Below are 134447 nucleotides of genomic sequence, written 5' to 3'. Positions count from 1 at the left end.
TGTATTTCATTGGCTTTAGGGCTAGTCTTCTGTCCACAGTTCCTCTGTTGAAGTTTCCCTCCAGGATCTATGCTATTAAATGCCTGTGCTGTTTACAGTTCACGTATTCTACTCCACTCCCTTTAATGCTTTTCATCCAGTGTGAGCCATGCCCAGACTTGAAAAACCTGCTTGCAAGGAAAATTGTGGTCATGAAACATATAAAGAGAAAAGCTGCTAGGTTCAGTTCAGCTATTTTTGCTTCTCTGGAGTCCCAGGACTCACCTCATCAGATAAAGATGCAAGTAAAGCTCTTCTCCTATGTTAGCAAAGCAAAAGTCAGCAAGCTTCAATGCCTAACTACAAACACCTGTCCCTACATAGCTGTCCTCCCAACTGCTTTAAGCATCTATCGTAGGATGGACTGTCTACAGAAGGAGTCTCTAGACCTGTATTTTTTTTACTGACTACAAAAAGAAGTCAAGATGATGAACTTGGACTAGTTCGACTTTACAATGGCCAGCAATAGGTGAGATGGATCCCAACCACTGCATCCAGAGATGTTCTTCAGTGGTGCTCTTCAGTGCATTGGGAGCATATCTTCTAGTCTGAGTAAATAGTCAGTCAGGTGAAGCACCCTTTTTTTCTTTCTTTCATGATTGTGGACAATCATCTCGAATTTATTTCTGAAAATGGAAAGCTAAAACAAATGTTCTCCCCTGGGAAGCAGTGCTGCCTTCCTTACTTAACCTATGATTCAAACATTAGGCTGCTGGGAAGTGTTAACATGCACATAAAGACATACTGCATGCAGAAGAACAAAACACAGCATTAGTTCATCTTTGTGCAACATAGACAGGAATACGCTGTACATATATGAAGAGATGAATACGTTAACTTGCTTGCATGCACACAGACACACACAACTTGTTTATACAAAGATGAATGACATTTCCCTCAACATGCAACAAATGCAAATTTAACATGCAGCACAAACAGGAACAAGCAATTAATATAAATATCCCGAAGGCATACTCATATCTGCAGAAGACACAAAGATAAATAATAATCTCTAATCCTTTCAAATGCTAATAAGTAAAAAAACTGTACTCAGACACAGAAAATAGCCAGTGAAATTGTCTGTGCCCCACTGACCGACGTGGAGACAGTTTGGGTCCCAGCAGGTGGAATTAGAAAGTAGAAATCGACAAATGGCACTTGCTGAAGGTATCACTTTGATGTGTATTAGGCAAAATGAGACATGACAGCCATGCACTGACCGAAAACCTTGGGAGGCTTCTTCTGCCTCAGAAGTTGTAAGAACAAGAAAGGCACTGGAATTGCAGCCCTGGCAGGGTGGAGGCACGGAGCAAGCTTCCTTGGGCCACCACTGGGTCACAGGAGGAGCGGCAGGTATGGAAAAGACTGCTTGGAACGCTAGAACTGTCAGATCCAGGACTAGAGAAATTGGGTACCAGGCACAAAAACAAAACTGAAAAATCATTTGCTGTGATACTGCATCCACAACTTCTGGAGCAGGTGCAGGTTCTGGGTTCCCTGCTGCTGGGGGGAGCTCAGCTCTCACAGCCCGGGCAGAGCAGGGGCAGGGGTGATAAAGTCAGGGATGATACAATCAGAAAGCAAAGCTGTGCACAAAACACTCTGCTGCCAATACTTCTCTCTGGAAAATGTGTACATACTGGGAAGGGCAGGCAGCGGAGCTGCTGCACTCTCTTGAGTAATGCTTGCCTTGGAGCAGTACTGCTGCAGGGAACCCAAAGCTGCAGGAAAAGACCATGTTGCTCTGAGGAGTGACCACAGGAAGCTGTACTTGTGCAAAGTGATTGTATTCAAAAGTTAGATGCGGACAAAATGCTGCTAACCAGTGTTACTTCAAGTATTTGAGGGCAGTGAAACACTGGCACAGGTTTCTCAGAGAGATGGTAGATGCCCCATCCCTGGAAATATTCAAGGTCAGGTTGAACTGGACTCTGAGCAGCCTGGTCTGGTTGAAGATGTCCCTGCTTATTGCAGTAGGGACCAGATGACCTTTAAAGGTCCCTTCCAACTCAAACTATTCTACAATTCTATATAGAACACCACCTGGATCCCACAAAATAACCATGGATGGGATCTCTAAGCGCAGAACAAGGAAGACTTAAGGGGATTTATCCAGGAAAAGTGACAGATGCTTGTGGACTGAAAAGCAATGGAGAAGTAATATTTTCCACATCAATAATAAAGAACTTTTACTCCATGCTTTTACCTGAGTGGATCAATAAAGGTTACAAATGTTCAGGATAAAGCAATATATTCTAGCCTAAGTTCACTGTTCAAAATGCCAAGAGTTTAGGCAGAGAGCCAGGTTTAATAAAAATGAAATAGAAGCAATGGTTTCACTAAATCATTCTTTTGGATTTCTAGACAACATTATAAAGTGTTAGTGGCTACAGTAAAGAGCATTTCAAGGGCATGATTCATGGTTGTTTTACTCTAGTTGTACACTGACTGAACATCCCTGGACTAAATAAACACCACAGTGAACCAGACATGAAAGCTGTCAAGAGAAAGGAAATACGAAATGCAATGATCTTTATCACTGATCTGATTATTATCGTAGTACACAGATGCAGAAGTTGCGATGAAGAATCTTTGTGTCAGGCACATTGCTACCAGTCATGAGCTTTGATTGCTATTTTTGTTTTCCTTGTCATTGTTCCTTAAGCTCCAAAAAGTCCTCATGTCATAAGTTTAAATAAAAACTGGTGGCTTGTGTTGATTTTATTTTTTTAAAAGGGACTCTCTTCCCTTATAGGGTTGCTGGAAAACCCTGAATAATAAAGTCCAAAACTTTAAGAAACAAATAAAAAGAAACCATAGTTTTACTGTCACGGTTTTCAAATGCCTCTGATTTTAAGCTATGGTAATCCTGGAAGGCCTTGATACGTCATTTTGGAGAGCCTGGAGCACCCACTGATCCAGCATGTATGTGATCGAGATTTAGTATTTTGGAGTTAGGTATCACTTCTTAGACTCCAAAACAGCCAAAGTTAAGGGAGCATGACCCAAATAAAGGTAATGGAGGTCAACGTGGAAAATAACAAGACAAACCAGTAGTGCAGATCTACCTTGATGATTTCAGATCTCACTTCACTGGATTTATTGCTGAGGCCAATAATGGCTATGCCCAACTAAAAAAAATAATGAGACCATTAAGGGGAAAACTAAGACAGAGACAACTTTACTTCTTTGGTAACTTACTGCTTGTAAATAGATTGTTAAATTGTTAGCATTGGCATTTAGTACATATTTCCTGGATTTAGGTAACCTCAATGCCTGGACTTTGAAGCTATTAGTACAAGTTAATGGAGGGATCTCCTGGTTAACACAGCAGAGAGCTCAGACTGCTGGGGAGAAGACCCCTATTCTCTTGATTAGAATCACACCAAAGACCATGATGCCCATGTAGAAAGAAATTATAGAAAACATTTGGCTAATTAAATTGAGATCTGTGAGCTACAAAAAGACAGTTTTGAAAGTTGCTTATTTTTAACTGTAAAACACATTTGACAGTTGTCATCAACATTGATTTGTGCTGCAGTCTGCAGTTTGCAACCAGCCCTTTTGCTCATATCATCCTTAGCTTCCCAAGGTATAAGTTGTTCTGCAATATTCTGAAGCACTTCAGTGCCAATTGTAATTTCAGGATGTGTTCATGCTTAAAGAACTTCCATTGCTGTTGCCTGTAAGAGGTCTGCTTGGGGCACCAGCAGCACAGGGCCCTGAAGGCACTTTAAGAACCTTAAAAGACTTGAGCATAAAAAGATTTGCAAAATGGGTGCCACAGAGGGTAAACACTTTTTATTTTATTAATTTAATTCAGTTACAGAAACAGAGATCTGTTCAGTGCAAACACTGTACACTCAGCTCACATATTTCTAGATGCATGTAAATCAGCATCAGTATTCGCACCTGAGGCTAGATATCAGTTTTAATGTCTTCTCATGTATTTTTCAGACAAATTTTAAAGCCAATCTTCAGTCCAAAGCTATGCGTGTTCACTTCAAATGAGATTTATTTTGGACTTGCTGGCAGCAAAAAACAACAGTAAGTAGCTCTGCACTGGGTTTTCTCTTGTTAACAAAAGGTAACAAGTTAGTAGTGAGGTTTGGAAGTGTGTAGCTTCCAAATCAGCAAGCGTGTAACTACTCTTTTGAACTAAGCAAAAATGGAGGCTTGTGCTGCAAAGGTATAATCATCACAGAGGAACTTAACACAAAAACACAGATGCTGAAGAGGGGAGGAGGAGGCCTGGTAAGCCTTCTCCAGCACATCCAGGTGCACATGCTTGTCCAGAATATGCAGTTTAGATGGCTGCTCACCAGTGCAGCCAGCAGTGCATGATACCAGTGGGTGATGCTGAAAGCTGCACAGTTCTGTGTTCCTCCACACAGCTAAATCCATCAGTGTTATTACTGTTAAGGGAGTAGAAGGTGTCTAATTAAAACAAAATCTTGCCTGTAGAATTTTAACCCCATACGGAACAGGCCTGTTCCCTTGGCAATATGGCTCTGATCTTGGTGGCAGGACTAGCCAGCAAAACCTCCTCCATAAACTCATGGACTGTCAACATGAAAGCTATTAAAACATGAATAATATCATTTGGTGGCTTTCCATTTTTGAGAACAAAGAACCCTGCCCTTTTTGAGTATATCAGTAGAAAAGATGTAGCATCTCCTAGCAGTGAATGCATTAATCAGATATATTCACACTACGGCTCCGTTTTTTTGAAGAAGTCCCAAATTCTTGTCTTAATGGCATAAAGGCATTGTTTGTGTCCTCTATGGCATGCAGGGAGAATAGCAATGTAATGGCCAGGCTCTGTCAGACACTGGATTTCCCCTACAGTGAGCTTTTTACTTTTGGTCCTTGATCTGCAGAGAAGATAGAAGGTGACAGGAGCAGATGTCACTTTTGGCTGACAGTGCTTTGCCAGGTCAGTGGCTTCCAGCTCACAGGGGAGCTCTCAGACCCTACAAGCGCCGTGGGCAAAGTTGAGGCCCTTCACTGTCTCATTCCATCTCTTCAGTAGGGCAGGGTTCAGCTGCTCTGGTGGAGGTTTTGCTGCATCTGGATCACCATTCGCATAGTTTTAAGGGTACTTCTGCCTCCAGGCGTCAGTGGGAACTGTAGGCCTCCTGTAGCCAAACGGAGTATGTTTCATCGCAATTGTGCCACAGCTGTGTTACAAGGGTCAACAATGTGATCATAGTTTCTGGGACATGCACACCATATTTTTAACTTCTGCTGAAGACAGTTCAGTGTTGCTTTGCTGTTGATACAGTTGGCAGACCTTCAAGAAGTGTTGTGCAAAATGAAAAGCTTGCAAGCAAGAAAAGTTTCTTTCCATGGTCGGGAGGTTTGCAAAGGAGCAACTTGTGTCTGTGTTCCATTAAAAGTCAAAAGTCCAGAAAGCCATGCAGATAGCTGGGAAAAGACTTATGTAGTTTAGAGACAACAACAAGAGTTTAGAAAGAAAAGGCCACTCTGCGAGTTGCTTGACAGCTGTATCTGCATAGCTCACTGGGGAGAAATGGGCCATTTGATCTTTAAGACTCCACAGTTAGAATCATAGACTCATAGAATAGTTAGGGTTGGAAAGGAACTTGAGGTCATCCAGTTCCAACTTCCTGCCATGGGCAGGGGCACCTCACACTAAACCATGTCACCCAAGGCTCTGTCCAACCCGGCCTTGAACACCGCCAGGGATGGAGCATTCACAACTTCCCTGGGCAACCCATTCCAGTGCCTCACCACCCTAACAGGAAAGAACTTCTTCCTTATATCTAATCTAAACTTCCCCTGTTTAAGTTTGAACCCGTTGCCCCTTGCCCTATCACTACAGTCCCTAATGAAGAGTCCCTCCCCAGCATCCTTATAGGCCCCCTTCAGATACTGGAAGGCTGCTATGAGTTTTCCACACAGCCTTCTCTTCTCCAGGCTGAACAGCCCCAACCTTCACAGCCTATCTTCACATGGGAGGTGCTCCAGCCCCCTGATCATCCTCAGGGCCATCCTCTAGACTTATTCCAACAGTTCCATGTTCTTACGTTGAGGACACCAGAACTGCACACAATACTCTAAGTGAGGTCTCACAAGACCAGAGTAGAGGGGCAGGATCACTTCCTTTGACCAGCTGGTCACACTCCTTTTGATGCAGCCCAGGATACGGTTGGCTTTCTGGGCTGCAAGCGCACACTGCCGGCCCATGTTCATTTTCCCATCGACCAACACCCCCAAGTCCTTCTCTTCAGGGCTGCTCTGAATCTCTTCTCTGCCCAACCTGTAGCTGTGACTGGGATTGCTCCAACCCAGGTGTAGGACATTGCACTTGGCATGGTTAAACTTCATAAGGTTGGCATCAGCCCACCTCACAAGTGTGTCAAGGTCCCTCTGGATGGCATTCCTTCCCTCCAGCCTGTCAACCGAACCACACAGCTTGGTGTCATCGGCAAACTTACTGAGGGCACACTCAATCCCACTGTCCATGTCAGCGACAAAGATGTTGAACAAGACCCGTCCCTACACCAATCCCTGAGGGACACCACTCGTTACTGGTCTCCAGCCTGACATTGAGCCATTGACCACAACTCTTTGCGTGCAGCCATCCAGCCAGTTCTTTATTCACCGAGTGGTCCACCTACCAAACTGATGTCTCTCCAATTTAGAGGCAAGGATGTCATGCAGGACAGTGTTGAATGCTTTGCACAAGTCCAGGTAGATGACATCAACTGCTCTACCACTGTCCATCAGCTCTGTAGCCCCATCATAGAAGGCCACCAAATTGGTCAGGCAGGATTTCCCCTTAGTGAAGCCATGCTGGCTGTCACCAAGCACCTTGTTGATTTTCATGTGCCTTAGCATGCCATCCAGGAGAATCTGCTCCAAGGTTTTGCCAGGCACAACAGTGAGACTGACTGGTCTGTAATTCCCTGGGTCATCCATTTTCCCCTTCTTGAAAATGGGGTTGTATTTCCCATTCATTGGGAACTTCACCTGACTACCATGATTTTTCAAATATGCTGAATAGTGGCTCAGCAACTTCATTCGCCAGCTCCTTCGGGACACGTGGATGGATTTCATCAGGTCCCATGGACTTGTGAACGTTCAGGTTTTTACGATGGTCTTGAACCAGATCCTCCCCTACAGTGGGCCCGAGGTCTTCATTCTCACGGTCAAGTAGAAAGACAGTTAGTAGAATTGTAGATGTCCCTTATGGTCTGTTACCTTCTTCTGGTCATTGTAGTAGAAATTCACAGCCTTCAATCTCTCCAGAAAAGTGAAAAAAAAAAAAGTATATCTAGGCCAGCTGTAGGCACATTTTTAAATTTCATAGCATTCTGTAGGTCAATAGCAAAGCAAGTGGCCTCTTTAGTACCTCAATACTTTTCATAAAGCAGCAACATCAATGCCACCTTCTACCTTCAGAATTCTTGAAAGCTGTTTCAGATTAACAGGTAACTTGTACATTAAGTTAGACTTAATGACTTGTACATTAAGTTAGAAAAACTACAGTGTTTCAGCAGCTCTTCCAATAGGGACACCTGACAAATGTAGTCTTCATTCTGGAGAGTGTAACCTTTTGTCAGCTTATTTCCAGTGGATATCAAGTACCTATGTTTAAAACTTCTTTTTGTCTTTCAAGCGTGTATACCATGTGGCTTTATGGTAAGCCTGTAAATCTGGGCCTGCTTGACTTCTTAAAGAGATAAGATATTTTTTCCCAAGCAATTAATGAGGGAAACTTCACTGGCAGTCACAATGTTCTTTCTGCCACATAATATCCTCTGCTTCCTTCATAATATCATCTCCTTCCTACTGCAAAAACTGATTATGTGGAGTTGAGGAAAATCCACAGTGAAGTGTTTTATATATATGCATACAGTTGTCTTGGAGTTATTAAATTAGATGCCTACATTTACAGGCTCTTTCCTAGGCACCCTGCCTGGGGGAGAAAGGCTCTTGCTGGAGAACAATGCAATGCACCGAAGCTGAATTTCCTTCTGAACTGCTAGGTGCATTGCCTGCACCCAACAAAGCCTCCTATAAAAGGTATTTTTAAGAAAGGTGATTTGAGGTCAAATCACCAGCAGGATTCAGTATTGCAATTGCTATTGTATTTTTTCCATTGGAAGCAGAGTTTCAGATAAATCAAAATATTCTGCAGCAACTTTTTAATTTCATTGGAAATGTAAATTAAAAAGCTAGCTGCAAATTGATTTCTGCAGTGTGGAAACAATTCACTGTTATCATTTCAGCTTTTCTGTTTCATGTCACATGCATTCTCAAATGTTTCACTATGATCCGTTAACTAAAAATATAGGAATTCATTCCCTTTTTCATCCTGCTTTATAGCTGTCTTTAAAAATGTGTAGGATAGAGAGGAAATCTTTGCATAGATACCTCTCTTCAGAGGACACTTCTTCCAGGAACCTTGTGTAAACAATGCTAATATCTATTAGGCAGTCCCAGGACAGAAACCAGAGAAAAAAGACCCAGATGACAGTATATAATTATATGGTTTATGTATTTCTGAAATTCTGGTTGCCATAATTCCACCAACTATGGCTGGAGCAGGTTCAAACCTTATCTGAGCATATGCAGTCTGTACCTCATGCCCAGCTCTGGAGAGCTGAGCATCCTCTTGAAGGCACTAAGCATTACCATCAGTGATACTTTTAAAGAAAAGTTAAGGGTATCCCTGAAAAAACACTTGGAAATGTCTGTAAGAAGCTTCACCTTTGAAAATGCAGATAGTTCTTTGGAAAACCAAAGTAATGTAGCAAATCTTTTAAATCTCCATGCTTCAGACGAAGATAAGCTCTAGATCCTGTCTGTGTCTGTGCATTAGTAGTTAAGCTGGCTTTTCATTGCACTGTGTGGATGTTATTGTGTATCTCAGCACATCTGCCATGATGCACTCTGACCTCGTACCTTTGCTAGAGGCACACTGCTCTCTGGTGTCCCACACTCTCCTGGTCCCAGCAGAGCCACCCAGAGATGCTACAGGTCAGCCTGGCTATACAGATGCCTCTGACCCATTTCAGAAAACACTGGAAATAGGCAATAACCTTCTGAATTGAGGCTGAAGAGAGGAGAAAATCTAGGCTCTATTGTCAGGAAAGGTTTATATTGTTGAGGGTGGGGAGGGTGGCTTATAAATGAATGGCTGCTCTCTCAGGAATCATTAAATTATCGTGGAAAGCTGTTGGCAGAGCTGTGTACTGAGACGGATAAAAATCAGAGTCAGAGCTGGGATGTGTTATAAAGAATTTAATTACAAAATCTCTATCAGTGTCAGAATTTTGATTGGCTTATCAATGGAAAAATTAATATTATTGCTGTAGAATTAATGCTGTTTTAATTAGATATAGCTTTTTAATTACAAATAGTGATGAATTTCTCATTGTAAAGTTGCCAAAATTGTTATACTCCATCAAAATATTGTGTTTGAAAGTGAATAATATTATAATAATACCTGGTTTTTACCTTTTATTAGTAGATCTCATTAGTGTGACCCACTGTGAGTAGGGTGATCTTACAAAAGCATTTGAAAGTGTTTATGAAATATCAGTGAGCTCTGTCCACAGACCTTAGGGAAAGAAATGGGCTTTTATAACAATTTAACAGTTGCATAAACTAAGGCAGGTGGTTTATGCAAATTATTAGAGGTCAACACAGAAAAATAGCAATTCTTGCAGCCCAAATGCTCTTGTCCTCAATGAACAGATTCCGCACTCTTTCTGTGTGTATTTGTTTTATTTAATTACAGTTTAAAAGACTCTTCTAAAAGCCTGCTGCCATAGCTGCAGGCAAGGTAGTATCTGGAAAATAAGCAATAATACCCTGATTAAATATTAATTCATTCAAACAGGGAAAATATGAGGCAGGCATCACAATGCTGTAAGAAGTCCATCTTCAGGGCCACTGGAGATGGTACATGGGTTTTAAAGCAGAAAGGTGAATTAGCTGTTGATAAAAAGAAACTTCAGTTCCACGTCCACCTCCTTATTTCATCCCATATACCTCCTTTTGTTGTTTGTGAAAAATAAAAAACACATCAACATATTAATGGAAAAGAATAGTCTGTCACTTGAGCTTAAATGGGAGTGGGTTAGTGATAATGTGCTGCCCAGTCTATTGCATCTGGAATCTGATAATACATCTGAGCCACAGGCAGTTATCCCATTTTGCTGCTGTACAGCAATATGTGTAGAAAGACTTTTCAGATTTTTTTTTTTTCACTGTATAGGAAGAGGCAGAGTGTGCAGATGCCTATGTATGTATTTAGCTGGAAGAAACCCTTTCCTAGGAGCAGCTCTTCACAGCACTGTCACTCATGGCAAGGACACATAGGGGCTGAGGTGGGGGAATCGCACAGGGTCCTCTTCTGAGAGGCATTGGTGCTCCTCCTGGTTTTCCTGAGAGCAACCCTGTGCCCGGTGGCTTGTTTAATGGTTTGTAAAACCATCTTGACTGAAGTCTCTTCTGTTCTGTAAATGAAGTGACAGATTTGAAGCCACTATTTAAGCTGACCTAACAAGCCACATTTCTGTCGGCCAGTTTGTAAACGTGTTGAAGAGCCATGTGTCAAGCAGGAGTGATGACATTTCTGAAAGATTGTCACAACATTAGTTATTTAATACTGTACTGAAGTCAAAGACACTTGCTTCTGAGGGGATGTGTTTCTGTGACAGATCCAGAATACCAAATACTGAGTATTGGCTGGGTTATTAATAGTCAAAAGTAAGAATTCATTTATGATTTGAGCACGAAAGCAGGAGTCTAGAAAGAAACAATTGATGATATTTTGTGACTATTCACTCATAGATGCTAAGCCTCACACATAACCAGCAAGTGATTAAAAAGATAAATACTGTTCAATTATAGTCTCAGTAGTCATGTTTTCTGGTTATTTTTAAAGCTACCTTAGGAGTAAAGATACATGTTGTGATTTTTAAAACACAGTTCAATTACAACCAAACTGATTAATTTTAATCTCCAAGAAGCTTTAGGCAATTTTTTTTAAAAATGAAAGAAACATGTAAAATGCCTAGAGGTTTGCAATCACTGCAGTCCTCTGGGAAGCAAGAATCAACATTCATATCTGTGCTGGACAAAACAGACTAATAAATGAAAACCACTGAAAAGGTTCATTTGTTCTTCAAACTGTGTCTGCACAGCAACAAATTGTTTTATTCAGAAGGCACCATGGTCCACTTAGTAGATAGATACCTGCTTAGTTTCTGATCACAATATTAATTTTCTACTCTTTACAGTAGTTCTGCAGAACCATTACAGGCTCCTACAGGGACAGCCAGCTGCATCTGCTTCTGGGGATGCAGGAGCTGCAGCACTGTCAGTTACACAGGTTACACAGGCAGATTCCATGCAGCTGACAAGAGTCAGGAAGAAGCAAACCTGACTTGCCCATGCAGATGAATCACCTTTAGGTCTTTAAAGTATCACCTTTGAATTTGAGATTTGGTCACGTGCCAAAGAATTAGCAAACATGGGAGCTAATGCTGCCATGCAGATGCTTATATTTCAGAGTAGGACTGCCAGTTCAGTTATCTCCCCTCAGCCAGTTCAAGCTCTTTGAATCAGAGGTAGATCTTGCATGATATAGTCATGTATAACAAAGAAAGCCAGACTGACTGCATGATAGGTAAACAGGTTTTCCTATCAGATTAGCAATCAAAATGAATATTGTAGGAGAGCAGCTTCTAGAAATATCCTGAAGGCATTTCTTTTTTTCCTGGGTACATTATAATTACATAATACCTCTGTAAGAAAGACAGTTGTTGTATTAAAATTATCCTGGCAGCTGTAGATTTGCTACAGAGACTTAACTAAGGCAATCAGAAAATAATAGAACAAGTCACTTTGAAAGCCCACAGCCCAATTCAGCTGTGACTTTCATCCCATTGACATCAAAGGAGTCAGTCAGTGAATCGTGTCTGCTCCATCAGTTTCACAGGAGCAGGAGAAGGGAGAAACAAAAGACATAAGGTATCTTGGAAGACGTGTCCTGGGTTCAGCAGTAGCAGTCATTTTTCTCCTTCTTGGTAGCTGGTGCAGTGCAGTGTTTTGACTTTCGGCTCGGGAACAGAGCTGATAACAATGATGTTTTGGTTTGGCCAAGGACTTTGTGAGCCTCGTGCTCTGCTAGGGAGGAGGGGAAGCCGGGAGGAAGCAGAGACAGGACACGTGACCCAAGCTAGCCAAAGTGGTATTCCATACCACAGCACGTCATGCCCAGGATGTAACGGGAAGTTAGCCAGAAGGGCTGGGAGACTGCAGGGTTGGAGGAGGTATCGGTCGGTGCTTGGTCGGGCTGAGGGGGCAAGTTATGGGTCGGCTGGTGGTGAGGTGTTGTATTCTCTTCCCTTGTTATTTCCTTTATCATTATTATTATTGGTGGTAGCAGTAGTGATTTGTGTTATACCTTAGTTACTAAACTGTTCTTATCTCAACCCGTGGGAGTTGCATTCTTTTCGATTCTCCTCTCCGTCCCTCTGGGAGTAGGGGGAGGGAAAGAAGAGGGGGAGTGAGTGAACAAGTTACGTGACTGGGTTTAAACCACGACAACATGAAAGTTTGTTTTCGGGATAAAATCAACTAACAGGCCTAAATCCCATCAATTTTATGTGAATTCACTGTTCCTCAGCTCTTGTTACTTTTAAAGTAGTACAGAAGTCCCTAATTGGCCTGAAACTCTGAAAATTCTATGTTTGACTTCCACTAACCGAAGAATGCCTTTTTCGCTGCTATGTGGCTAAAAGGTGTGGGGGAAAAGGGCGTAGAAAGAAATTAACACAGGGAAGCTAGGAAATTAGATACCTCACCAAGCAGTTCAGCTGATACAAGTTTAATAGAGAGCATACATGCATAAAGCATATTAGATAAAGCCATAAGGCCCAACAGATCAGTTTATTATAGGTGGAAAATCTTTGATTCTCACGAAGAAAGCAAAGTTGGCACTGATCATACCATAAACCAATGGATTTTAAATCCACAGTTTGGAGAGAAGGAAGCTTCTCCCCATCTTGTTCTTTTTAGCATTGCAAAGCCTGGCTGAGGTAGCCCACTGCAATAAAAAGAGGAGGAAAATCCTCAGAGAGAAACTCAGGCAATTCAGAGACCTGTGGCAAAGCCACAAAAGCATGAGAATGCCCCACTTGAAACAACCACCAAGGTTCTGACTTAAAAAGAAAGTACATTTATTCTTTTAAAAAAATCTAATACCATATAGTAAGAAAGAATGAGAACAGAGACATGAAAACAGATGACATTCAAGAAGCAGTCATGTCAAGTCTCAACAAACTACTATCCAAGCAAGTTAAAAAAGCCTCCCATGCAAGACCTTCTAGCCCAGGTACCTTGAAAATCAGCTTGAAATTGTTTGAAAGCAGTTGTGGCTAACATAAAAGGCTCAGTATTTTCAGGAGGCAAAGTGCTTATGCTACAGGTTCGTTAAGCAGCAGAAGAGTCTCATCACCCAAGTGCAGGTGGGCAGTTCACGTTTCCCACTTTCCACAGTGTTCATCGCTTTGTGTATGTACATCTCAAGTGCAGCCATTTATAATTTCATCAAGTATGTATCTTATAAACCTTCCTCTGGTGTGGCCCAGCTCAGCTCTCTGATGCAATTAGAATTATTCCTTAAAAAAGGAAACCAGTTAATGGTATGCAAACTCTTTTTATCACAGTTTTCCTATGAGTTTTCAGCTAAATTAACTTCTTGATTAGAACTAGCCTTTTAGTGGACAAAATTTCATGTTTTTTCAAAAAGAAGATATATTGTGCTTGATTGCAAAGTTTTGGTAGTGAGAAGGGGTACAAGGATGTTTTCTATGAGAAGCTGCTGGAAGCTTCCACTGTGTCCAATGGAGCCAAAGCAGCTGGCTGCAAGATGGTCCCGCTGCTGGACAAGGCAGCACCTCTGGGATAATGTAGTTAAGAAAGGAGAAAGAATGCTGCACAGCAGCAGTGAAGAGAGGAAGAGAGGATATGTGAGAGAAACAGCTCTGCAGACACGGAGGTCAGTGCAGGTGAAGGTGGAGGAGGTGTTCCAAGTACCAGAGCAGAGATTCCCCTGCAGCCTGTGATGCAGCCCATGGTGAGGCAGCTGTGCCCCTACAGCACATGGAGGTCCATGATGGAGCAGATCTCCACCTGCAGACCATGGAGGACCCCACACAAGAGCAGGGGGATGCCTGATGGAGGCTGTGATCCCATGGGAAGCCCGCACTGGAGCAGGCTCCTGGCATGGCCTGTGGCCCTGTGGAGAGAGGAGCCCACACTGGAGCAGGTTTGCTGCAGGACTGGTGACCCCATGGGGAACCCACAGTGGAGCAGTCTGTTCCTGAAGGGCTGCACCCATGGAAGGGACCCACGCTGGAGCAGTCTGTTCCTGAAGGGCTGCACCCATGGAAGGGACCCACGCTGGAGCAGTCTGTTCCTGAAGGGCTGCACCCATGGAAGGGACCCACGCTGGAGCAGTCTGTTCCTGAAGGGCTGCACCCATGGAAGGGACCCACGCTGGAGCAGTCTGTTCCTGAAGGGCTGCACCCATGGAAGGGACCCACGCTGGAGCAGTCTCTTCCTGAAGGGCTGCACCCATGGAAGGGACCCACGCTGGAGCAGTCTGTTCCTGAAGGGCTGCACCCATGGAAGGGACCCACGCTGGAGCAGTCTCTTCCTGAAGGGCTGCACCCATGGAAGGGACCCACGCTGGAGCAGTCTCTTCCTGAAGGGCTGCACCCATGGAAGGGACCCATGCTGGAGCAGTTCACGAAAAACTACAGCCCGTGGGAAGGAGTCATGTTGGAGAAGTTCATGGAGGACTGTCTGCTGTGAGAGGGATCTCATGTTGGAGCAAGTCAAGTCTGTTTTATCCATGACAGAAATTGGTGAGTGATCTGTCCCCCAGACCAGCTGATCAGGGGAAAGATAGCACAGCCTTGATGGGTACCTGGCATCCAGCCAGGGTCAACCCACCACAGCAGATTACCAGAAATCTATATTAGCTCATTTTTAATTTTTTCTTAAAGCTGATTACCAGAAATCTAAACATCTTTTTCTTTTTTCCTTTTTCCCTTTTTTTTTTTCTTAAAAACCCAAAACATTTTAGGATTGTCCCTGTGGTGGTACATGAAAGCTGTAGCTGTCTCCAGTCCCCTCTGTTGCCCAGGTTTCCTTACTGGACTAGGTATCATATAACGAGTCCTACAGCCGGGAACTCATAGAGCAGGTCAAGGGAGGAGCAGTTTGTTTAAGAAGCCCACACAGCTGAAGGCTTTGGAATACAAAGCATGCAGACTACTGCTCCCATGAGACGCTTGAGGTATCAAAACAAAACCATTTTCAATTGAAAACATGAGCTTCATTTTTCATCATAAAGCATAATTTTCATTATGAAAAATAATTTCTGAGCAGCTCCAAAAACAACAGTCCAGTGGCACACACAGTTCAATGGCTTATTAAAACTGAAGTGGAGAATTTGCATGTTATGAAATTGAGGCACGGCCAGGATATTCTCGGAATAAAGAACCAGGGGACTTTTGCTAATCATTAACAGTCATGAATGCCAGTGATAACACCTTGTCCAAAACCTGTTACCTCCAAAGTCCTGCCCTCCCTAAGACCCTGTGAAGGAGGTGATCAGGAAAGATTCAGGGGAGGCTTAGCAAATAATAAGTGCTTATTTTTGGCATAACTGAGTAAAACCCCTTTCTCTTGCCAACAAGCGAATGATTCGACATGTGTACTGCTTTGTCCATTAAGATGGAACAGTCTTTCCTATATTTGATTGCTGTTATTATTAGACATACTAAACCAACAGACAAGATGCATATTAGCAAGAAAAGCATCTAAGGTTTTTAGCACAAACTGAAACAAATTCCACAAGTGCATGCTTGAAAACGCAAGGCAGCACAGCAAGGCAATGTACTTTAAGATTACTAAAAAGCTCTTGTTCCATCAACATCGGGCGCTGGTGTTGTTTACCACTATGGGATTTCTTGGCAGCTGTGAACTCGTAAAGGCTTTCAGAAAGTAGGCACAACCTTAGGGTCATATTGCAGCATCTTAATGGAGTTTTTCCAGCAAAATATTTGCTGCCCAATGCTTGTAACAGTCAGGACCTTTCTTTCCTCTTGGTGATTTTTTCAGCACTCTCACCAACCATGTAAGAGGCAGGATAAAAATGAGCAGCATGGCCCTGAAGAACATCACCAGAAGATGGGTGACAGCAAGCTCCAGCCCCACAGGCCGGCACCTGGAGGGGTGCAAAGGACAGGCGACCAGGACAGCCAGCCAGCCATGAAGCAGCCAGGGAGTCTGTCTGTAATTGCTACAGCAGTCCTGATGTTTCAGCAGCCCTGGGATGCAGAAAGGCTGACAGAGGTACATTAAGGAAGGGTTAAGTAATAAAGATGGTGGCTTGCCAAGAATAAAAGCCAAATCCAAAAAGGAAAGCCTATAATAGCTAGTCAAATCTATATCATAAATCAAGAAACTGCAGGCAAAATCCCCCATTAAAGGATTATATTTGAAGAGCTGCCTAAGAGAGGAGAATATCTGAACCTTCCTACATTGCTGTTGACTACAAAATTCCTATTACTTTTTCTAGGCCATTCAAACTTTCAAGACAGATTTTTTACAGGAGTTCTATACTTACAAAAAAAGAAACAGAATAAATCAAATGAAAAAAGGTGCAATAAGGAAGGTTAGAATGATCAATGGTTCATTTCTAAGCTGTCTAGTGTTTGCTGCCTAAAATTTTTTAAAGCAGAATTTATAGATAAATATATTTATAATTTTACAGCTCATAGCACTTAGCTCTGTCTCTGTATATTCGTTCTGCCTTAGACTCTAAAAGATCTGTTGGAATCAGACTCCTTTCCTAAAAACTTTATACCGTCACTGATTTACATTTCCAGTCTTCTTTCAGATAAAACATAGTCCTAAAATACAACACTTTCTTCCCCAGAAGCTACATTTGAAAGAATATCTGCATACTATTCCCTAAATCCCACTTGTAAATGTTCATCCTTTAGTTTGTCTGCTGATAGATGAGAAAAACATGAAACCCCACACTGTTTATGAATTCATAAACTAGCATTAGGCTTCTGCTTATGCTGTGAGATCAAGACAGGCTTGCAGACAAGCATGAGGACATGGAACCTCATGTCATGCTCTCCATCTACACAGAGATGCTTTCCATGCATATCCCTGCTTATTTTTTCATTCAAAGCAACTGTGTTTAGGGCAACCCACAAACAAGCTCTGGCCATAGACTAGCCTGAGGAGCCTGACCTCCTCATGCGCGTCTGTTCAGGTCACCCAAGAAGGCACAGGTACCAAGGTGGTGACCAGACCCAAGCTTTCCTCCCTGGTATATACCGGTATACATTCAGATATACATCTGAGTCCACAGCAAAACTCATACCTGCTCATAAACAACATGGAGGCTGGGCTTGAGCAAGAGTTTGAAACTAAAATAGCAAGTTAGACACAACAGTGGTGTTTCTTCTACACACAGCTGCAGAAGTTTATTGCACATCACTCATCCATGTCCATAATTATTTCCTTAGGAAAGAGCAGGTCTCTGTAAAATTCATTTTATTTGCAAACGTATGCGATCAGTCAGGCACAGTAGAGAAAACTATTACTTGGATGCAAACTGTGCAGCTTGTATCTGCCTATGACAACAATAAAAATACAACACTTAGGTGAAATTGCTGACTCCTTGGTCTTTTGGTTTTAAAATATGTTATTGATATTGACTTTAGATCTTGCCTGTTCTACTTTAATTTGAGCCGGGCCTCTACAGAAACCTGTTGCCTAGGTAACAAATGCTGTGCATCATAATAAGGCAAATTGCTGTTGAAATAAATAGTAATTATGCCCTGGTTTCAAAAGTATTATCTTTCTCTTGATTTTAAACTATCCTTGGGAAAGCTGTAAGCAAAGGCTTTGTTCATTGGCATCGTCTCATTGCACGGCAGCTGGGGGAAGGGGGAAGCCTCCGCACCCTCCCTCTGCTCCCACGGCAGCACTAAGCCTACATGTATAGATATTTTCAAATGGTATTTAATTCCTCAAGGGTGCATCAATACAAAGTGCAAAATTCCCATCAGGAAAGAGCAGGGGTTGACTTTACTCCTCTTCAGCATCTCTTACAAATGAGCACCATCTCGGAGTGTTTTCCACTCACCCTGCGGAATCCTGCCCTGACCTGGGGCCTTGCATACCTGTTCATATCCATCGGGTGCTGGATTTGTTCAGTGTATATGGCTCTTATAATAGTTTGGTGATTCACAGACAAGTAGGAGCCTGAAGGAGTGAATAACAATGTCATGCCTAACATTCATCCATTTGTACTCATAAAAGTATTTGCACTGGAAAAACAAATGTGAAAGAGAATGTGGATGGCTGCTTCACTTTTTCCCTTATTCATCAGTTTTTAGCAGAGTATGGTGGTCTCAGTTTTCATAACATACCAAGATCAGCCACACTGCGGCTGCCCATGGGTGCCCCAAATCAGCCATGAGGGAGCACTTGTTCACATGTCCTGAGACTCCTGTCACAGCCCAGTACAGCATGCAGCTGAGCCAAAGTCCCCCACCTTTCTCCATAGTAATCAGGCCCTAGAGCAAGGCAAACTATTGCCAAGCAGACATGTGAGGAGTGAACTGCAATGAGACCACATGAGAAACTGTAACCCCATCACAAGCGGGAGCCATCAGCCAACACATCTGTGGGAAAGGAGTATACAAACTCCCTGCTTGGCCCTATTGCACACGCTGTGAAAGAAGGATGCTCAAGCTATCACTCCACACAACAGCCCCTCTGCAATCTGCAGACAGGAACTGATGCTCCCCATGTTTCCCCCTGCACACAGTAGGGTGCAAGAAGAAACACTTACTCAGCTGTAGAAGAACCCAGTCTGGAAAGAGTGACAGCAAGTCCATCCCTAGATATACTTTCTACTGACACCAGATTTACTGGGTTGTAATGAACTAAAACAGCTAAGCTGCAGAGCTCCCAGGTTGGTAAACCTCTGGAGTAGTGGCACTGTCTTTAAAACATTCTTCATCTTAATGATTTTCTTGTGATTTCCCCAGTGTTTCTACCTCTGTCATGTGTTTGCTTACCAGAGCTTTCAGTCATTCTGCCTGATAAACTACTATAGATCCCAATTTAATAACATCGATGTGACAGCAGCCAAGGAAGTAAGACAATATGAATAAAAGAAATGTTCAAAATGCCACTTTGCTCAGGAAGATGTCTTCTTTCCTTAAGGAGAAGCTAAGTCCTAGGGTGAGGGTGGACTTGGCTTCAGGCAGAAGGCATAAGGCCAGTCCTCCTCTTGGCTTCTCCTCCAGTCTCAGAAGGAGCTGCATCACCCCTGCATCAGGTTTTTCAGGTCAAAGCTCCTTCAAAATGAGACCAGAAGAACATTGTGGGTATCCTTATACACCTACTCCTGGTAAGGTTTGCACACCTCTTTGGAAATTCAATAGGACTTTTGAAAGTAAATGGAGCTGAAGTGGTGACAGTCATTGTGGTGTAAACTGGGATACTGCCCAGGCAATGGCTGCTCAGTCAGGCTTTAAGAACTCCAGGCTAGAATAAAAACTCAGCCATGGAAAGTGAATTTTCACCTACTTTGGCTACTTTCTGAGGCTTCCAAAAAATGTGCAGAGCATGTATTCATTGCCCTGTTGAGAAATAATGATATTTTCCAGAGCTATCAGCCCAGCTTATTTAATGAGCCCTGAAAGCATTTAAAAAGTGCGTGTGTGTGCGTACATGCATGTATGTACTGGAAGGCAAGGAGGCACTGGGAATCAGAGACACTTTATCAGAAGACATGATCTGTTCTTTACGGAGTTTGACACACACAATCTTATCTAATTATTCAGAACATTTAACATCACCTAACCCCAGATAAAAATCTCTTTCCTCCTCCCCTGCCCCCTCCTTGCTGAAACTTAATACACAGAGACTAATACGCCACAAAACCATCTCATTGAGCTTTAAGATGCAAGACGACAACTCGTGACCTTTGCCATTGATTGCTAGCCAAGTTACATATGTCTCAGAGTCTCAGTGGGCCACCATTTGTTACCGTGCTGACAGTGAAATACAGCTCAGCCCATTGTTCTGCAGCAGTAACCGAGCCCAGGCCACTGGTGATGGGGGGCAGTTTGTAGGACATTGTGCTGTGTTCCCCCATGGTGTTCCCCCCAGGAGACCCTGTTCTGCTATGCACCCTGGATAATCCATGGAGTTTGGGAGAGGCCACAGACATCCTGGCAATGATGAGAGCTATTTCTTGGAATAGTTTTGGAAACCAGGAGTGCCAATATTGCCAGACCAGAAAGGGTGAATAACCATCATGCTTTCAGAATGATCATTATATCTTGGATGAAAAAAATGAAAAAGAAAAAAGCCTTCCTCACCAGTACAGTGTATTTCTGCATTAAGCTGTTATTTGTGATTCCTGTGATCTCCAGACTGGGGGTTGCCAAGTCCTTCCTGTGCACATTTCATTTAGGCAAAGGAAAGAAACTCTGAATCAGACTGTTTACTTGGGTGTAGCTGCTCTCCCACTATGCTGGCCAAATTTGCCTTGCAGGCTTAGAAGAAAAGCTAAAGGCCAAGCAGCCTGTCAGACAGCTATTCTTTATCATTTGGTGCCCACAGCTGAGCGGATACAATTATGAGGACACTTTGCATTATGTAAACCAGGCATGCATGCAGTCCAAGCAATCTGACTTACACTGTGTGGGAAAGCTCTCTGACTCCAATCGCTGTCTTCACAACAGGGACTGAGCCTCCTACCTGACTCCTGAAGTCCCAAACTGACTTCCTTCAAACCTCCACTTAACACTAGAGACACACACAAAAAAAACCCTCCTACCTTTCTACATTTCTGTAGATGGGTATACCAGAACCACCTACATTTTGGTAACACTGAACTGCTTGAGCACACACACACATCTTTCATTTAAATCCCAATAGCACTGCTCTCTACCTAGCACCACAACATTGTGGTCTTCGGCCACCCTTTGAGAACTGACTTTATAACTGGGATTTCATTTAATCCCATCAAAACCATGATGTGATGAATATACTGATATCCTAATTAATGTTCTGATGAAGTACCTATTTGCACCTATTTGGGATGGCGGTGGTGCTTTCCTGTCAGAAGAAATAAAACTGCAAGAAAGCCATATGCAGCTGGATCAGTGGTCCAGTGACACCAGTATTCTCCCCATCAGTGCCTGCGTCTGACCTTCCAGTGTTATCAACTGGACTGCTGGGACCTAAATAGAGGTACCCTTAGTTCTTCTCATGTGAGGATGCTTCTCATCACATGCATAAAACATTCAGAGGAGGCAGAGACTGGCTTTTTTGCAGCCTACATGAAAGCTCTAACTGCCATTCTTACAATGCTAAATATTGATGCAGAAGCATATGCACAAGAGAAAATGCCCAGAAACACCTTTGAAACGTGAGATCTGGAGTCCCACCCCACCAGGCAGTGGAAGGATCTGAGTTCTGATCCTCTTCACCTCAGGTGAGTCTGCAGACTGCCAGGTTACCAGACAAAAAAATAGAAGGAAAGCTCTAGATGAGAAACGAGACGGGGGAATCGCAGCTCCTAACTTAGCCAATGTTGCCAAGCTTCCAGCCCACAGGGTTGTACCTGGATATGATACCTTGCTATCTTCTAGCATCCATGGCTGCCAGGTTTACCTCATACGTGATTCTACATTTAAAAATGTACAAGCGCATACGCTATGATAAAAGAATAAAAGCCTTAATTCTAAGTGCAAATATTTGTACTTCTGCTTCTAAGCACTATGGTATTTGAGACTGCTCAAATTAAAGCCCCAAATGTTAATCCGAGGATCTAGTAGCAGCAGTATGAATACAAGCTTTCTTCTTTGTTTTCCCAGTGACCTTAACCATTCTCCCTAGAAACAAAAATTCTTCCCTAGGATGCCTCCACGATTCCTGGCTCGTCAAAGGAGCTGTGATAAATCCAGTAGGAACTCTTCTGTCACATGTGAAAAGACTGACTATTTCTCTTTCTTGCGTTTAGCCATATATCATTGCAGCATAAGGAGGAATGGAGTTTGGTGGTTTTTTTCTATTTTGGGTATTGGTCTTTTATTAGAAAAAAAATGCTAATTATTAATTATGCTGGGGTTTGTAATTCATGTCAGTATTTTTAAACTCTAAAAAACAGATTAATTAGATTAGCCTCCCTAAGACAGAATTCAAATAATTTAACAGTAGAGCAGCCATCAGAAGAATATGATAAAACCTGTGCCATGTCAGATGGGTAGGTCCACCCAGCCCATTACTCTATCTGACAACAAGCTAGCTCAGAGGCCTATGAAAGGGTGCTGAAACAGGGTCAGCACCCAGTTATACCCACGCAGCCTCCAGCAGTTCACAGATGCTGAGATTCAGTTTGTGTATAATAAACCTTGGTGGGTTTTTCTTCCTTGGGTATTTCTGGAGAGAAAAGTCATATGTAAGGCTGGAAAATACACCGAGGAAATGAGATAAATATCAGAACTCTGCTAAAGTCAATAGATTTGCATTTGAATAAAGCTGGTAGTAAAAAAGTAAAGGTACATGTTAAAATAGACTAGGCAGAAGAAATTGTCTTGACTGGAATCACCAAGAATATGTCATGCATTGTTTTATTCATCTTCAGGCTGGCTCCCAGCTTCTGAATGTAAACTCCAGACAGTTTTCCTCCATACTGTTGAACATCTGCATTCTTTCATTTTATTTTATTTCAGCACAATTGGGGTGGTTTTATCACAAAAAAAGCAAGGTCTATAGCAGTACAATTTGTGATTTTATTTCTGTTTGAAATCAAGCTAATACCTCTTAGACATGATGTAAATCGTACATAAAAATAAATAATACTTCCATTCATGTGCATTATAGGTAAAGACTATGGTAGAAAAGTCAAACCATCTCAAAGAATGTAGTCAACTAACTTCTGCCTTCCCTATGCACAGAGCTGAATCAGTGGTGTTAACACTCCTAACCAGCTGTGCTGACCACTTCTGAAGAGTGGGTTTGTTGGTTCCACCATCTCCGAGGATGCAGGGAAGCAGTGAGTGTGCATAGCTTGTAACTAAGCCTTGGGTGCATTGCAGAAGTTCAGAGGAGCAGACAAGAAGCCTGGCACCCAAGGGTGGGATAATCTGGAAGGTGGCCATACAGCGCTGGCTAGGTCTCTGCCAACTCCTGTGCCAGGAATCTCTGGAGGGTTAGCTACAATCCATCTCCTTCTGATGATACAATTGATTATTGTCTTTCTTACCTTTTCTCTTGAGAATTATCCAAAGCAGAGTTATGCCAGCAAGAGCAGAGGCTGATGTAATCATGGCTATAATACGTAAATGTGCTTTTTTACTGTCACAAGCAAACTGTGCTGTCCTCCTATAATCCTTTGCATATGCATGTGATCAAGCTAAAAATTGTCCTGAGAAATGAGAATGTTTGAAATCTGAGTATCTCGGGGATACTATAACCCTAGGATATATCTCCACTATACTTACTATGAATTCTTCCAGTTCTGAAAGATGTTTCCAAGATAGTTTTAGCTTAGTTATGTTGAGTACAGACAACAGCAGAGCTAAGGAGACATGGACTATAACAGGTCAAAATACTTATGGTTCCTGGCAATTTTACAGTTCATAATGAAGCTCATTACAAGAAGGGCAGTTCCTTATTGCCGAGAACACTGATCATTAACTTGTGTTGTGTAAAACATGAGGAAGAGGTTCAGTCCTGGGTACAACCATCCATCAACTGCTGTCTTCTGAAACCATTTCAAGAGTCTAAGCCCATTTTCAAGTAAACATGTTCAGACCACAGAAACACTGTCACACCTTGTACCTTCTCACATCTCCCATGAGCAGTTCCAGAGGGACCATCCTTTTGCTCTGAGAAATAGCTCCTCTTTCTCCCACTGCAGTTCATTGATTCAACAGTGTTAGGGAGAATGTGATTAACTTCTTCAGAAAGAAAAATTCATTCTTGGAGTGGCATTGCTTCAGGGAGTAAAATTTTAAGCAACCCCTCCCTATTTCAAGGCTATAAACAAGTCTCTAAACTTCTTAAACTACAACTGCCTGAAATAATACATTCTCACCTCCCATATTTCTTAAAGTAACAAGAACAGTGTTTCTGTGAAAAGCAAGACAGGATAGCCAGTAGCAGACAAAGTCTTATTCATGAACTCAATTGCATCTTTGCAGCTGAAATGTAATCAGGGTTAGATTATGTACCCATATAAGAGTTTCTCTGGTCTTCACAGTCAAACAAAGCCAGATTAATTAAGCAGCCATCTAGTGAAATCCATTCCCTTCATCAGGGAAAGAAAGTGTATGCATTTATATATCTGTATATGTATATATGTATGTGTGTGTGTATATTTGGAGAACTAAGTATAAAGGTAATTTCAAATAAAGCAACACTGGCATGTTACCATGCTGATGACAATCCCTCTAGTCCCAAGCTGTGTTTTACAGCACACTCTGTGAACCTTTTTATGGAATACCTACCTACCTACCTTTCTTGGTGCTATTTCAGAGGAGCTAAAAAAAAAAAAAACAGTAAAAAAAAATGGAAAAGAAAAAAGAAAAGAAAGAAAAAAGAAAGAGAGGTGAGAGAGGTGTTCTTTTACAGGATGTCTTTCCTGTGTTAAAGAGAAGATTTGATTCACTGTCAAGTACAAAGGTGGCTCTTCATGGAGGAGCCTTGGAAGAGAAGGCCTGAGGTAGCTCTCTCTGATTGTATAGGCCAGCTGCAACACATACTGCATAATGTTATTCTGTGTGTTTTTTCCTGTGCTTTCTAGAGCACAAGTTAGACTGTATCATGAAAGGTGTCAGTTATAAATGCATAATTATTACCTGGAACTTCTTTCTAAAACAGAACATCAAAATGGCAATATCAGATTTGAGGTGACAGTAATCACTTCTGTTCTCACACTTTAATATTTATTGCAAGTAATAAAAAATCAACTAATATTTAGGCTAATTTAAAAAATTAGCAGTAATAAGCTTCTGGTATCCATTTTAATAATATTTGTGTCATCCTTGAAGAAAACAATACTCTCGTGTAGAAAATGGGAAAGTTTACTTGGTAGGCAGTATATTTGCCTCAAGAAAAACAGTTGTTTCTCTATGAAAAGGTAAGTTACAAAAATTGCCAATTCATTCCTCAATACTTATTTTTTAGAAAGATTCTGTTTATCCAAATTTACAAACTTTCATTTTAAAATTAAATATTACAAGGTATATCAAAGCTGACTTGCATGAAACAAAATGATGAAATCTTTTTCTAATGCACTTCCTAAATGATTTCCAACTCTCAGATTTCTCTAAAATACTGTTTAAAGTGCAGTTATCAGGAAAATTTTGTTATCAAAGTCTATAATAAATTAGTTTTATGGTTGCCTAATCATGTGAGTCCTCTCTGCCTTCATAAAAACCATTGTGCCTCTTCAAATAGTTAATTACAGTTGTAAGAGTCAAAATATTATCACAGTTATTACAGCTGGGTTTGCCTTTCACTTTTACCTGCAGTGGTTTATTTATTGTCTCAGGTTCTTTCTCTATTTTTGTGTTTTAGGTTATTTTTTTTTATAGGTTCTTTCTGGAATTTATGGTGCTGTCTTGCCTCCAAACACTCTTTTATAGCATCCTTCTACGCTCAAAAGTATTATGGTAGTTTCTTCAGGTTATGTGAAGTGTTGCATTAAGAAGTGCATTTCTATTTTGCAGTCCTGAGAGTTAGCCTTGAGGTAAGAGCCACTGCCCTATGGAGAAGTCAGCCTCATATAGACTAATTCATTCATCGTCTTGCAGCACAGCCACACAGCCCCAAGCATCCTGCACCAAACCTACTCCTTGACAGGTAAGGTGTGCCCCTGGGGGAAGGGAAGGAAGGCAAGGAATTTGAGCCTTCTGAGGATGATGCTCCCTTCATCCAGCCCCTGAACTCAACCAGAGCATGCATCCACATGTCCACCCAGTGAGCTGCTGGGAAGAAAATAATAACAGTCCGAAAAATGCCAAGAGAAAGCTGAAGTTGCAAGAAAATAGAGCTATATAGGATGTTTAATATCTGCTGTCTGAGAATCACTGCTGACTTACCTTTTAGTTTACATCTTTCTGGGTTATACCTTTTATAAGAGTTTGAGTAAAGACCATCTTTCTACTCCTATACTTCGCGCTTTGAGTGAGGAGTGTAGTTACAAGGTGGCTCCAGCTGCCTTAACAATAATGGGACTGGCTAGGTTATGTGTCAGGCTTCCCCTTAAGTTTCTCATTTTCTGAAGTAAGCTTGTCCCCTTTAGAAGTAAGTTTGTTTTCCAGTTGAGTACCAGTCACAATGGCTCTCAGGATGGGATTCATCTGGCATTAACGCTAACTTTCTAAGGAGTCAGCTCTACATTTGTTGTCTGGGCTGCTAAAAAAAACTAAAAGTGAAGGCGGAAGTAGGCAGAATGGTCACTTCCAGATGAATCCATCTCTCTTTGTAGACTACAGATAGGATTTCACTAGTTTACATTACTAACCAGACTTTTTACACTCTCAAAATTAGATGAGGTGAATCTCAATTTTCAGCAATTACAAGAGCTTGAGCTTTACATTTTGAATTCTGAGGTGATGAGCTCTGTGAAAAGAAGCTCATCAATGAAATCTGGGGGCCTATGTCAGCTTAACAGCCTTGGTGAGTATCAACAGGAGGCAGATCCAAGCACATGGTTTCTTCTGAGCCCTCTGCTCTGTTCAAAGGTGAGGTGTTGACCAGCACCTTTTTTCTTTACTTCAGGTTTTAACCTAAGTGTGCTCTGGGCAATCTTCTCACTATAACTATTTCAATGGTAATAACAGCAGCATTTTCAGAGGTTAGTAAATATCTTCACAATAGCCTGTGAAGACACAGCAGCATAAACCAAAGCACTTCTTCAAATTTTCACTCTGAAGTCCACCTACACACAGAGACAAAAAATGTTACCCTCCTGTGGAAGTACCTTGAGAGCAAGTAAATTATCCCACTGCAGACTACATTTAGACTCATTTGTTTTTTTTCAACCTGGTATTTTGCAGCAAGGATGCTGACTAACTCTGTTGAAAGCTGATAGTCTGCTAGTACTTTGCCATAATTTCCCTTGAGGGGTAAACAAATTTTCCCCAAACTCACTGATAAAGCACAAGGGCTGGGAATTATGCAGCCAGATAAACTAAATAAACTGTAAAAACAGGGAAGAAAGTTGTGCACATGTGGGTGTGCAGTTTACACCCGGCTTGTATTAATTTGGCTTCTGAGACCTGGGTGATGAACTCTTAGGCTAACTTTGAACAAAAACATACTCCAGAAGAAATGTGTATATTCTCAAAATCTGAAACATTACATTATTATGAAGGAAAGTTTATTGGTTTGGAAGAGGTTTGTTTTCATGGGCTTCTGGGACTGACATAAAAGCGTGGTGGAAAATAAAAAGGCTTCAAATGCAGTGACAAAGATGATGTCCAAAAAACCTAAATTGGTTAAAATTTGCCTACCATAGTACTTTTGAGAGTGGAAAGATGCTATGAAAGAGTGTTTGGAGGCAAGACGCCACCATAAATTCCAGAAAGAACCTAAGAAAAAAATATAACCTAAGAACAAAAATAAAGAATGAAACTGATAAAATAAATAAAACACCGTAGGTAAGATTTAAAGCTTGGAAAAGTGACAATAAGAGGAAAATGTAAGAGGCGCAAAGAAATTGAAGCATCACAGAGAAAAAAAAGAAAAAATATTCATTATTTCTAAAATTACAGGAGAAAAGATCAAACAAAATGACAAGGCAGAGGGGTTAAAACATACAGGAGGAAGTGTTGGAGATTTTTTTCGCATGCAGATTTTAGCTTAACAGTAGAACTCACTGGCAGAGGACACTGAAGGCAAGAAGTATACACAAGTACAAAACATGACAGGAAAAATGCGTTGAAGAAATGTCCACCGAGAGTAAAGAAACAGAATCTTGAGGAATCAACAGTGAGCTCAGAATGTTCTCCAGACACAGACTGTTGGAAACTGGGCAGGAAAACTGGGGAAAACATTCCTCTATGTTTTCCTTGTTCTTGTGCTTCTTCCCCAAACATATGCTGTGGTGACTGTCAGAAGTTTGATGGGTATTTTGGACTTTTGTCCTAATCCAGTGTAGCAATTTTTATACACTTACGTATTCGGTGTCTCTTCACTGCCATGTCTATAAATACTTTCTGAAGTTTGCCAGTGTAACCACACTTTCAAAGTGCGTTTTGTCAAAGCTGGTGAATTTTCTAATATTTCCCAGGTCCATTCTTCTCAAGTTATCTATCAGGCCTTTGTCTCCACAAATTCACTAACTTTGTCGTATTGAGTCACTCTGATACATATTTCTTGATACAAGCTTTTGGATATAATGAGACTTCCTCCTCACATGTGTCCTTTCTTAAACCTTATCAAAACAAAATGAATATTTTTTGTGAGGGAAATAGGAAAAATATATTTACTGGTATTCTTGCCAATATTAAACAATCAAACTGCAGTAATGAGTAAGCATGGTATGAATAACAAACAAGACAAAAGCAATGATCAAAATACATAAACAGAAAACTCCTTTCAGCAATTTGAGGACCATATTTGATGCAATGCATTTTTTAACTAGCCAGCAGAAGTGTGATCATGAGTAAGATGCAAGAGCTAAAACCAAAACAATAAGCCAGTGTTCAGACTTTCAGAAAAAGGAAGTATGAGCAACTTTAAAAGCAAGCAAGAACCGGTAAATAGAGAAAATAATAAATGCAAATAAATCACAGCTGCAGAGGGAATTATAGAAAGTTAAATGTTTGATGATGTGAAATCTAAGTAGTTAAATTCTAAGTGTTAATTATTTCAAGTGCCTTTTGCAGCATGCTGAGTCTAGTGAAACAGTATGAATCACTGTCTAGCCTTAAATATAAACCGTAATGGAGTTTATCTTAGCTCTGGTGCCTGTTTTCCCATTTTTCTACTAAAGCAGTCTTCAGGCATTGTTTCTTTAAGGGTTTAAGGTCCTTCCCCTAGCTTCTGCTTTGTCTTTGTACAGCTAAACAGCTCTTCTTTCACAAATGTCTTCATAGCTGATTTTAAATACGCAGAAGTACTATTTTTCATTCCACTAAAGCAAAGAGCTATCTTGATACAAATATTGATATCACTGTTTTATTACAGCTGCCAATATCTCAGTCTCAGAACAGATCCATGCTGCACATCAAGCTGCAGCAGTGCTTTACAAGAAGCTCTGCTTCAGATACTGGCTGCCACATGTATGGGGTTTGGCCATCCTGGTGCTGTTCTCAGTAAACTCAAAAAGCAAGGACAGCACTGAAGTTGCTGTAATATGTGTTTTTTTCCTTGTGCCTCCATTCATTAGGCAGTCACTGGTGAGGTCCTGAAGGAATAGCACAGGAATAAAGAGATTCTGTTGGGGATTTTTACTTTTTCTTGATTCATTGGGTCCAACAGACTAGAGAACTTGTCAGTCCATGTTGTTTAAATACCAGAAGACCACAAGTGAAAGTATTCCTCAGATGCACATACCCCAGACTTTCTCATAGGTGAATTATGAAATTCAGTTTATATTACAATGAACAATTACACATGGAGAAGTCTTTTATTAGCGGCCTTCAACAATTTTAGTAGAATTAAATCCCAGGCACAATTTGCAAGAATCACAGAATCATAGAATCATAGAATAGTTAGGGTTGGAAAGGACCTTAAGATCATCTAGTTCCAACCCCCCTGCCATGGGCAGGGACACCTCACACTAAACCATCTCACCCAAGGCTTTGTCCAACCTGGTCTTGAACACTGCCAGGGGTGGAGCACTCACAACCTCCCTGGGCAACCTCTTCCAGTGCCTCACCACTACAATCACTACATCTCAATGCAATATTAGTTTTTATGGATGTATAGAGGAACTAATTGGCAAGTTTAGACCACTACTGCTTTATAAAACACTGTTTATGTGAGAATATACCTTCTAACTTTCAAACAGAAAGAGTTAGGAACTGAACGTATGGAGTTGCGTACATAAATCATAGTAAGATGCTCATTTGTACCATTAAAAGTTTAAATATCTAAAAAAAAAAATGGATTTTAGATTCCAAAATTCGGAGGGTAAGAAAAAAGCTATTATTTGGCCGTGAAGTGTGACATATTTATGCCATTATGTAAATAATGATTGTAAAATATGATCTAGATGTTATCTCAGAATCCACGAGGTGGCAGTGTCACAGTTTTCTTAGTATTGCACCCTGAAACATGATTTTTCTTTTTCAATATCTACATGTCATTGTGATATTTATCACCTCAGTTTTGAGAAATTTTGAAGTATTTGAGACATTTCCCTCATTTCCAAAACCTCATAATTATATTCCTAAGAAAAAGCAGAAACTACCATGTAAAGATGAGGAGCTGGCTTCCTATGAGGCATCTGTCCTGCTCCTGGGTGTTCAGTGCTGGGGTGCCTATGGAGTCTGGTGAAGAATGCTGAATTCAGATGTGATCTTATCCTGCACAAAAATCAGAACATCACACCCTGAAATCCACTAGTCCTCAAAGCATACTTGCATTTACAGTAGTAAGAGTAAAATAAAAATTAATGGCAATTTCTCCCTATTTCAGTCTTATTTAGAAAGCCTTGACTTTGTTATTTAGCCAAACTAGTGAATGTTAGGCCCGTGTTTGCTTATATCAGATATCTTTATAAAAGGCTCCTTATTTTAAAAGTGGAATATAAAATATGCCCCTATATCCCTGAAAATGTAGCTGCATCATATTTTGAAAAACACTGAGAATGAAGAACTCCTAAGAATGTCTAAAGGGAGAGATACCCTTGTCCTATTCTAGTCTTCCCCTGGAAACACAACATCCCTATTGCAAATGAAGGAAAAGGTCACACAGCATTTAGCAAGTGGTTTCATTTGAATTCCCTGGCTGCCATTGCCTTTGCACCCGCTGTAAGGCAGCTCACAGACTGTTTTGCTCTGTCCTAAGGGCTGGGGTTGTGGCCATCACCCTGGCTGCTGGCTCTGTGCCACAGTGGAGCAGGGTGGCCCATGCAGAGTTGCCATCACATTGAGAAAATTAATGAGATTGGATAGATTGCATCCGTCAGGATCTGTCGGATTCCCAGGAGAATGATTAATTAGTGTAATCTTATTTAAACACAGTATATCAATTCCAATCTTTCCTACATCCAGTGTGAGTTTTCCAACCTTATTCTAGCAAGCCCTTCACAAAATGCCAGGGATGTGGGGCCAGGAATATACAAACGTTCTCAGCAGAGCCGGCACCGGGATTTCCTAGCCACCTTTTGGAGCAAGGGCTGCACATTTGGCTAGCTTAATCTGCCACCTCCTTCCAAAACAACTTGTTAGGCTCCATGACAGTTACAGTCACCTTCTTGAAAACTCACATCTGTGATTGTACCTCTTCCTTCTCTCCTGACCATTTGTCAGTGTGATCTTCTCCTTCTCTAGCTCTCCACATGTCTCTGCCTCTTAATCCCCTTCTCTGGTCTCTCTCCTAGGGTAATCTTGCCAACATGTAACATCCCAGCTGTGGTCCCAGCTCTTTTGCCATTCTGGACTAAGCTCAGTGATGGCACCCATGTGGAGGTGCCCACTTGCAGCTGCCGGTGTGTGAGCTGGGTATGGAGGTGTAATTGATACAGTCAATCAGTTCAGGAAACATCCAGACATCTAAAATGAGTCTCAGCATCCACAAGACACACTTCACCCTCTGTCTAAGTCAGCTTTTCAGCTTCTCCAGCAGCTCAGGTCAAACCTGGTTAAGACACAGCTTTCAGCCTTCCTCAAAGCTTTGTCACTCATGTCCTGCCACAAGCCCAGAGCATGCCAGCACCTCAAACCTACCTCCAGATGCTCAGACCTGACCTGTCCCTAAACCAAGGGTTCTGTCTGAGGGAGACCTCTGTAGCCTTTCAAACCCATCTGTAGGTATTCAGAGCAGTGGCGCTCAGCTCTCAGACTGTGCAAAGTGAATGAGGACAGCAGAACCAACTCTGAATCCTGGCAAAAGGCATGGAGGCTGCTCCCCATCCAGGAAAGAGGCATGTGAGGTTTACACTCAGGCTGATGAAAAAAACATCAAGAATTGATGAGGAAATACTTTACTGGAAACTTGCAAATTTGAAACTGGCAACCTGATCCACATAAAGTAAATGTTGAACAGACTATCAGAACTGCCAGGATACAGCAGCAGAAGAGAAACAAAGTGGTCCATGAGCAAAAATCTCTGTCATCTCTTCATGTCTATTTAAGGACTGTCTCCAAAACCACTGTGTCAGAAATATATCAATCCAAAGGTTTCTCATTAATCATACCCTTAATAAAACTTTCATGATATTGCTAATTATCACAACTAGTTAAATTATCCCTGTATACTTTGCTGCATCTTTAAAAGACAAAAAAAAAGAGACAGAACTGTACAGCGAGGTCTAAAGTTACCTTTCATAATGAGAAAATACATCAGCAGTCATGATCCAAGAAATTTAGGAGAAATTTAGGAGCTGTGTAAGTGTTGGGGTTTTATGTTTTTATCTTTCTCCCTTGGAACCAAAATGACCTGCTTAAAAATGCCTTGGACAACATTAGAAATAGCAAAACTTGGCTAGAATATTTACATGGAGACTTGATCTAAATTAAATGGTTTTGAAACTTCCATCTCTTATATTTGCCTGAGTGCTTCCTTCATAGCACCCCAGGCAAAAAAGCTAGGCTCTTCTTGTATGACTACCCATTTTTAACTGAGACTCGGATAGGAAGCATTAGATGTCCTGCATCTTGAATGTAGTGTGTATGAAAAAAAACAGTGAGTTGTATTTTAGATATGCTGAATTACATTTTCCAGGCATTTTTCTCTGTGCTGCTGTTTACTATAAAACGAGACTAGAATAACAAGATTCCTACCTTGGGCATCTCAAAAGGCACACAAAGTGAGCTGAGTCTTGCCCAGGTGAGAGGAGAGGCTGGTGGCAGAGGCAAACCCACTCCAAACACAGAGGCCACCCTACAGCGAGCGGGGTGATGGGGCTGGAGACCTTTCTTTCCGTCCTAGAAAGGAGCAGTGTTTCCTTTCTATCTCCAGCCACACCTCCACCCTAACTACACCCCTGACATGTTTGGGTTGAGATTAGGCCTCTTTCCTGATTAATGCCAATAGGATGTGTGCAATGAGACACATTGCAGCCTTTTAGGATAATGTTTACAGTTATTACATCATTATTGTCATTAAAGAACACTAACACATACCAGCAAAATGTTTGCAATACATTTTAGCTCTGAGAAAAGCATTAAAAACTACTTTAAGATGTAAAAGATCTGTCTAGGCTTGCACATTCAGAGGAAATTGAAAGCCCCCAACAAATTGCCACTCTTCCCGCATTGCCTTCAGTGTAACTTGTGAGAGTTCTGCAGAACTGACCCTTAATTCCTCAGGGGACTGAGAGGATAGGCTGAAGTGACCAGGATGCTTCAAAGTGGCCAGCTGACTTCACAAGCTGACTTGACCACGGCAACCAAGGTGACCTTCTTCATCTGGTGATCAGGATGCTCAAGGCACATGTTCCAAGTAATTCTGATTTCTTCTCCATTTCTCTAGAAACAGTTGCAGACAAAAATCCATGGTTTTCACAAAAAAACAGATATGTGAGCAGCTGGCTAAGAAAATAAGTTACTAATGAACAGATTAACAACACAACATTGGCAAACTGAATGTTTGCAGGATTAGCTTAATAATGCAAGGTCCCAATTTCAAAGTTGTCTTTAATTTTATTTTCACATGAGTCTTACCACCCTGATATATTCAGGCATCAACAAAAAAATGTTTTTCTGAGGGTTTTTGGACCTTCGGAAAGATAATTCTACATTAGACCTACTTTCCTCCCTCTGCCTCTCTAGATATTTCCTTCCTGTTTTACCTTTGACAAGATAGTGGTTTTCTCTGTTCCTCAGTTCTTTGTTAGTAAATGAATCTAATAGGACTTCTCAGCAGTGGTTTAGGGGCAGGATTAAGACAGCATGAGTTTGAGATGTTCTTCAGCATGTTAGCATGGGAGACAGTTATAAGGAAGAAGAGGGTATATGAGAAAGAAGGAAAAAAAAAAGGTAAAACCTTTCTTGGGAGTCAAACTTTGGGAGCTAACGTGGGAGTCAATCAGAACTGGATTTGTCCTGATGGTAATTGCAGCTTTTATAGGATCATTTAAATTGTCTGTCAAATGAAAATATTTCTGTATAATGAGCATGCTATTAAAAACACCCCTGCCAAACCGAGGGCAGACACAGTCACCATATCTATGAGGGGACTGGCACAGATGCACAGATACCACTGAGCCAGGTGAAGAGCAGCACACAATGCCCAAGTATTCCCTGGCCCTCTGCAGCAGGCTGGGCAGGTAGGCAGGGCCAGTACTGTGATTTAACTTTAAACAAAGCATCAGCTTCCAGTTCCTCGTATCTGATGTACTCATTATAAGGCTATATCTCCTGAGCTGGATGGGTTTGTCCTACCAGTCCCCTCTTTCCTGCTGCCCAGTTCTTGGTGGGGTGCTTTTGTTCCTTCTTAGAGATAAAATTAAACCTATGAAAGTGACTGAAACCAGGAGGGTGTTCTTACAAAACCCACATTTTAACTTTGAATTTTGCCTTTGTTAAAAACTCACAGCAGATAGACGAAAGTGAAACATAAAAATACAGTGCTGAAGTAATCACTTTTGGTTTGGCTCAGTATTACCTAGAAACTCCTAGTTTCATTTGATTTGAAAATGTTCCCAAACTCAAAGTTAAACTTTAAACTCGTCTAAGTCTGTGCTGGTGTGTTAAATGTGCCTTCTCTCTGGATGTTATGCAGCAGTGTTACTAGGTCCCAAAGGAATACAAAAGGTAAAATCTTAATAATCGTACAAGGACATTCTGATTTTTACGTTTTTTTTTTTTAAGAAACATATTGCTAGCAGTATAGATGGATTTTGAAGGGCACAAATATTTCCTGGCTACACATTATGGGTGTGCTCCTGCCTAATGTAAAATAATGGGATTTTAACATTGACTTTATTCTCCATAGTATTAGATTCATAATCAACACATGTGTCTGATTAAATTATGAAAGTTATTGAAAGGAATAATGGCCTATCAAGATTCTTATGAGCTGGGCCATATCCTAAACCAGCCTTATGAAATACAGCTTTTGGCAAATACCATATACTTACATCACTACAGAATCAACAATGTTATTCTAAAGTGAACTTAAAAATGCAGATTCTTTAATGATAATGAACCAAATCCAGGCCGAACTTACAATAAATTGGCTTGGCCACAGAATACATTTCGTTATCTTTAAAAATGTATCAGAATACATGTTGGACATAAAATGCAATACGTTCTAAACCACATCTGTGAAATAGCTCATATTTAATGACATTAATTAAAAAGTCACTATGAGTTGTTAGAACTGTGTTCTTCTTCCTGGCTATGTAGAAGACAAATTTGATACACTCATATGTGTGTAAAGGACCAGGTTTTCCAAATCAATGAATAATTCTGTGTATAAGCCCCTAGAGGTGGTGAAAAGATGACGATGAAACCTAGACACAGTTCTCAAAAACTAAGCATGCCAAGCAAATTCCCACTATAAACTACATCAGTCTGAGGTTTTGCCAAAGACCTCCACTTTGGTAGTTGCAGAGAGCTAAGATGCAAGCTCCCAAGTCTGCAAGAACTTCTGTATGCAGTTGATTTCATGAACAAACATGTTCTATGATGCCTTGCCTTTCTTTATACTTGATGCCTGGTCAACAGTATGACAAGGAAATACAAGTTGTATATATAAGGATCTATTTTTTTTTTTTTTTTGTGCATTCACTGCTGTTTTATGGAAGTTTTACAATGATAATTTCTCTTTTTTTAAAGTGCTTTCCTCTCTCTCACATGTTGAACAAAATAATTCTTCAAGTTAATCTGGTAACAGGCAAAGTGCTATAAATGCAAGAAGTCAGCAGAAAATAAAGGGAATTCTCTTTCCCCTCAGATCTGTCAGTTTCACTCCTCTGAGACAGTGCAGCATAGTTACAGCAGCATAACCTTAGGCAGTAGCATTCTGAGATGCTTTCAGATAAAGCACTTGACTTTGGACTTTGTGATCTTAAAGGTCTTTTCCAGCCTAGCTGATTCTATGAAAGAAGAAATCTGAAGGTGACAGCTCTCTTTCAAAGTGCAGGAGCTCACGAGGATAATACTTGTGCAAATGGCACACTGTGGAGCTGCATCATGGCCTACAATGATGAGCACAACTGCAGAAACCAGGTTGCAAATGCCTGTGGCTCTTGGCACCATCAAACCTAGGTATGTACTTAATTTTAGGCATCTGATTATCTCTAGTGAAGCTTAGTCTTTCAGAAGTAGTAATGTTTCCCAAGGAATTCTGCCAACCAGCATCCTAAACAGGCCAAACTCATCCCTTCAGAAGTCTAAGGTGAAGGGTTTGCTGACCTTCATCCTGATTTCTCCAAGGATTGAAAATTCAATTATTTTGTGATCACTTTTCCCAAGATGGCCTCGAACCTTCACATCACCCATCAGTCCTTCTCTGTTTGCAAACAGCAAATCTAGCCAGGCATCTCAACATTAGAAAGGGAGGCAAGGCTAAGGTGGGGAGCAGCCCTGCAATCCACACCATCTCCTCCCAGTTCCCCTGCTGCTTTCCCAAGGGTCAGGTCCCTCTTCAGTTTAAACTCATGTTAATCTCAGTTGCTACAAGACACCCTCCTCCTCAATCTCTGACCTCGTCCTTTTGCAGGCACTAGCACTCATGTTACTGCATAGCAGATGGATTTGAAGAGCTGATCTGTCTGTAAACTAATCTTTGTTCTTTTGAGTGATTAATTTTTGCTGGGTTCTTGAACTTCATGTATCAGCTTCTCACATGGTCACTGAGGCTTTGGGGCTGGCACAACAGGGCCACGGACAGTGGCAATCCAGACTTCAGATGCACTAACCCCATCCATATTTTTTTCCATCCTCAAACAGTCCAGTTAGTTGATGCCTGCACTATCCAGATTTTGGAATCACTCATTTGTGGTGTTCATTTACAAATAGAAAGATAATGAAGGAGAAAAACCCCGTCAAGTTAAACAAAGGGCTTCCCTTTGCTCAGTCAATAAATAGAGACAAGAAATCACCTGTGATCCACAGTGTAATGAGTGGAAACACCTTTGGTTACTATCTGTACTTCCATGCAAACAGAGAACTGCCCGGAGTACCTTAGTGGTTAGAGATTAGGATTTCTAACTGTGGTCTTCTATTTCTGGCTTTGCAAGGAACTTTTGCAACCTTCAGCCACAGGCTGAAATTTCTTCTGGTGCCATTGTTGACCCTCTCACAAACAAACAGAAAGTACTTATTTAGCTTGCAAAATCTACAGGCTTAGTTAATAAATGACTAGATAATTAGTAAATAGCCATAAAGCATAGTGATGATCAAATCTTCGGAGCCTACAGATATAAGTAGTGATTATGATACTAAGTCTGGTTTCCAGAGAGGCAGAACAACCATCACAAGCATGCTTTCTCCACAGCCCAATGCCCCCATCAGCACTGTCTGTCCCTGGCCACCATATGCTTTTTTGAGCCCAGGAAAGAGTGAAAGCCAGATGGTGTCAGAGTGACTTGACAGGACAAAAGTAGTCAGAGGGAAATGTGCCTCAGGCATAACCCCTTCACTGAGCTGCCCCTGGCATTTGCAGCCAGGCTGCCTTCCAGTAAACATGGGTCTGCAGGAATTACAGTTCCACATTGCCCCAGCAGCCTCTTGCACTGATATTTTACCCTTGGATCACTGGTTTGTAAGGCAGTTGGTTTGGATGGAGTCATCTAACGCTCCTTTCTTTGTGTATCACCTTCCAGGGAGACTCAGACTGAGCTACTGGCAGTCTGTATTGCAGGGTACTGAGGTAGGAGGGTACCTGTTACCTACCGCTACTGAGCTCAGGTCTAGAGATCTTTGTCTCATGTGTTCTTAAGCATCAAATTAATTCCTTTCCAGAGTCTTGCTCTTCATGAAATCATTTACTCATGAGTAAGCCCCGCTAAGGCAGAAGTCTCTGGAGTCTCACAATGACATTTGCATTTTATATCTGCTCCCAAAGGTGTGAATGACTGCAGCAGAGGGCAAAGAGCAAATCCACTGATGGTATCATATAGCTGTGATGCTACTTAGTGTAGTGTGATCCTGCAGAAATGCATAGTACACCCATGTTTGATTCTGTAGATTTAAAAAAGGTGGTTAGATCAGATTTACAGAAATGTTTAAATATCTTCTCCTTACTGAAATTAAGTAGAAATCAGCTACCTAGGTCTTTGGACTCCATTTTGCTACCTGCAGGTATGATAAATCCTTTTTTAAGCTCACAAAGCCACAGTCAAAAGCATAGGACTGAACAGGGCCCCTTAGTGTGTTGAGAGTGCACTGCTGCCAATGCATGGAAATATAAATCGCCCTGTGTTTTCATTCCTCATCTTTATATTTGAAAGTTTAACTTAAACACAGCCTTGCAATTCACTTTTCTTAACTGTATGTTTGTATCCTTGGACAAGCGATAGTGTTTTCTCATCAGCTCCCTATCTCAAAACACGTCAGGGCTGGGAAGCACATGCCAATACTCTCTCCAGTGTGTTCCAGTTCTCTTGCTGAATAGATCACCCGTCAGACTGTCCTTTACACTTTTGAATTGTTTTTTCCAGTGCCGTCAGCTTTCTAAAATGTGCCACACTGTCATACTTATTCCAGATGCCTTAACAGGTTGCAGAGGAGCAGCTCCATTTGGGCAGGAGAGAGAAGCAAGGAAAAGTGGTAAGAAAAACAGGATCAGAAATAAGAAGGTCATAGTTTCTTTTTCACCAGTTCCTGCACCTTAAAGTTGCTTCAGGCCCTGGAGAAGCTGTTCATGGTGAGGCCATACCATTGGAAGCACAGTGAAAGGACTATCTGAGGATTATCAAAGCCCTGCTGCAGTGTAGTTGTCTCACACAGCTAACCTAAAATAACATGGCATGAACATGGTCAAAATGGAAAGGAAACATCTGTTTCTCCTTTTTATGTTAGTGACAATCCATTTGTTAGCTTTAGAATAGCACAGGCTGTCCCACTGATAACAGCCCGGGCTCTGGCTGTTCAGCTTGGGCAGGTGAACGGGTAACTGAGGAGCAGACCAAGAACAGATAACATTCAGGGCTGTCCCGAAGAGGATGAACACCAAGCTGAAATCCTTTTCTTTGCCACTTTCCTTCAGTATTAATAAGGAAGATTCTTCTAAACCTGGTATAACTGCATGGATGCACACCAATTAGCTGATCACCAGCTGAAGCCCAAGGAGGACTGCAATCTAACCATAACCATGCTTTTCCCTTTAGGGGCTGGCACTGTGTGTGCCGCTTCTCAGTCTTCCTTTTCTAAATACTACTGACTATTGATTGAAGCAAAAGTCATTGGAGCAAATGGACAGATTTCCAGGGGCTTCAAAGAAATGAGATCAGGTCAGAACATCTCTATCACTGGTTAGCTTTCTAGCAGTGAAGAGGAGAAGGGACTTGGCTTTATTTTCAGTAGTATAATTTTTAGCACGTAGCTAACATCAATGAAATTAGGAGGCAATAAGTATAACCTCACTTGTAGCCATCCTACACTTTCCTTTCCTTATTGAAATAGGCTGTCTTGCTGTCTGTTGTCAGAAGATAACGTAGAGTAAGAATTTCACAAGTTAAATACATAAAAGGTTACATGCTGCCTTGATCACACATTTGTTTTTGTGGAAAATTGGCATATAGCTAGGTTAGATGTCTTTATTAGTAGTGCCAAAAAGCCCGTAGGAAAGAGGAGACAGATAAACAAATTGTGAAAGTGCTGCTGATGCAGATTAGTGGAAGGCTGGCTAACTGCTTTTTAAAAGCATTTTGTTCTGATGTACAGCTTTGCCTGTACACACATCACGGTGACATCCCAGGCTTAAACCAAATACATACAATACTTTATTTAATTTTCCTTTTAAAATGTATTGATGTGAAGTCTGACATTTTTCCCATGGTTAATCATGAAACCAAGCAGTGTTTCTTGCAGTTCCCCGTACTTTACTCATGCAAAACACTCATCAGTTTAAACGGTATGATTAAGGGCAGCAGAGCTGGGGCCAAAAAAGGAGGCATGCAAAGGGAAAATAGATGTCTCCAATAACTTCGATTGGAATATGGAACCTTCCACTTAAAATCTGGTTTAAATCAGGAGCTCCTGAAACTTATTACCACAGAAAAGAGGGGTTCTCTGGTGCAGGCCCCAGTGTTGAGACTTGCAGACCCTCAGCAGCCCCACAAGTGTACATGGCATTGCTTAGTCACTAGGTTGCTCTGCACCACTAAAAGATGATGACACCATCTGCTTTGCAAACCTAGAGAGGGAGAGATCCCAGCCTGCGCAGTTAAGTACCCAAGGGAAGCACATATAGGTGGGAAGTAGCTATGTGATGGTCTGTATGAACTGAGGTCATTTACTCTGGGACACACGTTAACCAATGTTCCGTGCACAGCCAGTGCTGACATCATGACAGGGGCAACATGGGCTGAATTTGCTCACTGCTGCACAACCTGTACCCCGAGGGCTCCAAGGAGAACCCTGGAGGTGCCCAGGTCTTGTCCTCTCAGGGTAAGGCTTCAGCATCAGCCTGGAGCAGACACCTGCCGGGCCCAGCAGCCGAGTGCTCCCGAGTGCAGCGTACAGTCCCCCAGGGTCCCCCGGTGTCTCGTGTAGGGAAAGACAGCCGTCCCTCCGGTCCCCGGGCTGGGGGAGTCTGGCCGGGAAGGATGGGGGGAAGGAGGGACGGAGGGAGGGGAGAGGGAAGGAGGGAGGGAGGGAGGGAAGGAAGGAGGCGCCCCCTCCCTCCTTCCCCCCGCCGCGCACCCGGGCTCCTGCGATGTGGTGAGTCACAGGCAGGTCAGGACCGCGCCGGAGGGGCGGAGGGAGCCGAGGGGACCGGCTGATTTACCGCTGGGAGCCGCCACCAGCGCGGCGGAGGCGCCGGAGGGAAGGGCGCGCAGAGCCGCTCCGCAGCCCAGGTGCCGGGCGGGAGGCCCCTGCTCTCCGGGGCGCGCAGCCCCAGCCGACACAGGTAGGGACGGCGTTGCGGTACTGGGATGCTGCGTCCGGGGGGGGCGGAGGGGCCGCGGGGCGGACTGGCGAGGGCAGAGCGACGCGGGGTCGCGGAGGTACGCCCCGCCCCGCCCGCGCCGGGCAGGGTGAATGGGCGAGGAGTTCAGGAGGGAGGGAGCCAGCCCGCCCGCCGGGGTGCAGCGCTCGCCCCTCCGGCTGTCGTGCCGGCGCGCAGCGCGCTCCGCTCCGGTAAGGACCGAGGGGAGGACGCGGGAGCGGAGTGAGCCGGGGGAGGGGGTAGGACGGGGAGCGGCCCAGGTGCTGTGTTCTGCCCCGCCCGATAACTTCGCGGGAGCCCGGCGGCCGCCGCTGCCCTCCCCGGGGCAGGCAGGCGCCGCGCCGGGCGAGTGCCGCGGGGCAGGTGAGCCGCGGTGCGGGGCTGCCCCTGCGTGGCCGGGCTCCGCCGGATGCCCGCACCGCAGGACGGCCGCCCAGTCGCCGCCGCGGGCAGGGGCAGGACAGGGCGGGCGGAGCACGGTGAGCGCTCCAGCGCTGCTCTCGGCGGCGGCCGCGCTGGTTGAGCGCTCTGCGCTGCGCCCTTTCCTGCGGGAGCCTCCGCGGGCGCGGCGGGAGCGCGGAGCGGGGCCGGAGGCAGCAGCGCCCGCGGCTGTTTAGCGGGGCTTTCTGCAAGCGCGGCGGGGAAGTGCCCTCTCGTGAACGGTGGCTCCGAGGTGAAGGCTTGTGGTGGCCGGTCTGGCAGAGGCTGTGAGGCTGAGCTCTCGGGGTGAGCTCTCAGCATTCCCTGAGCTGGGGACTTGTACTTTGTGGCTGCATAGCGTTCGCAGCCTTCCTCGCACTCGTATTGCTGTTTGGCCTTTTTTCAAATATTTTCTTCCATTTTTAAAAGCATAATTTGCTTAAAACGGTAAATAACTTGCGCTATAGAATGGCATTCCACACTGTTTCTGTGTCAGCGTTAAACTAGGTGGTCTTTGGCTTTATAAATACTCGATGCACTCCTGAGAAATTGGAAGTTTGGCACATACGTCTTAAAATAGGACTTAATAATCAAGTGACAGCGATGTTTAACAAACTGTGCGTTTGTAACCTGTAGGAGGTTATTCAAGCTGCAACGCATGCTTTTCCCAAAGAACTTACGCCATATGCAGTAGTTCATTTGCTTTCATCCTACAGGTGCTTTCTGCATTGTCCACAAAAAAAAAAAAACAAAAAAACAGCATGGTGATTTTTTTCCTCCTTTTTTTTTTTTTTTCTGAGATCTGAGAGGTTTGGATTCATAATCAGGCAAGATAAAGTGTCTCGCCTGCTTCTCTAAGAGCTGGTTAAATGTTTACAGATCATACACTGCGAGAGCAAAAAGCCAGCCTTTGGCAGGAGCTGCACACTGAAAACAAAGTAAGTTAGAGAATGACTGTCTCGCTTGTTCTTTGTGTGCCCTAATCCTTCTTAGCACTGTCGGATTCTTTTTGTGACTGTCTTCTAATGCAAATTGAATCATTTGGAGAAAGGAATATTGTGTAAAACATTCATCTCTCTATTTACAGAAAAGGGAGTCAGCTTCTTTGCCTTTTTGGTGGGGAGGGAATGAATTGTCTTTTTTTTCCTATAGGGCTTTCTTGTCATTCCTCCAAAGGATAACCACTGCATGGCAGTTCTTTACTGGTAAACTAAATTGCACATGTGGCTGGAGTGTGGTTCGTGGAGGTGCCGTTTGCTCCGGGGAGATGGCAGTGCAGCCTGTAGATGGCCGGGAGCACAGTGAGTCAGGGCAAGCCAGCCAGGAAGCCAAAATTCAGCAGAGGTTCAATGAACAGCTCATGAATGCAAAATTGAGTGGCAAACGTTGTCATCCCAGGACTGCCTTTCCCATCCTGATTTTCCTGCATTTATCGTTTTCTGGTACCTTAACTGATGACCTGTAACCTCCTCCTGCTGGTCCAATGCAATTGAAGGGGCCAACCCACCTACTCTCATTCATTTGTGATCTGCAAGGAACTGCTTTGTGTTTTTCAACTCGGAGGAGAAATTCAAAGGCTGCTGCCTCCCAGATCTAGCTTCCAGGACTTCAGAGACCACCTGGCACAGCTGGCTGCGGTGCAGGAGCAGCAGCCTTGCCTTCACAGCCGCAAAGGGAACCTAATGCCAGCAGCATGCTGCACTGGGGTAGCTAACTAGCCAGAGCTATGGCGGTGGGAATCCCAGGCCTCAGGGTGATATGCTTTGTACCACAATTGCTTCGTGGTGGTGGTGTGTCTAGATTTCATTCACTTCAGGCGGAAAGCAAGGAGAGGTTCTGCATCTCCATGTGTGTTTGTGGATTATGTAGTGTAAGGAAGATCTTGCTTGGGCTCTCTCAGCACTACAAAAACACACATCATCTCAAGTGAGAAAGCAATAGGGTAGCTGAATAGTGTTCTACAAAACTACAAGAACGCAAAACCCAGGAGGGAGTTCCAGGATCTGTTTAGTGCAAAAGAGAAGGAATGGGTTGCAGTGTGTGGTGTTTCAAACAAACCTTCCTAAGATTTTGGCTGGCAACCACACCTCCGTGGCTGGTTCCTATGAAACCATTGCATCCAGGCTTCTCACTTCCCTGTTGCTGCCTCTCTGGCTGGCCTTTGGGCCGAAGTCACAATTTCATGTTTCACTAGGCTGTTACCCTCAGCGGAGCCATCAACCTGGGAATCTTGTCCACCATGGCCACAACCTGTGATTTTGCCTTCCACAAGAAGGCTGTAGCTGGTGATTAAACCCGTGCGGCTCCCCACTGATAGTCACACCACGTGGTCCTGAGCAGCACACAATCAGCAAGGAGGCAGGACCACGGCTCGGGGAAGACTCTGCAGATGGCACCTCTTTGCCATGGCCAAGCCATGCAGGTTCTCTTGTTCTCTCCTTGTAAAAATGTTGTGTTTCTCTTGGCAATGGTTCTAACAAATCTGTATATCATACATAGCGACTGATGCAAGCACGTTCGCAGAAGCCATTTTTAAATCAGTTTCCTTACCCAGGGGAAATGTAGTATAGACAGGGCCTTCAGGAAACGAATAATTAGGTGACCTTTTTCCCCCCAGAATATCAGGTCTGTTTTATGTAGAGCTGTTTGAAGTCACACAAATTCTCATTACTCTCCAAATCTCTAACCTTGCCTTGTTTAAGATACCTTTTAGGAAATCAAATCAGTGTTTCAATCTAATTTCCAAAGGCATTCAAACACATGGTATGTGTGCTAACTTGTTTCCTCTAGCATTAACAAATCTAGCAAATTGCCAAGCTATTTGCCTTCAGGAAAACTATGATGTCGTACAACTAGATAGAGGTGGGTTTTTTTCCTCCAATTTTAAACATTAGAAAAATAAAGGAGAGGTAAAGTTATCAGACCAAATTGGTCTAGGATATAACTCTTTTGAAGGAAACACTGTTCCCAAGTAGACTGCCAACTTTTTTGATCTGTTCTGAGACCTTTTAGTCATGCTGTGATCTTTTTCAGCCACTTGATGTAGCTGGATGGTGACTGAGTCCCCTTGGCTCAAATGGACTTTCCTTGAATTAGTTGTGATTGAGTATACCAAATAACGAAGTGGAGAATAGAAGTGGAGATGAAGAATTTGAGGTGTTTATAACCCTCATATTTTAATGAGAGGCTGTGTGCAAGCAAGGAAGTAGTGAATGCCCTGAACCCTCTCTTCCACCTTTCCCTGTACACCAGTCTCCAGGGAAGCAAATGCCTCAGAGCGTTTCATTTTTCAAGCAGGTGTCAATAACAGAATAGTTTCTGTAATGCTGAGGAGTTTAATAAGCTCTAAATACTTAAACAGAATACTGTTTTTTTTTTGCACCCCACAGCTCTATGATAGTCTTTTGTGCTTGTCCCAAGAAAATGAACATGCAACTGGCCTTTTGAATGGGAGGCAGCAGAAGGAATCTTGTTTGAATTCATGATAAATTTGGTCACAAATGCATGCAAAAGGAAAATTGCTGAATGCTTTCAGAAGATTTTCATTTTGCTCAAGTGTTCACGCTGTGGCCATCACCATGGTATTTGATAGCTATCCATTTTGTTGTGCGCATTGTAGCTTTAACCTCTCTCAGAAGGGTCACATCGGCATATCTTTATTCCTGTAGTCACAGAGAAATAACAATTTCTATGTAAGTTGCCTTCCTCTACCATAGCTCCTTCATTTTGACGTTTATCCAGCTAAATAGTATCAGAATCTTTTTGACATGTGCGGGTATCATTTCTGTGAAGGCTCAGTGACCTAGCTTGATAAATTAAAAAAATCAGCAATATAACTAAATATGTGACATTTATTGAAATTCATTCTTTGCATGAAGATACTTTCTTTCAAAAATATTGAGAATAGTAAGGGATTGCATCTGCAATTTGATTAAATCTGCAGTTGTTACCATTTGCCTTCAGAAAATTGATTCCCTCCCCTCCCTGTCCCCCAGCTTGACATGCTTATTGATTAAAAACTCTGCACTGGCCTAAGCCAGCACATATTTGTTAGTGTTTGTGTGCTTCCCATGCAAGTTTGGACAGGCCATGGAAGCCAACTCTATTCCTAAGCTATTGGAAATGGTAAGGTTCCTTAGCAATTGTTTTAAACTATATGATGACACATCTTTGAACCCCATTGTACAAAGGAAAAATACCTTCTGACAGGAGAGAGATTTCCTGTTTATGTGTGTGTTTGCTGGAATTTAGCCTTCCCTTGTGTGCTGGCCGAGTATTTTTCCTTTTTTTTGTAATCCAAAATGGCAACATGGCAAGTCACCTTCAGAGTTTATTTTTTGGACAGGATACAGGTCTTTTATTTTCAAAATAGCATGGTGCTGGAGTTGATGATGAAGCAAGCATAGAGGCCTCACAGTTACACTTCTACAGGCAGAGTCAGTTAATTGAGGCGGCACAGTTATAAAGATAGCTAGATTTAGGCCATAAGTAATTAACTTTTATTGACAATTTTATACAATGTAAGCTCCCCACTTCCCACACGGGAAGTTTTTGGCTTCAGCAGAAGATCTTTCAGCATAAGGATACGAAATTTGCCAAATGTGTGATTTATTTTATAAAATGGCTAGAATCACAGCTTTGGTTGCGCTTTAAGTGAGTCTCATAAAAACCTTTGTGAGCAAAGAGGCCCAACAGGTGGCCTCCAGGCAAAAGCCCAACTGCAGGAGGATTGCATGCAGTACCTGAAGGGCCTTCAGCTGTGTAGACATGGGCAGGTGACCAAGGAATAAAGCATATATAACACCCCTGCCTCTCACTCTCTGGGGTGCCTAGGTTTGTGACATTATAGCTTGCCTCCACACCCTACATGCCATAGCTGAACCCCCTTCAGAAGGGAGGGATGGTGTTATGAGACTCAGAAAGGCATGTTGCCTGTAAATGCAGCGAGTCTGGACCACCCTGAATTTAGGCAGTAAAGTTATAGTTATTTATTAAATAGAGTGTTAAGGCTTCTGGTTTGCTTCAAATGATGCTCATTTTAAACAACTGTCTGGGACTGGGAGAAACCTGGACTAATGGACTGATTACGCCAAGCATTTGTTAGGGCTGAGAGCCACATGGCCCTGGTGTGGGATGTCCGCGCCCAGCCCCAGCTGTGCCGCTGCTGCCCCTGCCCACATCTGGCAGAACATTGCCCATAGCTGAATTCCAGTCCCTCTATCACCCACCACAGTGGCTCGGACCTACAACACATGTGGATCTTAAGCAACTTCTTGCTTTTTATACCTCCTTCTGTGGTTGTGCTACTTGCCCGGTAGGAACCGTGAGCAACACTGTGGCCTCGTGGTCGTCCCTGGGAGTTCTGTCACTGACTCTCCATGGATGCTGGGTTTAACTCTGCCTTTATGTGTGTTTGCACAGTATTGGCAAAAAGATTTCCTCTCCTTCAGCTTTAATAGGAGATTGAAGCATCTTTTTCCACATGAAATTTTTCTCATTAGTATTTTACAAATTGATAATTCCTGCAGGAATTATTTATTTTTGTGGAAACAGAAGTCCTTTCTGAGCATGTCTAAAGAGCAGGTGAAAATAATTACCAGCTACAGATAGAATTCCAAACTTACTTATTTTCCCCTTATTTTGGTATAAAATATTTGTTTCTTTGTTTAGTTTTTAGTGTGTTTGAGCTGGATGCTGAACCTCACCATTCATTTACTTTTTTTCCATATTGAAACTATTCTAGCTCGCATGGTTTCAGTCTTGGTAGAGGTCTGCTCTGCCATAAGAATGTCTGGAGACATACATGTTATTTTGTCTGTAGCATGAGTAAGAATGCTTTTTGGATTGTTTGGGCCAATCTAAATCACTAGAATTTCAGGACCATTAGAGATACTTACTAAGTCACTGTGGTTGGCTTCTCCCCCACTCACACCCTGACCATGGATGATCCTATGAGGATAAAGGTAGAAGGTTTCCAAGTAATCCTAGCTTTTAAGAAAATTCCCAAATCTGTGGGTTGTCCCACATGCATGACTAGGGAAGAGCATGTTTTGCTCCATAAGATGAAATAACTTCACAAGCTTCACCTGTTTTCAGATATGTGTTGGGTTAACTGAGGCTTGGATTTCTCTTTAAGACTTATGCAGCCAAAATTGTGTTAGGATTTATGTTATGGAAACTGTATATCCTTTTATCTGTTATTATATATCTCCATATCTGTTATGGGTATTATTATATCATTTTAATGTGTCTTCGTGACATGTTTCTTCTCATCCAGAAATACCAGATTTTCTTAGTTAGGTCTGAGAAAGCAGGATAAAGCAGAGAGGCATCTTTGCTGAAGACAGTGAAAGGTGTTGGTAATTGAATTCATGTCAAAAGTTGATTAATTGCTCTTTCCTAATGTTGCTGAAAGTGTTAAATGAATTGCTGGAGTTATAGTCAGTTTTTCTGTCTACTTCTAGAAAATGGGTACTCATTTTAAATGTTGTATATTACCATCCTGCAAAACCTTTGCTTAAACTCTAGGTTTATTGCTTTTGCTCTTTGGATTAGAGGCTTATCTTTTTCTGTTAATACTTGGTATTCAGTATCATTCTTATAAATGCCCAAAGCTGCAGTAAAAAATAAATAATAAAAAAAATAAAATCACAATATTAATAATGCATTAAAGAGTAGGTAGAAATCAAACAGTATTGGACTCCAGTGAAGCAGTGAGCCAGTGTGGAGCTCCCTATGAGGTTAGGGACTTCTGCAGCAGAGAAAATAATCCAAATTTCACTCTGAAAAATGTGTTTACCTTCCATTCAAATCAGTGAAAAATGTTGTGCGTGTTTGAAGATGCAGTTTAACCCACAGTAGATGACAGAAAACTTTATCTTAACTGTTGTTTAACCCCTCTGATAAAGAAAAAACTTTGGCATTCACTTTGCTGTTGCCTTCCCATATGTGCTCAAGGCCAGAGTACTGCATGATAATGAATTTTATCCTTGTTTAAGTTTGCAGTGCTTCCAAATATTAAATGGAGTGTTCCCTCAGCCAGGATGCAGGTGCCTTTAGTTAAACTCAGGCTATCTGGATCACCTTCAGTGGAAATTATGCAGGTGCTGAGAACAGGTACAGGACCCACAGTAGTACTATGGCTTTATTTCTATGCTTTCCTTTGTTTTCCTTATTTCATAGTATTTAGTGTTTATTAAGTATATTGTAATCTGAATCTGAAATTCCCAAATGTCTGGTTTTCCTGGTATTGCAAGCACTGGCCTTACATACGCATCACCAGAGAACATGACACAGTGGCAGAATTTCACTGTATCATTTTGCCTTCCCAGAGGATTAAATAGCAACTTCTCTGGGGTTGTCCTCTCCTCTGACATTGTCTAGATCTTGCCACATTGCCACCTTGGCTCATTGGTCAGATTTCCACAATGGGAAAATCCTACCGAAGATACTCATCATAGGAACCTTACTATAAGTTTTTGAACTATTCTATGAAATTTAATATTGATTCTGTTCATGCTTCAGAACTGCAGTGTGTTAAAATCCCATTACATTTTATTTTCCATTAAATCCCATAGAATTCAGTTACTATTCTTTATATCGAATTCCATTGGATTTTTTCCCTTATTATTCCAACCTTATGTATGCAAAAGAGATGGATTGCAATGCATGTCCGTTTGTGAGAAGGGGATAATTCTCTCCCTCTCCTGGTTATATTCAGACAGATTTGACCAACGGCAGTTATCATTTTTCCTGGATAGCTATGGCAGGCTATGTGAGAGGAGGAGCTCTGAATGCAGAGCGTGCTTGTAGCTGCTGGGAGAGATGAGAGCCAGGCAGGAGGGTAGGTAAAGTCATCACAGTGCACATGAAATCACAGAAATCATTAATGACCTTCTAATTGCAGAACTGAATCCCACGGAAAACACCGTGCAACATCATTATCAGTCAGAAGGACTGTTTACCAGTTCTCTGGAGTTTTCTTTCCTTCTGAAAACACATTTACGAAAATAAGTATGTGTTTGTTCTTCAGATGTAAGCTGCCATGATAAAATCAGCTGGGGGAGAGAGCTCAGAGACATCTTTGCTGCTTCCTGAAAATTACCGTGTGTTTTCTTTTCCTTTGTTTGTTTTCAAATCAAGAGGTTTTCATATAGCATGCTTTGAAAGAACTCCTTTTATGCAAATAATACCGCACTTCTTTTGTAAACTAAATACAAGGTGGGCCAACCTCTGCCTGCAGATAAGCACCCATGGCTTCCAAAGTTCCCCGAACTGCAGCAGGAGGGCTTCCTGCTTATCTCAGGAGCCTATGAACCCGAAATCCCTGTAGGGCACTAAAACAAGGTAACAGCCAGTGAATTGTTTTCACAGTACAAAAAGCCTTTCAGGAAGCAGCAAGGAGCAATAAGAGATGGCTAAAGAATAAGAAAGTACCACTTTCCCATCTGGAAAAGGCAAATCTAAAGGTAGGTTATTTACCAAGACCTCCATCACATGCTATTAATAGGGGTAAAAGCCCATCAGTCAAATATTTGACTAGGCATGGTTTATAGGGATTTCAAAGACATATGAAAAGATAATGCCTGTGTCCATTAGCTAGTTACTTGGAAATGCAGTGTAGGTTAATTCAGTCTTTCTTTAAAGAGTAATGATTATCTTCATTAACAATATATAAGATTTTTAAAGATTCACTCTTCTGCACCTATCATCCCTGTTAAGTTATGCCTTCTACATCTCAGTATTTACCTTGTATCATCTATTGCTCATTTTAAATGAGGTAATATTGAGATTCTGTCATGTCCACAGATCTTCTGCCTTCCAGGCTGTTTTAAGCACCCCGTTTTCTAGTCCTTAGTCAGCTCAACTATCGCAGAAATCAATGAGGATATTGTTTGCATGAAGACTGTGGAGTCAAGTCTTGGAAAAGGTGGCAGCTTCACAGTAAAGGAGTATAACTTACACTGACAAACCATAGGTTCAAGACCAGGCTTTTGTGTGACAGTCCAGTTGCATAAGAGTTTAGATCTGCTGCACTGTCATCCGCAACAGCTGTATCTTGTTCAAATTTAAATTGCTCAAGTGAGTAATTATTAATGGCATGAGTAGTCCAGTTTTTTATCTGAACAGGACATACCTGGTGATAATATTTTAAGGAGGAGCAGGTGTGTAAAAGAATGTGTTGAATTAAGTGGTATCAACTGCTTAACAAAAACCTCATGCTCAGAAGCAATTGTAATATACAGTTGTACATTAAATGATGTTTCCAATTTTATCACTGCCATTTTATTTTCCTTCTGGATAAGCAGACCAAGCTTAAAATTATGGGTAACATCCAGACAGGCTGCTTTGGCATCTAAAATAGGGTTTAGAGTGAGTTCAGGGCATAAGTCCAAGAAAGGGATCCAGAAAGCTAACACTTCCTAGCCATGAAGCTCTCAGGTGCTTAGACTAACTGGTGTCTGGGCTTTGTGCTGAATATTCCTTGGATCTCACCTGAGCTTGAGTTCCACAGAAGAAAAAAATCACGTGGAGCAGTAAGAGGCCCTTGGTCCTGGCTGGGTTACAGCTCCCAGCTAAGCTCGCTTGCAGTGCCCAGACAGGGTGGAGCCAGCCACCACAGACGGGTCCCACTGCTGACAGGCAACCTCTAGTCCCATGCTCAATCCTCTCTTTTCCTGCTGGCCTATTCTGCTCTAAGGCATGGGGACCACTTTGCCTGGGAGGATTCACATCCCTGCCTTCCACTGTTTGTCTGCATGTTCCCACCAGGACAGGAGGAGAAAAGCAAGGAACGGCCATCGGAGTGGGATGCTGGATCTCTCATGGCAGGAGGGTGCAAGCATGGGCTGCCTACACCCCAGGGAGGGCAGGTGGCAGAGAGGGGCAAAGCCAAGCCCTAATCTCAGGTTTAGATCTTTAGCCAACCTGTTCTTGTGGGGGTGAAGATCATGGTTTCAAATCATCCTTTTTATGGCAAGCACTGTCCTACAGCTCAGCCTTGCTATGTTGTGCCTGTTGTAAACACCAGCGCTAAGCCCTTCATATTTTGGAGGTGTTTTGTAACAGTAAGCTAATTTATCCTCATGTCACCCCTATGAGAAAGGTAAATACTGTCTGAAGTTTGGAAACAGACTCTTTGCTTATCTCACAAACTCCTTGAATCTGGCTCCAGATTTCCAAGGGAGACACTCCAGGATCTGAACAAGTCCAAACCCTGGTACCAGGCCCTGTACAAACGAGAACCCCAGCCGGTTGCACGTTTAAGTTCCTCTGGTCTCCCCAGGATGAGGGGAGGGGACAGGCTGAAAGGAAGTAAATGAAGCAGCTGAAAAATACGTTCAGAAGGAAAAAGACAAGGCCCTATTAGCATGTAAAATCTCAGGCTGCTCAGCCATCCCTGAGCACCTTCTTCAAACTGTCGAGCTTTTCAGCATCTCCTGAAGGTCAGCATGATATTTCAGACTAAAAGCTGTGGCTGACAGACCCTCACTGAGGGACATCTGCCAAAAACCAGGAGCTGAGGCTGCTCCAGATCAGCCACTCTGCTGATTGCAGCTGTGACACCGTTGCCTCTGGTGAGAGCCAGGATGTCAGATAGGCTGGTCCCAGGCCATTTCGGGATTTATGAACACCAATACCGTAAAGTCCTTGGAAGCAGATCATGAATCACAGGTTCACAGCACAGCAGCAGTCATGCCAATGAGCCATCATTAACTCAGTTTCTAAACTGAGTGAAAGTAGGGCATCAGTTAAAGTGCATTGCAATAATGTAAACTTGCAGTGACAAAAGCGAGGTCAGCATTAAAAAGAAAAGGTCATAACCTCCTAACCAAACACAGATGGGAAATGAACACTATCCTTCACATTGCTCCTCTTTGATTATCAAAAAGCGGCTATGAAGCTAAGTAGACCATCAGGTTACTAACTTTGATACCAGGTAAAGGATGTGTTCTGCTAAGCTAAGGCATAAATACAGACTTGCTTTTATTTGCTGGTTTACAAACAGAATCTATTCATCTTTATTTGTGGCTGCTCTGAGAGTTTGCACTGCTTTTTTTTACTTGGGGCACAGACCACCAAGTTAGTTTGCATAGAGGCAGTTAGTGTTTGGCAGGGTAAGTTATCTCAAACACAGTACTACATGATCATGGTTATACTGCTTGTGGAGCCAGCTTGGGCATGGAAAGGGTGCAGCCTACTTTCTAGCACTAAAGGTAATACATGTGGACAAATCACAGTATCAGGCCAGCGGGCTGTGCCAGGCCACACTTGTTCAGCAGCCTCATAAAAGCTCCTGGATGCAAGGAGGAAGCTTGGAGGCAGCCTAAAGGTGTCTGTGCAGGTACACAAACGGACCTTTTCCCAGTTTCTCCTTTACCTGGATAAGCCACCCTGCTGAGTAAAGGAGAGCTGACAGTCTCACTCCAGCCCTTGGGTGAACTCTCAGTCAAGGAGCCTAGCTCATGTGTACAGATGAGCTGCTTTCACTGGGGCTCTGCGCGAAGTTTGACCGTGACATCTCATCTTCATGAACAATGTATCAAACAAGGCAGCAGCAACCTACTGGAAATCCTTGACCCTAGGTTTTGTCACCAATTTGCCTTGTGGCTCTTGGAGACACATTGACTGAGAAGGGTGAAGTCATGGCACCCCGTGGTATGCTTTATGTGCACCCGTGGAGCTGAAAAGCCACTGCCTGAGGCTGTCCTGCTAGCTCTTTCAGAGGAAAAAACAGAGCCAGCACAATTTCTTTTGCTTGGTATCGTAGGTGTCTGTACCGCACCTGGAAGGAATTCAGGGACTTACTGGGTTTTAGTTGCTGTTATTATTATATTTATTGTATTTACTATGTCATCAGAAGAAAACTGGATAATTTGGTATGCATGTAGATCCTTCGGTACAGTTCTTATGTAATTTATTGTCACCATCTATTGAGGCACAGAACTTGTTATATTAAAAAAAAAAAAAGCCAACATAAAAGAGATTAATGCTTGCCTATGAAGAGTTATTGTCTCAGGGACTCCTAAGAACCATTATCACCAAATGACAATTAAACTGCAGGAAATGCCCTGCATCAAGATTGTTCATAATTGCTGTTGGAACATTTAGATCAAATCAGTATGCTGTCTTGGTTACTCATGGGTATCTGCCTTTTAATCTTTTTCATTTTATGACCCATGCTATTCCTTTAATTATCACAGTATGGAAAGCTATTAGCTTTACAAGACAGGAAAGGCTTCCAAAATCTGCTCTGCATTTCAATACAAGAATTCAGGTAGATGGATATTATAACCAAAAAGCATAAAGTAGAAAATCTAAGTAAGTGCTGAGAGTAGTTAAGGGATTGAGCTAAAACTTGTGCTCGCAGCCAGGTTTGCCAACTTGGCTCTTCACAAAAGGAGGAGCTACATTCCAAGGAAATTACACTGTCCCCATTCCATACTGGCAACCACAAAATGCTCAGATTCATGCAAAAAGTTGATCAACAAGATTGACTCAGAAGTACAAGAAAACTTCTTTTTCCTACTGTGAGGTGTACTTGCATCTTTACCTGAGCTTGTGTGACTTCCTCTGTGAGCCAGGCCACATGTCTGCATTTGTCTCAAGTAGCTAAATTCGGTAAAGGTCTTTGCATTGTTTGTGCATTGAGAATATATTAAGAGATTAATTAGTCTGCCCAAGCAGACAAAAAAATGGGAGGGAATTAGTGAATTGGGTTAGTGTATTCACTAACCTGAAGCAGAAGACCAGCGTTACCCTGTGTTACTGGTCATGACATGTAAAATAACAAGCACAGAATGTTATTCTACACACACACACCCCCACCCACCCACCCAGCTCCTTTTCTACTTGGACTAAATAAGATGTTCCCATATCAGTTGTCAGACTGAATTATTTGCTGCAGGTACCAAGCTTACTGCTAGAACTGGATTTATTTTATTACCAGTGTAGTGATAATGGGCCACAATAGCATCAAAAGTATTTTCTTAATGAATGTCCACAATTGCTGACTTGCATTTCAGATGAATGGAGTAGATCAATACTGTTGTGTTGTTCGAAGTTCACTTTCTATTTTCCTGCCACACAATATAATATTTTCACTCAACAATAGAGTAATAATAAAGTCCTCCCATCCTTATACATGCAGATGTGGAAAGCTGTCCTCCTGTGTTTAAAGATCCAAATCCATCTGGAAATATAAGCATGAAAAAAAAAAAGGACCTACCTTATTGTGGGTATTTCCTCCCTGTTCTTCAATTATTCTTTGTGTATTTTGAACTTCTTTTTTGGTTCCTGTTCTTTGTGGAATTGATTTCTCAGCCCTTAGAATGAGTACCGCTTCCTCACATGAGAAATTTCCCTGAATCACAACAAATGCTATATACCAGCTTTTAAATTAGCCTTTTTGAGCAATCTATAGCTCTTGATCTAATCCACTCATTTGTAATATAGTGGTGTTTGCTGAGGCTCATTATGAAAGAGCCTGTAGCACCATTGTAGCCCATGATAGCAGAAGATGATTAAATAAATCCAGTTGTGCTACAGACCCAAGACATGAGTTAGCTTCAACATGTTAAGGTCTGAAGCAAGTTTCAAAGAAAATACTCTGTGCTTCATTGCAGTGCAGGACACCTACAGAAAATTAATTCTAAATGAGTATAAGAATAAAATATTCTCCACTGAGAAGGATGGGTTAGTGTTCTTGTGCTCTAATGCCTGGTAAAAATAAACCTGGCAGACAGTGAAAATGCTTCAGTTGGTAGCTGCTGCAAATTTCAACAGTATGTTGGACCCTGTAATGGACCATATATATTAAAGAGTATATTTTATGCAGGGAGAATTTAGATTCTTTTTTCATGTTTGAATGTTGTAAGAAAAGGATTACAGATCATTTGAACATGCTAATGAAAGCAATTTCTTCTGACACACCACTGCACTGAATATGCAAGGGAGTTAATTAATGGTAGACCCTCCAGAAATTGCCTAGGCTCTGTCCTGCCTTCCAGTTCTTCACCATCAGCAATCTGCACACACACTTACCTCTCGGAGTACCGTAGAAAGCTCTCAGTACTTTTACGAATGAATTCGTGACCTAAATCACAGCTACTCAGTCCTGTGACTCTGTTCACTGGGAAAATGCATCATGTTAGTGTATGTACCATGCTGCAAAAAAATTATGTTCCCACCCTAGTCAGCATGAGTACCCTAAACTAGAGTTGAAACTAGTGCTGAAGACAAGGGAACATGGATTTGAACTGAGATTAGCCATTTGAAATCAAGTTGTGGATCATTTTTATGTCTGTTGCTCACTTATTCTCTCAAATTTCCTTGTTCTCTCTGTTATTTTAAGTAAAATTAGCTAATTCAGGCTAGCAATTCTGGCTTAAGAACATTTTTAATCTGTGGACGTAGAGAATATGTGCAATTAGTAATTGAAAAGTCTGATGAAGACATGTCCACTGTGGGCTTAGTGTGTTGAAGCTAATGCCAGTGCTGTGACAGATTTGCAACAACAGATTAAACTGGATGGATGGAGCTGTTATCATCTTGACTTCTCATTTGCCCTGTCCCGTTAAATGATGCTGCTGTCTCCATGGCAGGGCCACTGATCCACAGGGAATCAGGTCCTGAACTGGCACAGATTTCAGATCAGGGTAGAAAAGCAAACAACTTTCAGGAGCAGTTATCACTAGGGTTATCCTACATAAATTTGCCAGCATGAATCTGTCAGAGCCCAAAGTAGCAGGATGTACTGTCCCACTGGAATAAATATAAAACTATACTATCACATATTTCTTTGAAGAGGGAAAAGGCTACCATTTGCTGACAGTAGTGATTTTGAAATATAAAGTAATATGGCTCTGCTGTTACCTTACATAACTTGTCTGAGGACTAAATCTGTTATACAAACACGCTCTATGTGGGATATGCAGGACCCTGTCATTTCCTTTTCTGTAATAAAACAAGGAAAAATGAAATGCCTCAAACTTAAAAATATGCCTTCATGTCAGTATGTTTTCTTGGCTTGTGCAGACCCATGGAGTGCTTTGTGATCAGAGTCAAATGGGACCTGAGTTGCTGAAATGAGGGCTAGGAAAACAAGCATGACTGTGTTTTCTGGCTTCATTGCATACGACAGCTTGAACATTATTCCACAGTAAGACCAGGCCTGACTTGTCAGTACAATGGCAAACAGTGTGAAAGAGAGACACGATGTTCAATATTTACAAATTATCACCCAGGCCATAATTAGGGAGAATGAAACTTGTCGGGAAAAGTTTGCCATTAGGAAGCCGTTAATGGTGCACAAACACTCAAGACCAAGCCTGGTGGGAAGCATCAGCCATAGGACTTGATGTTGCCAAGCACAGTAATATGACACATCATTAGTAGCCACTTGCAATGGTTGACCAAAATCCATTTTCTCATCAGTTACACAAGCTACTGTCTGCTGAGGGATGGAAAAATGAGCACATCATGACACAGGCTTTGAAAATATCTCTTACAAAAGGAATAATCCATCCACAGCTATTGCTTGCTGATAGTTATCAGAGGCCAAAGCTTGCAAGTCTTCTGTAGACACATGAAAGACACACTGACACACAAGTCAGGGGAAGGTCACAAAAGAATGAACAGCATCCATCATTCAAACCAGCTACAGAAACAAAGGGATTACTTGTTTTCCTTCTGAAAGTGATAGGCAGCAGCTAGTTCTTTGACCTGTACTCAAAAAGTATATTTGTAGCCTAAGTATTTGGGGTTTAATTCAGCAGAATTCTAGGTGCTTAAGTTCACTAAAACTGCATTTGAGTATGTGCTAAGGAGAACTGGGATTGTTGAAGAGAGGTGAGACTGAATTTTTAACTTTCCCTAGTTCTCCTTTACTTCAGGGGGCATTCAGGTAAAGTATGTTTGCAATGACCTGGTATGAAGGTTACAAAAAAGCAGCTCTGCACTGGAGGTTGCAGCAGTGCAATAGAGAAAGACCCTGGGGTCAAACTGAGGTAAAAATAGGCACCAAACGTCATGGGAATCTTACTGAGGAACAGTGGAGTTCAAATGGTGTGAGCACTGTGAAAAAACAAATACCTAAAAAAAGGAGTTGCATATTGTACTTTTCACATAACTCCTTTGTTCTCCCGAAGCTATAAATGTCTCACGGTTAGAACACGTGCCTTCTGATTTCAGGCATCTAGAGGAAAGATTCAAAGTGTGTTGGCAACAGGCATTGTGAGGAACCATCTTCCCTAGAGCTGCCTATAAATATGAGCCTGAGCTTCCCATAGGTGCAAATCAGCAGATTTCTGTCTGGGAAGATGCTGGAAATGCTTCAAAAGCATACAAAGGAAGACACAACGTTGGAGCTCAAATATGAGAGCAAAGATGACTTGGTTTTCATTTATTGCTCATATTTTCCTTCCTGAGGTGGTGAAATACAGTACCTATTATTCCTGGCATCCTTTGTGTTACAGTGAGTCCCACCCTTGCTCTTGCTGTTAGGCTTTTTGGTTCCAATATCCTGCTGAAGGATTCTAAGGAGGAATTTTCTGTCTCCAGAGCACAGTTTCAAACCAGTACTGTTTCACCAAGTGCAGGCAGAGTAGCCTATCTGAGGATACTGGCCTCACATCCCAAGATGTGGTTTGAGGGAAAGAATAAGTCAAGATGGTATTTCTGGCACTAAATGTCTCTGTAGTGCACACTGGCATTTGCTGTTGGACAGCTAGGGATATTCTTTCTTGGACACTTGAAACAATGGGGAGGATTGTAAATTTGAAGACCAAGGGGCATACTGGGTGGAAAATCTATTTGGGAACACATTAAAGCAGGAGCATAGTCCGCAGTACACTGCAAAAATGGAAGTGTCTGTCAGGTAACCTTGCATCCTTTTTCCTGTGTTGGTCATCAGCCTCATCTAACTATTGTCCCACCTACTGTTTTCTCTCTCCACTGCAGTCCCACCTTTGTTATGTGGGTTTAAACTTGTTGCAGTAAGTGATATGCCTGCCTCCACATTGTGTCAGAAATGGAGCACTTTTGGAATTCTCTTCTTGATCTAGTATTTTTCAGAACTCGTTGGCTTGTCAGAGTTGAATCTGCAAGAATGCATCAGTTGTAGCAGTTTTCTTGGGTGGAAGTGCTGGCTGAAGGAGGCAGGCAGTCACAGCAGGCTCCCGCTCCTCCCACTGCAGGGACCTTCCCCGGCTGGCATTCCCTGGGAAAGCAGGGATGTGAACCTGGTTGTTCTTGGATCCGGTGTGACTTCTGGGTGTTCCACACAAACTTTGAAAGCTCTTGGTTTCATCTCAGTGCGGAGCAGGAAAAGTTCTGTACCAGTAAGAAGTTTCAGAGGATGAGAAAACTGTTTCTTGCCCTGTACAATACGGAGGTCACTGCTCTGGGGCTATTTTCTAATTAGAGCAGTCTCCCAGCTCTTTTTTATTATTGTTTTATTTTCTTTTTATCTTAAATCCATGTTTGATTTGTTTCCAGGATTCTGTTATCACTAATATCAGAAAATGTTGTTGAATTAAAGGAAGATCTTCATTTCTCAGTCGCAGAAGTGTGACTTGTTCTTACCAGCTAATACTTGCAAATAGCCTGATTTTCCGATTTTTATCCCCAGCTCTCAATCATTATTCTTATCAGGTAACAGGGAAGAAGACCAATTCTTTGTTTCCAAAGCCTATTATTTTGTATAATTAATGAGGTAATCCACAGAAAGAGTTCTATGGACACTGAAATAAAATATGACAAGGCAGGAAGGAGAAATATTATATTGATGGACTGTTTTAAGCAATCTTGTGAAAACACTGAATTTACACACAGCTGAAACAGCTCTGGTCTGTAGTCATATTTTCATTTTTCGTAGCCTTAATGAAGTAAAAAGTCAGTACGTATTCCTTTTATTAGTTTGTCATTTTGAAGGTTGTCTATTTTAAATCCTTTCAGTAATCATAAGTATTTTTTTATTAGCCGCAATTGCTTAACTATAGCAAAAGTATGTGATCATATTGCTGTTAGAAAGTATAATTGTTTTCTCCATGGAGCATCTAAATTTGGCTTAAGAACTGTGTCATGGCACTAACAGAAAACGTCTGGTGTGACACGGCATAGTGTGGACACTGCCAAAACGCTCATAACCACAGTTCATTTAATTGATCTATGGAAGGGGTGAAATATCACACTAGTCATCTGCCTTTGGTTTTTCAAGCCACATCAAACAATTGTGTGGAGAAGTAAAAAAACGAAAGAAAGAAAAATGCTAGGTTGTTTGATTTCATCAGTTAATGGCTGTAGGTCACTTGATATCCCTTTGTTTACAATACAGTGATAACGCCTGTATCTTGTAAAGGTTCACCAGAGTGACTTACTGCTGTGGTACAAGACCTAAAATAAAACTTATACATGTCAGGCACCACATGATGCGTAAAATATTCTAATATATTACAAAACCTTGTCAACACTAGGGAAAATGGCTATTCCAAGAAGTAGATCTGGCTGAAAAAAACATTCTTTTTTCCAGACTGGGCCCTCATGAAAGACAGTGATTTGGGATTTCAAGGGAGAGAGAGGAGGGTTTCTTCCTTTGGTCTGGTGGAAAAAAATCTCTTACTTGGTTAATCAAAAATGTCAGCAGAATAAAGAAGCCCACTTCCAGCTCAAATCTTCACATAATTTTGTGTCTTTTCTATTTATCATTTTTGAGCAGCTACACTAAGAACTAGCTCAGCCCCTTGAGGGACGTGCCAAATGTCTTAAATCTGCACACCAAAGTGCTACAACTGCTTTGTGTGCAGTTGTGTCCTGAGTGTCCTGAGCAGCTTTGCTTTTAGCTACCTGTGCACCATCTTGTTCTAAACCCTATCAGTCATCTGGTTCATTGCCAGTATGGAAGCAGTCATCTCTCTTCTGCTGTTGTACAACACACAGAGGGGTTTTGCAAAATTTATTGTAAGAAAATCCTTCTGTGGATTGTTCTAAAAGCAGTGAAATGTGTACCCACAAAAACCAGTAATTGTAAGAGTTTCTAGCACAAGCCTATTAATTACATTAAGCAATATTAGAACACTTTTTAAACTGAAATAGTTGTGCTAATAAATGCAGCCTAGAAACAGATTTGTGTTGACTGATAAACTGGTGGTTCAGTATATGAAATGTAATCACTCCTTTCCTTTAAATATATTTTGACAGATTAAATCTCTGACAATGAAGCCTTTTACTCCGTATCCTTCTGGGTTTATTGTATTCCTGTTTGCCTTGCTGCAGAGGAGCCATGGACAATGTAAAGAAGCAGCTAAAAAATCAGAGATGAATTTGACTGTAAAATATGATCTTCCTAACTTCATCGCAGAAACTCCGATTCAGAATGTAGTTTTATACAAGCGTCATGTTTATATTGGAGCAATCAACAAGATTTATGTACTAAATGAAACCCTCCAGAACATTTCTGTATACAAGACTGGGCCCATTTTGGAGAACCCTGACTGTGCACCGTGTGAAGACTGCAGAGATAAAGCCAATCTTTCTAACAGCGTATGGAAGGATAATGTCAACATGGCACTGCTCTTAGAAACTTATTATGATGATCAGCTCATCAGCTGTGGTAGTATGTCTGGAGGCATCTGCCACCGCCACATCATTCATCCTGACAACCCTGCTGACATTGAAAGTGAGGTGCACTGCATGTATTCTCCCCGGGTGGATGGAGAACCTGATAATTGTCCTGACTGTGTTGTAAGCACTTTAGGAACCAAAGTTTTGGTGACCGAAAAGGACAGGTTTGTCAACTTCTTCGTTGGAAATACCGTATCTTCCACATTTCAACCTCCCCGTGTGCTGCATTCAATATCTGTTAGAAGGTTAAAAGAAACACAGGATGGTTTTGAATTTCTCACAGATCAGTCTTACATAGATATCCTTCCTCAGTTCCGTGATTCATATCCCATAAGGTATGTCCATGCCTTTGAAAATGATCACTTTGTCTATTTTCTGACTGTCCAGAGAGAATCTTTGGACTCCCAGGCTTTTCACACTAGAATTATCCGCTTCTGCACTTTAGACTCAGAGATGCGTTCGTACATGGAAATGCCTCTTGAGTGTATTTTTACCGAAAAGCGGAGAAGGAGGTCCATCCGAAAGGAGGTATTCAACATCTTGCAAGCTGCCTACGTAAGCAAGCCTGGTGCAGCTCTAGCCTATGAAATGGGCCTTGGGTTGAACGATGATATTCTCTATGGTGTTTTTGCACAAAGCAAACCAGACTCCTCCGAACCGACCAACAGATCTGCTGTCTGCGCCGTCTCCGTGCGAACCATCAACGAGTTCTTCAACAAGATTGTTGACAAGCAGAATATGAAATGTCTCCAGCACTTTTATGGGAAAGAGAGCAAATACTGCTTGAACAGGGTAAGTGACAATTAATTTGTTGCATTTTGGGATTCTCCTCATCTCTTTGCCTACTCCATTGCCAAGTAGCCATCTCATCAGTTTCAGTTACAGAATGTAAGCCCCTGATCATTTCAGATTACTTGGCACTGCTACTGATGAATCTCGGCAAGGTTTAGTTCTTGTAAACTGAGTATGAAAATCACTGAGGTCCATATTATGGAACTAAAAAAGTATTAGTGGAACGGGAAGGGGGAGGGGGGGAAATCCTGGGTTTTTTTGTTAATTTGTAAGTAATTGTGTTTCTTGACAGTGTGATGCAGATAAATGGAATATTTAGGCAGTTATTTCTTTTAATATGTCAGAAAAGTATTCAGTAACATTCATATCCATGTGCACTGAGGAGTCCCTGAAAGTATCACTCATATTTTAAACTATGTTAATGCTGAATCACTGCCCTCCTTTGAAAAAAAAAAATGAAAGAGCTTGTTTGGAACATGCCATGAAGAGCCAAATTGTAATTCAGTTAGTCATATTTGATACAGAAACAGTCCCACAGAAAATAGTTTTCTTAATGAAAGAAAGACCTATGGAAAGTGTACCTGAATGAGGATACTGGTAGTCTCAGATGGGAGGGTTGCCTTTCTGTACACTATATTTGGGTGATTGCTGCTCTCCAGCCATCTGAAATATTGTGAGTGAAGGCAGCACAGAAATGATTTCTTCCCTTCTGGCCAGTGTCTGTGCCACTGTCAGTCTTGTGAGGAAATACAGAATCTGGGAGTCGGGTACTTTTAACATTTATTTTGAAACTTGAAACATTAGAGCTTTGAATTGTACCTGCTTATGCCGCAGGGCCTTGTATGTCCTCTCTGGAAGCTTTCTTTTCTCAAATGCAAGAAAACTGGAGCTCATAGCTGGCATGCTGTCTTCTACCAGAGGGCAGGGCCAGAGTCATTATGATGGGGCTCTGCTGAGCCTCACAAGCCAAGAGGAGGCTTGTGTCGGGATGGAGCAACAGTGAAGGTGGATGGAACCTATCATGTCCCATTGTTGGGATGGCTGGAGTGAGGGTGAAAACAGCAGATCATCACCCCAGTGCCACCAGAGTCCTCCTCAGCACAGCTGCCCAGCATAGGGCATCAGGACAGGATGCTGACACATGCCCTGGTTGGAGGTGGAAGTGTCTTGCATGCTAGAGAAGGACTGCTTGTCACTGCCAGGGGTGAGACAGGGTGGTCTGGGGAGAAGCATCCATTACAGAGCTTCTGTGGTGCCTCCTCAGCAGCAGAATGTGCTCAAGGTGGGATCCAGCCCAGTCTGAGCTTCATCACCACAGGGGGACAACTGCTTATCGCAGGCTCCAGGTGTTCGACACAGATATAGGCATCACCAGCGGATTCTGATACAGCAACCACAACAGGCGTAGCATCTTATTCCCTTTCTTTGGGGGGAAAGGCAATTTTCAGGAGCTAAAAGCCAGTTAGCAGACATTTAGCACAGTAACTTCTTATCTTTCTTCACTGTTATTGCTGTCCTAATTTTTCATTTTAGGTTTTACCATCCTTTTTAAAATATTTTTCAGTTCATTTTAACAATGAATATTGTTCTTCTCTGAAAGTACTTTTTTCTCCTTATTCCTGGGGTATTTTATTTGTGAGTGACTGTCTTTAAAGCTCGTAGCCTTTAACTTATCTCATTCTGTACTTTCCTGTACACCCATTTGATAAGGTGATCTTTTCGTAGCAAAGTATACCATTAAAATATTGACAGAATAATTTGCCACTTTTCACATGCTAGGAAGTACTTTCCTGTTTCAGAAGCTTTTCCAGGGGCTGCTGCTGCTTTGCATATCAGAACTGAATGTCTTATACTGCAGACATGTTTGTTATAGTCGCCCACTTTCAAGAAATGCCATCAGAAACCTGATTTCTGCTGCATTAAGCTGATAAAGAGGAAAATGTTTCTGTTATTTCTTGGGGTTCCTTTAAATGGCATAAAGGCAGGCAGAATTTTTGTCAGGATTGTTTTCTAAACATTGAAATATCAAGACCTTCAAGGTTTGTTGTTCCATTTCCTTTGCTTTATTCCAGAGGACTCATTATGGCTCCAATAAAAAGTGTCCTTTGAGTTTTTTCAGGTTTTAATTGGTTAAAAAGGCTGGCAAGTATTTGCCAAGCATCCTTTATACACCTGTTTTTCTCAGGTGTGTAAAATAGACCTACAAGGTTGGAAGGTGAAGAAAGAGAAAGAGCAGGTAGAAGGAGGAAAGCATGTTATTTCTTATGCTTGTGTCAGGAATGTCAAATCTGGTCTTCCTTGATTTTGCTGGAGATAAAATAATAATGAAAGAGTCCCAAACCCCTCAACTCTTCTTAGGCCCTTTTTTTGTATATTATAAAAACGTACATGAGGTTATAACCCATTTTTCCCCTTTTGTAAGTCATCTTCAACTTAAAAGAAAGCTTTTATAAATTGTGAGAGTTTGTCACAATTTATTTTGTGAGAGAGTTTATTTTGGCAAATTTCAAAACCTGCTTTTTGTAATGTAGCCAAGATGATCTTTCTCTTTGATGTCGAGAGAATGAAACCACAGAACACTGATGCAAGTGAAAGGCACTGACCACTGTGAGATTAAGTCATAGGACAGTGAAAACAGAGCAGCAGTGAATATGGTATACCACTAACTTCAACGTTAAAAAGAAAAATGAGCCTTTAGCAATGTTTGCAAGAGACTGCTATCTGATAATTTACAGTTAGAGTTTGATTGATGAAGGCCATTTCATGTTATCAAAAGAAGTCCCACAAGACAATTGTACATAATTTTGTTGGACTTTGGGTAGTCCATCTTTTTAAGTGGCTGTCCCTCAGGACTATTTAGTCTGGAGCTTCTGAAGGTAGAATTAGGCCATAATAAACCAGAATAAAACATCCAAAATACTTCCTCAACTCACGCTTCTCATATTCTAAACATTAAAAAAAATAAATATCTCAACTCATCTTGATGTGGTTGACAAAATTGTCCAGTTTTTAGCCTTGTTTCCTAAAGGAATGAAGCTATGTGGTAATGCTGCTACGTACCTGTCTTTCTGGCAGTTGACCTGACAGCTGCAACAATAAGAAATCTTAAAGATGTGAATCCACGTTTGAATCCAGAGGCAGATCCAGTATATGCTCAGGCTATGGAAACTGAGGAAGTTTCCTTTACAAACACTAAAAGGACACACAGGGACCAAATCAGGTATTACCTATGGGAAAAGTCTCTGTCAGAGCTTAGCTGGACAGCAGAGTCAACCAACCACAAGATGTAAGTCCAGGAACAACTGTGCTTTAATTATTCCAGTGCTCGTGGAAAACTTTACAAAGTGAAAATAAAATATTTCCAGTTCTGTTTAAGTGACATACAAGTTAAGTCAAAGCCTGGGCTCACTGAAGTCAGGGATAGGAAAAGTGAATCTGATGGCGCATCTGATTGATATCAGATGTACCTCAGCAGACCAGTTAGCACTTCCTAATAATTTCCTTCAGTGAAGAGCTGGCTGTCACTTGAGTGACAGCAAGGAGGAAACAGAACTGGCTTTGAATTAAAAGGAAAAGCTGGAGTAATAGTAACAGGGTTTTATTGCCTGAGTCAGGACAAAGGTAGCTGCTGTGGAGGGTTTTGAATCACTGTTCAGGAATCTCCTCACCCACAACGAAGAGAAAACTGGATGTAGGCTTTTAGCAGAGTTTATTTGGTCACCATTAGTCACCATCAGCCCTGGTATGGTACTCCTCAAAACAGAGAAGTTACTTAGAGGGGGTGACAAATGCTTCTTACTTCATTTGAAGACATAGTTCAGTAGTGTGCACCTCTAGTGTGGATTAAACATGATTCTCTAAGTGAGGTTGAGTTTAGCCTTGACAATTTCAGCTATACATTTCAATTGTCAATAGTTAGTTCATGATCTTACAGGCTTTGTTTAGCCTTACTGTGTCTCTTATGTGCTAAACAGTCGGGAGTCCAGTTGTCCTCTGATACCTGACTTCAATCACTATTGACTTCCATGGAAAAGCACCTCTAAAAAATGAAATCCAAATTCAGCTCTGTGAAGATCTTGTGGCTTTGTTTCTTCTGCATCTAAGTTCATGTGAAAGCAGAAAGTACTCCATTCACCTCACAGGAAAAGAGAAACAGGCTTTTGCTACCATGTTCCCAACAAGTGTCCTAAAGCAAGACCAACTGGTCACAACTCCTGTCAATTGAAAGGCACAAACAATTGGAAGAACGTGAAATGAAAACAGAAGATCACCAAAACAAAAGATAAAGTGACAGTAAAATAAACACATGGTGATGCTTCTTTATTACCATTACACACATGATAGATGAGTAAAATTGGGTTATGCTTATATTGTAATGGAAGAAAATAATTGCTGCATTCTATCAGGAAACCGCAAAGGCACTTATTGATCTGTCATCCTAAGGGTATGTCTAGGAATATTTAATAAAATAAAGAGAGACAAATAACTCTTTTGAGGCCCTGTAATCATAACATCCAACACCACTTGGCTTAAAAATTTTTGGCAGGTTTAAAAATAACACCACATCTCTCTGATTAGGAAGAGTTGGTGTGGCTTATTTAGATAATCTCACAGTATTGGAGATGTTTTTCATATTGTGAGTGGAATGTGCCTGAATATTTTCCGTAAAAGTCAGGCATCAGAATCCATCAGATTGGTTCAGTCATATATTCCTCTGGAAATGCTGTAGCAAATGGCATACAGCACTCTGCCTGGGCACAAAGCCTGTTCCTGACCGTACAGATTTTGTACAGTCTTCTCTATGGAGTTCTGATGTCTGAGAAGAATAGAATCATACAATTACAGAATTGTTAGAGTTGGAAAGGACCTTAAGATCATCTAGTTCCAATCCCCCTGCTGTGGGCAGCGACAGCTCATACTAGACCCGGTTACTCAAGGCTGCATCCAGCCTGACCTTGAACACTTCCAGGGATGGAACATTCACAGCTCTCTTGGGCAGCCTGTTGCAGTGCCTCACCACCCTCATGGCTGAGAACTTCTTCCTTATATCTAACCTAAATCTCCCTTGTTTAAGTTTGAACCCAGTACTCCTTGTACTATCGTTACAGACCCTGAAGAAGAGGGACTGGATAATGAAAAAGAGTAGACGAAAAGGGGCTGGGTGATGGGCAATGTGTACTGACACCCTTTCAAACAGGCTTAAACCATAATAGTAAGCTGACAAGCTGCATCTGTGTTCCTGTTCTGCACTCACTGCCTGCCTGCTGAAAGCCCAGACAGTACCCCAAGGCTGCTGCCCTGTATGATGGAGTGCAAGGCAGGGTGTGCTCACCACGCAGCTCCCCACCACCAATAGATACATGACCATCTAGGTACCTGGCCATGCAAGACCCCCTAACTGGGGTAAATAGCATGGTGTAACATAAGGACTTCGTACTGGCCATGTGGACACCATCACAAGGGAGTTCCCAAAAACAAGGAAAGGCAAGGAAAAAGCAGGTCTTGGAGTTTCTTTGGAAAGTATCACACCACCTGGAGTGGTAGGTATCTTTAAAGACTTTTCCGAGCCCCAGGAGCTATGGAGTTTGGGGGCCAACCTCTTGGTCCCCAAGTGCTGCAAAAGCTACATTTTTTTTTTCCTCCTAATGTCCTGTTAGGGGCCTGTCTCTTTTTGCCTCCCAGTGCTGCTGCTTGGTGGTTTATCATCTTCTTGGTGAAAGCTGGATTTCTCTGTGAAAAGGTAGTATCCGTTAAACTACCATTTTCTGCAAAGGGCACAGCCAGAGTTACTAATAATGTTCCATTTCTAGACTTTTTAATCAGATTCTTCCACTTAAGGTAGAGTTCCATATTGGTTATTAGTGCAGAAGAGTGACTCTTCTGCTTTTCTCTGGACTTGCACAGAAATCATTTCAGGCAGAAAGTAATTTTTGTTTTTTTAGCATGGATATCTGGACATGTGTATTTTATGTCTCAGGTTTATGAAGGCCCTTAAATAACTCTAAAGACTAGAACTGGGCAAAGAATAGTTTTATTATCCTATGTAACTTTTCAAAGTTGGAAACCTTTACAGTCCCACAAGATGTCCAAAATGTCAACCAGGAGGTGTGTAACACTGAAGGCACTCACTAGAGATGTGTAATATTCAGATCTAAGATACTTTTTCTGGGTTCAAACCAGATTCTGAGGCTCTTTTACCCCAGAGTAAGTTCCTGTCTAATCTGCTCATGGCTATTCTGCAATGGGACTGTCAGCCCCTCCCTGGATTTCTTTATAAACAATTTGATGTTCCAGAGAAAGAGATGCTGATTCTGCAGTGCACTTCATGCAGATCTAAGTCCTGGACTCATCCCACCTGGCTTTGGTAGGTAGTTGAAACATCTAAATAAGCAATGAATTTTCCCCTGGTTCTGCTGCCAAATGATGGAGAGACATATAAATCCTGACAAAGCAGACATCTGCCTTTCAGCTCACTCAGCACCAACCTTACCTCAGCAGTTTCTCTACTTACTCTACTTGTTCTGACTCAGGACCACATATTGCCGTCATTATTGCTCACTAAAGCAACAGTAGGTAATTATGATCCAAGAGAGTGCTGTGTTACTTGAACTTTCTAGGTGGCATGTGGGTTTCTGACCTCAGACAGCTTTTGCATCAGAGTGGAATTACTCCTCATCTCCAAACATACAAGTAAAACCAGAGTCAAATCCCACAGTAAATAAATTAAAAAATACTGCTAAGGAAGACGATCCGTGGCATAAATGGTTCAGAAGACCGGTGTCGGTCACAAAGAAGCATTACTTGCACAGTCTATGGAGTGGGTGAAAACAATGAAATGTTAGAGAGCAATGATCTTGGGGGAAGTGATAGTAAGAGCTTCATTTTCTTCAGGCAGATGTTACACAGCCTGTGGAAATCAGGGCAAATTGCATGGTTTTCTTCTACTTTTTGGACTCCTTTGTATCCCACATATCTGTTGCACCACTGTTTTGGCTAGACATGCAGTTGTTGTGCAATGCAGTCTTGGAATAAGAGTCTCCACACTCCGCATCATCTTAGGATAACTGGTCTACTGGGAAATCACAGCTTTTCAATTTCATCACAGCTTCCATGTAAATAAGGACTTCTATGAAAAATGCACCTGATGTACACTACAAATTTTTATCAACACAACAGCTCCAATGCATTGTTTTATTTCTTCAAAATGTGTAATTAGTCAACACTTGTCCTTTGATAATCTGTATACTGAGTTAAATGCTAAATTAATATAAGGGAAATCAGCAAAATACAAAGATTACTTAGGTCCATTTTATCTGCTGAATCAATAGGATATACTTAGTGCTAACGCACTAACCAAATTATGAGAACTAATGCAGCAGTGTTCAATGACAAAAGCAAATAACTGTTTGAATGATCTTGACAATAGAACATGTAGTCATCTTAATTTGTATTAACTAATTACATTTAACATGGATGTTTTTTACCTATTGCCTTAAGTGGAGCACCAGTTCAGTAACCTCCTTTCCTGCTCTAAATTTAGCAGTGAAGTAGATCAAAGCAATGAGTATTAAGAATAAGAGGGATGATACTATGTAAAATGCCCCATCCCTGGCCAGTGTTCAAGGCCAGGCTGGAAGGGGCTTTGGGCAACCTGATATAGTGGAAGGTTCCCTGCCCATGGCAGGGGCCTTGGGACTGTATGACATTTAAAAGAGTTCCTTCCAACCTGAACTATTCTGTGATTCTACAAAAATTTTACATCAGTGGAGTTCTTTAAAAAAATTCTCTTTCTCTAGGGGTCATAAAAATTTGTGTCATCTTTCCATTTGACTTCAGTGCGTTCTAGATCAAGTCCTTGAAATTGAAAGTATAGCATAAAGATAATTAATCCTTCACTGATTCCCTCTAAATTGTTCCTTGTTTTGCAACGAGTGGTATTTTGAAGGGTTGGTTTCCTGTGTAACTCGGACCATTTCCAAGCTGTAGCAACTTACAGTAGTGGCCACTGCATAGTTAGGATTGCCTGATGTTTTCCGTCTTAAAGGACTGTTTCCAGTTGCTTGTTTTCTCTTCACGTCTTCTACTTCACAGTTGAGATTTGAGACGTTTATTCTCAGAAAGGGAACATACTTCTATATTTTATATAAAAAAACCTCTCCTTTGAATTGCTTTCAAATACATGAGGAATATTGGGAAGAGAAGGAAGGAAGAAGAGGGAAACAATTCTTTTTTAAAACAAAAAGAGGAAAAAGCTCTAAAAGCCTTTTAGAGTAAAGCTTCAGTGCCTCAGCAATTCTTAGAAACAGGAGAAACCAGTACCCTGCCCCAGGCATGTTCAGTTTTCCATGGATGCTGGACTGAGTTCACAGCACTTACACCCTTGAGTTGTCTTTCACTGGTCAAGAAGAAGCCAGAAACCTGGTCGATCTGCATCTATGGGAAGTGTTTAGCACATAAATTTGTGTCCACTGGCAAAAATCAAGCTGTTGCATTTATTATTTGTTTTTTTTCCCTTCCTTAGGATTACAAGAAATGCTTGGTAATGATGTCTGGTGCTACTCTGCAGAAATGCGCCTTACAAAGCGCATAGCATTTTGAATACTGTTTTCAAATGCTTTTCTCTTGTGATGTGATTTCTGAGTGATTTCTGTTACATTTCTCAAGAACATGGAGTTCTTGAGAAGAATAGAGCTTGAAGAAGAAAGAAATTCAGCATACTTAGTACCTATCACTGCCACATTAACATGGAAATTAGCTGTCTTTCTGTGCTGTGAGAGCAGCAAGTGGGCTAAGCACTGCATATCCCCAGAGACTGCTCTAGGCTGGATTCTGTGCAGTCCCTACTGCAAATAGCTGCCTCATCTGTTTGGGATCTCTCTTTCTGAGGTCTTACTGCCCCTATCAGTGTGAATAGGTGCAATAGTTTGATACAAAAGACTTGATCTCTTAATTGAGAATATTTGATAAACAGAGTGAAATGAATATGAGTGCAATGTAACGGTGGTGCCAGTAAAGAGCACTCTTCATGTGCGTGTGCTACTGAACAGTACATGTTACTAGTACTGATGCATGGCCAACCCTATTTTGCTACCCACAGTTGCTTCTCTTGGAAATGCAGCAGCAAGTTTTGGGAAATCACACTGCATCTATAGTGACCCATGGGGTGAGGAGTCTCCCTGTAGACTTGCAGTTGATCATGTTGGCAAAAGCCAGCATGCTACATCCAAAGAATTTCTGTTTCTCATGTTTCTCAGTTCTGGCTGGCTTCTCTTCTGCCTGTTGTACAGTGCTGGAGTTTGTTCACAAGAGATTCTTTTCTGGTCAATTACTTCCAAAAAATAAATGCATCCATGTTTTTTTCTCTGTGTCATCACTGAATGTGCTCATAACAATAAAGAATTCAGACATCCTCTGACAGTTGTATATAGTGAGAACAATATGACTATGACTTTTTTGAATTGCTAGTAGTAAAATTTTGTCCATTTCACAAACTTCCTGTCTTGTAAATTGCAGAAAAAAAATACTCCATTGTGATAGCATGGTAGGCAGCTATTTATATGTTTCTCCTTTTCTCCATTATTCTTTACTCGCTCTGGCCAGCTATGGCATGAAACCACATAAGAAAGGAGGAGGGAGATAGTCCCTTTGGCAATGGAAGAGACAGAAGGCATGAAGCGATCAGAGCATGTAAATGTATCAGAAGTCAGAAAGTTTGTCCTGCTTATTTTTTTCTTCTCTCCCATTTTGTCAAAGAGCTGTAAGTACAAGAACCTTAGTGGTCATCTTTAACTGAGTTCACAATTTAAAAGACTGGTATGTGACAGCTGGGAAGATTTATGAAATTTAAGGTGCAATTCCTTTCAAAGATAACGATAGGTTAAATTTATAACATCCCTCACTTTAATCTGTATGGGCCTAGGAAACAGACAATATAGGTTCTAAATCCAGCCCTCTAACAGACCTCCAACATGATGGTGATCAAGTCACTCATCCTCTTCAGGCAAAACCCTGACTTCATTGAGTCACTGGGGCCAGAATTTCACTTCTTGTATTTCACATGGGGAGAAGCAGTGGTCGAATACACTTCTCACCTAATGAGAAATACTGCAAACTGCCCAGAAAATTAAAATGTGTTATGCAACAGCAAAGCTGTGTTGGCTAAAAATACACAAGGATATTTAGAGAGGAAAATCTGATAAGATTCTTCTTCATTCCTCACAGTTACTCTTCCTGTTCAGAGTCTGCTGTACCTCTAAATTCTTCACCATTATGTGCCCAATTCCAATAGCCCACACTGCTGAAAACTGTAGTTCTATTATTTATCTTAATTCACTGACCTCCACAACAGAAGAGATAAGCAACTCATACACCCTCTCTGGTTTTAATCATCTTGGGAATCAATTTGTTACATAGAATCATCTATCCATTCACTCTACAGCAGTTTCTTTGAAAAAAATTTTTACCATTTGCAGATAGAAGGATCCAGCTCATTTAGCAATAGTTCGTTTCCTTCTGCTCCATGTTATACATGGAAAAGCTCAGAGGAGAAATGCTGTCAGCACTTGTGGGTACCTACTTGTCTTGAGAGATACTTCCAGGATCCATAGCAGAAAACAAAAGTTGATACTTAGGAATCTGATTCCTGACAGCCACCAAGTTAAAAGTGATATAAACAAACCAGCAAGAAATAAGACTCCTGCTTATTCCTGCTTTCACTTGAGTTCTTTGTAACTGTAGTATTTTGCAGTTGACACTAGGAAATTTTACCTACTGTCTTTCAGACCATTTTTCCAATTTGTCAGATTAAATTTTAAATTTAATGATGTCCTCCAAATCGTTCACAAGACAGCATGAGATGTTCTGCTATGATTAAGACATTAATTTAAGACATTAAACTTAACAACAGGACATTACACATAATATGTCTTTCTAATTGAGCCTTACACTTAACTAGGAAGAACAGGTTTTGGCCAGCTCTGGAAGGATGAGCCTGAAGGAGTGTTTCTCCACATTGCAGTTGCTGCAAATATCAATTTTTTGCTCACAAAAAAGTTTATGGTTAAAATCTTGTGTTATTGTTTGTTGTTTGTTTTTTTTTCCTCGGAGTCTTGTATTCAGACCAGAGACTAGACTGATTAGTTCTGACACTGACCTAACTGGGGAATTTCTTTGAGATATTTATTCAGGACTTGAAGATTTCCTCCCTGCTTTGCAGTTTTGGCTTCAAATGTACAACTCTGTCCAAAATATTATTTTTATACTCACAGAATATGACATATAAATAATCAGTTAACTGCCAAAGAGTGATAGCTCCTAATAGCCCAGCCCAATGATGTCTATCTAGAAGGACTTTTTAGGTGCATTCATCTTCTGTGCACAGAATCAAGGGTAAATTCCAAAACACCACAACTTCCCCTATGAACAAATAAGATAGCTATCCCCTACCCATCTGAACTCTGAGAGGCAGGGCTTGCTCACACCTCACTGCATTCCAGTGGCACACCTACACCAGTTTCACAAAGCCCTCACTATGAATCACAGGCACAACTGGCACCTCTCATCCTACAAGAGAAGCAGTATAGCCCAACCCGAGCACTTACCCCCACTCTAATCGTCCATTTCAATAGTTGTGTGATTTGTCACTGGAACTTGGCATAATATCCAGAGTGCATCATCTGACATCAGTTATTTTTCCACATTGGCAGCCAAATGGATACTCGTGTATACTGAGAGAGGGGAAAGAAGGGAGGGAGTCAGGCTTCAAAGAGTTAATTTAAAGCAGCTTCTTTGCCGAAGTTTTCTGTGTTATCAATCTTCCTTTAGTTTTCTAAGTAGCCTTTTAATCTCTGCATTTCTACTCAAAGATCAAAGTCTTCCTATTTCTTAAACAGCTAACCTTACATTATGGTTAATCCATGAAGCGCCAGGTTTTGTAAGAGAGCCATATGTGGAACAATCTGCAGGTCTTGGGCAGATACCCAAAATTACGACATCTCTGAGGAAGGCTGAGCTGACTTTGTGGTTGAACTGACTTCGGGGAAGCTAGGAAAGGTGTTAGGGCAAGCAGGAAAATTTAGCCACTTGTTAAAATGGGCTTGAACAGGGTTTCTTCTGGCATGTCAGGATGTTTAAATTGTGTCAAGATGACTGCATAGGAGGAAGTACTTTTTTAAGTTTAGCGCAGAAACATCTCTCCCCAGAGCCATTTGCTTACAGAAGAAAAGGAGCTACAGCAAAGAGCAGAGATCCCAGGTTGGGGGAGGGTAAATTCACAAATCTGCCTTATTTCAAAAAGCATGAAAACTGTACATTTTCTTCACTTGAACTGTTCATACTCATTGTATGAGTAATCTTTGCACAGATGTTTCAGAAATACTTTTAGACTGGGTAGGATATGAGTGCAAAAGAATAAAGCTTTTAGCTTGTTTGCTGACCAGAAAAAGGAAAAGCTAAATTTGTCTGTTGATGATTTAACCCAGTCAAATACTGGGTTAAATAATATTTAAAGTGTATTCAATGTTCCTAGTGAAAAGTGTTAGTCCAAAACACACCATACATTAACAATTAATACCAAAACTAATATAGGAAACCCTTTAGCATGTGGCTAACAAACTGTTAAGTCACTGCTGTATCAGGTCTAATCTAGAAGCCCTCTTTCTGCATCATTAAGGCGCTGTGCAGAGATTTCAGTTGCTCTTGTTTGGTCTTACACAGGGTTTTACCTAAGTGATACAGTAAATAGACAGGGCACCTGGAGAAAAGCTGGCAGCAGTGCTGGCTGCAGCTCCTAGAGATTGTAGAAAGCTTCACCTGCCAGTGCTGTTGCTGTGCACAGTTCAGAAATGTTGTGATTCGACAGCAAAGGGCTGAGCTATTAGGTTTAGCATTTTGTTAATAGCATTTTCAATGCCTTGGGCTTTTCCTGGAATTCACCAGAGTTAAGCCAGCAAGAAGTTCTTGGTGTATTGTATGCTTTCTCATAGTACTTTGAGGGAAAACCACCTGAATCTAGAAAACAAGAAAATAAAATTTTACTCCTACATGTTCTTTAGGGTATGTTCCAGATCTAATGAATTTGGTGGAAAGACTTTGACTTTCTTTAAAAGGTTTAATTCAAATTTTTAAAACATGTTTGTAACAACAACAGATCAATTGAAAACATAGGAAAAACAAAGCTCTTGATTGACTACAGCAGAGGGAACCACCATAAGATCCTTTATAATCTCCCTACATGTTTATTCATAAAGTATGTCACAGTGGGACACGGTGGGAAAATGCTAGATGACTTCCAAATTTAAGCTGGTTAGAGATCCTTCAAGGTGTTCCTGGTTGTTATCTGTACGATCTCATGAAAACAGATGATGTAGTATCAATAGTAATGGAATTATCAGTTAATAGAGTACTATTGAATTGTCAGGACAGCAGGTTATATTCTTCTCAAGCGATAATTTAAACTGTATTGTGCAAGAATTTTTCCAATGAAGACTAAAAACATGTAATCTCTATTCCCAAACTGAAAGAGAAAAATCCTACAAATGCAGCAACTTTATAGTACACTCAAGACATACAGATATTGGACAAAGTAGTGCACAAGGCATAGATGATCAATACAGTAGCCTAAGTAATTATAAGAAGCTCTCTTCCCCATCGTTTCTTTCAAATGTACAATCAGAAGCATATTTCTCCTGGCTTATCTCCCTTTTCTCTTTCTCCATCTTTTTCTCCTCTTTTCTGTTTTATCACTGAAAAAAGGTGCTGAAAAGAGAACAGGAGGAGAAGAGTACTGGAAATTGTTATTTTAGTGCAAAAAAAAAAGGTTAAAAAAAATTGCAGCATTTTCAGAGCATCATTTTCTAGGAATCAGTGTTCTAGGCGCAGGTGTGTCACTGGGCAGGCTTTGCAGCCAAAGAATTTTGAGACCCTTGAAGAAGCAGCGTTATGTAAGTCACTAAGAGAAAGGATACCTTGATACATGTTCCTCTACACATCTCATCTGGTTAAATAAAGATCCTATGTCTTATAGCCAACAGACAGGATAAAAAGAAAAAAGTTAAAAGAAACATGCCTGTAACTTTAAGAAGCTGTTGCCTTCCTCATGGAACATCATAACTGATGAAGCAATTAAGTTTGAAACATTTTAAAATACTTTTGGTCAAATGCATTTGTGCTAAATGACTTCACTCTGACAAAGATCTATTCCTACTCGTAAAGACAGTAACTCATCTGTACTTCATTTTCTAACAGGCTTTTTCAAGAAATGCTTCATACTGCAGAGCACAAGATGATGAATATCGCTTAGAAGTTACGACTCCCTTGCAGAGGGTTGACTTGTTCATGGGCCAGTTCAACAGTGTCCTCTTAACTTCAATATCTGTCTTCACCAAAGGGAACCTTACTGTTGCTAATCTGGGAACTTCAGAGGGCCGCTTCATGCAGGTAAATATGTTACATCTTCATAATAAAAAATGCCAAGACAGTTTATAATGTAGAAGCAGGAGCTTCAGCATGACTTGTTTCTATGTACTGATCCACTCCTCTGGCACCAAATTACTTGCTAATGTACCCATAGCCTGTGACTCAGATCTGTAGAATTGAGATTTGTTCTTCTTCTACCTGCTTTCAAGTTTCTCTAAGTGTGTCTTAGATTTTCAGGCCCTTGCTCATTCCTGTAAATAGGGTTACCTACTGTCCCCAGTATATGCACCCTTTCTGGACAAAGGGAATCCTACACCTCCATCTCTATCTCATGTACAGACAGTGCACAGAACCTGCCCCATAATGCAAATCCATAATGCTCCTGCAGGGAAGGAGGTGATTTACCATAAAGGACAGATGAAGAACTGGAGAAAATCATGTCTTTTTTCCCCTAAATGATAAGAATTTAATAAAATGTTTAATGACAACCATGCCAGTTTTACCTGAACTTCCCATTCAGTTATGACCACCATGACTTTAATCTGCAGTTCGTCTTCAGTGCAGGAAAGCCAAATGCTAAGATCTACCTACTGAACACAGGACCAGCCTATGCTCTGTTCTTAAATATAGGTAACTGGCTCACACAGCAAACATGAACAATTTGTTTAACCTTTCTGAAGCCACTTCCTTATCTACAAAATACAGTTTAATAACTACTGTCTTACAGCTTTTCTTCTCGGCTGTCACAAAGCTTTTAGGGAGGTTTGGTAGAGAGCACAAGGCAGCATTATGCATCGTTGTTTTTATCTGTAGCATTCTCTAAATTATTCATTCAAATCCTGCACCACACACTTCATTCAGATATTTGCCTAACTCAAGGAACAATTAAAACATTTCCAGAATACATTTCCCGTTCCAGGTTCAGTTACGGATCAAAAGAAAGGCTGTTGTGTAAACTGCATACTGCCATTAGCAGAAATATTCTCATCATTGAAATAGATTAGCTTGAGCTACAGGGGGAAGTCAGCATTGGACTCACATTGTAATAAGTAGGAGCTCTTTCTTTGAGGGTTTGGTGAAGCCAGCAGGAGAATAAGCATAATGACTACCTTTGATGAGGCTACTTCCAAATAAAAAGGTTAGTATTTGTTTTGCCTTTAAATGATCTTGGAAAGGCTACAGGTCTGTTGCATACAGAAGGCACAGCTTTTTTCAGAACTTAATGTTCACTTACATTAAATCCTTTTTTTTTTTTCACTAATAGTTATCTAGGAAATGCTTTCAAACATGTTCATTAACAAATGCCCAACTAAAGCAGATCTGCAGTGTTTCTATGGAAATATAGCTATTAACTGCAATGAGATGGAGATCATTAAAAATTGAGCTATTAAACAACCATTACTGAAGTATAATGGGTTAAAAAAAATCAGGATAATCTAACAGTGACTTAATTTATCAAAAAATATCCCCAAACACTTCCTCACATTTTCAGCAAAGAAACATAATGATGTTCTTTTTTGTTTCATTCACAAATCTGCTGGAACATATTGCAAAGAAGCCTCAGGTTTTCCCTTTTTAAGCACCTCACTTTTGCACAGTCATTTGCACTTACATTTTCAGCTGTTTATACATGCAAATAATAAATTTTCCAGTGCAGTCTCCTTGTAACTTGTACCTCTTCAGAGTTAACTATATCTCTTCAGATAGGTATGCTTCCAGAGAACACTAGCTGCAGAATTCTAACTATCAGGGAACCTGTTTTAAAACTGGTTATACTGTATTAGCATCTTGCGAACAATTTTTCATGCCAACTATTTAAAAGCAAATGAAAAAAGTATTCATATATAGGTTTCTAAAATTAGAAAATAAGCCCAGCCCTTCCAGTGAATTCAGTTTATCTTGTATCCTCTTTGAAATACCAAACCTCACCATATTTAGACAATTTAGCTTGTGACATCAATTTCAGCATTAGCAGTCATCCATGAGATTAGAAGAAAAAGTAGTACAGTAGCTCTGTCTCTTGACAACTGCACCCTGAAGTGCCCAAATATGAAGCAGCTTGGTGAAAGTAATGAACATTTAATTCACATTTTTGCTGTCTTAATTTAGGGTTTCCTTTAATTGTTATGAAACACTGGGGGGGGAGAAGATGTTTAAAAACATAGTGGTCATGTCACCAAAATTGAATTGAAGCTCTGAGCCTGTGCTGTAGCAGCCACTGGATGCAGCAGCAAGCTACTGGTACTGAACCTGAAGAAATCTGTTTGAAAATGTTTCTCATATTCTTGCTTATACATGATTAGCAGCCAACCACTTGATTCTCCTTCTTCTCTTTCTTTCCCTTTTCTTGCCATCTTTCCATTTCCTTTTGCATTTCTTCTGCTCATCACTTTCTGCCTTCCTACTGCCCCCTAATCTGTCTGTATTTCCGTCTCCATCCATTTTTTTCTCTTTACCTCATGACTATAGCATAGCATTGCTACAAAAGTCAACAGAAGGTTTAGCATGTAGTTTCTGAGAACAAAGGTTTTCTTTCTGTAGATGATAGCTACCTGATTCTGGAATTTTGAAGTATTTAGAGACATATTACAGTTCCTATCTTTACAAGTGATTCCACTGAAACTTAGGGCATTACCCGTCAAAACTGTGCTAAAGGTCCAGCTCAGACTATAACCTATATTCCTCTTATTTTAAAAAAGTAATCTGAGGAGCCAGTAATATTCAGAATGCAAAAGCAGGTATGTTTTTAGTCACCTGTTGTTTTCTTCTTGCACTTTTAGTTTGATTGAATAGAATTATTCACTTAAACAGGTCTGGAAAGCACTAATACTGGGAAGGAAATACAACCTCCTTCACTAAATGTTTGTTTTTTTCAGCCCAAATCTAAAACTAAAATGCAGTCAATGTGGATGGTCCAAATACAGAAGATTCATGAGTTCTTTTAAGGAGGATAATTGGGGCCAGGAGGTGAATTCCAAAGCTCTCCTGGAGAGTAATTGCAGCCCATTGACATACTGAGCATATTTTGGCTCCATCAGAAATGTTAAATCTGTATTTGGCCATGAATAGATTGGAGTTTGTAGTTTACCAAATATTGTGGAGTTTCTGTTACAAAACAGAGCAGTAATAATTTTTCTAAGACAGCTGACATGGGTGAGACAGAAAAGAAAAATGGTTTTACTTCCTTCCTAAGCTGGAGCCTGACAACAAGCTTCCCCCCCCCCCCCCCCTTTTTCTTTTCTGTTGAGAAGTTGCAGCTGTTTCAGCCTTTCTTATTGTGCTTGTTTTCAGAGTGTGACTGGGAACAGAGACTGAAAGTACAGCTGTTGGGTGTAAAGTGAATCAGGTATTTCACAGTGGTTATTTGATTAGAAAACAGCACCCAGTCACACTGTTATAGTTGACGAATCAGATTTTCAGCTGATGTAGAGCAGCCTTGCTCTGCTCAAGCCAAAGAAGCTGTGCTGAGAATACAACTCACAACTGGAAAAGACACTTTCAATACCAGGCAGAATTTGGTGAAATTATGGTGTGTAAAATAAAAACCCCCGTGATACATTGAGATAAAATATTGTCTGGTTTTGCTCAGTACCAGTGTGATTTCCCAAGCCCACCCCCCACCCCCGCCTGGAGCTTGGTATTATTTCAGAGAGTGACTTTTGAGTTATGAAGAAAAGAGCAAAGTTCTTCAGGAAAGGGAAATCTTTCTGATAGCTCTGGGGAGAGTGGGATATGGGAAAGTTTTGCAGGATTTAATCTGAAAAGCTCGCATTTGGTCTGGCCTTAATGAACAAGAGATCGATGCCGTTCACGTGTGCAGAAGTTGGTTTTCAGCATAACGCTATGCCTGGAAGCAGAACACTGCATGCGCTCCCTACGCTTGAAGGTAAAGCCCAAGCAAATGCACTGCTTGTTGGTGCGAGCAGAGCACCAACTTCTCTATCCTCTTCATAAAGAAGAGAGTGATAGAGAACTTTTCACTCTGTGTTTTACAACTACTATGGGCAGCCACTCTCTTCAGATGCAATTCTGGCAGCAGGGCCATCCCATCCTTCTGACTATACCAGTGAAACTCAGTGCACAGTGGGGCAGCACTAGGCCATATGTAGAGTGAGGACTTCCCCCATGTGCCCTCTCATCTTCATGGGCCAGTAGGACAGCCATCAGTTGCTTCTGGAAGTAAGGAAAGGGTTTTCTCATGGGCATACATACTCGTGAGATGCCGTCAGCCACATTCTGGCGGCAGTCGTGTCCAATCTAGCTGGACATGGGCCAGCTCTGGCTGTGAAGCCAAGTGTTAGCAAAACATGGTAATGCACTGTCATGTCTCAACAGATTCTGGACTGAAAATGGCTTAGGGCACGAGAACCAAAGCATGATGGCACAGACAGGCCTTGCTGGAGTAGAGCATGTCACGCAACAGGCTACTTGCCCTCGTCGGAGCCTCTCTGTAGGGCATGAAACAATAGAGAATCATAAGCCTTATTCTAGGGAGCAATTATATTCCTTTTTTCTTTTTTTAAGCCAGATTTTTAGCTGAGAAGGTATGTATGGGGTTAGAATAAAGGTTCAAGGAGCAGAGTTATTCTTGTCTCTGTCAGGGGCTAAGATGGGTAAAGGAGAGGTATGAGGCAAGTAAAAGCACACAGTGATTCTTCTCCCAGTACTCTCCTTTCTGGCACGCAGTGGCCCAGAGGTTCCCTGAGCTGGAAATTGCAGCCATATCTGGCATTTGATAGCTCTTTATGGACTTCTTTTCCATCTATTTTGCTTATTGTTTTTTGAAATTATTGTTTTGCCTCCATGGTCGTCTTTGACAATATCTTCCATAGTTTAATTCTGCTTTGAATGACAAAGAGCTTCCTTTGGGGTTTCCTTAACCTGCTGCCTTATAATTTCATTTGGTGCCTCTGATTCTGTCTGATGAGGAAGAGGGACAGGGCTCTCACAATCAATGCTTTGGGAAGTTTTCACACATTGAGCTTCAACTTGTTGGCTTCACATTGAAGTAGACAGAACAATTGATAGTCGCATTCATTTCCTAGGAGCACTTGAAAACAAACACCATCACCACCAACAAACTTTAACACACATCTCATTTCTCTGAAAAGAGAGAAATTAGCATGTGTCATAGCTTCTTTCATAGATTACATGCCAGGGAACATAATGCATGCTACAAAAGTTAGTACAGACAAAAATAATCACATCTTCTTTTTATTTGTAACTGCAGTCAAGGCTTGGAAAGCTTTCACCCAGAATTCAGCAGGAAGAGAGCCAAGCCTTCAGCATTGCTCTCCTCTTGGAAACAGCAAAGTGACAAGTCCTCACCACTCCAGGAATCAAGGCTCAAAGCCATGGTTCCTATCAGCAAAATGAGTTGATACAGAGCAAAGAAGTACAGAGCTTTGCAACTTTCAGCATGGTTGTTCAGATCCAGTTTATATCATAGTGTACTGGGAGCCATTTCTACCTTCAAAATGATCAAACTTCTTTTGATTTAGTTCTTGTCCCACTAGACAAATGTAGTCATAGCAAAACCCACCAGTGCAAGTGGCAAGCAAGTGGCATGTTGGAGGCAAGTGAGAGGAGGTTAAGAAATACATGAACGTGGACCTTAAGCCTTACAGAGCCAGAAGGAAGAAGGAGTGGTGGGGTGCCCATGGAGTCATTGCAAAGATTGTCCTCAATGCTTGCTGCTGTCTTTCCTCTGTGGTCCAGCAATTCCCTTGGCTTTTCAGTACTGGCAGTCTGACCTATTTAAGGCTAAATGCAAACTGTGCATATGTGCATTTATAGGAATGTTGCAATCCTTTCCACTTTGTCATTTTTAAGCACACAGAAAACTGTCAAACTCTTGATAAGTAACATTTTCATATCTATAGCTTAACTTTTAAAAGTTTTGTAATAGCAGTTCTTTCTGTGGTAAAGAACGTATCTTGATGGTGCCAAAAAAAAAAAACATCAAATATTGCATAATGCAAAATCCATATCATCACATTAAAATTAACACCTGGTGCCAGATAACTGTTTTGAGAGCACACATGTTTTAATATTCGGTTTGAGTAGTAAAGCTTACACTTTTCAGAGGAGATCCATTATACTCTCCATGGATTAGAATGATATACTGCATTTAGAGAGCTACATATGTGCCCTTTGCAAGGCTATGCTGCATATCCCAGCTCATTGGAGGCATTACACAATAAAGCTAACCCCGAGCCTATCTCTTGCTGGGTAATGGCATACACCTGCCAGACATCCAGGGAAAAAATAACAATATGATACTTAGATGGGATTGATTTTAGAAAGCCTCTCATTTTTGCAGAAGATATTTCAACATGTAGACAATAACATTTGTAATTCAATCCTGCTGACTAGCAGAACTGAGCACCAGAATGATTTTTAGAAGAAGCTGTTGCGTGCTGGTTTTTGACTCAGGTTATTGCAGTCTTAATTTGCTATATTATGCATAAACAAACCTGAAGTCAGGTCTTGTTACTAAACATTAATACTAGATGATGGCAATGAAATAATACTTAAATGAATTATTTTCGTACTCATGGAACTAAGTGATCACTGACTTCAAATATAAAGAATATTAATATGTTTATTAACTAACTGTTCACTGTTACCTTCATGGAAGTGCTTTGAGCTATGTTGAAAGACCAAATACTTGTTTGGTTTTCTCTTAGAGGGACATTATTATGTTTGCTTTGAGAAGGATATGGTTGTAGTTACTGGTAATGAACGTAATTCTCAGGAGAGCTATTTGTACAAACATCAGAAGAGCCACATGGGTTTAAACGAAAGGTCCATCTAGTTCAGTGCTCTGCCTCCAGCAGTGGTGACAAGTGGATGCCCAGTGACCCAGGCAACGTATGTAATACCTTCTGCTTCAAGCCTCCAACTATTTTCCATTCTGGGGATTTCCTGAGCTATTGGCTTTTGTCTGTTTAGGGTACGTGTACAGGTTTCCAAGTACATGTGAAGTTTCCCTTTGAATGCATCCCCTTCCCTCTTGCATTGACATCCTTCAGCAAGGAGTCCCCATAGGTCATCACACATTGCTAGGAAGTCTTACTCTTTTGTTTACTTTGAAGATGACTCTCACTTTTGATGGTGTTTAGTACTTTTATTAGATGAGAGTAGATAGTCTCTACCCACATATGATTCTGTATGCCTTTTTCATATCATTTCCACACCTACCCTTACTCAGTCATTCATTACAACCTTTTCATCATCTTTATTATCTTTGTTATCATCACTTTTGTCATCATCTGAACCTTTTCTCATTTTAACATACTCCTTTTGTCATGGGGCAGCCAGAACTGCACAGAGAATTCATGGTTTGGGCAATCCATGAACTTGTATGACACCAGGATGTTTTCTAATCGTTTTCCAGTAATTCCTAAGCTTTTCTTTGTTGGGGTTTTGTTGGGTTTTTGTTTTTTTTTTGACTGCTGCTGAGCAGTGAGATGATGTTTTCATGGAACTATCTATCATATACCACTTTAAATTCATCTTCATTGTATTTTAGCTGCCGTTTTATTGCCTTGACATGCTGTCCTGTAAAGTCCTTCTGCCATCCTTCATAGTCTGTCATCATCTTTATCACCTTGAATACCTTCAGATCATCAGAAAAGTTTGTCACTGGGTGCTCAATGACATTTCCAACTCATTTATGAATATGTTGAAGAGTTCTGACACAGACACCTTGCAGAAGGCATCTGCTGACTTCTCACTATTGCAAGGCTTGACCATTTACTGCTAACACCTGCTTGTTCTCTTTTAGTCAATTATTTAGCTGTGCAAGACCTTCCCTCTCTCCTAACTGCCTGAGTGCAGGCATGTAGATACCCTTTCTTTGATGCTCTGGAAAATGCTTAGTTATTAAATTAATTATTAAAATGTATAGAAACCCCAACACCCCCCCCCCCCCCCCAAAAAAAAAAAGAAACAAAACCAAAAACAAACAAGCAGAAAATTAAATCAGGACTTCACACTCTTTGCAAATAGAAACACTTCTGTAGTACTGAAGCATTTCCATGGTAGAAGTAGCCCATGCATGATAGTGTGTCCATGGCAGATTAAAGCCACACTGTATGCATACTAGTTCAGTCCCAAGCAATAAAAATCAGAGGTTTCTGAAGTCCTAAGTAGCCTCTTCTTCCTGCTGTAGAAGCTGTCTTCAAATTGCTTTTTTTCTTAAGGATTATGTTGGATTAGAGTAGGATAGAATTTCAAAGACTGGGCTGATGGTGTAAAAAATGCAGTGTTACATAGACTGAAAAGAGCGTTTTTGCATCTAGTATGTGTTATGGCAGCACTGTAGCCTGGTAGCAAACTCCTAACTTTTATTCCATAGTCCCAGATGAGTTAAGAAGTGTAATTTGAGCTCCCTGTGTGTCATAAGGTCAGAGTCTTTTTACTTGATCTTTGAGCAGGTGATTTGACTATCAGCCTCAGTACAATAAAGGTCAGTCAGTGTTTAAAGTACCGAATAATTTTCCCAAGATTGTAGAGATAGGATCCAAATTTTTATGTACTGCTCTGAGGTCTCAATGTAGATGTGTTTAAAGGGTTAACACTGTGGCTCAATCAGAAAGAATGCTTGGCAATGAGAGGAAGCCTGGATTAATGATAGAGAAGAATTCTTAGCATTTTATAGCAGTGGGTATTCGAGATGAGACATGGCTAATGATCAACGAAAAAGGTATTTGCAGCTGTGGTGCTACCTCTCCTCATAATGCCAACATTAATCAAGTTTTTTCATGCAGCTTTGCAGTCCATTCTATTTTTCATTGTCCTGAATATAAAAACAGAGCTCATGCCCTAATACACTGAGAGACCATACTTCTGTGTCACCAAAATGATCACACCTTATTGATTTCGAAAAGCTACACTTTCTGTACTTTGAAACAAACTTGTAGCAGTCTTTAAAAAAGCCAGGTTCATTTTAAAGAAAAAGAAAAGCCTCTTGTAACACCAAACTATAAATACCTCTGGGATGTGAAGCGCTTATTGCCATGAATTAATTCCTCATATATTTTATTTAAGTCTTGAATTACAACAAAACATCAGCTGTAATTACAGCATCTCTTAAGTCGTTTTGGAGTTCGCCATTTTGTTGAAAGACCTTGGCAGTATGAAAAGCCAGTGAAATCATGTAAGTCAATGTCCTAGCTGTTCTGATGCTGCCTTCACAGTCAAAAGAAAAGCTTCATTATAGTGAAAAATTAAACATTTGACATACAAGTTATTTCCAGAATGGCTTCAATCTTTTTAAATAATGAACCCCATTCAATCTCAGCAAATGTTGATTATCTAAAGTCCTTAAGCAAACTACACATGATTCAGCTTTTGAAACATGAACATGATCTTCCCTCGTGTAAACAATCCTCTGCCTTTGTTGCCTGATGCTATCACATTTGGGCGCGCATCCTTCTGGATCACAGGCACAAGCCTATAAAATCTCACTATCAAATATCCACCCCAATCTGCAGATGCTTTATGCCTCTGTTTAACAGCCATGACTCATCCCATTAAAGTCAACAAAGTTACAGTAGTAAAGTTAAGCGTGTGTTTGCAGGAGTAGGCCCAAATTCTCAAAAGTATTTAGGTAACTCAAGATGCAGAGAGATGACTAGTCGGGGAATTTCATGCTGGTGTGACTAATCTCCCTAAGATCTCCTAAAGTTGAGAGAGAGAGAAGGCTGTTGCAAAGGAGCTTCAGGACAACTAAATTAGGCTCCTGTTTTGGAGCATCTTCCAAAGAAGTCTCCAGCTCTCCCTGTCATTTAAGATGTGCTTTGAGCACTCTGTCCTGGACACCTGGCTCCTACAGAAACCAGCAGGACCCACACCTCAAGGTGCCCAGCCACATTTTGCAAGGAGCTTGCCTACAGCAACAGCGACCTCACCAGCTCTGGGAATCAAGCTCCATGTATTTCTGGCTCTGTAGCACTGCTCACAGTGGTGACCTGTGCCTGCCATAGGTTTGCATTCTAATGGCCCCACGTGCATCAAGACCAGATACGGTTAACACAGGGTAAACTTTACTTTTCAAACTGAAGGACCAAAGTGAAAACAAATGGAAATACCTTTGACTTTTGAAAGCCTGGAGTTTTAAGATTCTTTTAAATTGACCTTGTAGATAAAATTCTTCTTTCCTCAATGCACAGGGCTAAGTGACCCATCTTCATTTTTTAGGGTTGATTTATAAATACCTGAAATTAAAGATGAGAAAACATGCAATGAGTCCTTCATATTTTAATAAATACAGTGTATTTTGAGGATCCTCCAACAGACATGATTTTGCTGTGTTAAATAAAGTAGATTTTATAGCTCTTTAATCAGATCATGATGGAACATTATGCAAAATATTATGCAATGTAATGTAAAGTAATTTATGCAAGCAGGGAAGCGGTAGGAATGCAAGACCACTGAGGAGCATGCGTTTGTGTCACACACTGCCTGCTGACTTTCCCAATTTATTTCTTTCTTAGATAGTGGTTTCCCGTTCAGAACCCACAGCTCCACATGTCAGCTTTCAGCTTGACTCCCACCCCGTCTCTCCCCAAGTTGTCGTCAAGAATTCATTAGCAGATGATGGCTATACCCTGGTAGTGACTGGGAAAAAGGTGAGTGGTTCATAATCTAACCCTTCTGTGCACTGTGGAAACTTGCCTTCAGAACAACAACTTTCAGTAAGAGCAACTGTTCACACTGCTGCTTTATGCTCTGCATCCTCCCAGCATCGCCATTCCCTTGGGAACATTGGAGGGGTAAGTTTCCTCCAAGATTATTCCCCCCCCAGTTAAACAAACCGATGGCCTAATATTGAGAAATGTTTAAATAATGTAAGAGCTGTGATATAAACCAACAAAAGCCAGGAAATGCAAATTTTAAGGCTGAAACCCTGTCCATAATTCAAGTGCTTGCAAAGAAAAACCACACAATGGCTTAAGAAAAGAATGGTGCTCAGTTTCCTGGCTTTTGTTGGTTTGTGTCAGAACATCATAACTTTTGAAGGAGGGGTATGTGTGCAAGAGTTACGTGGGTTTGTTTAAAATGGGGAGTCAGTGTTCATAGTAAAGTTTGAAAATTGCTTTAGCGTGTAGTCTGCAAAGGGTTAATAAAAGATGAAGAGCTGTCATAAATACGCTATTGTCAGAAGTAGATATGCATTGTAGAATAGGTTTAAAACAGCACCAGATAATGTTACAGATAATCTAAACCATAATCGTAAGCAATAATTTGACTTCTTGAGTTCTATAAGAATTTACAGAAATACATCAGCCATTAGTAAAGGTGGTTATTAATCATTTATTAGAAATGTATGAGATATTTACAACAGTAATCTTCAAGAAAATGTCCAAAATAAATTCAAGGAATGGACTGAGATGTAAAGTATGATGTACTTATGTAGTAATTGCTGATTTTAATATTTTTACTAAAAGTAATTGTTATCTATTAAGAATGACTGTTATCATGAATAGCCTGATATCTTAAATAATATACATTTTAATTTCTATTTTAGGTATAATGTAGGGGGGTTTAATATAAGTGTTAAAAAACAAGTACATGGGCAGTCACGTGCTGGAAATGCGTCACAGACATTAATACAGCCTTGCCAAGGTTGAAATACCCATCATGCCTATTTTTACAAACATATGAACTAAGGCACACTGAGATACACTGTTTTTTCCAAGAACTAATGCAGAACTGGGAGGAGCACACTGCTATTTTCTTTTTCCATCAGCAAAAAATGTTATCTTGCTGTAAACACCAGATGCTGGTAGTAACTGTATATAACAGTAAGATGCCTTTAGGGTTTCTCCCAAGCGAATTTAAAATCATGTCAGTTAAATTACTTATAAGATCCTATAATTACTGAGCTAAAGAGAAGTCAAACCATGGCTTGCACATCTGAAATCTGAGTAGCACCGTGGCGCACTGCATAAAAAGAGACTCTCTCTGCCACTTAGTGTATGTATTTAGAGGATCTGTGCATCATGTCTTTCCATCTACAGGTAACAAAGATCCCACTGAAGGGGCCAGGCTGCCATCACTTCAGGTCCTGCAGACAGTGCCTGCTGGCACCTCCCTTCATGGAGTGTGGCTGGTGTGGCCAGCAGTGCCTCCGGTCTGCTGCCTGTGCCAGCAGCACCTGGACTCAGGAGACCTGCTTGCCTAAGGTTTATGAGGTAAAACGGGGGATTTCACATATTTATCTTTGAGGGAAGAATGCGGTCTGTGCTCTGGAGGCATTTTCTGTTTATTTCTATGCAGTTATGATAAATGAAGTGTCTACTTTCCTTGACTTCCCCTTGGATAAGGTATCCATAAAGCCTTTGGCTGGATGCGCATGCTCTTACTGAGTGCGGCGGGCTCACCTGCTCATGAGAGGAGGGCTAAGAAGATGCTCAGAGGGCTGGAGCACCTCTCCTGTGAAGACAGGCAGTGAGAGCTAGAGTTCTTCAGCCTGCAGAAGAGAAGGGTCACAGAGACCTTACAACAGCTTCCAGTGCCTGGAGGAGCTGACATATAAGCTGGAGAGGGGCTTTTTATAGAAGCAAGTAGTGATAGGACAAGGGGGAATGGCTTTAAACTGAAAGAGGGTAGTTTTACATCAGATATATGGAAGAAACTCTACTGTGAGGGTGTTGAGTCACTGAACAGGTTGCCCATAGAAGTTGTGACTGCCCTATCCCTGGCAGTGTTCAGGGCCAGGCTGGATGGGGCTTTGAGCAACCTGATCAGTTGTCCCTGCCCATGGCAGGGGGTTTGGAACTAGATGATCTTTAAAGTCCTTTCCAACCCAAACCATTCTATGATTCTGTGGTGGACAGGTCTGTTTGATCATCCTGGCTTTCCACAGGAGAGCCTTATCCCTGCGAAGCACTCATAGGGGGGAAACAACATGGGTCCAAGCCAGCCTGGCAGGGATCTGATTGGAAAGGCCAGTGAAAAAGGAGCACTCTTCCTTTCAGAACCCTTTCAAAGGGAGGAGGTAGAGGCAAGCATTTCCCACCCACAGGTGCCACATCGTGACCTAACACAGGAGCTCTCCAGCCCTGCTGCTCTTCCATCCCCATGCAGCTCCAGTGCTGGAGGAAGGCATGATGTAGGGAAAAATCCCTCTGTGCCCTACCTCAGCTCTGTGACAGAGCAGTCAATCAAAGCACCACCCTGGGGGAGATGTTTGTTCCTAACTTCCCTCCTTGGCTTCTCAATCCAATGGGGGGAACCCCATAGGGGTGCCTGTAGGTGCACCCCTGCCTGGGACAGGGGACAGCAGGAGGCTGCTGCCAGCCAGCCAAAGCCCATCAAGGGTGTGCGAGAACACAACCGCACGGATGAGCTGAGGGCCGTGCTGATGCAATCCTGTTTTAGTTTAGCTATGGTTAATGCAGGATCCATACCGGCCAGCTGTACGTGTAACCGAATCATCCTATGTGAAGTGTGACAGTGCTGTGAAGGTGCAGGCTTGTGGGGCACTTAGCAGACTAGAAAACTGAGGGAAGGACAAGCATTAAACTTTCTAGTAGCATTTATACCCATTTGCTTTTGTTAGTTCATTTAACCTACAACATGTAGTTAAAAATAGATTTCCTTTATGGGCATACAGCTGATAAATGGAAAGTTTGAAGTGCTAAAATCTCAGAGAGGGAGAGAAGGGAGAGAAAAGGGTTGTTTTTTTTTAAGAATCATGTGTTTCTTCCAACCAGGCAGATGACTTTATGCACAACAACTTTTTAAAGAGTACTCAGGCACAACAGCTAATAATCTAGAAACAAACCTAGAAACACATGTGTATGGGTTGTTTTTTTCTTTTCCATTTTCACCTTTCAGATGTAAAATTTAGGACTAACACAGGCAAAATTCAATGAACAGTGAAACATCATAGAAATCAAACATAAAAGAGATGGAAAGGGGGGGTGTTTGTGTTTGCCTTGCCTTCTGTTGCCATTTACCTTTGCGCAAAGGAGATGTAAAAAAATTGCTAATGCAGAATGTGAATAGTTTACTTTTCCCTTGTACAAGAACATGTTTATTTCAAAAGGCAGTATTAGATGAACAAATAGTCATTTCTGGCCTTTGTTTGAATGAAACTAATTCAAAGGGCTACACTGAGAGTTAGGCCTGATACATTTTAGAAGACTTCTGCAGGCACAAGCAGCATCCCTTAATGCTTTTTTCTTGGCAAAACTTTCCAGCAATGGCTGTATGTTGCTGTGCCTCCTAAAAGATTGCAAAGGCTCTGAACTGCTTATTTTCTGATTTTCAGAGGTGCTGAGCTCATGTAGCCCTCTTTAATTTCAATTATGAGTCTGTGCACTCAGCAGTTTTAAGAACCAAGTGCCTGGAACCTATGCGGAGGTACCTAGATGGAGAGATGAGTCCCCAGGGCCACCTCTGCATCCCTATGCAGTTGCTGGGTGGACGAGAACTCATCCAGGGGAGCGTGCCTTGGATGTGGGGCAGTGGGTGCTCCCCTTCCCCATGTGGCTCAGCCCTGCCAAGTCCAGCCTGCCCTTGTAATGAATATGCATCTGTGGCACTGATGGATCTTAAAGTAAATCTTGAATTACAGCATGCCCACATTGGTAGAAATTGCTTCTAGAAGGCTTGTAAGGGAAAAAATGCAGCTGAGTACTTAAATCCCTTTGGATTGCTGCTGTTAAAACAGATTTCATGCTCTACTGGACCATGACATTTAACATGATTACTGAAAAAAAATATAAAACAGATTATTCATCATCTTCTGATCTGTCTTTAAACCCATATGTATAAAATATGAGAAACAAGCTTGTTTTGTTCCTAACAAACAGAGGATGACCTGCTTTGCATAGTATCTGAAATTCAGTCTGAACATCTCCCGAATATTTTGCAGCTTTCAGAAGGAGAGGTTGCTTGAGATATGTCATATGATCGCTTTAACCTGAGGGGAACAGAGATCTTCTCCAGGGGTCTGGTCCTGTGGACTTTAGCTAGCTAAAGTCTTCAACAAACTTTTCCCAGGTTATTGCACAAGGTAGTGCACAGTGGAAAAAAATAATTGGATTTTCATCTCAGGAGTGATGGCAGAGAAGAAACCCAGTGTCCTCCTGTGGAGACCTTTGTCTCTCTGCCCTACTTTAAGCACTTCCCTTGGAGCCATGGGTGGTGGGGAGCAGCCCTGCACTGAAAGCTACTGACGGCACAGCAGGGCTGGCACCGGGACATGGGATCCCACCCCACACCTTGGCACTGTACCCCACTCCCATCCATCCCTCTGCCAACAGCAAGGCGTGTTTTGTCAGACTGGGCAAGTGGTGCTAGAGGAGATTTGGGGACTCGAGGGAGTCTCCTTGAAGATCGCTTGTTGCTGGAACAAATTGCAGGCATCTGCCTGCAGCATTCAGGTCACGCTGAAAGGTGAACAGTATGTAAGAAGAAATAAATTGGTCTCCCTTTTGATTCTTTGTTGTGGTCAAAAATCTGCCATGGTTTGTTGCTGTTTTTAAAGTCAGTCAGTTTAGCTGGCTTTCGTCTCAGACATTTCGAGAACATCAGGCCTTCTGCTGCCTGTTTAGATTGGAGGTTTTGCTGGAAATTCCACATATGGCCTTGTACATGTTCCTGCCTCTTAATTAAAATGAACGGGCTGATGAAACTTGAATAAATAGATACTTTCTTCCAACAATTTATAAAGTATGTGAGTGGATATTAGCATAATGGCTGTCAACATAAGCAAAAGGAAAACACAACGCTTTAATTTTTTCCAAAAGGAAAAAGTTAACTTTATTAGCCTTAAAGTCCAGAGAGCAGCAGGGACAAGCAGAACTGCAGGCCTTGCAGCAGGACTTGCTCCATGTTATCAGTGAAGTTTTCCTTGCTATGGGGAACTTTTATACCCTGAATTTCATAGCATTTATAACTGATTTGGGTTTTGCTTACTTTCTGCTACTTCCTGTGCAATGTAAGCACACAGAAGATGCCTATATATACCTCGGTTCAAAGTCCAGGAGGTTCTCTATTGGTTCAGTATTCATTCCTGTAAACTCCCAAGAACAAGTCTGGGAAATCTCATTTAACTTTCAGAGGTTTCATTGTACAGAACAAATGGTACAAAAGTAACATATGGATAAAAACACTGGGGGAATTTCTGCAGAATTTGCACTTAAAAAACTCTGCTTAGAGGTCTTGCCTCCTAAATTTGCTGGCAGAATGTAGTAAATACTTTTACTCTCCCTCAGTTAAGGCACATGGGCTGCTACCACAAGTCTCTTTTGGCAGGTAAGATCACTCCAAACCAGTTAAGTGCCTTTGGTTTTTATTCTGTATGGCTTAATGAAGTCTGATTTTAACGCCCTTATTTTGCTAACTTGCGGATTACATTTCAAACTCTTCAAATACCACACATCAGTGCGTTATTGTACAAAACATCGAGACATCCTGTACCCCCACAGAGCAATTTCAGTTTCTGCTTGGGTTTTGTTACTCCAAAAATAGATAGTGTGCTGAGATATTAGGCAAAGTGGAAAACTGGGATCTGAAGTCAATCCAGATTTTGAAGAAAAAAAACCCAAAGAAATAAGGGAAAGTTAAAGTTGGGAATAGCACAGACTCCATGGGGTACTTACTGCTTGCTCTTGGCTGCAGTGCTGTGTGTCAGGGAGCTGTGCAAGCGTCATTGCCTTTTCATGGGTTTTGTGCAAAAGTACTGTTCCTGCATAGGTTCCCTCTTCTTTGCTTATTGAGAACTGATTCAAAGCTCATTAAAATGGGAGAGATTCCTACTGGCTTCAGTGCATTTTGGATCAGACTCTTTGTCTGGTTTCTAATGGGGGCAGTAAATTTCCCTATATTGAATATATGGTATAATTCTTTTGAAGTATTCTTCAGCTGCCTTTCTATCTACAATAGTTCATTTGTAAGTGTCTTGAAGTATAGCTGCAAGAGAGTTGAAAAGAAATGTGCTGTCTTACTGGATTTCCAGATGAAATAATAGCCAAGTATCTCTCAAACACTTTCCTTTCAGCTTGAAAATTAAGTTGGGTCCTTTGAAAGGCACAGCTGTATTGCATTTTAGGGGAAAAATTAGTATCACTAAAGCATTAAGTTGAAGACATTTAGGCACTATGGCCACAAGTATAAGTTCAGTCTTTCATTCCGTGTTGTTTGTCCAGTGGTACTGGTGTGTTTGCAGAATTAAGCGGTATTGTTAAAAGTCCCCATAAACCCTGAACCAATGTCTTTTTCATTTTTATTTTTTCTAATGGCAGTACTGATCAGTACTTTGGCTGAGGTTTGTAAGACTTTTGTAGTGTTCCTACATTTTTCCCACCATTGTTATATTTTACAGGACAATTTACAATATACAAAAAAAAAAAGCATTTCCTTTGTAGATTGTCTCTGTGTTTCTGAGGGGTGGTTTATTTTTACCTCAGAGTTAGAGGTGACCAAATGTAAAAGATTTAAGGAAAGAACAGCAGAAGTAATGTTAACTTTATCACAGCCAATGCGATATCGGATTATGGTGTCTTTGAAGCTACTTCACTCTGAACCTGACTTTTATCAAGCTCACAAAAAATGGTCATTTTGGGGCTCTTTTGTGTTCAGCATTCAGCTTCTAAAAAATAAGTACGTTGTGTGTTTAACATGCCAGAAATAAGATGTGAAAGACAAGAACGGTAGGATTTAAAAGACTGTTACAATGCACAGCTTGTCCAGTGCCCCTAAACACTATCCTTCAAAGCTTTCTAGTATAGGTTTTGTTATTTATTGCCACTGTCAGGGAAAGCTCATAATGTGACAAATGGAAGGTGAAGAACAATTAAGATGAATGGTAGGACATAGTCTACCAGAAGAAATGCTTTTCTAAAATTATTCCTTTGCACATTCTTTAACTGCATTTGAAGTTCAAGAAAACCTGATTTAACTAACACAATATTTTTTTAACAGATTCTCCCGAGCAGCGCTCCCTTAGAAGGTGGGACAAAACTGACCCTGTGTGGATGGGACTTCGGATTCAGCAAAAACAGTAGATTTGAATTAAAAAATACAGTAGTCCACATCGGCGGACAAATTTGTGCCCTGGAAGCAAAATCTAGTAACAAAAACAAGTAAGAAACCTCAAATAAGAATTTCCCTTTATACAGATGTTCTTTATGTGGTATGGATTTTCACTATAAACATTCAGTCTGTCAGTGTCATCTCTGATCCTGAGATTTCAAACAGGAAACAATCCCTTTTGATTGGTTTGATAAGCTCCCCAAGAAAAAAAGGGCTCGAAATGGAGATCAAATAAATCTAGTTAATGCTGATAGCTCCTACAGCAGCTTTTTCTGGTTTGTCTGCAAAATGCTGTTCAACATCTGTGGGAGCTGGCAAGAATGAAACTATTCAAAGGTTTGAAAAGGGGGCAGGTTCCTTTGGCCAGGATCCCACCGGACTCAGTTATGTCACCTCCGTCTTCCTGATCTGTGAAGCTGCTGGAGAGAAATGTGAGAAGATGCAGGTATTTCGTCATCCACAGGCTTGTGACCCTCAGCTGCACCACTCCTCCTCCTTCTCAGAAAGAAGAAAGAAGTATTTGAGACAGTGGGATAATGGCTTAAATTTAAGACAGAGGTTATGATGGTTGTGAGATTCAGTGAACATCCTCTCTTAGTTCAAAGCGTGTGACTACTACCAAAGCAGTGTGCAAATCATGGCACAGCTTCTCGATTTTCACATACATAACAGCGAAAAGGTCACCCTGCAGAAGTACTGAGCACTTTCCCATCTGCTGTTCTGAAGTCTTAATGCAAACAAAATTATTTAAGCAGACTAGCTTGTGTGTTCAGTTCTGGGCACCTCACTGCAAGAGAGGCATTGAGGTGCTGGAGCAGGGCCAGAGAAGGGTAAGAAAGCTGGTGAAGGGTCTGGAAGAGTAAGTCTTATGAGGAACCACTGAGGGAACTGAGGTTGTTCAGTCTGGAGAAGAGAAGGCTCAGGTGGGACCTTATCTTTCTCTACAACTGAAAGGAGGTTGTAGTGAGGTGGGGGTCAGTCTCTTCTCCCAGGTAACAGGAGATAGGACAAGAGGTAACAGCCTCAAGCTGCAGCAGGAAAGGTTTACATTGGATATCAGGAAAAATTTCTCCACAGAGAGGGTGCTCAGGCATCAGAACAGGCTGTCCAGGGGAGTGATGGAATCACCATCCCTGGAAGTGTTCGTACACCATGTAGATGAGGTCCTTAGGAACATGGTTTAGTGGTTGCCTTGGCAGTCCTGGGGTAATGGTTGGACTTGATGATCTTAAAAGTCTTTTCCAACTTAGTTGATTCTGTAATTCTATATGTGAGACTTTGTAGATGTAACGTAATACATTGACACATGCTGCCACAAAAGCTCAAGTTTGATTTTTGGTAATATTTCATTTTATACAACAAACTTGTGTATATGATGCATTTTTTTTCTAATCCTTTTGTCTGCCAAAATTTGGCACATAAGGAAAATTCCAAAAACCAACTCAGCCATTGAATGGGAGGTATTTGTTTTCTCTAGCATGCTTCTTTCTATCCAAAATGCATTTGATACACTAAAATTATTTTCTCTGGCCAAGTATAAACACCACAGTGTTTGTATTTAGCATTAAAAAAGACAACCACAGTTCTTTTAGCTGTTATTTCTGAAATGTTCCTGACACACATAGATAGATGATTTGTTTGGTATGGATCCTCCATTGTTATGAGTTTAAAGTGGTTCTATTTTAATACAGAAAATCAAGCCAGAAAAAAAGATGTAATCCAATCTTTTTCCTTGTTTTCCAAAGGTTGGAATGCACAGTTCCCGCTGCAAAAAATCCAAGTTTTAATATATCCAGTAGTGTTTCTGTTGGACATGGCAAAACACTATTCAATACATTTTCGTATGTGGTGAGTACTATGATTCAAACTTTGTTGTCAAAATTAGCTTCAATATTAACTGGAAGGAGATTCCTCATGAGTCCAATCCAGTATGGTAATTCTATATTCCTGTTGGCTTTATTATTACATCACGGAAACGCTAGTAAATGTTTTAAGAGTCTTCCTGTTCACATTTTGAAAATAATGTAACACTGTTTTTATTTTTACCCCACCCAGAATCCTGTAATAACAAGTATCTCTCCCACCTATGGCCCCAAATCTGGAGGAACATTGCTTACTGTATCTGGAAAATACCTTAACAGTGGAAAAAACAGAAGGATTTTTGTTGGTGAGAAGCTGTGCACCTTGCAAAGGTAAGGTACTTACTAAAAAGTGATGCCTATGATATTGGAATGGCTTGATTAAAATGTATTGGAGTAAGAAAAATACAGACATGCATTGCTGTCCTCCCCTTGTGTTTCATAACAGACAAATGATACTGCAGTAACCTTCAGTTCTGGATTACATCCTGAATTTAGGATGTCTGAAAGGTTTCTAGAAGGAACAACGGTTCCCTGGAAGACTTGTTTATTCCGTGAAGCCTTCATTAACCTCATTAAAAGGTTGCATAAAGAAGTAGCAAATCAGTCTAATGGATTAGAAACTGCCCATTTCCCATCATTTTTGTCATCCCAACTTCCATACACTCAGCCCCCTCTTTTGTATCAGCTCCCAGTGAGCATCCATTGGGTGTAGGTTACCATTTCCTACTGGTTTGTTCTGTGGAAACCTGACCAGTGTGGGAGCGTGGATCTCATGCAGATGAGCAGTTATTTCTGCACTACTATCAGTGAACAGCCTCCAGACCAGCATCAGTTTGGGACTTTTCCTGCTGTAAGTAAAATTGTTCTGAGGATCAAGCCAGAATTTCTTGTGGCTCTGTACTGGATCCAGTAGAAGCTCAGTCAAAAATCTTTGACATGCTCTGTATGGAAACGCCTTCAATCCCAGCTGAATATAAATGTTAAATACTAAGTACATACTCTCTCCTATGGGCAGAGAAACATTCTGAATTTGGTACCTGTTCTACCATGAAGAAAGTCCTGCCTAGTCCTGTTTTCAGGTACAGCAAGGTGGCTCTAGAATTGTCACCTCTGTGGCCAAGGGCAGAATCCTGCTCACTGTATTCCAGGAAGAGGATGTCCAGCAATTCCTCTAAATAAAAATAGGTCTCTTCTAATGATTATGAAAGTCGTAGTGGTGAAACATCACACTTGCAGAGAATGTGGGGAAGCAATAGCCTATTAGTTAACATCAGACTCAGTCAGGAAAGATAAATTTTATTCTTTGCTGCTAGATGATTTATTGTATGCTCTTGATCAAATCAGCTAAGACTGACTAAATCAAGAAGGGGATTTTGGTATTCAAGTCTGATATTTAATCACTAACAAGATCTATCTTCAGCACTTCTGTTCAATGGCTACTTAATAGTTTAAGATGGCATTTATTGATGTCATCATTTCAGCTGGTCAGCTAATGGATAAATATATAAACCTTTAGGGAATGATTCGTCTGATCCATTTGAGAAGTCTGCTGTGGGGGTGAAATGACAGCCAACTCAGAGGCAGACATCTGCTTTGGTCAGGTGGACCTGTAGGTATCAAACCGTAGCTGGGGCTTATCCAGTTAGCATCGCCAGCACCCCTCTTTCTCACCAGCCTTGGAGACTTCTACACAGGACTTGGCCAGTTTCTCAGGGCAGGTATTTCTCTACCTAAACTGGCAGCTTTCCACAGTTCTGAGGGCAGCAAGATCAAGGGGTTATTTTTCCCTTTAAAATATGGTTAAAAGCTTCCAGATACACATGAACAAGCCATTGAACCCTATGGCACCTGGTAAACCCCACCTTCCTGGAAAGCTTCAGAAGTGCCAGCAAATGCCCCTTTCTTCTAATCTGGGGGCAATCTCTCACATCCCTGGAGAATGGCCCCACTTGGAGGGCTCCTGGAGGGGCCCAAATCACTGAAACCAGGTGGTAGAGTTACATTTGCTTCTCCAATCAGTTGTTATCCTTGCTTCTCATACGCTCTGCTCCCTGCAGCCACACTTCATGCACTTCAATATCCTTCACACCTCTGCTGCCCACCCTCCCACTGAGCTCAGTGTAGGAGGAGGACTTCCAGGGCCAAGCATGAGAGAGACAGGGAAAGGTGAATATCCCAGAGGCCCTGCTGCTCTGCTGAATTCAGCCAGCTCTTCCTGAATTTTCACCTTCTCCTCCCTTCTGCTTGCCCTCTGCCTACCCCTTGGCAGCACCCCCAGTCAGCAGGTCCCCCCAAGGCAGGACATGCTGGTTCATCCTCCTCCAGGACCTTTTCTTGAGGTTTTTAACGCAGAGTAAACCCTGTGGATTTGAAAGAGAATGACATTATCTCATGGTTACAGCAGAACAAGTCATTCTCCTTAAACCTGGAGTGTGCTGTTGTTTTCCAGGCTGGAAGCTGCCCTTGCAGGGTGCAGGGGCTGATGTGTCTGTCACAAGCACTAGGGAAATACCTTGCAGCAGGCGAGGTGATAGTCAATCCAGTTAAGATGAATCCTGAGCGTAAGCGGTGTTGCTGTTTCTCCCTCACACCATGCTTGTTTGTTGCAGTACGATCATCCAGTGGGAGTCTCAGTGACATTTTTTTAGAAGTGGATCCTTAGGAGAGGTTGGGGCTCACTGAAGGCCAGTGTTTTAAACCGAGTACACGTTTTACAGTGCTGACAAGTAAGCCTTTTTCTGCCCTTCCAGTGTATCAGCAAGCACTGTGGAGTGCTACACTCCGGCACAACGAATTCCCCAGGAATATCGTGTGAGGGTAGGAATCGACAAAGCCATTCGAGACGCGAGCGGCCATTTCACATACAGAGAAGACCCTGTTGTTTTAAAAATTCATCCGGCCAAATCTTTTCTTAGGTGAGTAAAAGTTTCTCACAGAAATAAGAAAAGTAGGGAATGAAAGAAGAATGGCTACGCTGTGCAGCAATCTATTAAAAGAAATTGCATTTTTATCTCTATCTGCCATGCCAATTGCTTCTATTATGGTGCAGTTGCAGAGGGCAGATCATTTCCTTTCAGAGGTGAAGGAGAAGGGCACCTCTTTTCTTTATGTGATTTAACTCGTAGCTGCTGCCGAGTGTACCTGTGATGTCCTGCTGAGATGCATACGGTACAGCTAACCGTGTCTCCTACACTGCGTCTGGACATCACACTGATGAGTGAGGAAAATCATTTAATGTGACAAGTTAGCAGGACTCAGGAGAGCAAAAGGATTTTAAAACAGTCTAAATCCAGGCCTACATAAATATTATGAATATACATGTATGGTAGCATATGTGTGTTTTTAAGTGACATATTTATGGTCTCAGTAGCTCTAATCCAAGCCATCTTCCTTTGCCAAAAAAATGTCAGCAGTAAAAAAGACACCTTTTTCGGCACTGTTGAAAGCAATAAGTTACGTAAGTTAGCAAATGCTAAGCGCAAGTATACACCCTCCTTTAAAATGTATGCATTTGTTTTACATCCTGCAATGCCACAATTTTAAAAATGATTTTTCTTTTTCTTGTATTTGATTAGTAGTTATAGCAAGTGTAAAATTTGTCTCCCAGAAAAATAATCTTACTGCTAAGAGCCATGTATTTGCATTCACCCCATATATCCCTAATTCTGGCTTTATGTTGTCATTTACTCTAAAACATAATTTGTAATTAAGATTATCATAGCAGATGTATCATTATCCTACTCATCTTCTTTTTCCTTTTCCCTTTTTTTTTTTTTCAAATCTTTCCTAGCGGTGGAAGTACAATCACAGCTCAGGGAATCAACTTGAACTCAGTGTGCTTTCCTCAGATGGTGATTACTGTACCTAAACTGGGAATGAACTTCTCTGTGGTGAGTCAGTCTTGGAGAAGACAGTCTGTTACCTTGTCATCTTTGTGTGGTGAATGGCACAGAATTTGCAGTCAAAAAACCTTGATTTTTGCCTTGGAACTTCAGGGCTTCCACCGACATGTTGGTGTTTTCTACACAGACTGTTTCCACTGCACAGACAAAACTCAGCAACAAATTTGAAATTAAACTGGCTATAGAACAAGAGTTACCAAGGACCTGCTTCCAAAGAAATAAAGCTTTCATAGTATCCAATAAGATTTTTATATTGCAGTTTAACAGTGTAAATCCAGTGACAAACAATGCAATACAGGTATGTCACATTACATGGCAAGTTCAGGTGCTACTGTGATAGGTAGGAAATGTATTTAAATGGTGACTGTGGATATAGGAGGAAAATGGAACAAGCATCAAAGAAGGAAGTAAAGTAAATACATAAAAGCAAAAGTAAGTATTATTTTGAAGAATTTCTGATTGCCAAATTACCTACTGGAGCAAATCTTTCTTAATTTACCAAGTTCAGCCACTGAGTTTTAAGAGATACTAAGGCTTTTGCAGTTGGCTACCTCTGCACAAACAGAACATCAGTCAGGGCCTTCTTTTGTTACCTGCACTGATAATACAGTGTCTAAATCTAAGTGTTCAGATATGACCATGTGATCTACAATTTTTGTAATGCAACGATGACATTTATTGGCTAGTTGTACTGAAACTGTTTCCTGTAGGCTTTTGCTTACACATTTGTCTTGTACCTCCAACATTTTCTTATCCTGTAGGGCCTGTTTAGCCTAACTGGAGCTAAATTGACCTACACTCCTTATGACAAGCTATGTGACTGCTTATATTCCTGGCTTATTTCTAATGATCATCATACACTGTCTCCTGTATTGAATTCTAAGTATTAGACCTAAGTTTGCTGAAAGCATTTTAAGTGGTATGTCTGCAGATTTGCAGTCTTTTATAGCTTCAAGGTCATAATATTCTTCACGATCCTAATTTGTATAATACTGTGAGTGTCAGGACCTGAATTTCAGCTGGATGTAATCGTGGCTTATAACTTAATGGGTTCAGATTTTAATCTGAAAATCAGTGACCCTGCAATGAAACACAATGTTCAATGTTACTGAAAAGACACTTTACCTACAAGTCAGAAAACAAAACATTCCAGTGATATCAACCAAACTCAAAATTTATTAGGTTTTAAGTAATATGGGCATGATTATTTCTAAGTACAGATGTCCAAATAAAAGATCATTGCTGAAATTGGCTCTTTGGATTTTGCTTTATATGGATCTGAGCAGACCTTTGTTTGAAGTAAAGATCATTCAACTTTTTCAGTTATTCTGTGAGACTGTGCAATGCTGCTTCTCTTCAGGCCCTGGTTCTGCATACCTTTCTTGTCAAACACTTGGGACTTCTCAGAATTTGAAAGTATTGGAAGTTTTAAAGAACTAAATTCACTATGCAAAAGTGACTCGCAACTCCAGGCAATGAACACTAAAGTTTATTCTCTTCCCCAAATATTCAGGAGCAACCTTTACTTTTAGCAGCAGTTTCCTGCCATCCTGCCTTTTAATCTGCTGTTGAAAAAACATGTGGACCTAGACAGAGTTATCTCCCTTATTCCTTTTCTTTTCATACCTTGCAGTGTGCATGATGTTTGCAGACACACAAGAAGAGGCAGGTCTGACCCCCTCTTCTATAGGGGTATCTGTCTCCCACCACTGCTGATCTCTAAGAATCTGCCCCAGTGTAAAGCAGCTGTACACAAATACCTTCTCCCTGCACAAAGTGTGCAATAGCTAATCTGGAGTTTTTTATACTTTGACATTGCCAAGCAATATATTTTGCTCTATTGAAATTAAAGGCTTCTGGCACTCAGTGGCTTTCCCTACCTCTGTGACAGCCCAGCTCTGCTTGCCATTTGTTCTGCCATTAGTCTTTGCCTCAAGCTTATTTCTCAAGGAAGGATATTAATTCTTAGGAAGAGGGGAAGATTTATAAGTGGCAAAACAAGATTGCACTGTGTAACTGAGGAAATTGCTGGTGGAGGATGCCTATGGCTGCAGCCTGCCCCATCCTGCACTGAAGATTCTGGGCTCTATGCATAAGCGAGATGCCAAAAAAACAAACTGTCATCCAGTCAAAACAAGAATCAACAATGATGAGGAACTGTTTCCTGCAGGGATCCAGAGCACTGCAATGACCAGCTATCCCATTAATAAGGGAGAAAACAGGTGTGGTCCTGAATAGAACCAACCCAGACAAACAGTACAATATAAACCAGATGATCAAGAAGTCCTATAGCTGAGGTTATTTATCTTTTTGTTTCCTTAGCTGGGGAGAGGACAGCTAACTGAGTCATTTTTTTTTAATAGTTATTTAAGCCGTTTTTCTTTTCAGTTTTCTCTCGCCAGCCTCCTCCAAGAAGCTGCTTTTGTCAGCATTCAGAAACTCTGGCTCTTGGGAAAAACAAAGCCAGCACTGAAACACATCCCAAAGCATCAAAGGAAAGTACAGCTAGGAGGGACCACAAAGACCTAGCCTGGCCCTGCTTCCCTGCGGCAGGAGCAAATGTATGCAGACCACTGCCTGACAGATATTTGTTTAGGTTGTTAATAAAGCTCCTTGTGAAAGAAATTTCACAACCTTGCTTAAACAAGCTTTGGAGAGCTGCTTTACCTGCTTACCTAGTGGTTTGGAAAGACTCCTTTCTAATAATTAACCCAAATCCTGGCTGCAAATTAGCTATCTTCTTGTTTAACCCTCAGTGGACACAAACAAGAGATTACCAGTCTCTCCTGCTAATTTTTCATATTTGCACTACATTATGATTCAGCCTTTCTCTTCTCCAGTTAAAACAAACCAAACCACTCCAAATTCTCCTGCTAAGTGTTGTTTCCTAGAGCTCTCCTCATTTTTCCCACCACCTCTGAGGCCTTCTCCCATTTGCCTAAAACTGGTGGTGCCCAACTTAAAAGAGGTCTCACCTTTTCCTGTAAGTTACCTGTCCCTCAGGCTTAATTGTAGCCTAGAGTCACAGTGTGAGTGCAGGGTCACTTTTGTAAGCAGCAGGAGCTGTTGGGGATGCTCTGGATCCCAAAGCCTCAGGGAGCAGAGCCAGCTGATGTGCCCTTGGGCGTTTGTTCTTCTCTGCCTGTTTCCATCCCAGTGGAAGAAATGAGTGGTTCAACTGGTAAAAGAGCTTTTCTGGAAAAACATACCGTAAGAAATGCAGTTTCACTGAGACTGAAAGGTCTTGGGGGCAATATGCCAGGCCCCTATAGAAGAAACATTTAAGTTGAGCATTTCAGCTTTCATGTTTGAAGTTCAGTGTTTCTGAAACTTTTCTTCCATAAGGCAAAAAGGCCTTCTTTCAGTTTTATCATTTTCATTTCATATTTTTTTAAATTTCCTTAAAATTGTTCAATACTGTGTTCACACTACTTGTGTTTGTATTACATTTTATGTTAGCACTATCAAAATAATACATTTTGCCTTCTTTGAGTTTGATATTTCAATGAGTAAAAAAAGGGTTTAGATTTATTGAACCATCTGTTTCAATACTTGCAATGTGTTTCTTTTTAATTTCTATATTGCGAGTTCTTTTGACTCATGAGTTTTGACTAGGAACAAAAAATTTAGGTAGTGCTGCATAAATTCCCAAGGGTTCTAGATAATGTATAAGGATACACAAACCCTCTCACTTCTGCTCACATGTCCAGCTCCCTGTGTGAGGTGCACAAGGGAAGAACCAGCTTGTTCCTTCCTTTCACTCTGCATTGTGCCTGTGAAGAAACTGCACAGTTTGGAGTGGTGTTTGATCAGAAGCCTGTTTACAAAATAAGGGTCTTCTAACCTCTGCTATAAATTGTGCTTCTGAATACTTCAGGCCAATACTTTCTCTTTGAAAGCCTGTACTTTGCATTGATTCCTCAATAGTGGATAAGTGGTCATTCAGGGATCCTTTGCTGTAGCATTTGGATATAAATTGGATATAAATTCACACTGCTTAATCTATTCTAACCACAAATATCCCAAGATATGCATGATTGTAAAATCAGGGAGAAGCAATCTTCTCCCTAAGGTTTATAAACACAATATAAACAACTGACTCTGTAGTTATGCAAGATTATCTCTTTCCACAGACTTTTAATTATTTCTTTACTAAGTAGTCTCTTGAATGATCTTTAGCATTTCTTAATTGCTCCCTGCTAGATGCCATTTACTGCTGTATTACCGGTGAATTTTAAAACACCCTGAAGTTCCTTCAATATTTACAAGTTCATGAACAAGCCATATGTCTAATACTCATCAAAATGCCTAGAATTCACTTGCGAATGTCTTCCTTAGATTTATTAAATAATGATAGAAGAAATTCTCTGAAAACTGGGGATGGTGAGCTTGTATTTACTGAAGATTTCCCTGACTATCTATCCAAAGACAGTCAGGGTTGGGTCCTCTGTCTGTCTTGACTCTGTGGCATCAAGCTGCTGCAGAAACCCAGCAAAGAGTTTCCCTCACAAAGGGGAACAACTGGCCTTTGTCTGTGTGCCAAAACTGCATCTCATGCACATCTCCTGCCAAGGAAAGAGTGCAGCAATTGGAGTCAGGGAAAAGCCTATGCTTTGAAATCACCGGGATGCCAGGGATGTGGTAGTAGCAAGGCCATCCAAAGACCAGGGGGAAATTTAGACTCCTGGTCAGTATCGATCATGTTGTGAGAAGGGCTGGCTTTCAGACCCAGGAGCAAGGGAAGTTTTACTCTACCTTCTGTTCCAGTGATCTGACAGACTAGAAGTATCATCTCCCATGCCTTCATCCAAGAAGACAACTAGAATACAAATGCTACCAATCCATTAGGGCCATTCATTGTACTACCTGAAATGGCAGCAAAAGCCAATGAGTTCTTCAAAACTTGAAGTGCTTGAGTGTCACTGCTCAGTTTCTCACCTACACAGAAAAGCCTTCTGAATGAGCTTTCCTTAAATTGGACCTTAATTCTCACCTCTTTCTATTTAGAAATCATTCTTTGGCAAAAGACATTTGGAGAGTCTCAGTCTGTCTTTAACCTCATTCATCTTTCATTCCTCACTGAAATCCAAAAGTTTACTTTTTGTGAAAGGACAAATTGGCCCTTTTCTGCCATCTGACTGGGGCAGATCCTGTAATACACATCCAACTACCCCTCTCTTTCCTGGGTCAGCTGCTGCGAGACCTCTGGAGCTCAGAGATCCTCCCTCATACTTTCCCTGTTGTTCTGTCAGATGAAAAAAAAAAATGAGTTGGGCACTGAGGTTGAGATTCTGTAGGTCAGGTTCAAATTAATTGCTTCAAGGGTCATATTTTACAAATGAAACAAGAATACGTTCCTTTAAGTGGTGAGTCATATGCATTGCGCAATAGATTATTATTCCCTTTGGGGTATAGTATTTACTTATGCTTGTGAAGTGCTCCATAATTTTTACATCTTTTTTTCCTTACTGTCTTCAGGTGTAGATTTTAGTCACAAGAAGAATACAGGCTTAGCTTTTAAAGTGAGTGTACTTTAAAGCCTAATTAAATAAAAGTTAAAGGTGCTGGGTGATAGGCAGTATCTTAATTGAGAAGGCAATAGATTGAATTAGGGTTTTTTTCCTATAGGTCCTCAATCCAATATTTCTTGAAAACTAAACCGTCATATTCTTCAATTGCTAAAACCAATTTCAAGGTAAAAATGTCATGTCAAATCATGTACCAATAAGGGCATTGCAAATAAGATTTTTCTTGACCTTACCAATCAGTCACATTGCATCCCCTCCAAATAGTATTATTAGATTTTTATCATTTTCTGAAAGCTTCCACTTCAGAGACCAGCCTGATAAAGTAAAGTATCTGATTCTAATAGATAGCCACAAACAAAGTTATGAATACCACTGCTATTCATTTAAGAGACATCACTACTCTACAGTAGATAAAAAGTCTAATGAATTTACATTAATCAAATAAATATAATGATTCCTTGGGACATATTTGGTTTTATAACAATATATATTTTAGTAATCCCTTTTTAGAATAGACACAGTATGATATATATCTTTATGAATATTCATGTATCATGGAAAAGTACAGCTTGATCATCCATTATACTAATGATGCATCTTATTATTACAAAAGTGATTCAAATGAATTTCTAGGTCCATGTGATATAATGAAGCCTGAGATACGGTCAATGGTGTATAACAAGGTATTCAAAAGAGAAAGAACAGCCTAATACTGTAAGCAAATGGAGCGAAAATCTGCCTTGTCTTATCCCAGAGATTACCTTGTTGTCACGGGGGATGCACGAATATTTCTGAATTTGTGCTAGGAATCAAAATGGGCTGTTTGTTACACGGATGCAAGTCCCTTTAGCATCACTGAGAGCTGCAGCAAGTTACTTAGTGCCGAACTCACAGCTCACAGGCAGGTAACCTTTGTAGTGGTGTTCTAAAACTCTAGTGCTCAGTTTCAGAGCCTTGAAAATGTTTCCCTTGGCAGAGTCAAGATTTCACAATATTATGCGCAGAAACATGAATTGCTGTGTCGGTAAGAAAACGTGCTGATTTGTAGACAGCTTTATCCTGCTTTTCACGCTAATGTGGGTATATAACTGAAGCAACTTGAATGGTTATGTCACTCATTTGAAACAGCAAAATTGCATTAATTTAGCATATTAGAGACAAATTTAAACTAATTTCACAGCTCCTTCAGCAGCATTTTATATTGAGAACCAATTTAATTTGAAAAACCAAACAAAAACCATGTATTTTTGGCATTCTCTGGATGCACAAAGGTATTCAACAGCACTGTTGGTTTTCCAGGAAAATTCTTTGTGGAACAAATGTAAGATTTATGATGAGGAGGAGCTAAGCCCCATTCTTACCAGGGCATATGTCAGACACTGTATTTATTTTTTTTTTTTTTTAAAGTGTAATTTCTGCTGTCAGGGAACTACTTACAGAAGGTTCATACAATTCGAACAGAAATGCTTCTGTGGAGCTGAAATAACTCCGTTTGTGCCCGAGTTCTTCAACCATATCCACAGTAGGCATCAGGAAAGGGAGGCACAGAGAAGGGAGTACATAGTACAGTCACAAACAAGCCACTCTGCGCTTTGCATGATGCTGCCCAGCACCCACCGTGCTTCCCATCAGTGCTTGTAGATATGCTGTTGACATTATAATCAAATTAGTTATATAGAAATCTTCACAGTCAAGGCAGGAAGCTGACCCTTCTGGAACACTGTTAATCTAATTGAAGCTGTTGTCTAAAATGGAGCAGATGAATCCCACTCTAGGTGAGCCTCCTTCCCTCGTTTGACTGTAAAGGTAGTTTAGACAACTGCAACACAAGTGTGTGGATGCAGGCTTCTTGAATCCCATCTGCAAGAATCCGTATTAACCCTGCAAACTGCCCAAACTCAGCCTCAGATGAAGTTGCCTGCAAATCACCTCTGTCCTTACTTGCAACACAGCAATCCTGTAGGAAGGACCTGGGTCCATCTTGTCTGTCTCACAAGCCCTGTGTCAAGGTGGTATGGGGTAGAGGGAAGCACCTTGGCCAGACATTTCACACTGGATCACAGCCCCATGGCACAAAAGCTCTGTCAGGACTTGTGGAGTGTGGGGTCCACCAGCAGTTTGCCCCAGGAAGCACTTCCAGAGCAGGCCCTCATGAGGACTAACAGCAGAATGTGGGGCAAGCATGGCTTCATGCCTGTTGTCAGGCAGCTCCTGCACTGCAGTAAGAGGCAAACATCTCATCCCCACTCGTCTGAGATGCAGTGTGAAGCATGACACCTGGGGCCTTACACATACACTTTGCTGAGCTTTCATGACCCAGCATCCCATGGTGGCTTTGGCTTTAAAGCGCTTTTTCATGGAGTTCATAGTGCCTTTCCGGAATCATACTGACTTAGTTACTCTGTCAGTAAATGTTGCTTTACATCTGTTTTCTTCTATTTCACATGTATTCATTGGCCCTGTATTTACCTTCTCCTCTGGTCCCTTGTTCTTGCTTTAGTAGCAAAAAAGGAAGAGAAATCCATGTCTCAGTCACTCTGACACAGGCTGGGTAAGCTGAATTATGGCTGCTCAGTACACCAGGCTAGCCTCCTGATGGTTCTTGGCTTTGGAAATCATTTTCCATTAATTATCTGCAAAATATTTACTTTAAAAGTGCTGTGAACAATCAGGCCAGGAAGTTTGTTTACTTCAACATTTCCTCAACAAGAGTGCAAACACCATTGACATGAAGTTTTATACTTTTCTCCCAGCTCTAAATAAATGCTGTGTAGCACTGATCAGGATTTTGCTTTGGTCAAAAGAAGAACAAGACCCCTGCTGTTTATTTTCTCAATATATATGTGCATTGTTAAAGAACAGTTATGTTCATCAGTGACTTCCTATGCACGTACGTACTGCAATTGCCTCTTTCTTTCTTTCTTCTAGCCATGTAGCCACCGCTCCAACTCAGAGATAATCTGCTGTACAACTCCTTCACTGAAAGCCTTCAATCTCCAACCACCCTTTGTAACCAAAGTGTTCTTTATTTTTGATGGTGTCAGCTCTTTGTATTTTGATTTTGATTATGTAAATAATCCTGTATTTAAGCATTTTGAAAAGCCAGTGTTCATCTCAAGAGGCAACCATAACGTTCTGGAAATTAAGGTAAGAAATGTTGAAATAAGTTTTTCTATTATTCAGCAGCATAGTGTGGAACAGACATTTTGATGAAATAAGGGAAGCTCCAAGGAGGAAAGGGCAGAGAGAGAAGCGTGTTAGTACTGCATTCACTCGAACCCCCAGCTGTCACAGCCTTAAAGATGTAGAGCTGAAAACAGCAGGTGGGGTGGGAGAGGGGCCTTCCTTATCCTCATGGGAGGACCATGCTGCCTCAGCTTCTGGTTGCAATGGGTGGCATCATCAGTTGAGGATTGAACATGGCCAGCAGGTCAGAACCCGAAGTATGTGGTCTGCGAGCAAGTACCGGCTCTCTGTCACATGGGTTTGTGTCCTTCCTCATGAAAGACATGGAGTTGCCTTTAGAAATTGGCCAGTGGCTTTGGCTCACTACAGTTGAAGGAAACTATGGCCTGTGCACAGAGTCACTTATGAAGATCAGTCACCACTGTAGCCTAAATATTTACAGATCCATGAAAAATGCAAATCTGATGCTAAGTGGCTCTTAAAAGAGCATTGAGAATAGCCTACATGGCTCTGAGAAACGTCTCTTAAGAATCCGGGGCCCTCACAGGCACAGGCTGCTCTCTAAAGCAGTGCTGTGGGGAAAGTTAAATGCATTCTGTGGGAGTCCGATTTCTTCAAATCTAGTGCTTTTGTGAGTTGGAGTATCAAACAGAAAGAATATAAACACAGGTATTTCTTATCTACAGTAAATGTTTATGAAAATTTATTATTGTACATGCATTTTATATAGAGTATCTATAATTTATATAGTATATGACCTATAAAAAAATGCTTTATGGAACAGTACCAGTCATAACGCTGGGGTCATCTCTTCATGTAGCTCTTCCATAGTTCTGTAAGCCAAAACTCTTTTCCCCTGTGACAGTCATAAAATCTTGAAGCTCTGAGGTCTTTAAGATGGCCCAGGAAATCACAGGGGATGACTTCAGAGCTGCTGTCAGCCATCCTGCATTTCAGGCAAATTCTCTGAATATTTATCTGTCTCCACAAAGTTCTTTGAGCAAATTCCAAAGAATAATCAGTCTGATTTTTCTTTTTTCCTTATTTTTTTTTCTGCTTGGAACTCTTGGCCATACAATCACTCCTTCCTCAATGCAGAGCAATCCTCTTTTTCAGTTATAAAGAAATGCTAGAAAGAGTTCTGGTGTGCAGGTCAATGGAGAGCTGGGAATATACAGCTGCTGCATGGCTCAGTGCCTCCGTGCAGTGACAGCAGTGTATTCCAGTATTTTCCAGGTCATGTATATCAACCAGTTGTAAAGATAACTAATTTGAGATGAATTGTAGAATAATGTACATTGGAAGGAACCTCTGGAGGTCTTTATAGTTTAACACCCCTTGCTCAAAACAGGCCTAAGTTAAAAATTAGGTCAGGTTACTTGTGGACTTGTCTAGATGAGTTTTGAAAATCTCCAAGAGTTGAGATTTTACAGCTTTAAGAAACCCAGCTCCACTAGCCTTGCATGGTGCATCCTGTGTATCAGCTCCCTTCCTAGCTTAGTGGCCCTCTGCTGTGCTTCATCCAGTTTGTCAGTATCTCTCTTCTTCTGTGGGGCTCAAAACTCAACACAGTTCTCCAGGTGTGGCTTCACAAATGCTGAGCAGAGGAGAACAATCACTTCCAACCTACCAGCTTTGCTATTGCTAAAGTATGTGGTAAGCCTTCATCTTACAATGGCATTTTGCTGCCTTATTTCACCTTGTGGTCCAGTATATCAGTCATTTTCCTAGATGTGGTGTCATCTGAGAGTGCAAGGACAGTGCATCCTGTCCCTTTGTCCAGGTTATCAATAACATTTTAAGTGGTACTGGTTCCAGCATCAGCCATTCATGAATTCCAGTTTTTAGACTTCTAAGATCTGAGCTAATGGCTAGTCAGTTTTTCACTCACCTTGGAGTCCATCCATCCAGTCCATGTCATATAAATTTGTTTTGCCTTGCTAGGAGAGATTGTGTTGCAAACCTTTCTAAAATCAAGGTAAACATTGTCCAGTGCTCTCAATCTACACAGCCAGTCATCTCCACGTAGAAGGCAATCAGGCTGCTCAGGCGAAACACACCCTTGGGAAACCTGTGCTGGCTGTTCCCAATCACATGTTTATCCTTCCTCTGCTTGGAAATGCTTCCATGAGGACTTGCTCCATAGCCTTCCCAGAGACTGAGGGTTAAAAATCATTGGAACTTTTAACTCTCTTTTTCTTTTACTCTTGAACATTTTATTCTCCTAAAGGGAATTCTCTAGTGCTGTGTATTGCTGGGAAGCCATTCAGATGAGAAGGGCTGGCAGAGGACTGTCCCACTGACAACTGACCAGATACACAATTTTGTAGTATTCATGTCACCTGTAGTCATGGTACTCAAGGCAGATGTCAACCTAAACCTAATGCCCTGGTTATATCCCAGCAACCGACTGGATAATAACATTAGAGAAAGCTGGTCTCCTAGAACAAAGCATGAACAAGCACCAATTTAACATCTTCATCTAAATAGAATTAGCTATAATGGGATGCTTCTATCAAAACAGTGAGGCGACTTTCAGAAATTATAATAGGGCCAAAAGATCATTACAAGCCATATTAGCAACACTTTTCCCTTGTCCCATTCCCGCATTCAGAAACACACACACAAGTTTACATGCCTCATGGTTATATTTTGTGCAGTAATTAAGCAAGCTCAGCATGAAATTAAATGGCAGCTTGCTTCAGTGAACAGTCTGTTCCACCAAACCAAAGTTCTTTTATCTTTTTCTTAATTAGTTTCAGAGGGGCGGAGGGAGCTTTTATCACAAGTTTTTCAATCAAACTAATGTAGTGTGACATATCTGGCTTCCATCAAATGACAGTGGTACCGATTGAAAGGTTCTGTTTGGTTTCCCCTGATCACCGTAAGATAATTTTGTAAGAAAACGTTACACACAGGAAAACAGTAAGTCTTCCATGTAAAACACTGGGCAATGTGTGCTGTGAATGCCAGCCCTTCTTTTCTTCAGTGCCAGCCCTTCTTGTCTTCAGTGCCAGCCCTTTTGTCTTCAACACTACAGAATCTCTCAAGGTCCCACATCGTCATCCTCTACCAAGTATGTGGGTCTTCGAAGTCACCACCATGCCCAGTCAGAGGGGTCATGGCAGAGAAGCTTGACGCACTTCTCTGCTTCAACACCGTGAAGGCAGCACTTTCAGAAGTGCTCCCATCTCCCACCAACATGGGAAGCTCTCAGGGCAGAAGTTCTGGTGTTTTGCTGCTGGTGATGACTGAAGATCTGAGTCTGCTGAAAAGGACAGTCTCTACTTGATGCCTCCCACATAAGCCACTGACCCAGACCTGCAAGCTGGACTGCTGACAGCCCAGTGTGTCCTAGCTGTGAAAAAAACCCAAACAAATAAATAAGGAAAGAAACAGCTTCAGAGCAAGCAAAAGAGGAAGCTCTGCAGCTGTGGTAACTCCTCATTCTCCCCAAGTCAACCCACTCTGTTTAGGAAACTCACAAATTCTCCTTACACCAATCTCCAGTTGCCACACCTTGGTTTGTCATCCTTTCTACTGCTTGTAGACTTTCACCCAAATTATTCCAGTCTCTCTAAAGTTGTGAGATAGTTGATATACCAGTTTGGTTTGCAACAGCTACTAAGTCCAGCAGTGAGCTTCACCAGCTTGCGATCAAGGGCATTGCTCAGCTAGAAGGGAGTAATATGCATTTAAAAATAGGAAATACTGTTTCCCAGTTCTCACAGGAGCCAGTTTCCTCCTTTTCTTAAAATTGTAGGCAAATTCTGTGGTTAGAGCAAAACCACTACTCAGAGAGTTTTGAAACTCTTAATATAGTTATATTATAGTTAATGTATTTGAAACTATGATATATTAATGGTAATATATTGGTAGTGGTAGTAAGTAAAAGCTATTACCTTCATTGTAACTGGCTAAGGACCACCTTAGGAAACATCGGTATAGTTTTCTTCACCTTTGTGTAAGTATCATCTTTGGTGGAAAAAAAAAAATCTAAGATTTGGTGTAGAAGAAAAAGAGGCCACTTACCCGCACTCCTCAGGATAGCATTTATCCTGAAGATGAAAAACTCATATTCAAGTCTTCTGAGGTACAATATTCAAAGGAAAGATCTGAACATGAGTGGCTCACAATCTGCAGCAAGTCTCCATACTAATAACCAATAAGCAGTCAATCACATGCTCCCTGGCCCATTCCCGTTGACTATTTACTTAATTAACACCAAACAGAATGGCTTCAAGTAGGCAGAAAACAGAATGCAAAATTGACCTTTTTTTGACTAGCAATTAAAAGCATTTACCTGAGGTGTGGCTTTGCCAGTCAAAATAGGACATTAAACTGGCTCTCCTACGTGTTGATTAAAATTTTCCCAGGGTTCAGTCAGATTCTGCAGCAAACCTAAAACATATGCCAAAGTAAGCTTTCTTTTGCCCCTCAGAATCGGATTCTTGTTTCCTTTCCAGTGTATGGGGCATCATGCCTTTCTCCTTCTCATGAAAAATTCTCAGATCCAGCCCTCATGAACAGTGTAATTCCTTATCCTCCCTTTTCCCTTTTAATCATGCTTACTATGCCTGTTGTTTCATCTTAACCTGGCCTGTATATGGGGTAGAACATCTTCTTAAATCCTGATGCACTCTTGAGCACAAAAGATTATAGTCATAGAATAATAGAATAGTTAGGGTTGGAAAGGATCTTAAGATCATCCAGTTCCAACCCCCCTGCCATGGGCAGGGACACCTCACACTAAACCAACTCACCCAAGGCCTCGTCCAACCTGGTCTTGAACACCGCCAGGGATGGGGCATTCACAACCTCCCTGGGCAACCCATTCCAGTGCCTCACCACCCTAACACAGGAAAGAACAACTTCCTTATATTCAATCTAAACTTTCCCTGTTTAAGTTTTAACCCATTACCCTTTGTCCTGTCACTACAGTCCCTAATGAAGAGTCCCTCCCCAGCATCCCTATAGGCCCCCTTCAGATACTGGAAGGCTGCTATGAGGTCTCCACGCAGCCTTCTCTTCTCCAGGCTGAACAGCCCCAACTTCCTCAGACTGTCTTCATACAGGAGGTGCTCCAGTCCCCTGATCATCCTTGTGGCCCTCCTCTGGACTTGTTCCAACAGTTCCATGTCCTTTTTATGTTGAGGACACCAGAACTGCACACAATACTCCAGGTGAGGTCTCATGAGAGCAGAGTAGAGGGGCAGGATCACCTGCTTCGACCTGCTGGTAACTCTCCTTTTGATGCAGCCCAGGATACGGTTGGCTTTCTGGGCTGCAAGCGCACACTGAAGCTGGCTCATGTTCATTTTCTCATCAACCAACACCCCCAGGTCCTTCTCTGCAGGGCTGCTCTGATTCTCTTCTTTGCCCAACCTGTAGCTGTGATCCTGAACTTGGTCTTTGGACACTACCAGAAGGAATATTTCATCCAAGTCTGGGATCTGAAAGCAGGTTTTCTGAGTAGGGAGTGCACTTTTCATGCTGTCATCTTTACCAGGGTTTGTTCCCTTTTGGTCTGTGAATGTGATTTTAACAGATTTTTTGCATTTTTCTGATTATAATTAATTAGTTCTTTTTGAAAGCTTCACTCCTGCTACCATAACCACTTGCAAAGCAAAACGTTTGAGATGCCTTTAGTTTGTGGATAACATAATGCCAGTTTTTTGAGAGACCAAGAGGATTTATCCCTCAGCCATTTACATCTTTTGGAGTCTCTATGGGCTGTATTAATATTAGTGACAGCAGATTTTATCCACAAACTTTATCATCCCTCTCTGGCCTGTCTGTCAAACTTCTATTTACATGAAAAAACATGATACCTGCATACTGACAGGGCAATGTAAATTTGCATTAATCTTTTATTCCACAAATGTTTTTCCATTAAAAACATTTTCCAAAGTAATAAAAGGACTTCTCCTTAACTTTTATGCAAAGATTATGTAATATGAGATTGATTTTTTTTTTTCCAAGGGAAATTACATTGATTCAGAAGCTGTTAAAGGAGAGGTGCTAAAAGTTGGAAATAAAAGCTGCGAAAACCTCCTCCTGCAATCAGAATCCATTCTGTGTACAGTTCCCAGCGATCTCCTGAAATCCAACAGTGAGCTAAATATAGAGGTGAGGTAGCTACACCACACATGAGATATTAATACCATTTTTATTATCATTCTCAATGTCATTATTGATCCTAGAAACTTTACGTTCAAGCTTAAGCCTGTTTACAGAGTTATCTCTATCCCTGTTTGGGGTGTTTGGGATGGAAATACAAATATTATTGACTACTTTAAAGGAATATTATCATCATTGTTGTTATTACCTGTTTGTATAGAGACGTCCTGGACCCTTAGGTGAAAAGTAGGACCTAAACTAAGCACAGAAATAAAATGGTAGTTACTAATCCAAACACAAGAAGAAACATATGGGGAAGAACGGGAAGCTGTAATGGAGTAGGTTTACTGTGGAGTTCACAAACTCTTTTTTCAGCAAAAACTTCTGCTGCAATCAAGAGGAGCAGACCCTTTCTTAAAGAATTTTTTGTCTACTTTTTCAGTTTCATTGCAATTGTTTTTGTAAGCCACAGACACTTAGGACGAATGTTTGAGTTCCACTGTTGTTCTAAAGGTGGTCTCACTAGAGTTATTCAGAGTGCTACCTCAGATTTAAATGGCAGTTTCAACCTGCTGATTCCTAGAATAAGACACAAATCTTTCAGTATCTTTGTATCTTTTTAAATATGAAATGAAAGGAAAATTACAGCAGAATGGGATTACCTTTAAATTATGAAATATGCTGATCATGGACTCTGATTCACTGAAAACGGTGGAGACTTTGCCAGTCGTGTAAGCATGATTAGGATTAAAGTCTATGTCTTTATGTCATTCATCTCAATAGGATAATATTCCATCCTATTGATGGCTGTGAATGGTATTCCTAAGTGCTACTGCAGTCTAAGGAAACAGCAATAACTGATTTGCTTTATTAGTACAGTTAATAGTGTATCTGTTTCCTGGACCTGTAGATTCCTAGTTTCATAAAATACTTGTGCACATGTTGCATTCTGTACCTGTTCATATTTTTACATATGCAGCCAGGACTGGCACTAAATTAAATCAGTTTTATGATGTGAAATTTCCTTAACCTCTAGAAAAAGATATGTGACATGTATTCTGTATGTAGAAAAGAACACAACATAAAGGGGTTAAATAAGGTTTCTGCTTGTTTACTGGCAAGGAGCCTCAGAAATTGCAGTCTGCCCAGCAAAGAAGAAAATTTGCTCTTTTGACGGGCAAATCCATCATTACAGTACCCAGAGGAACGAATTCCACAGGAGGAAGAGAAAAGATGGCCAGATGCATTCCAACTGACTGAGCTAGCGCCGTGTGACCTGAAACAGTTTTTCCCTGTTAGCTGCTTGGTGTTTGTTTGGTTGTTGGTTTTTGGTGTTTTTTTCTTGTTTCTTTTGTTTTGTTTCTTTAAACTGTCAACAAGCGAGAAGCTGGCAAGGGACAGGCTCACGTGACCTTGGGAACTAAAATGCAGGCACGCTGTCAACAGAGAGTTTGATGTTACAGCGTATTTATGCCAGAAGGACGCATACTAAAGACATTTGGGCTGGTTTTCTAAACATACATCTCAGCTCATATATCCATAGGCCTATACGTTTCCATGCACCACTTGAGTAAAAGTATGAATCTAGCATTTTGAATTAACAAGTAACAGCGGGACACAGTTATCCAGGGTGCGTGCATGTGTGCATGCCGTGTGTGTGGTGTAGCACGTATATGGCTGTGTCGCTACCAGAGCTCTTGAAGACAAGTAATGAATCATCAAAATGTAAATCTGCATTCACATACACCAATATAACAATTTCTCCACTCCCAGTGTCTTATCATAGCACAGCATCACAAATTCAAGATTAAATGCATATGGGACATATAATCTCTTGCTTTAGTACTAATAATCTAGTTCTTGTATTTTGAAATCATTATACTATTATACTATTTTTTCTTTGGTTATTTTTCAGTGGAAGCAAGAAGTTTTGTCAACAGTTATCGGAAAAGTGCTGATCCAGCAAGATCAGAATTTCACAGGACTGATTGCTGGACTAGTTTCAACAGCAGCTTTAATATTTATCTTTTTCGTGATTTTCATCTGGAGAAGGAAGAAGAAACAAATTAAAGGTCCATCATAGTCAATTCCATCAAATAATTCCATTATTATATCTTAGATTTTAAAAACTGACATCAATTAATGCTTTGCTCAACTGCCATACAATGCCCTGTTGTAACCTGTCAGCAGAGGTTTCACAATCAAGTCCAATGTTTAATTGTATTTCAGCCCTTGGCTCTTGCCCGAACTGGGTGAAGGGCCACACACTATGCCTGAAGGAGAAGGATTTGGGAGGAACTCTGAGCTACTAGGAAAACTTAGTAACTTCTCTTCATCAGTCAGCCCTGGGAGAGGGAATGAGTAAATGATTCGTGCAGAATCACGAGTATTTCAGCTTCATCTGGTTGCCTTGTAGTCCTCCAGGCTGTGCCTAAGTTGTGCAAGGCACAGTGTGCTGCGGCATCCTGGGCCCCGGTTCACCCAAATCGGGAACTTGGTCAGAGTGTGCCTCCTCTCTGGCCCCCCATGTCTGGGTTTCCTTCCAGCGGGAACTGCTGCACTACACAAGGGAGGAGGAGCAGGAGAGCTAGAGACCAGGGTTTGTTCTGACGCACTGTCCCAGTCAGATCCTGAAGCAGACACCAGAGGTTTCAAAGCTCTTTTGGAATTTCCAGTCTGGCCAAGAGTGGGGGGTTAACACAAATTACAGCAAATCTTGTGCTGTACAAATAGCTCAATTTCAGGTCCTGCACATATCTGCTTCCGCAATAACCCAACCCTCTTCCCAGCAGAGCAGAACATCTAAACTTAAATAAATACCTAAGTGAATATTGACACACAGTAAACATAAGGGGTTTCTAATATTTCTTACTCCTCTCCCTTCAGATCTGGGAAGTGACCTAGTGCGCTATGATGGCAGAGTGCACACCCCTCACCTGGACAGGCTGGTGAGCGCAAGGAGTGTAAGTCCAACCACAGAAATGGTTTCAAGCGAATCTGTAGACTACAGATCAACTTTTCTAGAAGGTACACCGCTATTCCGAATCCTGTTGTTGGTGTTTTATACATCTTGCTTTTCGTATGTCTTCAGATGGTAGATATTTTGTTCAATGTCTGAATTTCAGTTTCTCATCTGTTTTGTCTGTGTCTGCATTATTCGGGACTTCCATGTGTTCGGGGGTTGCTATTTGAACTGAGCTTCTCAGGTGCTCCCCAAGATTAAGGTACAAAGGGTTTTTCTCTTACTCATGTTGGAGGAATAAATAAGATACCATTAATAAAAACTCACTGTAAGTATGCTTCAAAATTTATTAGGAGCTAGTGGATTTAATGATTTTGTGTTATCATGAGGTCCATCACACCATGCACAAATCCACTCTGAATAAAAGCAATTTTAAGGGTAGCAAAGAGTGGCTGTAGGCTCAGTGTGTCTCAGTGACTTCATACAATCATTAGAAAGCAGTTCTGTCAGTAGGGGACATGGGGCTTTGTAGGCTGATATTCTTCTGTGCATGCCTGTCCTATAAAATGGCACAAAAGTGTCAATTTTAAAAATAAAGCTAAAGGGATGTGAAAACTGCAACAAATTGAGTGGAAGTCCATGTGTGCTGAGATGCCAGTCTCAGAAAGCACACTGTTCATTTTCAGACCTGTGGGCATGAAGGAAGAATAACCGTGTGCTGAACATATTTTTGTGCCGTGTAACACCATTTTGGTATTCTCCATAAGAGCACTCTGCTGCACTGATCATGCCACTTTAGGCTGAACATGTCCTTTAGACATATGGAGACCATGTTCTGTGATTACTGTTATAGAGTTTTCAACTAATAGGAGTGACCATATTGTGATATTTGAGATATCACAGATATTTGTTAGCATTGGTATAGACATAGTCTTGTGCTATTTCAGGTGCTGCTGTATACAATTCACTAGAAATCACTCCAAAGCCTTATTCCACCTTTGTAATCACCAGTTGTGGAGCTGTCTGAAAGCCAGGCCCATTCCCAGCTTCCTTTATGATTCCTTAATTGCTGCTGTCAGCTTACACAGGAAGTTTCTTGATTGAAGTTTCTTCAGCGTGCCACTGGTTAGAAGGGAAAGTGGTGCACGAGACAAAACTATGCAAAGAGACTTGGTGGAAGGTAAATCTGCAGTTGTCCTGGGGCCACTGTGCACTGACAAAGCATAGCAGAGAGCACACCCAAGAAGGAGATGCATTCAGTTAATGTTTCTATAAGAATGTTTACGTTAATTACTGTCAAAGAATAAAATGACAGGAACATTAGAAAATATGCAAATATACATGCAGCAGCTGTAAAAATTATTTCACAACCATGGCTAGGGTATTTTACTGTCATTATTAAATAGGTACTTGCCCTTGGTGACGTAAATGTGGCTTTGTAAATGTAAGAGAGTGTATTTTTGCTTCTAGATAAAGCAGCACCGAGTTTCTCAGCAGCTGGAGTGCTAACAGCCACTATATGAAAATTTCCTACGTTTTATACATAAATATATAAAATGTGTGTACAACTTTTTGTGATAAAATATCTGATAATTTCTGTTATTAAATGTATTCCCCTTTTTTCTTTTTGATTCTGGGCTAAATTCTGCTCATTGACTCCACTGGAATCCTTCCGGAATGAAATTGGTGTAAATTAAACTTAGTTCTTGATTCTATTACACAAAATACTAGAAGAAAATCTTTTAAACAAAAGCAATTTAAAATACCTGAACAACATGCTGTTGATAAAAATAATTTTCTCAAGAAATTCTCCTTGCTTGACTGATACATTTTAATTTCTGCTATTTTGAATCAGCTGGCTCATGTTATTTTCATGAGTAGCACCAACTGTATTATCTTCAGCAGTTACAGGATATGAATCACCTCTAGGCATTTCCCTGGTTGAATATTTACCATTGGATAAATATATCTAGTCACCAGCAGTTTGAAAGCCTTCATGACATGTAAAGTTCCCTACCAAATTAGAACATGACAATAGTAAAAAGTTTCATGTTCACTACTTCCTCCTGCCATATTGCTGTCATTTTTCCATGTTACTCCCAATTACTAGAAATGCTATAACCTACACTTGGCAAGAAGTGACAAGGCTTCCTTCCATCCCCTCAGAAAAGTGGAAGTTTTGCCATTTGCTTTCACAAAAGTAGAGCTGAGACAAGCATAAGGTTCTACTGACACAGTTTTCCTGGAGTTTGGCAGTTCAGCAATGCATATTTTCATTTTCCCTTTGTGACCAAAACTTCCGCAAAGCCAAGCCACTTCCAAACTGATAAACTGGAACTTTCCTTACCAATGCAATAAACCTTTTCATTTTCCAAGGAGAAGTCTGAAAGGATTATAACGGGTTTTGTTCATCTTGCAGATCAGTTTCCAAGCATGTCTCAGAATGGATCGTGCAGACCCGCCCAGTATCCTCACTCTGACCTCTCCCCAATCCTGTCTAGTGGGGACTCAGATTTAGCCAGTCCACTTCTCCAGACTAATGTCCACATTGACATCAGTGCCTTAAATCCTGACCTGGTCAAAGAAGTGCAGCATGTGGTTATTGGTGCTGACAGCCTGATCGTGCACTTCAGCGAAGTAATAGGAAGAGGTAGGTGCTGCAGCTCTGACCTGGCAAACTGCTGTTCTTTTTGCACACCCATTCATTACAAAGCCTTCTGAATAAGGTGTCCACACTGAGATTTTTCAAGCTTTTTACTGCATCCCATACACTGAAGGGGGGGGGGGGGGGGGGGGGGAGGAACCAAGCATCTGTACTGTGAAGTCAGATGAAGGGTTGTGCATTTCATCAGTTGGAGAAGACACCAGAGGGAGGGAGGAGGCTGCCAATTGATGGGGCTCCTTTAAACTCAGACTTGTGGGTTCCCCATCTGCTGCCTCACTCTCAACCCTTTCAGGGCTAAGGAAAAGCTCAGCCAGGACTTCTGATCCCTGAGGCTGCAGTTGCAGGAGTGAGGGTGCTGCAGAATATTGCACAAGCCTAAGCACACACCTAAGCAGCAAGGGATGCTGAGGCAGGGGCACCAGTGTCTTAAACTCAGAGCCTGAGAGCTGCAGGACACAACACAGAAAACTGCAGGCACTGGTGCAGCCACTAAAGGTCCCCATGGGCCAGGTGATATAGGCTTTTCCCTCCACAGGTTTCCCCCAGCTCTGAGGAATTTGCTGTTTGTTTCCTCTCACCAGAGGCTCTCCATTCCCCCTCATTTCTCTCTTGTCCCAGCTGCAGTGATGCATAGCTCCTGATTCACTTCCCCTTAGTTTTGTCCCTGATATAGTGAGTCTTTTATTTTCCTGAGTTTCTCCCATCGTTCCTATCCCTCTCTGTAACCAGGTTCCCTCCTTCTTTCATAGCCCAAGCCAGTATTTCTGTTAGGAACATTTGTTAAACTCTGTGCTATCAAGTACCTATTAGCAAGCCAAATAGAAACTGGATTTTCAGTACTTCTGCAGGTCATGCGTGAGGGATCTCTTGTTAAGTATCAGAATACTGATAAAACATTGGCTATAAATTATATTGCTAACGCCTTTTCTGCAGGAAAATAGCCACAAATTAAACAGTCTGTGTGTTTCCCTTCCATGTATTACACTTCATCATCCCCAAAGTAAGGGTGGGCCTTTTTCTTTTCTTTCTTGTTTTAGAAAAGTCCAAGCAATTTCCCTTTTTTTAAGTGCTGAAAAATATCAGGAATGACACCAATATTATTAACCATTTTTAATTCTCCTCCATAACTAGAAACGGGCTAAACCCAAATATATTTTAGACACACCCAATCCAAGCTGTAGGATTTGTGCCCAGGCTCCAAACAGTCTGTGGTGTGATGAGATTTTAGTTGCTTTTATAAAACAAACTTTTTATTAATTTTATCCCAAGCCAAAATCAAAGCCAGCTGAGCTCTGACCAGCACTTATGACTGGAAACTAGTAGAATTAATCAGATAATCTTGTTCTCTGCAGAACTCACACTTGACTAAAACCTATTTTGCTTTCTAACTGCAAATATTAATATTTTTAAAATATGTTAAATATTTTTAAAGTATCCTGTAAATAGTACATCTCTGAAGGAAAGCCACCATTATTTGATTTGGGTAAATTAATGCACATGCCTGGATGTCAAAGTTCTCTGTTTCCCAGAGAGGTCCACCTGACTTCTCATAGCAGGTATCCCCATAGCAGGTGTCTTTAGACTGCCCCATTTGCTTGGCAGGAAAGCACAGGATCAGGAAGGATTTCTGTGTCCCTGGCAGTTTATTTCACTGCTTAGACTGTGAGAAAGAAGACAGTTTTTTTTAGGTCATAAAGTTTTTTTAGCTCATCATTTTTTAGTGACATTTTACAGTCAGAACTACACCATAGCAGAGACCAAAGACTGCTGCCTAGTGATGTGGTCAGACTGTGATCAGGAGAGCAACTCCCAACCTGTTCATGGCCAGCACACCATGTTTAGCACTCAGCGTGTTCCATGGAACAGTAAGGCCTGAGAGACTGTAAGCCCACAGTGACCGTTTTTATGCAGCTTTCTACTGATGATGCATCAAGGCTGTACAGTCCAGTGCACCACATAGCATGGGCTTACAGACCACCGGGAACCACCAATCCAGTGGTCAGGTCAGCTCCTAACTGCTTGCTTCTGCCTTCCAGTGCCCTCCTTTGACATGTATCTTACAGGAGAGTACGGTGGGAATGGGCTGGCATGGTTTTTGTACGCATAGTCCTTACAAGAACATGAAGCAATTGTGGTGCCAGCCTTGTCAGTATTTATACTCTGTGTCTAGGTTAAGAAATGCCAATTATGCTGCAAATAGAGTTTTCATTTTATGTAATGATGGTTTTATGTAATGGTAGTTTTATGTGTTAGTTATGAAGTGTACATTACAAGTGTTGGGAAATGGACAGAAACAGTCTGATCACCTTCTTAAAGCATAATTGCTACCCAGTGGAAAATACCAGAAAGCTAATTTTACTTATTAAATCTTGCTCATTTTTTACACAGGACATTTTGGGTGTGTGTACCATGGGACATTGCTGGATAACGATGGCAGAAAAATTCATTGTGCTGTGAAGTCATTGAACAGTGAGTTGCATGTTTAATAGTGAGACATTATCATAATTCCAAAGGTAACCAGAGTGAACTAATTATTACAGTGAACTGTACTTTCACAAATAAAGATTATTAGTTGCAGCTGCATCAGATTTATCTCCGAAGCAATTTCAGTATCCTCAGCTTACCACAAGGCATTGATATATATTTGTACATCAAACAAAATGCCCATATATTTCCTCTACAAAGAAAAGGACACAGGAAAATGAGGGAAAGGCAGTGTCATTTTTTATTCTACTGACTACTGAAGATATGGTTTTGGAAGTTAAATTGCTAAAGAGTGGGCGAAGCTGCTGGAAAACCAGGAAAATACTATAACAACGTTTATTAAAGGCTTTGCTCAAGTGTTGTTATTCAATTCTAAATAATTCATAATAAGAAAAGGAGAAATGGAATTAAAATCTCCAACAAACTGTATTTGGTCACTGTAAGAAAACCAATGTACATAACCTCACTGTAATGCGGGCAGTGGGGAGCATGTTTTTAGCTTCTCATTATCACTTTGTTGTGCAATGACATGCTGTACAGAAATGAAATGTAGTTTGTTTGGGTTTCTTTTAATTAACTCATTTTATTACTGGATTTCTCAGGGATAACAGACCTGGAAGAAGTAGCTCAGTTTCTGAAAGAAGGAATAATAATGAAAGATTTCACTCATCCCAACGTTCTCTCTCTTCTGGGCATCTGTTTGCCCAATGAAGGATCCCCCTTGGTTGTTCTTCCATACATGAAACATGGAGATCTTCGAAACTTTATTAGGAATGAGACTCATGTAAGTACGTGGTGAGGTCTACCAAATGGTAATGCGAGCCTAGCCATGCCCTGCTCCAGCACCACAGGTTATAAGCTCTGATAATTACATTACGTCCATAACTTGCTGCTGTTACTACACCTTAACCTTTGGCACTTGCTTAGGTTGGCACCAAGCCTGACCACGGCGCTGCCACTCCTTCCCTTCCCCCTCAAATTCCTCTCTAGAATGTTTCCCAGAAATTATCAGCAATAACTATTTCTCATTTCCCATCCATAAGCCCCTTAATAAACAAATGTGTTTATGAAATCTAAGTCAAGGGGCCCAACCATCTGCTGGTTTAAACTGGAGTATCTCTGTTGACTTCAGCACAGCTGTGCCAGTCGTCACCATCTGCTCTTCCAGCTCCTAGGTGAGGGATCTCCATGTCCAGCTAGTGCCACAGTCCTGCTCTTATCAATATTTTTTCTTTTTATCTTAAAACCAACAATTGTTGCACAAATACTGTATTGTCAGAGGTTTTCCCTGCTTCCACTGAAGGACTGCAGATTTCCCAAACGTGCCTCAATGCTTTCTCTCAAGTATGAGACCACAGGTCGTGCCTCAGATAGTGTAAGCCCACTTTATGCTGTAATATTTCACTCGTTTCACAGTGCTAGGACAATAGAAAGCATTCTACAAGCACCAGGTCCCTTTTCAGCCAATAGTGCCATGATCCTTTCTGAAATACATATAATAATGACCACAGTTGAACCAGATTGTTACAGAGAAGAAAATTATATGGAGCAATGCAACAACACAAAAGTCTGTGGGACCTTACTATTACAAAACAATTCATGCTGCTGGATACAAGAATTAGAGGTTTTTGTTTATACTTCTTTTGATACTTAACATTTTTAGTAAGGTCTCTTACAGACCAGCAGAAAGAGTTACCAATCTTAGTGGAAAATCTTCCTCTGGTAGCTGCTAAGGTCTCATTTACCTTTTCCATGGTGTTATGCTGATGACAGCTTGCACTTATTTTCCACCAAATAGGACTCTGTCCTTATTTGGTCATTTCAGGTTGATGAGTGCCATGTTCATAGTTAGCACCTTCTACTGAGTCACACGCTATTACTACAAGTTCACAAATGTGAGTTTTGTGTATCAGCTGTGATGCTGAGGTTTCAGCATACTGTTCCACTTCCTAGCTCAGGTCATGCTGCTTATGCTACAAACTCCATGCTTCGGGAGCCTGTCAGGCTCTTTGGTTTCTTAAATTTGTTTCCTCACTGGAGGTGAAGAATTTGACCTAAATTTACACCAATTTCCTACAAGCGCCAACCTGTCTTGATCATTCTGGTGGCAAGATAGGTGTGTCAAAACCTGAGAGTCACAGCAAAAAAACAGTCTGCTCCTTGGGTTTCTGCATTCGTTATATCACAAATGTTTGTGTTTTACAGAACCCAACAGTAAAAGATTTAATTGGATTTGGCCTTCAGGTCGCAAAAGGGATGAAATACCTTGCAAGCAAGAAGTTTGTCCATAGAGACTTGGCAGCAAGAAACTGTATGTAAGTATAAACATCCAATTCCAGCCACATTATCACACTCTTCTGTGTAAGACAGTGAGATGAGATAAATGAAAGTTTTCAGGATTCTGCTTTTTTAGTCAAAACAGGGTGTTTTTTTCATTTTTCCGTAATTATACTGATGTTTGTCTTGCATACTGATGAGCTACTCAGCTTGCTCAGGGCTGGCTTCTTACACATAAGCTTTTTTCGAGTGTGGGAAATAAGAAAAGCTGAGGTGAAAGTGTAGCCTCTCAAAATCATTGGTGAGAGAGTTTAAAAGGCATCTCCTAAGGGAAGTTAAACTGTGGTTGTCTCAACTTGCTGTGCTTCCACCCAGCCTCTTCAGAAGCAGCATGTCTCTGCTGCCACACCTAGAAGGAGGGAGAGGAACACAGGAACTTTGTGAGAAAACCAGGAACACAAAGAAAACACCAGTGAGACCTCTTGACAACAGTCTTTCATTACATAAGTATGGGCCTCCTTCAGCTCAACTACACACACAAATTAACATTAAAAAATCAGAGCATGCAAAGAATCTTACTAGTGTCTGGGTAGCCAGACAGTTCAGTTCACACACAGACTAACTGATACAGGAGGCGCTGATACTATTATGCTAATTCATACCTATGCTGTGAATTAATGAGGTACAGGATTAAACATTAGTTTATTTTTAGCCCATCATAATCTGGAACTATCTGCAGAAAGGTTATTTACCTGTGACATCAGATTTCTTACTCTTTTTTCAAAGGGTGCACACTCGTGCAGCTGAACAGCCTCTGAAAAAGAATGTTTCCTTACAGCTGCTGTTTTTTTAAGGGAGGAAAAAAGCCACAAGGAACATGATTTTCAGGTTTCCTAAGAAGAAAAGAATTGGGTTACTGGATAATAAAGTCCTGGTTCATCTGATCAAAGTCCAAAGAGTGGCAACAGGACATTCCCTCTAGCCTACTGTCTCTTCCTTGGGTGAGGAGGGAACAGCTGTCAGGATGTTTCACATGGCCAACTGAACCGCTGCTTTTGTACTTGTGAATGGCTCAGCACTTCAGAGCCTGGAGAGCTGCTGCCATGGGAGCAGAAGGTGCGGGGCTGAAGACCCATATTCCCCAGTGGCCACAGTAGTGATATCCATCAGAAAGGAAGCCAGGATGCAGATGCAATCCCTGTGGACTCATAACTCTATTCCAGTATCTTGGAAGAGGTGCAGGAAGCTGCTGTGGCATTTACTGTCCCCTGTTGACCCATCAAAGTTCCCTTCTACTCCCTTCATTGGTACTGGTTTGGTTATTATGTCAGTAAATACAGGAGATGGTTGCGTGCCATTCAGAGGGACTTCAGCAGATCAGAGAGTTGTCCAGGCAGAAACCTCATAAGTTCAAGAAATGCCATGTAGAGGCTGAGAGAGACGGGATTGTTTAGCCTGAAGAAGACTCAGGGTGATCTTACCCATGTGTATAAATACATGCTTTAAGCAAGGGAGATGGTGGTGAACTAGATGATCTTCAGAGGTCCCTTCCAACATCACCCTGTGAATGTGTGATTCTGTATAAAAGCCCCAGTGCGGGTGTATGCTGTGGCTAGATCTTCAACTATAATGAAGGATAGGCCTAAGCATGCCAAGACCCATGCTATGACTGTTTTCTGACAATGATAACACTTACGAGGACAGACACAAAGCTTAGGAGGAGCAGAGCTACAGAGATCTTCTGGTATGGCTGAGCTGTAACCCCAGCAGAACTTTCCTTATGCACCATTCTTTCCCAGTACAGGCACCAAACACATCCTTAGTTACACAGCTACATTATCATATATGGGGAGTCATGGAGGTAACGATGGGTCCTTCCTTATCAAAACTGGGAGTAAATAGGATGGGTGGTGCCTTGTCTTGGAGATAAGGATAAGAGGTTTCTAAGGATACAGAAGATAAAAACAGCAGAGGAAGAAATGATGTAGACTCAATCAGGATGTATAGGCTATTAGCAAAAAAAAATTTTATACAAAGTAATTGTTTTAAAAGAACTGTAATTCAAATTATATTATCAAAGCAATATCCGTAATTTCCTGAGTTCATTCACTGTGTTAAATGGGTGTCAAATATACTTCACTGCACTTTTTGTTTCACTGTTACATTAGTTAATAGCTCCAAAGTCACTGTCTCAAAAATGCAAGTCATTATAATCCACCACCACTGTAAATCTTGCCTGCTCAGTTGCAGATAATACTTTTTGTCATTTCTCTAGGTTGGATGAAAAATTCACTGTCAAGGTTGCTGATTTTGGTCTTGCTCGAGATGTCTATGATAAAGAATACTACAGTGTGCACAATAAAACAGGTGCTAAACTGCCAGTGAAATGGATGGCTTTAGAAAGTTTACAAACTCAGAAGTTCACAACAAAGTCAGATGTGGTAAAGTACAAACATATTTGTATCACCTATTAATTTCTCTTACATGGCCTGAGGCATCTCTCTAGTATTTAATGAATGGACTAACTCCAAACCAAAATGTATATATGAATATAACTTTAGTTCACATAAGAATAAGAAACTTTTTCCACATCCCAAAAGGGTATTTGCACCAATCACAAAGCAACAAGTTGTTGACCTGATTATCTGTTATGGCTCAGGAAAGAATCAAGAGTTTAATTCCACTCCAGGGGAAATTAAGGACATGCCAAGAAGCTAAGTTGGAGCTGAACCCTGCTATAGGAGGGGCTCTGGAAAGCTTGACAGAACAGGTTAACTTTGAGATTCGTGAAATTTAATAGTTCTCAAAAAGACTTTATTTACTTTATAAATGCTTACTTACTGCCTACAGCAATCTCAAGTATTACCTGGCCATTTATGAAGAAAAAATTATAAGATGAAGTCATTAGTTGGCTGGATCACTCTGTATTTCAGCTCTCCTTTCAATCCAGATCCAAATTAGCCTGTGATGCATAGAATTTTCACCACGTATATTCTCTTCAGTATGTATTTACACAGGGTTAGTCAGATCATCAGCTCATGTAAATTGGCAGAGCTCCATTAACCTCAAATGAGGTCTGCCAATTTATACCAGCTAAGTAGCTGGCCTATAGGCTTTTATTTTCTTTCATTTACTTAGCTGAGTTTCTCTGGCTCTACTTTAAGTGGCTCCTCAAGTCTCCACAGCATTTATTAGGCCACTTAAAAGAAAGCTGAATGCAGTGAAATAACTTTTCAAAGGGAAAATCCATGCATTTGAATGTTTAAATCTGTCAAACCATCTTCTAAAAGTGGAATGTAAAGCCCTCCAACCCTACAACTTACTATTTATTTCTTTGTTTTCTTAGTGGTCCTTTGGTGTGTTGTTATGGGAACTTATGACAAGAGGGGCACCACCTTATCCTGATGTAAATTCTTTTGATATAACTGTTTACTTACTACAAGGAAGAAGGCTGCTGCAACCTGAATACTGCCCCGACCCACTGTAAGTAAACAGTCTGCAAAGCTGATTCTGATGTTGCAGTAAGCGAGACTGGGGGAGGAAAAAGGGTTTTCTTCGTTTTACATGATTACATACTTAAACATTTCTTTTATTTGAATGGCAGGTATGAAGTCATGCTGAAGTGCTGGCATCCCAAACCTGAGATGCGTCCAGCATTTTCTGAACTTGTTTCAAAAATATCAACAATCTTCTCCACTTTTATTGGGGAACACTATGTTCATGTCAATGCTACTTATGTCAACGTGAAGTGCGTTGCGCCCTACCCTTCTCTTCTATCATCACAAGACAACACAGATATGGATGTTGACACATGACGGGTAGGTCTGAAATAGAGGAAAATCCCTTCTTAGTTATACGAACAAAAAGCAAAACATTTTGTCCACTTGTTTTTACTGCCCGGTCTTTGTGAGAACACTGTTGCACATGTTTATGTTGTTGCCCAAGTTGCACTAGTACAAGAACGTGATATCAGATTGTTTAAGGCTATGGGATTCTGTAAACCATCACGGTAGTTTCCAAGTATTTGGACAACTTCATCAATTTACCAAATGGAAGCATTGTGTGCTACTATCCAGAGTTAGTTCCCACTGGCTCTCATTAATGTGTGCTCAGACCCAAGAACAAAGATTATCATTAATGCCATGAAGGAGAAAGTAGAATACCAATCAGTGCGGGTGGAAGGACTGTTACTGTGCATGTACTTTAGGATAAAGAGCAGTGCAGAAATGGTTTTCACACAAAAGGCTAAGACAAACAATGAGAGTTGCAAGAGTTTAAAATGTATTTTCCTCCCGCACAGTCCAAATTTTGGATTTTTGCACTACATCAACAAGGTTTCTTAGAACACAGGCAACCAGGAGAGCCAATCTCATGGTTAATGTCCAACAGAAATCAGTATCAGAAAATGGTGTGCAGTAAAATAAGTATGCCAGCCTTGCCAGACCTCTGCAGTAGTTAGACGGTACATAAAATGAAGGGAAAATCATCTAGCTTAAAGCATTCCAGTGTCAACTTCATTCCAGCATTCAGCCACTGTTTTGAATCAAACAGCCTATATTGACAGATCTCTCACTGAAAAATGCAAAGCCTCCATTCCTTGCAATACAGAATTATCTACTCTCTGAGAATAAAAACTTGAAGCCATCCATATTCAGTGCCAGGCTAATCCCTGGGATGCAGTAATACAGGCTGCATTACTCCAGCGAGGAAGAGGAGACGGGCAGGCTGGCGACCTTACGGAGCTGCTGTTGGGTGAGTCAGATGGCAGCAGCTGAAGCTCTGCCACCTACCCTTGGGTGGAGCTGCTGCCAGCGGTGAGTAAAGAGTGGAGGCGTTGCAGCCAGCCCTGACTTCAGAAAACACTGCCGTAGCAGGAATGCTGATAACTTCTTTGTGCCAGCCCAAACGAGCTGAGAATACAGACCAAAAGAAGAAACAGAGCCCCCCCAGCCTCTCCTTGGATCACACAACCCAGTGAATTAGGATACCTGCGTTCATTTCTAAATTATGACCAGAGAAAGAACTTTGATAAGAGATAGTAAATAAAACTTTCATCCATTAGGAAAGAGTACTATAGCTCTAGGGCAAGCATCACATGTCATTTCTGTTCCTGTGGAATTCTGTGCATACTACTGTATAGCTTGTTGAGTATAGGATAGAACTGGGTTTGTTGGTGTAAACACATAAAGTATTCTATTTTTATATTTAAAAAAAAAAAGTTTATTTTTAATGACATTTACAAAGTTTGGTTAGGCCACAAAATACTGCACTGTGAACATTTCAGAAAATGTATGTCAACATACATGATTCATAAATTGTAGCAACCTTAAGAAAAGATTACTGTGTAAATATTGAAAAGGAAAAGAACTGACTGCAAACACACTCCACCCTAAGTATAATGTCTCTGTTGCTGTGAGCCAACCATGTTAAGCTCTTCAGAGAGAGGCAGTGCAGATACAGAAGTGATATAAGGGAGATACATTGCTAGTGGGAGACAGTGTTACAACTGAAGGATTTATAATGAGGGCAGAGTGTGTAAGCAAACTATGAGCAGATAATATTGTATTGTGTTTCATCACGACTTTCGTTTCAGAAACGAACTTTCGTATCTGCTGAGAGCAATACTAATTGTAGGTTGCTCAAGGAGAAAAGGCTTTGCTGCAGGCAAAAAAAAATCATCTCTATGGTTGTTAAAACAGCTAAGGAAGTTTATGACACATAGATTTGGGGAAAATACTCCAAACTTGTACATACATGCTTGAGGAACGATGCAATGTGAAATAGGGGACATTTTTACTATTTATAAAGTTAATGTTGTGTCTGGGACACCTGTAAGAATATGTGATTCTGGTAAAGATTTGATGTTAGTAAGTTCATATATCTGCAAAGAGCTGAATGGTACTTACGTTTATAGTTGTTGTTATGACCTAATAAATATGTTATTAAAATTGGAATACTTTACGCTTCGAGTGCTGTAATTACTGCCCACATTTGTCTGCTAAGCTGATAAAAGTCCATATGCTTTTTCTGACTGACATGGGAAGAATGACCTGTAGAACTGTGTATGAGAGAGGAAACAACTCAGAAACATAATCTAAAGAGCATACCAATAAATCCAACACGTGCTTCGTCAACCTCCTATCCATTAACAGATAAGAGGAGGGTGCAGAATATTTGTTGTGAACAACTATGGCATAGTCTGAATAGAAAGTCTCTTGCTTAACCATGGGCTGCACCCATGCAAAGCCTTAAAATTCTTCATCTTCAAAACTCATCCTGGAGTTGAGGGATGACATCTGGAGCTCAAAATTAAGACATTGTAAAGAGTACCTGCATGGCCCACCAAGGATGTTAGCACTTGCTAGCACTTGCTAACTAAATTGTTAGCATCTGAGTCCATAACCAGTAATCACCCACAGGAAAGTTCAAGCACCTGAACCAAATACCCCTCATAGTCATCTGTAACGTGTTTAATCTCTGCAAGATGCTTTGTTCCTGTGACACCTGAAGAGAGAAGGCATGGTAGCCCCCAGGGGTCTTGTTTCTTCCAAGGAACAGGAACCAGCCCTGCTCTTCTGCCACACATTTCCTCCGAGCTGCATTAGATGCCTCCCACCAAATCCACAAGTTCACTTCCCTGAAGTGTATTTTGAGTGGATACCCCACAAACACTACAACACACTCTCTCATATGCCACCCTTAAACAGACGATGCTACAAGCACATCCCTCCAGCAGCTTACCTCAGGGGTACATTTTATAATTGACTCACTCAGAAATATTTTAACACAGTCTCAGCTGATTAAAACCAGCATTTATATGACCTTGTAATTTAAAATACCAAGCAAACCAATATCAAACCACATTTTCTCCAGACACATTTGCTTCTTAAAATGTATATGCTAAGTTTCAACTCAGTGTACTTCAGGGGAAAAAGGCATTGAAAATAGCAGCTAAGGGTGCAAACATTCTTTTGTTGTATCACAAGCCCAAGCCAGCTAAAAAGTTTGAGGTTTTTATTCTAATTACTTACATCCAATTTATTTTCTGATTACATTTTTAGGATTTTGCTGAAAGTCAGTAAAAAAGCTCAAAAGGTTTTATCACAGTTCTCTGTTAATACCAGGTCTTCAGTCTAAACCAGCAAATGATGGTCTGAACTGAAATACCAGATTTGTAACACATTCCTTTGATTACTCCTCATGATTTCCAAGGGATGCTATATATTGCATTTTTGAAAGGGTCAACAGAATCACAAGCTTCCCATGCCCAGTTTTTCATCCTAGAAGCTTTGTTTATACCAGGTACACGTTGCAGCAGATCTTCAGCTGACTTCCATTGGCAGCCTTCTCCCCACATGAATATTAACAGAGAACATAGCCCGTGCTCAAAATGTTGCATAATAGATACCCTACACAAAAGCCAAGAGGTTAAAAAAATAGGGCAGGATATTCTCACCCCACAGAAATTTTCCTGTCGATTAGACACAAACTTTTTAGTGCATCATTATCCATTTTCAAGAATTTGCATATACTAAGGAAGATTTTTAATACCCCCAACAATATTAAATTTTTCTAAAATCAAGGGAAATGGTACACGCTACCATTGGGTTGCTAAGGCTTTGTATATTGTAATTTTCTGTCTCTGGTTTCAAATTCAATTACGAAGAATGGACCTACATGCACTACGTGAATAGATGAAGAGGAAAGGTACTTGCAATTCTTGTTACGGTGGCAGAAGCAGTACAAGTGAGCAACTGCAAAAGGGCATCAAAACAATTTTAAACCTAAATATAAAACTCTCCCTTCAGAAATTTCATTTCTGCAATCCAGCCATAGCAATGTATCACAGGAGGTCATAGCAGACAAATGAAATACAAATGCTAATGGATTTTTACTTGCTAAACAAAATATCCACTGAGAAATTCCAATTTCCATTATTTTTAACAAACAGGTCATGAACTGAGTATTCCGAGCATCGAAGAAAGACACAGGAAATCTAAGGATTTTGCCAGACCAATTACTAAAAACATTTACAAGAAATTGTGATCTCACAGGCAGCAGGGAGGATTCAGAGCAACTGACTACACCAGCCCAGAGGAGATCAGTCTCTCACCCTGGAACTGGAACTGACATTAAACCTGAATTTGCCTGTTGAAATCCCAATCCACCTGCTAACGCTCTAGGTGTAATCATTTCCAGTGAGGATGCCAAAAGACTTTTTCTGATTACAGTCAAGCACTTGTGGCCACTCCACGACCTCCTGGGGGACAGAGAGAAAAGGTTTCTGGTTTGCAGGGAACACTGCTTCCCTGGCTGGTGTTTTATTAACTTTGGTGCTTTCCTTCCCAGAGCTGGCAGCCTCCTCACAATATACCCTGCCCAGGGAAGGACCCTCAGCTGAGGGTAAATCCCTGCCAGAGTCAGTCCTTGGAGAACCTCCTGGCTAAAAAGCAATCAGGTGCAGTCCAGCTGAATCACGCTTAACCAGGAGACTGACATGCGGACCCTGCTGGACTTTGGTTTTTCAGTTGTTAGTCTATTGGGGGTTACAGGGAAGAGGAGATTTCTCACTGCTGTCACCTCACCTCTTCCTTCCCAGCTCTGGAGTTGACACAGAAAAGCCTCTAGCAGCACACTGACTGTCTGGTCTGCATCCTTATGAGGCTCCTGAGGTCAAAGGAGCATAGCTGTGGTTAGGGATTCAAGTGAATATAGCCAGAAACTGTAAATCAGGCTTGATAAGATTCTGTTTGCACAATCCAAGGTAAG

At 41.2% G+C, this 134447-nt stretch overlaps 2 protein-coding genes across 8 annotated transcripts; both read left to right on the top strand.

Annotated features, from left to right (window-relative positions):
• Positions 1-41149: 41149 nt before the first annotated feature.
• Positions 41150-134166, top strand: MET (MET proto-oncogene, receptor tyrosine kinase). Of its 7 annotated transcripts, XM_061467669.1 has the most exons (24): positions 41456-41579; positions 42609-42746; positions 49569-49651; positions 61006-62220; positions 76465-76656; positions 87138-87272; positions 88665-88838; positions 94582-94742; positions 96438-96540; positions 96748-96884; positions 99305-99469; positions 100345-100444; positions 108913-109131; positions 115153-115299; positions 117206-117362; positions 118177-118317; positions 120672-120902; positions 123306-123386; positions 124004-124185; positions 125607-125716; positions 127954-128119; positions 129025-129161; positions 129283-129496; positions 133630-134166. In XM_061467669.1, exons 4-23 carry the CDS (start codon positions 61021-61023, stop codon positions 129491-129493), a joined length of 4149 nt encoding a protein of 1382 aa, XP_061323653.1. In that variant the 5' UTR covers positions 41456-41579; positions 42609-42746; positions 49569-49651; positions 61006-61020; the 3' UTR covers positions 129494-129496; positions 133630-134166. The 7 variants fall into 7 exon arrangements, with proteins under 7 accessions (XP_061323652.1, XP_061323650.1, XP_061323653.1 ...); XM_061467668.1 differs by lacking the exons at positions 41456-41579; positions 133630-134166 and adding an exon at positions 41150-41349 and having other exon boundaries at positions 42688-42746; positions 129283-131627; XM_061467666.1 differs by lacking the exons at positions 41456-41579; positions 133630-134166 and adding an exon at positions 41150-41349 and having other exon boundaries at positions 129283-131627.
• LOC133276393 (brain acid soluble protein 1-like) lies at positions 41481-42005 on the top strand. Its single transcript, XM_061467101.1, has one exon. The coding sequence runs from the start codon at positions 41481-41483 to the stop codon at positions 42003-42005; it is 525 nt and encodes a 174-aa protein (XP_061323085.1).
• Positions 134167-134447: the final 281 nt, after the last annotated feature.

Source organism: Pezoporus flaviventris, unplaced genomic scaffold (genome assembly GCF_033815535.1).
Source record: "Pezoporus flaviventris isolate CSIRO_AGI_PZ_B2104156 unplaced genomic scaffold, CSIRO_AGI_Pfla_v1 ptg000045l, whole genome shotgun sequence".
In the NCBI taxonomy this organism is placed as follows: Eukaryota; Metazoa; Chordata; class Aves; order Psittaciformes; family Psittacidae; genus Pezoporus; species Pezoporus flaviventris.
The sequence above is the reverse complement of the archived record's forward strand: the minus strand, read 5'-3'. Positions and strand labels throughout refer to the sequence as shown.

Excerpts from the sequence above, each read along its gene's own strand:
- MET (XM_061467669.1), top strand. The coding sequence starts at position 61,021 with ATGAAGCCTTTTACTCCGTATCCTTCTGGGTTTATTGTATTCCTGTTT. Across the intron at positions 100,445-108,912 it reads TGGGAATGAACTTCTCTGTG|CCATGTAGCCACCGCTCCAA; the intron begins GTGAGTCAGTCT and ends TCTTTCTTCTAG. Across the intron at positions 117,363-118,176 it reads GAAGAAGAAACAAATTAAAG|ATCTGGGAAGTGACCTAGTG; the intron begins GTCCATCATAGT and ends CTCTCCCTTCAG.
- LOC133276393 (XM_061467101.1), top strand. The coding sequence starts at position 41,481 with ATGGGCGAGGAGTTCAGGAGGGAGGGAGCCAGCCCGCCCGCCGGGGTG.